This window comes from Neolamprologus brichardi, chromosome 9 (assembly GCF_056152115.1).
Source record: "Neolamprologus brichardi isolate AB-2024 chromosome 9, ASM5615211v1, whole genome shotgun sequence".
Classification (NCBI taxonomy): domain Eukaryota; kingdom Metazoa; phylum Chordata; class Actinopteri; order Cichliformes; family Cichlidae; genus Neolamprologus; species Neolamprologus brichardi.
Genome location: NC_142112.1, coordinates 28450238 through 28594416, shown reverse-complemented (window position 1 = coordinate 28594416; position 144179 = coordinate 28450238). Strand labels below are relative to the sequence as shown.

General features: G+C 39.4%; 1 protein-coding gene across 1 annotated transcript; it reads left to right on the top strand.

Annotated features, from left to right (window-relative positions):
* Positions 1–22642: 22642 nt before the first annotated feature.
* LOC102777657 (cadherin-7) lies at positions 22643–134976 on the top strand. The gene is made up of 12 exons (XM_087846253.1): positions 22643–22865; positions 27934–28515; positions 65027–65321; positions 73364–73483; positions 91027–91194; positions 93055–93242; positions 96045–96298; positions 97321–97457; positions 99341–99462; positions 115173–115290; positions 122237–122485; positions 133093–134976. The coding sequence occupies exons 2-12, from the start codon at positions 28279–28281 to the stop codon at positions 133605–133607; spliced, it is 2403 nt and encodes an 800-aa protein (XP_087702379.1). The 5' UTR covers positions 22643–22865; positions 27934–28278; the 3' UTR covers positions 133608–134976.
* Positions 134977–144179: the final 9203 nt, after the last annotated feature.

The following is a 144179-nucleotide window of genomic DNA, read 5'->3' as shown; positions in this document are numbered from 1 at the left end:
TCTAAAAACTGAAACACAGCTTCTGCTGTAACTCTGAATGCCAGCAAAGATGAAAATCTAAATAGCAGCAACATTTGGATCGTTAGTGAAGTTGGATTAGTTGACATATAATGATGTCTTACCCCATGGGTCGCTGCAGAGCCGTGGCTAGGCTAATATGAAGAAAATAGCACAGCCAAGATGGAGGATGGGGTCAAATAAAAGTAAAAGTTCATGCTGCCCAATAATCAGACCCAAACAATATAATCCCCCCCCAATAAAATTATGAATTATCTTGCATAAATAGGCTGTTGATTTTCATTACTAATTTTAGGTATTACCAGCAAAATAGTTGCATGTTTAATCATCTGGGAATTTACCCAGATTTATTTATTTAGACAGAGATCTTGACCCTCCCAATGTTTAGCACAAAGTTACGCTGATGGAGACAAACATAATAATATGACAGGAATATGACACCAACAATGTGCCAGACTTAAGAGAACATCTGGGATGAGCCCATCCACAGCATGAGATTAGTCATTAATATGTTGCTGCCTTGTTTGGATTACTCAAAAATGCCCTCTTCAGTCGAGTGATTCTTCGAGAGTGAAACCGTGAGCCCATGGGCTTGAGTGTTTTTAAAACTAAGCTTTAAAATGTGCTGCACATAACTAATGCTATTAAAAGCTGGAGATGCTAAGAATGACCACTGATTATTTTTCAAGGGGTTTTGTTTAAATCAAACAAGACACAAAGGATTACAACAAAACAATAGCCTCAATCAACGGAGCAGACACACTAGAGCTGATATATCATCACTTAAGAAGTAGATACTAATTAAATGCTTGTAGTAACTTTCAGAAATAGATAAGAATGGTCTCTGTATTTTAACCTAACATAAATATATTTCTTAAAGTGATGTCACAGGGGGAGAGTAGACAGTTCCCCATGCAGGGCTAATAGACAACCATTCATGCTCACATTCACAAGAAATTTAAAATCACCAATTAATCGAATATGCTTGTTTTTGGATTATGGGAAGAAGCCGGAGTACTTGCTGTGAGGCAATGATACTAAACACTCTCTACTCCTTAATTGATGATTGTAAATTAGCCTTAGGTGTGGATGTAAACACTTGTTAATGTGCATGGTTTTCAGTCTGTCTGTGACAGAGTGGCAGCCCGTCCTAGTTGTATCCCAAAGTTCACCCTATGACAACTGTGATAGGATCCAGCCCACCTGCCTGCGTCCTGAAATTGGATAAGAAAATGGATAGATGGATGTTTGGTAAATTTTGTTTTTTCTTGGGGATTTTAGTTGTTAAAAGTTCTACATTCACCTCTTTGCTTCCTGCTTCATGGTTATAAGCAGCTAACAGCAATGCTTCCTACTGTTTTACAATCCACTGGATGAAACCAGTCAAAAAAAAAAAAGGATGAAGGATAAAACCAATCAATAAAATTGGAGCCCCAAAATAAAATTCTGAAAGATGCTGCAAGACGAACAGTTCAATGATCTATTGTTAGTAGAGAAACATTGTATTGTGCAGCTGCTTCACCCTGAATTTCTAAAAATCTAGATACTTATTGTGATGATATGACACAAAGGAAAAGCATCAATATTCCAAGGCCAGTTTAAATAAGGTTCCAAAAAGCTTTGTTGTCAAAGTGGTCAAATTTAAAGCACATGGCCTCTTTATTACACAAGAATGAAAGACAGCCCATAGTCGAAATTTCATTCCATCCAATATGGATGGTCAAAAAATGCTTAACAGGTGGCTCAGTCACAACGTCATATCCACCAAGTACCAGCTGACATTTTTATTTTGATAAAATAAATAAATTGCTTTATTATAAAAACATAAAGTTTTATGGATCAAAGGCTGGAATTTATTGACCTTTCACCTTTCCTACTAATCTAAGCAAAGCGTTTCCTGACAATACTTCTATACAAATACAAATACTACTACATATACTGACAAAACTTCAAATAGCATGTGTATGTATACAAAGACAAAATATCACTGAGACTATTACAAGCTGGTTTGGAGCATAGAATCCCAGCATGTGTAATTTAGTGTATGGTGGGCATTAGATTGCTCTTTTCATAAATCTATTTAAACAGAGTAAGGAATGAAAAATATAAAAGCAGGGCAGTGTCTGCAGTAGCTCAAATCTGCATTCTGTCTCAATAATGAAATTTGAAAGAAAGCCCTTGAGAGATTAGGGATTCCCCTTTGCCAGCAGATGTTTGCAAAATGAAAGAGTTTCAAAGAGAAGAGACCGGGGGGAGGGGTGGAGAGGCAGGGCAAGGAAACAGCCAAAGTGTAATCTTGAGATGGGGGTAAAATGTTTGGGTTCTTTCAGCATATTTGCGCAATGAGGCTAAGAGGACAATGGATGAGGCTGATTTCTACATTGTAAATGTATTAGAGTGCAATCCCACAGCAGAGGAGTGCTGCATCAGGATCAAGACTTAAACAATGTTGCCTTTCCTTTATCTCTCCGCCACACTCTCCGACAGACCTGCTGGAATTGACTCGCAGTGTGTTTTTCCCAAAAGCCTGAATCCCAAACAGCTCCCTCTTGTTCGAGTGCGACTTCATTATTGCTCGCAATATGCTCAGAATCGAGTATACATTGCTCTTATATTCTCTGGCTTGTGTGACATTTGCATCATAATTCAGTTTACATAGTGCTGTGGTAGTTTTTATATCTCTTTCTGTGGCAATAAAATCCTTGTAAAGTTAACTTTATGATAACCCTGAGTACAAACTCTGACCTTCAGCTATGAAAAACCATCAAACTGCACAGAAACCTGAGAAAAAAATTGCTTCAAGATGGGAGATGCAATCTTCCATCGCCACTCTGTACAAATTCAACTAAAAGAACACTTGTTAAAGACCTCCACTTTATTGGGCCGGAGCTGTCACATCTGATAAAGCTCACTGTAACCGAGTGGGCGACCTGGGGACAGCAGGGAGATTGGGAGATTGGTTGGTATCAAGATCGTGTGACACTGAAATACGCCTTTCACTCTATTTTCACCAGATGATCATTTCAAGCAGCTGAAATACAAAAAAAAAAAAAGAATCACAGCCTCAGAGGCAGCTGACCCCCAACTTAAACAATGTTATAACTGCTAAAAATCCTCTCTGGATGACAGACTTCATTCCAACCTCCTCATGACATTTGTTGGAACACCTTGGGATTTGATGATGACCATGAAACCACAACGAACAGGAGAAGATTTCCAGTGTGGAATCACGAATGAACACATTAGTGTGTGTGCTGACAGATGAGTCTTAATTGTTACCCCTGGCAAATGGGACTTCACACAAGTGAACAAAAGCTCCCTTCCCAGCGCCCTGTTTGATGCAATGTGACGATGACCTTGCTGCAATGCACCTTCCGCAAGATCCTTAAGACTTTATCTTGACAGACTCCCAAAGACTGTCTCTCAGGTGTCGCGCTGATAGACCAATTCATTTAACTCTGTCACGATCCGAGGCTTTAGAGGGTGCTGCTTGATGAATCCCTATTGTTCTTCTCCTTGTCTGGCTGTTTGCACTCCTTGAGGCGAGCTACATTACTGTTTCAATAGCCTTTAGACTATTACCGCATGAAAAATTGGGCTCTTTTCAATAAGCATTGTCCTCTCTGTCCTGTATGTGATTCCATGGTAACAACAAAAATATTCACTGCAGGATAAATGGGACTGGGATTGCTTAACATATTCACAGTTAAGTACAGTAACTTCAGTGCCCACGTTCACGTCACCAAGTCGCACTGCCTTAAGTCTGTTTTTATGATTAAATTGTATTAAAATGCAGCGTTCATCATTTTTAGAGAATATGCCTATTTGTTTATGCAAGCATGCCTGTTAAATTAGAGAAACAATACTACTCCCATGTCTGCTAAATATAATCAGGAGGGAGCAGTGGCGATGCCACGAGCATTCTGCAACTGTCTCAGCTGACATGTGATGAAAAACCTTTACTTATGAACAAATGAATTGGTTTGAATTCAGACCTGCGTTGATTCTTTGTGACACAGATTCAACAAGGTGCTGGAAACATTCCTCAGACATTTTGGTCCATGTTGGGATGATCGCGTCACATAGATTTGCCAGCTGCACATCCTCCATGAGAATCTCCCGTTCCACCGCATCCCAGAGGCGCAGGTTGTGATGACGTGAGCTCTGTGACATGGTGCATTATCTATGCCTTCAAGTTATTTACACCAAGTTCTGACCCTACTATCAGAATGTTGCAGCAGAAATCAAGACTCATCAGATCAGACAACATTGTTTTATTTTATTGTGAGCACATGCTAATTATAGCCTCAGTTTCATATTCTGACAGGAGTGACACCCAAGTCTTCTGCTGCTGTAGCTCCCGAGATTCAATTTGTGCGTTCAGCGATGCTCTTCTGCTTACCTCGATTATAAAAAGTGGTTAGTTGAGTTAGTTTCCTGCCTCTCAGCTCAAAGCAGTTTTGCCATTCCTCGCTGACCTTTGACATCAAGAAGGCATTTGCACACAGAGAACTGATGCTCACATTCTCTGTACACTCTATGGATACTTGTGTGGGTAATTTTATTCGATTAGCAGTTTCAGAAATATTCAGACCAACTGATCAGGAACCAACAACCATGCAACATTCAAAGTTACTTAAATCATGTTTCTCATCCTAAAAAATATTACAAAGGCACAATACATCCCTCTCTCTTTGGAGACACACATATGGATCCTACTGCTGTGAAAAGCTGCTGTTGCAAGTCCCATTAACCATCTGTGACAGGGTAGATTAATGAGTGTCACCAAACTTTCATTGACATGCACAAACTCAGTATATATGGACATGAAAGGTGTTTGGTGATTTTGGAAAGATTCTGTCAGACAAGGCCAGAAAAAACAAGACTTAGATAGGGGAAGAGGAGAGTTTCAGCTAGAGTTCCTCAAAACTGTATTCTTACATGTATACATTTTGACCTTGTAGGTTCTTTGCTAATATCCACAGATAAATTGCCTGCTGGTTTTTGTTCAGAAATGTAAGAAAATCACCCTGGTGATCACTGTAATGATGGTGAGAACACGTCCTCTTATCTTTTATGCTTCTAATACACTTTTTCTGTTTTGAATGCAAAAAGTTAACTACCAGTGTTTAGGCCTTGGAGTTGTTTAACGGCACCTTGCAAGAATCTGAAGGGAGTAATGAGAGTAACAAATGATGTAACACATTACTTTGGTTGCTGAGTAGTGAAGTACTGTAATGCCAGCGATTAATACTGGCTGACTGTGCCGGTCTTTGCTAATGTCAAGCGTTTCTTTAAAGACTTAATCGATCTTTTGACTTGCTTTAATCATCATAACCTTACTATTGCAAATCTGCACTGTGGGGATATGTAGGGAATACAGGGAATTGACAGAAAGGAACAATTAAGCAGAAATCCTGCCTTTGAAAGATGAATTCTGTGGGAGAAGACATTAACCGATAAGAATGATTTATTATCCATATATAAAGGTCAAACACAAATACAAGTTTACATATTTGAATTCTGCCTGAAAAGCAATTTTGCTCCGGTTTTATGTTAGGTTCTTGCTGCTTTTCCTTTTCAAAGTTCTTTGCAGAACTATGATGAGGGGACAGTTTTTCAGCTTTACATTTCTTTTTTCATTAAGGACGTGTCCTACAATCACCGTCCTTGAATGAAGCAGCATCGTGAGTTCAATAAAGGTTTCCTTTTCTACGGCTGGCACTTGAGCTGAACTAGATTCAGTGAAGTAAATAAATCATTAGCTAATTTCTGCTCACACGGAGACAGCATGATTGGCATCCTTGTAGTGATAACTTAATATTTATAAATGGGTCTTCAAGGAAGGTTTTCTTTAAAGTTTATTTTGAATGTGAATGGATACATATCACTAACTATATTACAAAAGTAAGCTTAGTATGGCATTGATCCATTTAAAAGGAGACCATAGGAAATAAATGAGTGAAGACTGATATGTCCTGCATTCCCTGGTTTATCCACTGCCTCTCTGCTGTGCCTGCATCTATTTTGATTTTTTGTCTTAATCTGCAGCTTGTTTTTATTAAAAAAAAACAAACAAGACAGATCATTTTCATTTGAAAACACAGAAGGGATGTGATAACACAAAGCCAACTTTCCTCATTTTATCGCCACCCTTGCTTTTAATACATCAACAAACTACAACAACTGGTTGCCTCTGACTGTGCAAACTCATCTCTGAGCAGCTGGTTTACCTCATTGCCAGGCAGGGAGTGTGTGAGGGCTACGAGTAGTCTTGCCTGGTTCAGCAGTGGGCATGCGGGTGTTAGATGAGCCATTGATCCTTCCCAGCATGCTCTTCCACTAGGCGATTCCTCCTCTTTGCACCACCCCTCACCCACGCCATTGACTTTCTGCCATGACGTTCCGCTGCCACGCCAGGACCTGACATTTAATGATTCTGTGATGGAGTAACGTCACATTTATCATCTGCCATCACATGTGACTGGGAGGAATCTGAGGGGCATAGGGCAAAGCAAAACAAACAAACAATATAAGCCAGGGAGAAGAGCTGCACTGTGACTGACAGCACGAGTACATTAGGATAAAGTCTCTGAAATGACTGTGCAGAAGTGTCCTCTGTACCCAGAATGTACAATCAGGGACTGCACTCTGAGCAGAAAAATTCAGCAAACTGTTAACCTTTTTGAATCTCTTTTTAAAACCTTTCTATTGATGCAGCCTCAACTGAACAATCACCAAGCATCTCATAAGAAGCCTTGAGCCGTCGTCTAGTAACAGTGACAGGCAGGTATGACAAAGATTTCACATTTGAATTGTGGTGTAATGAAGCTTTTGCAAAACTTCTGACTTTATGACATAAGTAAGCTTATGGTACACTGATTTTTTTTGTGTTATTTATAATACTGTGATCTCACTGTGTTTTGTCAGTCATTTCCTGGGGAAGATGCTTAGTTTTTGTTATAATGCAGTTTCAGCCTTAGTCTAAAATAAAGCTTCTCTTCACTGCGCAAACAGTACTGTGCAGAAGTCTTGAGCCAGAACTCATTTCTAAGTTCCAAGGAGCTACATTTTCTTGTAATTTTTGAAAGTGGCCTTGAGCTATAAGGCTTTCTGAATGACTTTCAAAGCTTTTCTTTGGACAATAGCTGGTTTTCACTCATTTTAGCTGAGTCCTTGTACCTGACCATTTGGATTTGTTAAACCACTTGACACTGACCGATGAATCATTTAAAGATTAAAAAGGTACCCAACACAAAAGGATGAACCAGTGTTGTATCTGTACCTATACATAAAAGATAACTTAGCCCAGAACCTAGAAGTTTTAAATTGTATCTTAATACACTTTCCTACTAGTAGTAAAATTCATAGTTTGTTCCTGTTTTTTTCGTTGACCATTTGAGAGGCATAAAACTGTATTGGACCAATGGGGTGATTCCCAAGACCCATTCGCTATATATATATATATATATATATATATATATATATATATATATATATATATATATATATATATATATATATATATATATATATATATATATATTAGCGTGTGCAGCTTGTTCTTTAAAAAATTGATGAAACAGGACAAGTGGAGGACAAGGATCTGAGTGTGTTGTCCTTAAGACATAGGGAAAATATACAGTAGACCTTACACAGAACATGAGAGATCCCTGTGGCAGTTTCAGTGATACATCTATTGTTCACTGAAGATTCATCAGAAATGATGTCAGTGTTAGGAAGCCACGCTTAAGGAAGGATAACAGGGAGAAAAGGCTGAGGTGTGCAAAATTACACAACAATTGGACTGAAATTCCAAATTTTAGGTTTTTGGTTCAAGTCATTGTCAGTATGTACAATGGACGTCAGGAGAATGGTAAAATGGTGAGTGCCATCTGGAAACCACGGTTCTGTCATGGTTTGGGGCTTCAATTCAGCCAGTGGTGTTGGCAAAATTGATGTACTACAGATTTTGATCATACCTGCATACCTGGATAAAAAAACACAACATGAAACACTATCAGTTATGAATTGTGTAGTAGTGTAGCAGTGTGGAATCATCTTAACAAAGAACAGAACAAAAGCAGGCAAAAAATACAAAGAAGGGCTTTGTATGTCCTTCAAGAGGCTTGAAGAACTGACTGTGAAGAGTACTTAACAAAATGAAAGCTTACCTGAGAGAGTTCAGGCTGTGTTAAAGAATAAAGGCGATCATACCGAATATTGACTTTAGAATTGTACTTATTCTATACTCTTTATTTCCATGTATGTTTGCAATGTTTAAAATTAAATTGCTGCACATATTTCCCATTTTCCTAGCAGCATATAGAAAATGAGAGCTGGCTCAAGACTTTTGCACAGTACTTTAAGTGAACACGAGCTTGGATCACCCAGATATGTTACATCCTGATAAAACCTGTCAGTGTTGTCAGCTGTCATTCCATACACCAGCCACATATAAGGAAAGCCTCTGCTTTCCTGAAATCAAGCAGCGATTGTTTCGTAGGTGGCGTTTTTGCGGCTGGTCGATCGCATTTGAAATTAGACCATTTTAAAATTCGCAGAGTTTTCACTGCTGCTTTGACAGTTCAAGACCAAAGATGAAAGCACCTACAGCTTGGGCCTTTCACCTAACTGCTGTCTGTTGGAATACTAAAAGAGAAAATATTCAATAATAGATCAGGTGAGCTCTTTTTGGGAAGATATCTGTGACTCCGTACAAGAAGGCTCAAAATACACAAAGAAATAGTCATAGGATACAAGACAGCAGTCGAGACAGCTGAGACGAGCATGTGTCTTATTCCTATACCAAAGTACCGAACTGTCCAAAATGTAGTCCTAGTTTGGCCTGCGGTATTCTGAATATCATAAACGAGAGTCTTATATTCAGAAGTGATCCGCATACTATTTGGTAAGTAGAAAAAACATCCCAAGTGAGCTTTCGCCTCAAGCAAGCGGTCTGAGCTACATCTAAAGAAAAAATCTGCACTGTAAGTTAAAATAGTGACTCTAAGGTCGAATAATTATGCGTCCCTCCATGTGGCACATTGCTGCATTACAAAGCCGCCTAACTAATTTTGACTGGAAAAAAGAAGAAATAGAAGACAATGTGGGGGAAAAAAGAAAAACAATGTCGAAGGACACTGAAAGAGATGTGTTAATTTACAAAAGGCTTCAGGAAGAGTTAATTAAGCCAGTTGCAGGAATGAGAGAAAGTGCTGAGTCCTGGAGACACACAATATTTATTCATCAGCCCATTAATGTTTAATTCCCTTTTTCCCCCCCTATTTCTAAAATGGAGGGAGAATGGAAGAAAGCTTTGAACATTTGACCTTATATGTAAAAGTGTAGGGTGAGTCTGAAGAGCCTCGGGGGTTGTCTTAATCATTAAGAACCAGCAAGTTAAAAAAAATAATAAAAAGAAGTACTAGCTCAGTGTGCTGTTGGAGCGGGCGGATATATATTTAAAATCAGATTATTGCAGCAACTGATTGTCCTCTTTGTTTTGTTCCGCGACCGTCCCACACGACACTCAAGGGTGAAAGCGGAGAAGGATTAAAGCCTTTGGACCTCGTGCAAAAATGCCCGTTCAAATTCAACACCAAATATCCATCGTGTCACACATGACGCTCCACTGTACCGATGGTAGCGCTCCTCCAATCCCGCCAGACGTTTCTGATGAAGGGATGGGGCCCCATCTAAGGAGGAAACGGTCATGTGCTTGATTTGTCTGCAGCCTAATTATATGGCAACAAACGGGTTGCCAATCATGAGAATATATTGTCTGGTTTTATCTCAGGAACTCATCAAGTCAACCCAATTAAAAGCTGCAATGAGAAAGACATCGGCAGTGAACAGGGCTCTCATTCAGTTAATTCATGATTGCCAATTAAAATAGAATAGCGTGCAAAGTTGTAAAGCTGTCAGGAGGGCCAAGCTAAATTACCCTTTTCCACTTTGAATGATGGATGCGTTCATTGCTCTCCCTTATCTTATTTATTCTCTGGGCAGAAAGGGGTGGGTGTTTTTATTTTTTCTTTTTGGATGTGGGGGGGGTGAGGGGGGTGTGGGGGGCTGGAACAGTTTAAAGAATGTGTCGCTAATGAAGACGGTCCCTCATTTCAAAAAACTCAAATCGGTTGGCGGAAGATTGTTCTGCTTTTCAAGAAGAAAACTTAATTAAATTACATTCAGTATCCTAGATCCATGCAGACAGTCCAATTCGCTCTCGCAATCACTTATAAAATTAAATCCAAAGACTGAGATCACGTTGCAAACTCAGTATTGATATTGATATTCCTCGGCTATAGCTGCAGGAGCATTAATATGCATATGCTTTACCGTCAGAAAGCACACGTTGGCAGCGCAAATTATTTTTTCAGAAGCAGTACAAAAAAAAAAGAAAAAGAAAAGTACTAACAATGCCATTTAAATGTGTCCACAACAGTTAAAGTGAAGGCAACTTATCCTGGTTGTGTCTCCTGGGCCATTAGCCACTGTTGCCATGCTATTGATGGCCTAATTAAGATGTGTCACACTGAAATATGTCACATTTTTTAAAGGCTGAAATTGATAGCTCACATTAATTTTCACTTTCTCAAAATGACCTTTAATTTCGCTCGCCAAATGCAGGCTTCTGTCTACGCCGGCACACCCTCTCGTTCTCGCTCCTGGAACAATACGTCAAAACGCTTTGACAACACACGGAGGGAGGCGGGCCTTTACAAGACAAGACCATCGAAAAGTTCAAATTGAAGTCACTCTTAGATTTCAAATACTAGTGGTGTGTGTTTCTCTTGTTTTTTCTCTTGTTTTTTTTTTAATCACCACTAACAACATTCACAACGTGCACCATTCCAGCCCACTACCTTTTGTAAAATTCCCCCTCCCTCTTGAGATTTTCTCTTGGGGAAGAAAACAAGATCCAGATCAGGGGATGTCACTGTGGTGAGGTCTTCCCGGGACAAAAAGTGATAGTTTCCATTTGGGCTCTGGTAGCCATGAGTTTGTTCTTATCCTCGGGAGACGGGCTCTGCAGGTCAAGCTCTTTGCAACAGATTAAAAGACAGTGTCACTAATGTCACCCAGCAAGGGGATCAGTGGCATAGTGTGGGAAATGAAAGCTGTGACGGACGCGCACGACCACATCAGCTCCTGTCAGTGTGTGTCTACGCGGAGCATTCTCTTCATCCTGGCAGCCACTGGGGCCTGAGGGGGGCCCTGTCAGCTGAAGCCAGCACGGCCCCAGCGCATTCCTGAACCAGGGAAAACCCATGGGGGGCTTTCTTGAAAAGGCTTGGAGGCCTTCAGAAACTCAGACCATCAGCTCAATCAGCTGCTGCCACTCTGCACCGATCTCTGCTGCAGCACCACTGGAGAACTTTTCCAATTTCAGATGTGGGTTTGTCCTCACATGAGAAATCAAAGTGTTAAAAGTTAGAAACAGACAGGGGAAAAAAAATCTGACAGTGGGAAATGGTGGAGGAACAGAGCGCAGTTAATTTGTGACGTGCAGTATAAGGCTTTGTTTTTCGATCACACTGATAATCAGCTGAGCTCATTCTTACTTGATCTTTATTTCATATACTGATTGCACACAATGGATTTAATCACCATTTGTCATCCTCCCTCTTTTAGTTTTTATTTCCCTTTTTGTCTCTCTGAGCAGGAAATTTCCTACATTTAGATATCTGCTTACAAGAATATCTTGATAGCTGTTTCCATTCATGATTGGGGAAATGTATCTAAAGTGAAAGAGTGATGCTTTTTACCTTACCCTCTTGAATATTTCATTCAAAATAATGACAAAGAATAACAACAACAACAACAACAACAAAAAGATTCAAACAATGTCTGATCCCTTCTTGAGACACAGTGGAGAAAAGCATGTTTCATTTTTAGTTGGCAACCTCAAGTTAATCAGCTTGATAATTATGCAAATCAGGTTAGTGTGATAACAACAAACAAACAAACAAACAGAAACGTGACAAAAGATGTAGACTGTACACCTGGCAAAAAAAAATCAAATTTTTGTCCAAACAATGGTCGATAATGGCGTGATGATAGACTCATGTAGCTCTGCCATAACATTTAATAATTCATATGCAACACTGTAAAAAGCAGTCCCAGGGGTAAACTAGCTTGGCCTCTGAAAAGCTTCATGGGGTTGAAAAGAAAAGGAAACTATTGCACATTTTTCAGGGGGGCAAAATTGGAGAAATGTGCTCAACATTCAGGGTGATAAACTTGGGAAATCCTTTTTGTTTTAGCACCATTAATCAATTATCACTTCAATAAGTGAGGTGGTATCTTAATCTCGTCAGTGCTGAGTGTGATGACTGATTTAGCTTTCTGCAGTGAGTCTCAGTAAAGCCTACAACATAACCTAAAGAAGTGACCAATGCCACCAGTATTCGTGCTCACGCATGGTGTTTTATGTGGTAATAACTTTGTGGTCATGTCCCAGTGTTTTATATGGAGTGCTGCTGCAAATCAAATGCTGGTACCCTCTCCCTCTTAGGTCCTCTTTGTCATGATCAGAATTTTTTTTTCTATGCACATTCCTTAAATTCCAATAGTTAAGACAATGTGCCTCTAGGAATTTGCTGGCATACGTAAGTCCTTTAAAGGAGGCTATGATTGTTGATAACTGTGGTGAAAAAAGTAGTCAGAAATGCACAGGAGGAATTAACAGCACTGACCAGGCCAGTCAGAGCCACGTGTAGCCCACTTCCAGGAAGGTGTACATAAGTGTACATGAGTGCATGCTAACCCAAACCCATTAGTTAGAGCTTGAACATCTTAACAAATGCAGTCATGAGAAGCAGTTTGTTGCATTTTAGCTTCTGAAGTCTGAATAGAGTACCGACTCCCTGCCCTATTGTGTGCCATTTTAAAACATTTTGTATTCATTTTATGAGCTTCAAGAAAAACTTGTAAAAATGATTGTTATTGTTTTGGTTCTGTTTGGCCTCCACCCACTGGCTCAGCAAGTGCTTTTGGCTCATACAGTCCCATTCACATAAAGATGGGAAGAAAATTTAATGGGCAGAAAAGAAACTCTTGGAGTTAACGAGAAATCTTTGAAATATGCTCAATAAGAGGAAGAAGACTTGTTATACTTCTCTCGGCTTCATTATCCAGCGTATTCAGTCAACCCAGCCGCTCACCCGCGTCTGTGTGTATTCCCATTTGACACTTGTTGGTTGACCGATTCCATTAGATTATCCCTGCTCATTTCCTTTTTTTGAGATTGGGGACTCACATTTGTCACCAGCAGGACGTTTCAGGCACGGCGGGAGCAGCGGATTTGGTTTGATGGGAGAGCATTTGATTTTCAGGATCAGGAAGCTTTTGCTTGACGCAAACACCACCTGGGCTGCTGGCTGTGCTGCTTGTCTTCACCTGTGTCTTTGCAAGAAAAATAAAAAAAAAGGTGCTGCTTGTTTCCTTGTTACACGGTGGCCAGGAAGAGCGGAGGGGGCTTGTTGAAGCAAACAGAATGCAGATGCTTGGGGTGTGAGAAAAAGGGATGTGGAAAGAAGAGGCGCATGCAGATGAAGGAGTAGGGGGATAACAAGCTCTTTGCCAACCAGGCAACCATGAGTGCTCCTGCACTGCTCGAGTGAATGCAACAGGCCTGGGTTTTTCAACCTGACTACTGGAGCATGTGAACACACATCTTCCCCGCCATGGGAGAGGAGACTGTCATGACAAAGCCAGTGTCTCTGCCTTTTTTTTTTACTGTCCCTTCCTGTTCCTCATCTATACCTCTGCCTCATCCAGTTCTCATCCAGTTTTATTTTATTTGTGCTTGTTAGTTGCTCTTTCTTTCTCTTTTTCTCATCGTATGCAACACAAGGTGACAATATTTGTTCTCCTTTCTTTTTTTCAAAATGAAAGAAAAACATCCGGGTGACGTGCCGGCAAGGCTGGCTGTCAAAAGCTTGAGATATTTGTCACTTTTCAAAAATGCAAAACGAAAAGCCTGGTGCTGGAGGCACAACAAATGAAGTAGAAACTGATAAACTGATGTAACCTCGAGCAGTTTCCTTAAGTGATTACATGCGTCGAGGTAAAAGAGCAATTCCGCATGAGGATGGAGAGGCACCTTTACAGTAATATTTCACACAAGATTTATTAGTTAGCATCAAGTATGCACCACTTGTAGCTATAAACGTTTAAGTTCCAGATTCCTTCAGATGCTGGCAGCTGGGGTGACTCTGATTTTGAATCATTTACGAAAAAAAGAGAATAAATTTTATAAAGTATCAAAACACTTCTGGAACTCTGTCTGCAGTTCATCTAAATATTGTCCAGTTTTTTGTTTTTAATACCCAAATTCACACGTGTACATTTCAGGTGTGATTGAAACTTTTGTGACTCTTACCTTAGGGCAAATATTCGGTTTTGACAGTCTGACACTGGGGAAACAAATTCTCAGTATTCATGTGAAATCCTTAAGTGAGCCAGAAGCATCACTTTCAGGCTTGGACAGCATGCCCTCTCCACTGAAATCTGCTGTTTAATTCTCAGCGTGTAGGTGTAGGTTGGGTCGGGTCGGTTTGACATGAAAGTTGATGTTTGCTCTTTCCAAAAGAGAGGTCTGTGGTGAAATCGCATATAGGTGCATGCAAGTGGACCTTCAGGGAGAGAGCCAAACATAGAAGAAACACTGGAACTCAATTCGTACACGTTTGTACAAAATGTGTTCCAATTTGTTCAATTTCTGTTTCTTTGTTTACACCAAGACAATTTTTCACTCACCAACTGCCTTGCGTGCGAGAATTTAAACCTTTCAAATGTTGAGCTCATCCTCAGTATAAGATTTAAATTTAAAGGTGGATGTTTGTGGAGGAGATCCGGTTGTTAATTGGTCACAACAGCACTTTCAGGGAACAAATAAAACACTGAGGGGATGCTGGGAATAGACGATAAACCAAATTTCAATCTGATGAAGGTTTTGTTGATGTCCCTTTAAGCATTCATTAGGCTTTGCTTTCTGAATCTTTGCTAACTCTGGCGACCCTTCATTAGTGAAAAATGAGTGCCTGCCTCTAACAGTGAGTCAATAACCATGTTACACCATATTAAATGGACAACTTTGCAGCACAACCAAGCGTGCTGGTACAAAAAATGTCTTTGGTCTCTATAGCTAATTTATACTATCAGGTAGAGAGTGCAAAGTTGGCACATATAAGCAGAGATGGGCTGTAATCTGATTACTTTTTTCAAGTAATGAGTAAAGTAAGGGATTACTATTGCAAAAAAGGTAATTAGATTACTGTTACTTTCCCGTAAGCACGCTGGGTTACTAAACCGTGATTTTGTTTGTGAGAGTGTCTCATGACAATGACGTACGAGCGTGCGACGTGACGTGTGTAGATCAACAATGGATAACATGGAGTGCGGGAGAGAGTACGACCATGCAGCGTTTAAAGCTTGGATGTACTGACATTACTTTGAGTTTGATTCCATAAAAAGTGGCAAAAGCATTAGCGTCCACTGTACACTCTGCGTGGGAGGAAAACTTCTTTCTACAGCGAAAAATTTAACTTCAGATCTGAGCAAGTACCTAGCACGCTGCCACAGGAATGTGAAATTCACAGAGTATCCCCCCACTGACATGACCGGCCCCACTCCTGCTAAACAGGTGGCAATAGATTTAAGAGCGACAGGACTCAGTGCTGCTGAATCTTTGATTTTATTGTGTTTTTTTGCTGAGTTTTACCTGCATCTATTTGAAAGAGTGAGTGTAAATACAAAAAAAATATTTAATTTTATATGCTGGAATAGGCAGAAAATAGGTTTAAATGGTAAACAAATTTCTTCAAGTCAAAGACTGTTGCATATAATTAAAGTTTTGCTTGATGCAATGTGCATAAAGTTAAAAGATTAAAACTATTAAACAATTTTAAGATGGAGACTTTTTTCATTTGATTCAATTGTATATGATAGATTATGCAAAAAAACAGAATTTGGCTGAAAAATCTATTGTTTCATTCAGGTTGTGTATTATGTTTTTAGTTACACGTAACTAAGTAATAAAGCAACTAATTACTTTTGAAAATGAGTATTCAGTAAAGTAATGGGATTACTTTCTTGGAGAAGTAATCAGTAATCAGTAATTAGTAACTAGTTACTTTTTTTAAAGTAACTTGACCAACAGTGCATATAACCAAAATATCCATAGCAATGCCGAGGGTGAAATAAGCCAGACGTTATTCAGATTTGTCCTGCACAGATTTAATAAAGCTATCAACCAGTTTTTTTACTTGTGATATCACACTTATGTTTAAATCTGCATAATCAGAATTTTTCCTTCAAAACAAAATATCATAAATAATAAAGTTATTTCTGCTAACCAAACAGTCACACATCAACTGGGAGTAATGTTTTGGGACTTGTAGAATATGTATTCACTCACTTTTGGAAAAATAGTTGATATATCGGAGTCAATTTTAAAAAAAAAAAAAAGCAATGAAAAGAGGAAAAAAGTGTCTATCTGCCTGCAACACCTCTGGAATAAAATTCAGAGTTGAAATTAGTGGTTGTACAGCTTAAACAGTAAGTGAGAATTTTTAAACAGCAAGTAAAACAGCAAGTTGGCTAGAAAAAAATTCTCTGTGGGTCATTAAAGAAAACTTTGTGTAGTCATTTGATCTTTGCAAATCAGCTAACTACCAAACGGCTTTCGATTCAGATAGGGATTAATAGCAAAGGTAGATCCCTGTCAACCCTTTTTTCCCCTCATTTGCAGAGATTTTGTAGTTGCAGGCTGGAGTGTGAATTGAGAGCACACCCTAAGCTGCCATGGCTCTTCTGCTCTGTGACACACAGACCACTGAATGCAAGCAAGTGGGTGCGTGATTAGGATTCGGATCAGGATGCTGTCTCAGTCGACACAAACCGAGGTGAATGAACATGTCTGTCTGCAGCGAGACGTTTCTCTTTCAGAACCTGCTGTGACGCGTCTGGAGGGAAATTGCTGAGAATGACCTCTGTACTTGTCTGTTATCTACACCCCTTCTCAATCTCGAGTATTTACCTTGATTTTTCTCCTCCTCTTTTAGGGATTCTCTATCATCTTAAGTGAGTAGTCCCTTTAATCCTAGATGTGCTTTGCAGAAGCGATATTGCCCAATGCTACGTGAAAGATGCTACAAGTCCATGATAAACTCTCAGTAACATTGATTATTCACACAGATGCAGAAGATTGTCCTTGAAGAATGACTGTCTCTGCAGTGTTGGCAGCCAGTGTCACCAACCACCAAGTCATAATTTTGCCTGCGTGCAAAATTGCATCTGCAAGCATGACAACATTTTCAACACACTGTATATCAATGAGGATTAAGACAATTTATGTATGGTGGATGCAAGAAGAGGAACTGTGCGCTGCAGAATCTCCCGGAGAGGAAATATGAGAAAAAAATATCGAAAAAGGGAGTAGGATTGATAAAAACTTGTTACGGTAAATTATTGGAAGTCTAACCCTCCGCAACACAAGTTCTAAGCTGCAACTCAGCAAGATTGACATTCTTACCCTGTAATCTATTTAACCCTCAGGGAAACAGGAGAGGCACGGGCTAAATTAGTGTAATCTGAATGAGGTTTTCTTGAATATGGTAGTTTCAGCCAATAAGAAAACGTATCCGCCGCAAGCCTCTGCGGCATGACAGACAATGAGGATATGGCCATCTGAATCGATACAGCCAATCCCCCATGATTAGGTCATCCATTAGTTCACTTGATCTTTCAGCCCTCTTACATTGCATCTGATGAAAATGTAATCGTTCAATACTTGCTGGATGATTAGTCCAAATCCCCGCTTCTCATAGAGTAGCAGCGAGGATGTTTTGATGCAGCATATGTAAATAAGCTCAGCTTTGTATTTTGGTCATGGTGCCAGAGTCAGGGGGACAACAACTCCCCGGTCTCATCCCTTGAACATCAAGGCCCCTCTGCTGTCTCTGATCCCCAACTCTCTGCAGCCTTGTGAACTCGAAATGCACCGCGATGCATGTCTGCGTATAGTTTGCTATGCAAAACCCATGCTGCCTGACCCTCACCGTGCGAAACACTGGCCCTGATGTGTCTGAGCTTAAAAGAAGAAAAAAAAAATCAATCAACAGAAGAATTAAAATGAAATAAAGAACAATTAAGAGGGCATTTTAACTTGCGTGCAAATGTCTTGATTCAATTATGGAGATGGGCAGAAGTCAGAGATGAATTAGAACAACCACTAAATGGAATTGAGCTCGATGATAAATCAGGACCCAGCTGTCAAGATCACGGTGTGAAAAGGTCACTTGCTTTGAATCATTGCTCTGCCAGAGCTTAAGAATGCGAAGGCCTGCACAGTGTAGTGGATTTCATAAACTCAAACATTTGCACATATCACTGCGGATCTTCTTAGCAGTATCTACGCAGTGAGAGCCTCCAGATCACTTCACGTAAAGTTCCTCCTTATTCTGCTCTGTCTGCTGTGCTTTCTGCTCTGGCTGTTTTAAGCACGAGGTTTGGGCACCGGTGTTTTAAAAAGCTGACATCTGTTAGGACATCGCTTTAGATGTGCACAGAGCAACACCTTTTTTTTTTCTTTAAATGTCCACTGGGGAAATCAATACCTTGTTTAGAGGTGAAATTGGCCAGTCAATGGTACAATCATCTCTTTTCAATGACTGTAAAAGGCAGTTACTGGAATTATAACGTCAACTATCTTTTAGCAGGTCAGAGACTAATCAGCAATTAACAGTCAATTATCCAATTTCTTTGCTGGTATAAGTATCAGCTAATGTACTTTATATCCATGCATTATGCATTATCAGTTAGAGCAGCGATTCTACCCCAACAACAAGGGACTTCTATCCCAGGATCCCAGGAGACTGTGAAAATGTTGTAGTGCAGCTCAACTAAAAAAAAGAAAATAGTATCTGCACGTATATATTCTTGTTCAGTTAGCATTAATAGTGCTGTATATTTTGATGGAAACTGCAAATGTAAATGTGAAGTGAGTTCACTTAATTCACTTCGGGTCATTTCTGTTTTATTTGTATAACCTAATATTGTATACAGAGGGCTCAAAAGGTCTTCACAGGCATAAAAACACATTAAAAAACAAGGTCACTCACATAGTAAAACGGGAATTTAAGCAAGCAAGCAAACCATCACAAATACACAGACATACAAATGCATTAATAAAAATAAACCATACATGAGATCCAAACATGGAAACGTGAGAAAAGAAACAATCTTGGGAGTAACAAAAGCAGAAAGTATCTGTGATATTGATAAAGGAGATATGCATAAAGGTCTTATCCGCCTGATTCCTAAATATGGCTGAACTCAGTGGGTACGACTGTACAGTGGTCCTGTTATTATTATTTTTATGAAGTGGAAGCACTAGTTCAGATGCCAGATGTTAAAGGTGTGTTTTTAAGAGTTTCCTGACATTATCTGTAGAGTTCATGAACAGGTAGAAACAGAGGCTTCAAGCCTGACTGCTCACCACTGTTTATGTTTGTCAGGTGTATCGTCGCTCCGGGTTCTTGGCTAGATCTGTGTTCAGATGATGTCTGTGCAGTGGTTACAACGAGCCGACGTTGTGTTTGCAGTATAATGCAGTTGTTTCTGTCTTGGACGCAGTTTCCACTTTAGGGTTGCACTCTTGTCCTTTTGTGCGATAAAAAGAAAATATCCACATCTCCACTCCTCAAAAGCGAGGTTTTTGAGTGGGGTTGCACCACTCCACCATTTTCCTCCTCCTCCCAGTATAGGAATGAAGTCACTTGAGTAAGTGACAAGGCAAGAATGAAAACAAAGTCACAAGTTTTTACTTTATGTCCACCTGACGGACAGATAACTGAAGAATCTTTGTAATGCCGGTAACGACATAATTGTAATTGATTTTAGTACTGTCATGTGTTATATTATTGCATTGCTGAAAAATGTAATGTGATTACAGTAATCTGATACTTCATAACAAGTTACTCCCACCATGGTGAGGAGTACTGTGTATCTAAAAGGGTTAACAGTGGAGGATCTAAGAGTGTGAACTGGGACATAGAGAAACCGACTGGTAGTGTATGAATGGTGAATACAAGACTAATGGATACCTTTGAGGGTGTTCTGTGATATCAAGCAACAAGACATTAGTAGCAGATCCTTAAGTCCTGTATGTCATTAGGTGGTTTTAAGTTTTCAGCACATACCAAAGAGGTTTGAGATTGAGAGCTGGGTAATTTAAAGGTGAACACTGTCTCACAAGTTCGTTTCTATGCCTTAGGATTTTTTTGCAGCCTGCTGAAAGAGGCAACGTCCACCAGGATTTACTGATTCCATGAAGCTGTGTATCTGGCCTGCGACAATGACAGTACAGTAAGTAGCATTCACACGAATACAGGGATCCAAGATTTCCCAGGAGAAAATACACAGACCTTTGCCCCCCATCCTCTGGCATCCTGCTGTCATCTTTCCTGGATAAAAAAAAGTCTCATGCATTCCCAAACAAAGGTGGCATGATTGTGTAGTCATTAGCACTGTGGCCTCACTGCAGGATGATCCTTGATTTGAGTCCACTGGGCACTAAAAAGCAGGAACACCTCTCTACACCCCCCCCCCCCCCCCCCCCTTTTTTTTTTTTTTTTTTTTGCTTTCGGAACACACACTTTAAGAACTGACTGTAGATATGCTGCCTCTTCAATCCCACCTCTTTACGGGTTTAGCTGCACTGAAATACTGTCACTCACTTCAGCTATCAACGGTTTTATTGTTGCATTGTGACACATATTATACGAAAATCAAACTCTGTCCTTGGAGGTCATATTTTAGTGCTCCACAAGCTGCTACAGTATCCCTTCAGTGTTTTTCTTGTTAGTCGGTGAACAAAAAGACACATCAAGGAGCGTGTCACAGGGGAGCAGATTACTGTAGGCCAGGTGAGCAGAGGTCAGAGCATCCTGATGGGGCGATGGAGCACCGAGGGTGTAGGATATGTAATAGAGGCATGGCGGTTAAACGCCGGGGTGGGCCGTGAGATCTAGAGGGAGTAGGACGTGGGCCACATCACCTCAGGCATCTCCTGAACGCGCGTGATTGATGGGGAAGAGCTGACGAGCCAAGCTCCCAATGTCACTCTCCAATTAAATAACTCTCACCGCTGAACTACTCCCCCGCGCCCCCCTCCTCCTGCGATAAACCTCCCTTTTCTCCTCCCTTTCACCTCTTCCTCTATTATCACACCCCCCCTCTCTCCCGCTGCACTCTGTCCCTCTACATCCTTTAAGTTGACTTCTTGATCAGTCCAGCTATTTCCTCTTCTTGGTATTATCCAACCTTAAATTCCCTTCCTTTTCTGCCTTTCCATTTGTCTCCAACAACATTAGTCTTCATTGTTTCCCAGCACACTTTATAGTTACTTATTTATATATCTTTTTTTTTACTTGTTCTGTCTCAGATTTAGACTTTGCTAACTGCTCTTCCAGGTATGACAGACAGAGGCTGCTCTTTCTATTAGTTTGGGTCAGTGCTCCCTTCCTAAATGACTGAGCAGATGAGACAAAAGAGGGTGCACCATGGTAATGTGCCGTCTCCAAAATGCAAATAGCATGGATAAAAATGCAAAGAGTGTAATCCATTTGTTACTAATGTCCAATCTCTGTTTATAATTCGAAATGCAATGTGAAAACTGGTGCACAATCTTTTGAAAAAAGAAAAGAGTAAGTGTAAACCACCTGCTTCAAAACAAATACCAAAGTCCAAACACTGCCTAGGCTCGAGGAGAATTTGTTTTGCAAATGCATGCGTTATTATCTGGAAGGGCTGGCACATATAGTGTGTTTACTGTCACTAATTAGGATCGTAACTAATACTGGTTGGTCTCAGAGTTCTGTGACTGTAGAGGTGCCGTAGTTTAAGAGAGGCCAGCCTTATGCTGCATTCTTCTGTCACCACAGGAGCTCAGTTTGCTGCTAATTGGGCGAAAAACAAAACTCCGGGAGCACAAATGTGGAACTTCTGAAAAAAAAAAAAAAGCGTACTGAATAAACATTGTGTTTTAAAAGTGTGAATTATTCTGGGGGAAAAAGAGAAATATGTACTTGTGCCTAAGTGCAAAATTTCCCAAAATTAAAAATGAGAGAGTTCTTTTAAACATGTGGTAACTCGCAAGATTTAATTAATTCTCAAGGTGAGGGGAGATGCTAAATTCCTCTCGCTGGTTGAAGGTGTCAATAATTTTGTATTGATTTTCCTTTCACTAGCAAGGCAATCATTTCACAGTACGCATGCCATCTGCTGCCAAAAACTTGGCAGGTTTGAATTTTGGTTCTTCGTCCGGTTTGCCAAAAACGCTGCGTGTGTCTCTGGCTCCCTCCTTGCCAACTTATTTTGGTCAAACTCTTTCGATAGGCTCCCTCCACTCCAGTCAGCGAGCATTTGGCTCAGATGAGAGCGTTTCCTGTCTCGCCCGGTGTTCCGATTCCCTCGTTGCCTTATGTTAAGAGAAATATAGATACGTACCCAAAACCCTGCAGCTGGGGTTCCCTGCACAGAGTCAGCACTGCGCAGGAGAGAGAGTGAGAGTAAGAGAGGGGGAGAGAGAGAGTTGGAGAGCGAGAGAGAAAGAATCAGACTTGCTACATCCCTGCCAAGGGTGAGCATTTACGCGCGATCCGGTAGCCGATCTCCAGCAGCCGTGCACCGCCATCAGGACTAATTTCATCATGAAAACTTTCAAACTCTTTATTTTGACATAAGCCGTTTTTTTCTGCGTGTGCTGGAGAGAAGAAGCCCAACTTCTACCACGGCACACCATCCGTGTCGCGGTGAAGTTATTCCATCTTCTTTGGGTGAGTAATTTTAATAGATTTCACAGCTGCATTCATGTTTCGAGTTTTTTCTTTCTTTCATTCCCACATTTTTTTTGTTAATGTATGCGCTACTAGGGCTTTGCTTTGCATTTTTTGTCCCGTCGCTTATTCTGTGATTAGTATTCCGTGGACACGGATTTCCTGCGGCGGTCGCTCACAGAGATGTTTACTGTCGGCGCTTTCGTGCTGCCCGTTTCCCATCAAATGCTCATTTGCCACCACTCTCCGTCCTCTCCTGCTTGATTTCTCCAAACCCTGAAGTTGTCAAGATGTTCACTCGATCTTTTCCTTTTTCTTCTTCTTTAAATTATCAAAACGCCGCTAGGTCGATTAGGGAACAGGTGCGCCGTGCGAACTTTTTTTGCATCTTGCAGGTGTTGGCAGCCAATGCGCAATTATTGATACTTAACAGCAGGGTCAAAGAAACCAGGTCGCCTGACTGTGCAAACCTGACCAGAACAAAAGGCATAGAGAGGGATACCTGCTGATTTACACTGCAAAGGGTCACTCAGTATAGAAATGAGCTGCAAAATCTCATTTCCCCCCCTCCATCAACCTACATAAAGGAAAAAATGCCCGAAGCTTTAAAAATGAACTTATTTTCAATCATATTAGGAATTAAGACTTTTCTAAAATGAAAAGATTTGCCCTATTTGAGGCTGAGATACCCCCACATGCTTCGAGGAAATTCATGAAACTAATAACTGCAGTGGGAATAAGCGGAACCATACCAGAAATTGGCACAGCGTTCCACTTATTTAAGGACAAAAATGACATTTTGAATCAATATACAATAAAATGACTCACTGAGATGGTACTTTTTCCCCCCAAGTGTCTGTTTAGTTTCCAACAAAATGCCTCAAACTATCTGTGCAAATTGGTTCACTCGTGTTACTTTTATTTTTGTCCTGCATGCCACATAGTCGCCATAGTGAGAGGAATGAATATACAGTTCATCAGCTGCTTGATTTATTATGTTTATTAATTCGGTGCAAGCAATTAAAGATATGATTGTTTTGTGCGTGTGAAACTGAAGGTCAGCATTTTCACTTCTTTTAGAACACTGTCCTAGAAATACCTACACAAACCTTAATAAAAAAACAGGTGGCTTTGCTTTCTTACAGGGAAATGAATAACAGAGAGTTTTGATTTAACATTGTTCCACTTGCTGTTTGGTAGACAAACAGTGATTCATTCTGCAAGTCTGACATTATTTTCAGAAGTGCTTTAATATAGGTGAAAAAGGAGATATTCCTGGCCCTGAGCACATCCATCTACATCTTGACATCTTTTTCTGTGCAGCGTATGAAGCATACAATGTCAGTCAGCTTCTTCCAGTGCAGGATGCCAGGTGAATTTAAATGAATGCGAGATGAGATGTTAGAAATCAGCGTGAGGGACGACCACCTTTCAACCGGAGAGCTCGGGTTCAAGCTCCTGCGTCAGCAAGAGTCTGATCTGTGTGCACTGTAAATATCCTTGAAGACCCGTCAGGTATATGGCCACTGTTGCTCTGCAGCTGACCCTGTGCTCTGATTTCTTTATAAAAAGACAAGCAAGGAGAGAAGGTCTAAGAAAAATCAATGAAATGTCATGCTACTATTATTTATATGAAAACTGCTCACATACAGCTCCTTTTTTATTACAAACAGACCTTTAAATGTCACAAAACACACAAAAAGGCTAGATCTATAAGTTATCCAGCGAATATACTGTACACCTATCAGCCACAGCATTAAAATCACCTTCTCAATATTATGTAGGTTCAAGTCATGCTGCCAAAACCTCCCCCCCTCTCAAAAAAAACGAAAAAAGAAACTGCTCTGACCCATCCCACCATGTCCATAAAACCTCTGGGGGCGTCCTCTCATGTCTGGCACCATGATGTTGGCAGCAGATGCTTTGTGGGTTTTGGTGTGTGGTCCAAATGGTTCCTAATTTATATATTTTTTTCCTTTCTTGTAGTTTCTTGAAATTGGGATCTGTGGAAACTGAAATATGAGTTTAAAACCGTCATCTTCAGCTGCTGTTGAGAGCCAGCTGTTGTTGGGTGGTACCATTGCCATCGTGGGGGGTGGGATGGAGGTGGGAGTCTGCAAAATTGTTTAGTTGATGGGGTGGTGTACAGGCCAGACATACACATGAATCACAGAACCCAAGGATTCCTAGAAGTCAAATGGATCGATCTTATTAAATTTACCTATCCAGTAGTTTTAATTGCGGCCGTATGCTTGTATGACACGGGAATCTGTCTTTGTGAAGTGTCCCAAACCATAATTGACTTAGGTTCACAGAAGTTTGTGTAGCGTGATCTGCCCCCCGGGGAGAAGACACTGCACGTTCCCAATGATGGAGGAGAATATGGATCAGGGGAAGCGTGTGACTGGTTACTGAGCGCTGTAGCACTGGTAATCCTGTTGTGAGACTGGCAAATGGGATTAGAGGACTGTGTGTAAGAGAAACAGAAGCGAGGGATGACCGGGAGGCTTTACATTCATGGCTTTATCTCACATTTTCACTTCATTTAAAGTCATCGCGTTGACAACGGCCAACCAAGAGTCGGCTTCTTCACAGGCAATCCTGTGTGTGCTTTGACCATTTTGAAAGCCTGATGTTGCTAGACTGAGTGAGTCAACTTTGTGATTATATCTGAATATTTTTAAAGCAAAAGAAAGAGTTTTTTTTCTGCATCGTTGAAAACTAACTGAAGCATTTAAGGGATATGGCACCAAACATTGTGAGGGCTTTCAAGCAGGATGACCCACCGTGTTTTTTTCAAAAAGAAGAAAAAATGCTTTTAAATGAATAATAATGGGCAGCCTGCTATACTGAAGGTAAAGTGCCTGTGTGGTTTCCCAACTGTGCCAGTCTCTGTGTCCCTTTGCTTTATAGTATTCCTCCAGTGTTTGGTTCCACCAGCTTACTTACTAGGAGACAAAGCATTTGCCAGTTTTTTCTCTGTTGTTATACCATCATTGAGCCCCCCCCCCCCCCCCCCCCCCCCCACAAAACTTAAAGCCAACTTGACATCAGCAGAAAAAAAAGAAAGAAACACCAGTCTCTGTTTGCCAGTAGTGAATTCATTTCAATCATTTTCAATTGATATAATACGCTTTAATTCTTTAAAATGATGAACAGCTTAACTGCATTGGGAAAAAATTGATTTCTCCTACTGCATGAGTTGGCTAATAACTTAAAATCAAACAGACAGTAAATCAACAGAAACTCATTAACTAAAAAGCCAATATCTGCTTTACTGAACCCACAGTTGCACCCACAGCTGCATCAGTGTTATCTCCAGCCTCCCGTCTCTTCGTGTTCGGGATTTCGCGAAATGAGAAGCATTAACTTGGCCGCTCGGCTCACACTGACCCTGTGCCGATATTCTCTCCTACAATACCACGGCTGCAACCTGCCTTCACAACTCGTGCTGCCCTGCAGCCAGATCTGCTCCACTTTCTACCTCTACCATTAAATTGTCATGTAGAGGCAGTGACTTTGAATCTGTGTATTAATGCATATGCACACATTACAGATTTAGTATACGTGGGATTTTTCTGTTGTTGTGTGGTTTATTTCACATTAAAAGCAATGGCAGATCAGAATGTTATCATAGTGTTCTGGATAAAGCTGTGCCCTGTAGTGGTTTATGTGCTTCTTGCACTTTGACCAGAAATATTTATATAATATGCATTTAAAAAAAAAAGAAACGGTTTCAGATGCTTTTAGAAAAATAAAAGAACGTGTTGAGGATGCTCCTCACATACAGCATACACTTATGTGTCTGCAGAGGTGACAATCATGCTGTTGTCATTTCAGTATTAATTATTAGCGCTGGCTAATGACTCTGCTGTGGTGAGGTACAGCAAACGACTTCCACAGGATGTGTGGTGTGCTGTTTTTATTTTGCTTGGGGGGGCAGAGAGGAAGTAAAATGAGAACTGGAGAATCTGTGTGGGAAGACAGAGGTCACTGTATGCCAAAGCAATTACCTTTCTCATCCAGGGCCCTGCCAATGCGCTTGTAGAGGAGAGAGAAAGAGAGGTCAGTGAGGAAATAAATACATGTATGGTCAAACACTCAGTCTTCTGCACGTCTGCTTTAGAGCACCTGCTGAAGTTGAAATGGCATTCGTATCGCGCCAAGTTCATACAAATGTGCCCGAAAGCGTCGCTCCCGTGAGCCTCCTTCACAAATATTTATTGAGGGAATTTGTTGAAGTCCTAGTTAGGTGTCAAATTAGACAGACAAAAGCAGCAATATTACGAAGTTTATATAATTGCTCAACCGCCAGGATGTGTTGTGACATGAAGAACATTATCTGTCAGGAGCCGACGCTTTTCTCTGCTCTGACAAGTCTTCATGTTCTGGCATCTTGGGGGATCTGTCACAGAGCGAGGATGGCAGCGAGATAGATCCCCTTGCATGTGCTCGGACCGGGCAACAGAGTGCTCGGAGTAGAGGTCAGGAGAGCCCGGGCCATCATGCTGCTGACAGCTCAGATTTATTTTTAATCCAGGCGATGAGAGCTAGCCACACAGATCATGTGGCTTGTTAGTGTTGAACGGCGAGCCCCTCCGCCATTACACTGCGATTTTACACAAAGAAAATGTGACAAAATAATGACCTTGGTGAGGGAAAAACCCAGATAATTGAGAGCCAGCTGAATGGCGTTTGATTGTTATTCCACGCAGCGGCCGTTGTTTCTTTCGGTGTGAAATCTCTTGAAAAGCCAGGTCATTTTCCCTCCATCAAAGCCTTATTAACATTTTGACCTCAACCAATTGTTCTTTGTTGTGTGTGTAGGTTACAGTGTGTACATGAAGGGCGTTACATTGATTGCGTTTAACATATTTACTGTCTGCTCATTTTTGACCAATTTCTTCATCATTGGTGAAAAATGTCATTATCATTGCATCAGCAGCCACGTTACTTGCTGCCCAAAGTGGCTGCGGTCACAAAGCAATTTTGCTGACAGTCCTTCCTCTCTCCTCTCCTCTCTGTCTTTGTCTCTTTCTTTTTTTCTCCTCTCTCTGTGTTCTGATAGGTGCCAATTATAAAGGCCCCGCATTGAAGCCTCTCCAGCCGCCAGTGACCCTGTTAGCTGGCTTTAATGTCAACGATCTGGCTCCAAAGTGGAGGGAATTACCTCACTTTTAGTCTCCAATCAGGCAAAAAAGAAGAGCAATACAGCAAAATGCAGAGCTTGACTCTTTTTCAACCCTTGTGCTCTTTTGAGGGTCTGACTGCTCTTGCTTTCTGGTGAAACACAGGGTCAGGACTGTGTGGATAAAACCCTGAGGGTTTTGACATTTCAGCTTTTCTGTCTTTTTTTTTTTTTTTAAAATTTTTGCTCCTCTTCTGGCCTCAGTGCTTTTTGGAAAAGGCCCAAATGATCTGGTGGTGTTGCTCAGGCATATGCAGAGCCCTGGCTCTTCTGGCGCTCCTGTTTCCCTTGCAGGAGAGGAGCTGCTGGGGTCTCAATCCCAGCTCTGGGGATCTGGAGAAGCCTCCACACTCTGATCCAGACCCCTGGGATGTCCCGCACAGAAACAGACGCAGCTGGGTATGGAACCAGTTCTTCGTATTAGAAGAGTACACAGGAAATGAACCTCTCTACGTTGGCAAGGTAAGCAATCCATTAGCACAGTTTAGTGTGTTGTCATATGTGCAAGAAATGTGACTGAGCTGCTGTTCAAATCAGCACCTACTTGTGTTTTTTATTTATTTATCATTTTTTTGCACGTCTGCTGCACCTGCACAGTAATACACATATCAATAACTCCTTACCACAATGACCTGCAAAATCTGGGACACAGCAGGGTTTCAGAGAGTTGTACATATTCATATTGTCCTATATAAAATGCTGAACAAATGAAAACACCAAATGCAGACAGTGTGGGAGGACATTCTGCATTTTATTGCGACAAGGTTGAAGCATGTGCTTGTGGAAACACACAGTTTTAGTTTGGAGATTGACAAGGTAATTTGCATTGTAATCAGTCCCCAGAAAAAGGTATATATATTACTCAAATGTGTCTTTTTACAGTAGGTGTTTTGCCGAGGTCCAAGCAGATAGATCAAAGTAATGCCTGTTTTGGCAGGTAAATAAGTACAAAAACCTCCCAATGACATTTAAAGCAAGGCACAAATGGCATAGTTAACGCGAGGGTACACTGACAAAGTGACTAATCATGCTTTTATGAGATGTGACAACACTGCTGGTAGCATTTCCTTAGGTAAAGACCAATAGTGGTAAAAACATAGGCCGCTTAACTGAGTAATATAGCATTAAAATACGCCTATAAGAAATTTTCCAACGTTCACATTTTAAGTGCGAGACAAAACAACGCAGTGTACATAATTATGTGCAATTACAATGCAGGAAGTTATTTAGAGAAATTTAGTTTGTAGTTCATTCATCTTTAAACGGTGTGGAACTAGCCAGTAAAGGCTTTTAAAGGCACTCTGAGGACATGTTTATATGTGTAATCTCACACCTATAGTTTTTGCTTAGACGCAAGTAATTGTACTTCAGTTACTGACATATCCATTAGTAAAAGCTTGATGTTTCAACTGTAATACTTTAAATTAGTTTAATACATTGCAGCATTACTGTGAATATTGAACAGGCTAATCCCTTTGAAAGGGGATGTTTAAAAAGACTTACCAAAGTATCTATGCGAGGCCTTTTCTAACTTGGCAGGGAATAGGAAGATTATCTATAAAGCACATTTTATACACAGGGGCAATTTTGAGTTTTTGACATGCATTGCTCTGAAAGAAATTCGGTGCAAAAAAAGTACAATATCCCCTGTAAGTGCAGTAGATAATAAGTAGAAGAATTAGTTTGAAAAAGAGATGTAAAATACAGTGAAAGTAGCATGAAATCGACTTATTTCTGTTGAATGGAATCACTATAGCTGAAAATGAATCATTCAAAGAGATGCAGTAAATGAAAAAGTAACATTCAAATCAACTTTAAGGGAAAGCCCCTCATAATGTATTTTATTAAGAATTTTTCATCGAGGTGTAAAGAAGTAAATATACTGTATACTCTATAGGTAAAAGTTCCTGACATCTGTAGTGTAATACATTAATAAGTATCCACAGGTATTTTTAATCAGATACTAATGCTGAAGTAGCCTTCTGCAGAACCGTTAGTTTGCAGCGTGCAGAAGCATTGCTCCCCAGCTTTCAGCGCTACAGGATAAATGGACAGCTCCTGTTGGAAAATGGCTCTAGCGTGTGCAGTGCAAGCCAGATGGGTCTTGGATTGGTCTCCAGATCCCTGTTATCTTGGAGAATTTTCTGGTCTTATTATTAAATTAGTTTTCATCTTTCCGCTCGTCTGTAGGATAATCATTCTCATCTGCATGTATTTGCTAGTTCTGCTCTCACAAGCCCATTTCCTCGCTGTCTCTGAACTGGATTAGCGTCTCCAGCTGGAATTAGGATACATTTGACTGTCCTATTGTTCTCCTCTGTATTTTTTTTTTTTTTTTGCCAGAAGGCTGCTAGAGGAAAGCATCTAAATCAGAATGAGCTTATTTGTGACACTGCTGGAGTTCAGCTAAAGGTCATTTCTTGTCCGCGGTCATCTTAAATGCAGTTTTGTCTGATCTGTGTGTCCCCAGATATCTGTTACATCTGACTACTGTGGAGAGCGTTTTTGCTTGTGAACATCTGTGCCGTGTCCTTGTCCTGCGTTGCCCATTTGAAAGTAAAAGGAGAGGTCAGCGGCGCAGTCAGGAATTTCTAGTGCCTGTTCTCTTTTACACATTCTTGTGTCTGATTGCTTTTCTTGTTAGTAAATCCCAAAGGACACGAACAGACTGATTACTTATTCATAGATGTGTTGAGATCCGCTTATTCACATGGAATATACACAAACTCATTTGCAAGTAAGCTCCTGACTAAGAGGTCCTTTTATTTTTCCATTCAAACACTGATTCATCCTTTATGGCTTTTTTCTTTTCTTTTCATTTTGTAGTTTTGTAGTAGTTCTTCTACCAATCCGATGTAAAGACAACATAGCAGCAGGCATGTAAAAAAAAAACAGACTGGTTACATCTTTGCATCTGACCTCATGCCCGAGCCCGAACCCTTTGAGAAATATCAAAAATCTGATTCATTGACTCCCTGCGGGCAGAACAGGCTGCCTGGGAGCTTGAGAAGCTGTCACATTATTTGTTCCCTGAGATCATAGTTGTCACGTAGTGTGTGTTTGTTTGATGTCGCAAGGGCACACTGCTGCTGTAAAAAAGCGTGGGTGGGACACCCTGACCTTGTGACTCAGTGTGAGTGACATGGAAGGTCCTGCCATGTCAAGAAAATGACCTTACTGGAAATGAATTCTTCATAAATAAAAAAAGAATAAAGTTACAGCACTAACACATGCAGCCCTAAAATTCCCGGCAGGTTATAAGCAACAACACCAGAGTGGCACAACCAGTAATTGCTTTTGTCAGAAGTATCCGGATATCTAATATGACGAACAATAGGAATCCACGTCCAAACAATGATCCAGTCACAGCACAATTTGGCCATTTGTTTGGCTGGAAGCAAAGGCAAAAATGATATAGTCAGTAGGAAATAGGAAGTTATCACTTTGGCCTGGCTGCTCCCTGTATCTGCAGTCTTTTTGGCTTTAATGCATTCTGTCAGATTCTGAATTTCACAACCAAATGTCTCATTATGCCTTGGCACTCAGCCTCGGGTAAGTGTGCTGGCCTGGAATCAGCGGCAGTCAAATCAAGCCAGTGGAAATATACATTAAAGAACCTCAAACTACACAGCCTCCACCGCAAATTGTCAACACACTTATTTAAACAAGTGAAAACGCTGGAACAAGTCATCCACTTAACAAACGCTTACTGGTAAACATGACGTGATGCGCATTTCCTGCGGGGTGTTCATGTGGCTAAATATTTGCCTGTGTTGAAACAGCACTGTGTGGCATTTGCTGAGTAAGCGGTGTTAGGAGGTGTGAAATTTTTTTTAGATCTTTGTTTTTGTTAATGCATCAACATCACTCGCCTCGCAATTCGGAACACTTTCTCCATGTTCAATAACTTTTCTAAATCCACTCCCACATGCTATTTTTCATGGATCTGTTTGTGTTCGAGGAGCGAGAGAAATTTGCAGCCTTTGAGGCAGAGTGCTGCTTCACATCACAGGAGGTACAAGCGCACAGAAGCAACCCTTATGCTGAACCGCACTTATTTATAGAGATGTCGTCAAAATTAGCCATCTAACTAACCATCCGAGTAATGGATGGACCAATTTCACCTTATAATTCAAGCGGCATTTGGGCAGCAGTAGCCGGGGCTCTTCGGCTACACTCAAAAGCATTTCTTTCAACACAAATAAAAGAACCCTTACGAAGAGCAAAAGACTAGAAGCCGTCTCTCGATGGAAACATCTCTGCCGCTGAGCTATCAAATGTACAAAGGTGCCGGAAATTCAACAAAAGAAACAGAATTTTCCGTTTGTTGTGCTTTTTATTTTTGCAACTTCCACTAGACATTTTTTCGTGTGCGTGCATTATGAGTTATTTGTGACCCGACATCGACAACTCAGTGTTCGGAATGACAGTAATTCAGCTTAATAATCAAACAATATGCATCGTGGGCAGCAGGGACAGTCCCACAGATAATTACACCAGAGTGAACATAATGTGTTACTACTCAAGCCACTTCATTAGCATTCTTTGGAGTGTTCACTGTCAAATGGGTTAGAATCATAGAGCACAGGCAACTTGCAAAGGTCAGCCTCACTAGCGTCTACTCACACTTGCTGGTGCCACAAACACCGCACAGCTGGGGAGTGGTGAGAGCAGCCTGTTGAGTCGGAGAGGAGGGTGATTCAAGCTGACAGGGGGGACATCATACACACGAGGGACAAGAGCTCACATAGTTGGGAGCTCGAGAGGCATCCTGGGGCCATCTGGGATAGTGGGAAAGCCATTATTCAAGCCAGAGAATCAAAGAGGATAAATACAGCAGTGTAAACCAGACAATAGGGTAGTTATCAGCAGGTTAGGGGGAAAGACAGGATGGGAACATTGTTTACTCTTGGACTCTCACACATATAGGGCTGAAGTCAATATCAGCAGGGCAATTTTTAAAGCAAATTTGGTGAAGTTTGACTTAAAGTCTAGAAGGAGGTTGGGACAAAGTCAGGGCAAAGCCGTTTATATGAGGTTGAGGGCAAAACAGACGACAAGCTGCACATCCAAATCATCAAAGAACGCAGCTAATAATTTAAAGTAAGCTAAGTTGACTTTAGTGGCTGGGGTCTGACCAAAGATCTCCTAAATAGACGTGAATTTTAGCAGCAAGGTTGCAGAGTTTCATATAGTTACAGAATTTGCCAAACAAGGTAATTGACCCTTAAACCAAACACAGGCTGGCTGTGAATGGCAACAGGTTGGATGTCTGCAAACATATGATTACATGTGGACAGGGGTTCAGTTTTATGCCCTGATTTGCTTTCTGGAGAGAACTTTTTGGTTTCACTTAAATATGAAGCTGCGGCCACCAGAATGTTTGCTTTGCTTAGCATAAACACTGGGAACAGAGCGTAACAGCTAGCTTGGTAGCCAGGTAACAAATTCCATTTACCAACACCCCTAAGGCTCACTAATTAACAGCTTATATCTAGTTTGTTTAATTTGTGTAAAACCTGAACTGTATAAACGACTGTTAGACAGAGGGTGATGTGCCAGGGTATTTCTTGGCTGTTAGCAGTTGCTTGGCAACCAAGGGAGGCTCTAGGAAGTTACCATGCCTGGCCAAGGCCTATTCTGGTGAAAAAAGTGCATTCACCAAAATAGCATATTATTCATTTGCCACGAATAACCACACAGGTTCCAAATCAGAGACAGACAATGACGTGTCAGTTTTGGAGTAATACAATAATCGGTGCAGACTGTGCTGTAAAAAAATGTGTTTCTGTAAAGCTGAAGTTACTTTGCATGTCTTTGCATCCATTTTTGTTTGGGAGGAGGGGTGGGAAGGATTAGGATCTTGTTTCAACAAGCTGAAGTAGTACAAGTAGGTTCTTCACTACACTATGAGAGGTAGTCTAGTTCATTTATTTATTTAACTTTTGTCGATTCTGACCTGAAAACAAGTCAGATCAAGCTTTAAAATTAGGGAAATTAAGTAAGAAGTCATTAAGTTTACACACACACTTGTGGACAGGTTTATTTGACTTACTTTAGCTGGTTACACCTCCAATCAGGTGCAATTTAGAGAATTGTTAATTCTGTGGTGTCCAACAAACTATACTAAATGAATTAAACGGTTTAAAGTAATAAAATTGATTAACTGTAATCACACAACAGATTAGGCTTCATTTAAATTTGATCTTTGATATTTGACTTCATGCAAATATAGACAATCTCTGCACAAAGGCGGTTTTAATGCATAACATGGAAGAGCCAGGGCATTTTTAAAAAGGTGGCCCCATGCCATTACTTACAGTACACTGCAGTAGCCTTAAAAGTGATGTCTTGCTCTTTTTATTTATTTATTTATGCATTTATTATTTTGCTATAAGGTAGATCCTGCCAAACTGTCGTTCTTTAGGTACCTACTCTTATTAACATATTGACATATCCTATTAGCATAATTTCCTCTGGGATTAATAAATTACTCTGATTCTGATTTTGATAATTGCTTATGGAGGCATGACAGCAATTTGCACCATGTACATTGCGAAGCACACCGTGAGGATTCTTTTGGAGGTTGTTAAAGTTGTTTTTATCGAGCTGTTTATAAAGCTTACAGGATAATTGAGTTTAAACAGGTGGCTGCGCTGTCTCTGAGGGAAAACCACAGTGAAAGGGTTCTATGAATATTTGTGCAGCCTATGATGGGCTTCACAGCTTGTTGTTTGGTGTGGTCAGGGTTTTATGGTGTGGCCACCTCTACAGTTCACATAGACTATTAGAATATCTTTTAGTTCTAACCTGCAGGACAAATGTTACGATTTGTTATGAAGCACACAATTTGGATCCGAGGATATTTAGAATAACATCTGATGTGAAGCCCTGAATGATCAATAGTGAGTTTTTTCCTCTTTGTGCATCTTGGCTGTCAATTTATGTTTTGAACATGCTTATTTTTCAGAGGGAGAACTCCAGAAATTGCTGGGCATGGAGACTGGTTTGATAACATTTTCTGAAGTCGGGATTAGAGTTTAACAAGATGCAAATGTTTTTGTTCCTGCTGAGACTGTGAAAGCTGTTGCAATCTGTCCATTTGACTTCAGCTTTTGAAACTGGTGCTTTTCACATACAGTGCATCAAATGAACCACAGGATTTAAAACACGCTATATTTTATTCATATTTATAAAAAAAAAAGGGAGAGAGAAAGAAAATCAAGATGTTAAAATGTTGTTGGCTTTATTCAGAGTTTACTTGAACATTTACACAAGCTGTTTGTATTAGATGTTTGCCTTTTAGGTGTTGTATTTAAAGCCTTGATTTACTCATTCTCGTCACGTCTCATCCTTCAGCAGTATTTTTCGGTTTGATGGTGGGTAAAAAAAGACGTATGTGATTTCCACATTAGGTCAGTGCTGGTTATGTTTTAACCCAGTTAAATATTAGGGGATATTGTAGGCGGAGGAAAGTTGTTGTGTATTTTCTTTCTGTATCTTTTTATGTGCTTTTTTTTTTTGTCTGAATACGGTCTAGCTGAAGTTTCCTGAAGTGCTGATGTATTGAATTTTCGACATCCCCAACAGGTTTGATCTTGAATAATTCAAGAGAGGTCCTCAGCCTGCGCTCAGAGTATAGATGTATTATGAATACCTACAAAAGTTAAGTTTTTAGTTCTCTCTATTTTTCCTCTACAAAGTGGATAACAAGTGGCCTGGAGACTTTTGCAATTGGTAGAATAGGGTTATCAAGAATTCTGCTCTACTTCAGTGACTAACGCAAGCTTAAACTTCATACAGGCAGTTCATGTATTACAAAAAAAATTGGTTAACTTATGGTCTCTTGTTCCTTATAAAAGAGCTTGAGGAGTATGCATGGGAAGGTAATTCACCCGCCCTGAAATATATAGATATACTGTTTTTATTCATTTGGAAAGTGAGGCAGTCAGTAGGTGGACGTGTTAGTCAGCTATGCACAGAGCCTACTTGACTATTCTCCTCATAATGTAATGAAATGTGCATCATTTTTATTTCTTTTTTATTGACTGATCCGTAGCTTTTGATACTGTGTAAAATAAAAGCATTTTTTTCTGCTTTGTATCTGGAGTTAGTCTGAAGGGCTACTAGGCAGAATCCATGAGGTCTTACAAATGTTTCCTTAAAGTGAGATTGTATATCGATATTGAGTTTTCCCATCTTTATCATATCTTCTGTACTCCAGATACCTTCAGAGAATTGTTCATTGTGTCAAGTGTATTTTGAGATTAATTCATTATGTATTAGCCCCACTTCCAGAAGAAGTCTAATTTCGGAAACAACATATCTGAGTCAAAAAACAGGTTTCTTGTTTCGGGTTAAGGGAGGAAGAATAATTAAGTTAACACTGTAAGATTTCTAAAGATGAAAGCCAATTACATGTACAGTGGAACCTTATCTGGGTGAGTGAGAGTTGCTGCGTGTAACGTCATGTTTGAAAGTACCACCTAAGGAGTACTACAAGGGGTACTTGTACCTTGGGGGCTGCATAAAGTTCAGTATTAGCTTAGCTCAACAGAAAGTCTTGGGTGAAATCATTGTTGTCTCCTACTGATAATGATAGCCTGATAGGCTACCAGACAGAGTAGAATAAAGAGTTTGTATGTAGAGAGTTCTCCCTCCACTCTAAAACAACTCAGCTGTTAACAACATGTTTAAGCTCCAAATGTCCGTTGTAAAATAATTCTGGCAGTCTCGTCCAAGCATCTGTCTTACTTGTGAAACATCTTTCTTTACCGCATGTTGCTCAATATTTATCATTGGCATTATTTTAGCCTAAAGTTTGCTTTGATGCGGCTGTTAGACAGGCGGCTACATTGTAAGCTGGCTACTAGGGTTCGTCTCCAGTAATTAAAGCTTTTATTGCGTTTTTGTCATATACCGTCCTTTTTGGATTTTCTATGAATTTATTTAACAAAGAATTATAGCTTGCAGTACATTTTTTGTACTTGAAAGTATTGTATTTACATAATACTTTACACTAATTAACAGGTAGCTAAATTTGTTTGCTAAATTACTCTACTAAAACCATTATTAATATTGCTTATTACTTTATTGTTTCCACCTAGTTACCCCACTATTACCACTTTATTAATAAACTATAATAGAAGGTGCCACGACGAATAAATATTTAGGCAATTTGTTTGTTTATGCAGATTAACCCCTGTTAAATTTTACTGTTGCAGCTAACATGTTTCTAAAGGTGCAACTCTAGCTTTGGTGCACTGAATTATATCGTACTTCTTCATCCAAGCCAACAATGAGATGGGCAGATTTTATACATTGCTCTGGGAACATCGACTGTTGAAGAATAAACTTAAACCTGTCAATATACATTTGCATTACTGTATAATGAGAAATCTGTCATTTCTCACTATACAACTTCAACAACTGAATTAATTATACTTTGTACGTGACAACCTAGCTTACTTTTCCTCTCCTCTGAATATAATGATAATTGCTCCCCAAAAATGCTAAAATTGAGACTTTATGACCCAGGGGTTAATGTCACATTAGCTAAATCCATATTTTAGACTACGGTTAACACTAGAGCTAATGTAAAAATGTTACTTTTACAAATCACACCAACCACATTAAGCATTGCTATGTACAGTAGCAGATTATGAGAGCCAATTTAAATTTGAGTATCACAAAACTGTGATTAATACTGAAAGTTTTCTTACATCAGGCTTCTTTCTCTTTGTAAATGGCTGAAGGGATAAAAATAAACAACTTACATTACTTTCTCACCTTAACCTGATTACTCTCAGTAATCTGCTGTTTATCTCCCTTTGTGTCTCTGTGTGTGTCCAAGTATGTGTGTTGAAACCGCAGCTCTGCCAGAGTAACTTGAAGTCCTCCACCTCCTCCCATTCTCTCCACACACTCAGTTTTTTTCCCTACCCTGCCCCCACACCCTCCACTAGACATTTCCCATCCAATAGATGAAGGGACCCTAATATGCTAAAACCGGGGATGCAATGGCCACCTCTCGCTGTAATTAAATTCAGTCATAATGAATCATAGCCCTTAATCCTAAAACAGGCTATATTTCCACTGGGAGGAGAAATGACCTACATGTACTGGAAAAGCTCTTGGTATAGCGTTTCTATGTCTTCCTTTCTTGGCGTCCTTTCTGAAAGCATGACAAATGCTCACAAACCTTACTTTGAATTGTGTTAAAAGTAAATGACAAGTGGAAGCATGCCTATTTCCATATCAGTGCTGTTCATTTATATACATATGGCACAGGGCATACTTAACAAAATCAGGTAGCAACTTCAAACACCTCATAACAAGTCATGCCACACTGCAGGTTTTTCTAAAAAATGTAGCCAAATCTTTCGTGCATTCTTTATGTTCAGCTGATGGTATGTGACTTGTGTAGCAATTTGATGTCCAACAGCCCTTTAGCTTTATATAGTAGAATTTGTGCATAGTAACATGAGGCAATTAGGGTATTGTATGAGCCATCAGACTAATGTCGATGATTCACAATGGAGCCTGTATACCTTTGCTCTAAAAGGCGTATTTTATCATTTGCAGACCGTGTTGGTTGCGGCCCAAGATACTGTCAGTACACTGTGTAAAATATGCACTTGGTAGCGGGAGACCAGAAATAGAATGCGTACTTTGTTTGCCTACAGATAAGAAAGAAATGCTGAATTTGGTTGCAATGGAGAGAAATCCATTAATTATGAATTGCGTCTTTGTTTTTGTGGTTGAATCACCGTGTTCAAGTCATTAGTCGTTCTTTTTTAATTGCACATTGTCACTAATTGCATCACAGAATGTCAAATTTCACCTTTTAAATTCAGATTTTATTTTGCCTAATAATAGGGTTGCACTATCATTCATGTAGAACTGAGAGCTGAAAAAACAGGTCGTTTTTCATCTGTACAGATTGCATGGTGTTGTTGAGGAATCATATACTAAGACTAAGGCCCAATTTACACCTGGTGTTAACATGTGGTGGATTAATGACATCCGTGCACGCTTGTGCATTGACACCTGGCAGGAAAATGCTTTCTCATTATCTTGATTCTGTCTGCATTGTAATCAAAGATCACTTGCGAAATGAGGCAGAGTTAGCAGCAGTGCCACTTGCTGCTATAATTTATTTTAAATTCATTTCTTGTAAGGAAAGACTTGCGGTGACTAATAGGAAGGAAGCAGAAAGCAACAAGAGCTGGAATTATGTGACCTTTCAACTAGTTTCAACTTTAGTTGGTTTAAGAATGTGGTCACACTGCAATAATTGCCTTTACACCTGGGTAAAATACCATCACAGTGGAAACCATGCCACCTCCACATGTATTCTGAATTGTCCCACTTTGCATAGACACGATTGAATGAAAAAGAGTTGTGTGCAAGTCCAAGAGAATAAAGAGTCTGTATTTAGAGATCTGTACTTAGAGTACAATGCTAATACTTTGCTGCTTTGCTGATATGAGAATCCATCAATGTTCAGCATTTTAGCATCAATTATATTTACAAAAAAAGCTAATTAGAAATAATTTGATAATAGATTTACTCAGAATCAATTTTTTTAAATATTTATTTTTAGTTTTTAGCCTTTATTGACAGGAAAGCAAGAGTAACTGGCACACAGGCCCAGTCTCAAACACAGGCCTCTGCAGTAGACCTCTACGCCAGCGGTCCCCAACCCCCGGGCCGCGGACCGGTACTGGTCCGTGTCATTTGGTACTGGGCCGCAAGAGTTGAGGCTTGGGTGTGAAATTTATGGTTTTCAGGGTTTTTATCGTTAACTCGGTTGTCCTGGGTCTTTTCTCGTGTTGTAGTTGCGTCTTATTTTGAAAGAAATGTTAGCACGTTACCATAGCGACCAGAGAGCATTAAGGAGCAGAGGGGAGGATGTTACTCTCAATGTTGTTGGCGCATTTTCAGGAGGATGCTGCTAATAAAGTTACACAATTACACAGTGAATTTGGGTTTATTATTATATTTACAAAATACCACAGTTTTTGTCTTGGTCGTAACATTTTATTTTGTTGTATTTATCCACGACACCTTAAAGGCCGGTCCGGGAAAATATTGTCTGGCATTAAACCGCTCCGTGGCACAAAAAAGATTGGGGACCGCTGACCTACACAACCAAGTGAGCTATACCGGCGCCTTATGATAAATAGGAATTTTATTGCAATCCACCTTTATCCTACTAAAAAACATACCCAACATACACTAAGACAATAAGCTGTATCCTTTTTTCCCCCAAAGGTATTTAATTTAAAGTCTAATCATAATCACCACGTTCCTTGCAATCTCCTTATCTAAGATGAAAATAAAACACAAAAACCTGCGTAGCATTTAGCACTCGGGTACTTTAGTGAAGAAAATGAACGCTCGTCATTACTGACTCCACATGACTTATTTTGGAAATTTGATGCTGTTAGGATCACACTTTCACAACCCACGGCTAATTTATAAAACCATAACAACAACAACAGCACTGAAAAGTGCTGTGGCTGAATCAATTCTCTTTCAATTTCAGGGACAACGGGGATAAGTGGATCTTAGCTGGTGCAGATAATGTTTAGTCGCAGTGTTTCTTCTTTGCATTTTTGGAAGTTTTTTTAATGCTGATACAAACCAAGGCTTTTAAATGACGTCTCTTGTGAGCGATCTCTTTCTTCTTTTTCCTTTTCCTTTTCTTCTTTTTATATAAATGTGAGTCTACGGTAAAAAAAAATGTACCTTTACATAAAAAAGTCAACTGCTTTTATGACTGTATCAGAACTATGTGTATTAAATGGCTTTCGTTCAAAAGAACATCAGCCTTATGCTGGCAATTTGCTGTGGCCTATGGACGATGAAAGGTAAAGGTGCTAGACACATTATTTCCCTTCTTTTCAGATCAAATTCCATCCCTTTCAGTTCCTTTTTGCTTCCATTTTGACACACACAGCTGAAATTCTGTTAAATTTAGCTGCTCCATAGAAGTTTGAGGGATTTCTGTGAAGATATCCTGTTCTTGGAACCAAGCCCATTCATTTTCTATGGTGGAGATGAGTTCATAGTCTGACAGTGTTAAATTATGCTGCAGGGCTAAGGCTATGCAAAGACTATGGGGTGATTCAGAGATGGATTGGGCTATGATCTAAGGTTGTTATTGAATTTGGCTCCTGATATCCCTCAGAATGAAGAATGGAGTCAGGAGAGTGATTTGCTCCTTTTTTTTCTTGGTGCGAGACTAAATATATTCACTACTGGAGGGATTGTGTACACATCAAAAGTCTTCCTTCCCAAAGGCCCTCTCATGTTGGGGTTTAATAAGGTATTTTATTGTTTGAAGTAGTACTGCTTGTTTGAGTTGTTTATAATCCCTTTGGATCGTAGCAGCACAGTCGGTAGTGTAAAAGAGATGGCATTATTCTTGTTTTCTTTTCTTTTTCCACAGCACTGGGCTTTCGTTACATTTTATAAAGCACGTAGGCTTTTTTTTATTCTTTCTCCAAAGAGCTGGGGAAAGCTGGGGTCACAGGGCACATGCTGTACTTCAATGCCAGTTGCAGGTGATGGACTTTATGCCTGACTATTGCATATAGGCACTGCAGAGAAGAGAAGGAGACAAGGTAACAGTAACAGTCCTTGAATGTATTATAGTGAATGCATTGTGTCTGGTCTCTCCACCTGGTTGAGGCACTGGAATCGTGCCTGTCCCATTTATGTCGTTCTAGCATTTAGCAGTCTTTTGTACTGCTGTGTATTCTCCTGCTTGTGCAAAGTTTCCGCTCCTGAGGTTTGGGGAAAAAAAAGCTTACCAATTTCTGTGTTAAAAATAGCATTAATTACAATCTTTTAAAACAGTATCAAACACAATTAGACATTGCATTATATCTAGTATTGTGAATTCTTTGATACAACTAAGCGTAAATTTTGTGACATTTTTCTGGCAAAGCTATCTAGAGTTGCTAAGACAAGCAATCTTAGTCTCAATAGAACAACAGAAATTGAGGAAGACTTACTCTCTGACTACACCTTCTCTCCTCTGGCAGCAGCTGATTATGTATTGCACGTATCAAGCACAGCATTATCAAAACTGAAGCATCCAGCGTCTTACCTGTTCCCAAGTCATATCCAGGGAGTGGAGACTGGTTTAGATTCTGTGCTTCATTACATTAAAATGTGGCTTTGCAACGTGTTTCTGGTATGTCACCGGTCTATACAGGTTTTCCAGAAAGGAAAAAAAATGCTCAAAAGGCATCAAATAAAAAAAAAAAATCAATAAAAAATAAAAAGAAAAATCTGTGGTTTACTTGCAGCTTCTATGCAAATATATATGGATAACAAAGAGCTCTTCTTTCAAGGAAGATCCAATTTTCTTGCATGATTAGTTGTAAATTAGATGCTTCTTTCTGAAGCACGCAGAACAGATTCTTAATGAGTTCTTAATCACGCCAAATTTTAAAGCAATTGATTACAAAATATTACAAAATGCTTCTATGCTGCTATCATTTTCAACTGTCATTTAAAGACATGCAGTGTTTAATAGTACAGAGCGAGAAATCTGTTCCTTTAGGTTTAAATCATGCAGAGGACAAGCTGTAGCACATACCTAGATGAGTGAGAAGTACAACTCCATTGTGGCCATCTGACAAGAAAGAAAAATTGGCACTCTGTGTGATACAGTATACGAGCACAGTTTGACTTTAAACTCAAGCAGAGAGATGTGTCATAGATTTGAAATAGACTGAGAACATACATATATTATACTTGACTCTGTTCCTGAGCTGAAAATTGGTTCACTTTTCAGTTGACAGCAGCAGTACAATTTTCTGTGCAAAAGCTTAGAGCTGCAGCGATTAGAAAGAAAGCGAAATAATGCAATATCATCTAGTCTGATTATCTATTAATCACGCACACCAAAAAAAAGCTCTTTAAGCCTCGCAAATATATCGTTTACCAGCCGTGTTTATAGTGTTTTCCCCGTGAACAAAACAAGTCACCTGAAGACATTACAACAAAGAAACATTTTCATTTTTCTTTGACATTTTCAAATTAAAACAAAGTGTTTGCAGATTAGCTGATTAGGTGCAGAGCTACCCAGGTTCACACTAACCTGAATTACAAATAAGAGTCATGTCTTGGAAATGAATCTGTATTGATTGCAAGAGCTTTGGCAGAAGAAAAAGGGTAGTCCTTAAACTAAAACGTGCCCCTATTCCAAAACGTACTTCACTCACGTTTATCAGTGTTGCATATGGAGGTATGAAAGCACAATGTGATATAGTGCGTGTGTCGTAGTTATTTAAGAGACGGTACAAGCATACACAAATATGATATAGTGCGGTCATTGCTGACTGCGAGCTGTAGGCTTTCATGATAATTAGCCGGTGACTGTAATGCAGCTACGTAAATGCGCTGTGGGATCATTTGTGTCTGGTTTATTTGCTGTAGATGATGAGATCTACTGTACATGGCATCCCATTAATTTAAGTACATTATTTAAAGTACATGATTAACATGGCGTTCAGCCTATTCAATATACACATTTAAATGATACATGTGGCGTTTGAGTAAATCATTTGGTGTTTCTAGTCTTGTTAATTTTACTTTCTGACCTGAGACAAAATAGGCTGATTTTATTAGGTGTAAATTAAATTCTTTGTCTTCACCTTCCAAATTAGCACACTGGGTTAAAAGTTTGTCTGAAGCTGTTATGAGGTCGAACTTCTCTATCTATAATCTTGACAGATATTAATACTGACAGAATTTTCAAGCTACCATGTCCACCAGTGGATTTAATTTACGACAAGGAAAATCAAAATCTCGACTTTCCCCAAGACTCTTGCTCTGTCCTTTTTTGATCTCCTTTTTTGTTTGTTGGGCTCCCCATCTATACATAAAATCAGCTGCTTTCCAGCCTCAGGTATGTTGTCTGTGCATTCAGGGAAATCAATTAGTGAAGCAGACCAGAAGACAAAGTCAGCCAAAATTAAACAGAGAAAACTCTTTGTACAGTGCTCGCACTGAGGATTAATAATGGATGGTAGACATGGTTTGACCTCTATACTGAAAAAAAATGAGCATAAGTAAATATATCTCCTCCGAGTGAGTTACAAATGTGGTGCTCTTTCACCCGGAATCCTTTGTATGTCTCAGAGAGGATGAATTGACACATTTGAAGTGATTTATTAAAGAAAAGCCTGTTACAGTTACTCGCGTGGCATCGAGTGCTTAGAACTGTGCATTTTTCTGGCTGTTTAATGGATCATATTTGGGCTGTTGTTGCAAATTCATTGTACTTATCTCAACGGGAGGAAGTTACTTTTAGCACTGGAGTTTTCCAAATTAAATGGTAAATGGCCTGTATTTGTATAGCGCTTTACTAGTCCCTAAGGACCCCAAAGCGCTTTACACATCCAGTCATCCACCCATTCACACTACATTGTAGCCACAGCTACCCTGGGGCACACTGACAGAGGCAAGGCTGCCGGACACTGGCTCCACCGGGCCCTCTGACCATCACCAGTAGGCAACGGGTGAAGTGTCTTGCCCAAGGACACAATGACCGAGACTGTCCAAGCCGGGGCTCGAACCGGCAACCTTCCGATTACAAGGCGAACTGAGCCACGATCATCCTTAAGAGAAGTAGTGGGACAGCACGGTGGCACAGTGTTTTGCACTGTTCAATTCCACCCTCTGTGTGGAGTTTGCATGTTTTCTCCTGGTACTCCAGCTTCCTTGCACAGTCCAAAGACATGCTTTAGTGGGGATTGGTTAATTGTAAACTCTAAATTGCCCTTCAGAATGGTTGTCTGTATCTCTGTTAGCCCTGTGACAGGCTGGTGACCTGACCAGGGTATACCCTGCCTCTCGCCCTAAGACAGCTGGGATAACCCCCCTCCCCGTGACCCTGATAAGCGGCAGAGAATGGATGGAACAAAAGGTTGTGTAGATTTAAGACTTTTTCTGTCTAAAGAGCTTTGGCTCTAGGATATTATTGACAGAAAATGCCTCTGAAATTTGGCCTGTTTGTTAATTACTGTATATTTTAGGTCTTTAATTTTGAAAACATACACTATCAATGAATTACAATACCTGGTGATACCTATTATAGTCCAATCAATACATGATTTGAAGCATGATGTTGATATTGGATTTTTTTTCTTTAATTTTATGGTTTTATCCCACAAATACTGGCAACGAATATTTAACAAAGCCAAGTTTTATCAGCAGAAACTTCTATCCTAAGAGCGTATTCAGTTCGAAATGAATAGGAAATGCTTAGTTGAAAGAAAAACTCACATAAGACATAAGTTCGTAGGGTAAAATGTGTAGTGCCTCAAGCAGCTGAAGAAGATTGAAGGGTTACATTTGATGTATATTCTTGTTAGCATGGGTAAGTTAGAGTCATCCTGTTTTGAATAAACTGATGAGATGAAAAATAGGTAATTCTTGCCAAGTCATGCAGTTCTGGTTTGATTTCGAATCACAGCCCATGAAGAGTCATGACTTCCACGCTCTCTCCCCAAACTTCTGCTGACTCCTCATCTCTTGGCCTCGGGGTCTTGTCAGCAGACGGTGGCATACACAGCAGAGATGTCATGCTCATTCTTGTGCTGTCTGGGACTCTTAAGGCAATGGCACGGCGACAGGAACAACACATTGGTTTCCCAAAAGTGGCAGCTGAGATCAAAGTTAACTTGTTCTTGAGTACCAGATTCCCAGATGTCATGTGGGCAATAGATGGAATACAAGAACTGATAGTACAACATTTACGCAAAGAGGAGGCACATCTACTCCACGGATGTCCAAGGTGTCTGTACTGTGAAGCGTTTCTTTCAAATGTAGTTTTCAGGTTCAACTCCATTTTACTCATTCAGACCGCATCAGATAATTTGAATAAATCTATGTAATCCCTGTAATCTCCTAGTCTCAGATGGTTTAATAGCTTACAAGGTTCAGCCTACAGAGATATTAACGAATTGTGTGTGGGGGGATTAAACTATGGTGCATTGACTATATAACACAATATCCATTATTTTGGTTTCATGGCTCTAAATTACAGGCTTTAGCTAATCTGTTTGTTTCAGATTTGTATGCATTAGTTAGTTACAAGTTGGAATATAAGTTTCTTATAAGTAGTGACTGAAAAGTTTGGGTGAAAGCTGTATAGAAACTGGAAACTCAGTTACAACAAATCCAACGTGGCATGAATTCTGCATTAGGCCCTCAGCTAAATAGTCATGGACATAAATCTCCCACAAGCACTTGTAATTGACAACTTTCTGAAATTGTCTTAAGCCTTAAATAGCTTCCCCAGCTGATTCTAAATTTGCCGTGCTGCTGATTTGCACATGTCTAAGTAAATACTTATACAAGTGTTTGGAAGTTCAGTCCTCAGAGGGCGAGTGTTTCTTAGCTGATGTGACTGATATATTGCTCTATGAACAAGCCAGCTGTCTTATTGGCCCAGACGATGGAGAAACTTCACAGGCTCATCAGAAAACCTCTTCACGCTTTAGCTATGACTTTTACTAAAGGCCACTTTCAATAAATGTCAGGCTCCAAACATTGGTAAACAGTTTTAGCTCTGATCAAATTCCAGAGGGGTGCTATACACGGTGAGGTTGCCATGTCTGCAGGATTACAAGGGTACCACTTCGGAAATGGCACATTAAACAAATGGAGCATTTCCCACTGGTGACGGCAGTATTTATTCCCACCACTGAGGAGGCCTGCCCTTTCACTTCACGTCCTGCTCAACCAAACTTTAAACCCCTCCCCATTCCTACGCATTACTGATATGGACTTGCTTCATTCTAGTTACAAACTGCAGATTTGTGAGTGTCTGCGAGCCTGTCTGCCTTATCCGTGATATATTTCTGTGTTGTAGTAGGACACAGGAATAGGCCATAAGTAGAGTTTGACATTAAGGACATGCCAGGCCATGGTGCTTTCAATCCACACGCTTCCTCAGACCATCATAGCTTGCCATTCAACATATCTATTGTCATACTACTTCCTCATTCATACATGCATAACCTTATTACTGATTTATTACTATCTTTCACATTTCATTGATCTTTTTTGTTTGTTTTATTTGTCTTTTTTTCTTTGTTTAAATAAATTGGTTATTAATTGGCCTTCACCTCGTGTCTTATCTTTCTGTCACAGCGTACGAGCCCGGCTGTGTGACAGCTTGCACCAAGTTATCGGTACATTTTGTCCCCATAATTTTTCCCATTTCTCACAAAGGCAAGCTTTACTTAAACATTGATACAGAGAATTTGAAATTTAAAAAAAAAAGATTGCATCAATGTTTCTCCTGCTCTTTCTTTTGATGTGTACCTGTGATCTCGCTGATGTTTTTCCCTGCAGTTCTGCAAAAACCTCAAACATAACTCCCATAAAGAAAGCAATGAACATGACTGTCAGCCTAACTTCACTTCTCAGTGATTGCCAACTTAATACGCAGTACTTAAAATTAAATCACCCATTATACAATGTTGTTATTATATCATCCATTTAAACGTTTGAGTTAAAGGATGCGGGGATTTTGTCATTGCCAATTATGCACTGATTGCTCAAAAGAAATATGAAATCCAAGTAACAGTTAAGAAGAAAGTCATGCCTTTGTTACAAAGACATACAATATAAAACATTTTCTTTGTGCGCTGTAAAATAAAATACATATTTCATTAAAAACACTTTGAAATAACCCAGCTGCTGTAAAGTCCAAACATGGTAAAAGATGCCTGATGAATTAACATTTCATAATAATATGTTGGATTATGTTATATTTTAAAGGAATACCAAAATATAATTACTTATTTAAAATGTTGTTATTTATTTATAGAGCATGAGTCTCTACATGAGAGGATTTAAGAGACATGGTTTAAAATATCCTTCACCGATGGAGAACTATGAAGAAAATAAATTGCTCTCATAGCTCTCATAGTATGTACCGTAAGCTTTTGCTAGCTAGTAGACAGCTGAGCGCTAAGATCCACAAACGAGCTGAAAGCAAAAGACAGGTAATTACAGAGTCTATAGGCCATAGAGGCCAGGATGCCCTGAAGACACAGTTTATCAGCTAGAGGCTTACATGACTAAGTAATAGTCTCTGCTTCTGGAAACTGTGTGATTTATGGCTAATAATAAGTTAGTTAATGTCCTCCTGATCCACATCTCCAATATTTTGATTGTTCATTGTCCTTGTCGGTCATCGTCATCCGCGTATTGGGGGTGACTAGCCTCTGAGAAGAGATTATTGATGTTACTGTCATCAGGCGGTCACCTCGGAGTGCTCAGAGCCATGAGTACTCTTCACTGAATTGGTTTTTAATCAAAAAATCGTGTGTTAAAAACCACTGAAGCCTGTTTGCTGTGAAGAGCCTGAGTGCATGTAAAAAACACAAAAAGCAAAATGAGCAAACAAACATAAGCAATTATGTTTCTCCAAACATTAAAAAAATGAATGGCATGAAAATTGTGTCGAAATAAAAAAAAGGGGGGAAGTAAATGAATAGAAATGAATTCACAGCTATTTATATTTTGATTGTGTTCCTTCATGTTATCTGAATACTGTACCTTATCAAATAATGGGACATTATTACATTTCATCTTTCACAGCCGTGTGTTATGTCAGCCCAGCTGGATATTCATTGGCTGCACTCCATCAAATATGCACATATACCATAGGAGGCATGACTGAATATTAGCACAACAATGGCGAAGATAAATGAGAGGATGAAACTTTTATGAAGGATATTAAACCACCCTTATTTACCTTCTGTCACATTCCAATCAAGTTTCAAGTTTCCGTGACTTGTAGACTAGCAAAGGTCACCAATATTGATTGCATAACAACATCACTTTGGCCTTTATGAAAACACGTGTGTTAATTTATCATGCTATTCTTTGTTTGTTCATCATATTACTTTACGTAGTGAGCGGGTAAAAATGGTTGTTCATAAATACCAAACAAATTAAGAATAAAACCATATGTTTATTTACTGTTCTTCTTTCTTGCCAGCTACTATACCAGTGGTTCTTAACCTTGTTGGAGGTACCGAACCCCACCAGTTTTATATGCGCATTCACTGAACCCCTCTTTAGTGAAAAATAAAATATGATTTTTTTCAAATTCAAGACATAGATATGTTTTTTATTGGTGCACAAAATGAGCCGTGCATGTCACGGTGGAGGCTCTGCCAAACCCCTGAGACCGGCTCACCGAACCCCTAGGGTTCGATCGAACCCAGATTAAGAACCACTGTACTATACATATTCCTTGGATACAGGCGTGTATAAGTGTTTGATGAACATTTATGTAGAGATATGCATGACAACTAATTCCAGTGACACGTACCGTACACGTAATGCAAACAACTTTGTCAGTTTGTTACTTGTTGATCTTTAGGCTTTGGCTCCTGTGCCGGAGTCTGCATGCGCTCGGCTGTGTCATCAGTCTGGGTTCTTGGCTAACTTTGCGTTGGCATGCTTGCAAAATAAAATCAGCTGATAGTCGCAGTGTGTGCAGATGAAAACCTTTCTAACACAATGCATAATACATGTAATTATAAGGTGCAGTTAGAAAATGTAGATGCTAATAATCCAGGTACCCTAGGCTGTTTTTATAGGAAGTGTAATCCAGATTGATGAATGTGTTTAGGAAGAGTTAAGAGACATACATGCATAAATATGCTGCGATCATCATAGTTGAGTTCTTTGGAGGAAAACTCAATGATCCTGAACATGATCACTGGTTTCATGATTCGTCCTCTGGGGATCATGGAAGTCTAAAACTTTTATGACATTCCATTGAGAAGTTTTTGAAAAACTTTCTGGACTCAAAGGTGGTTGAATGATGGCTGAGTGACAGCCAAAACTGCCATGCACAAGCCGAGCTTCTATAGGGTTTGGGCTGTAATAATATATTATACACCTAATATATTAGGTGGAAGAATTATCGTCACGCAGAGGAGGAACCTTGACTATCATCTTGTGGATTGCGGTCCCCCTTCCCAGGCAATCTCCACTCGACAATTTAATTAATGTGACTCTGCCGACTCCATGCGACCTCATATGTGCGTTCTGAACTACCCCAAAACCAACTGTGATGATTTAAATGTCTGCAAACCTTCTGGCATTAGAACACATTATGTTGAAGACAAGCTTCCAGATTTATGAAATGGATTACAAAACCCACATTATTACGGCAGCTTTAACGTTATCTGTATACAAGGGGCAGATCTGTTGTTTCTGCTTTCGGAAAATACAGCTTTAATTTGTTTTAGCAAATTCCTAGGGCCTTTTTCACATGACAGCCAATGGAGAGCGGCTGCAAGACAGATGGAAAGCAGCCACTTTGGAAGGGCCTGGCATCTTTGTTGGCGGAGGGGAGCACTTTGTAAAGTTGCAGAACATTTTAACTTTTTTAGAGTAGACAGACTGTTTTTGTTATTTAAATAATCACAAAGAATATGTGTAGGAGGTTTCACCTTACACAGCTGACACATTATAGCTGAAAGCATGGCGGTAGAGTTAAGCTAGAGTGCTCGAGTCTTTGTTTGAACGCTGCACACCTTTTGTCTACACTTTCTTTTTTTAACAAAATTTTACCATGGATAAAAGAAAAAAAAATCTTCAGAGAAACACATGAAGGTTTAGCCAATTCACGGTAACACACTGCCTAGCATTACTTTGGTTATGCATGATATATTATGGCTTTATCACGATGCCTAGCAACCGCTAAAATGACCCATTTGTAGCATTTATTATGTGCTTGCAACATCTTATAAAATTATGGTGTGAAATTAATTTCATAATTGATTTCCACGAAACTTGAATTATGTATGATATAGTCTGACTTGCCTAGCGACCACTTGCCAACAAGCTAAAATTATCCATTTTAGGGTTTACGCACCCACAAAACCTTACAAAAGCACCATATCATTTCAATTTCACAACGAAAATATCTCACTTATGTCCGCAAAACTTAAATTATGTGTGATATATGTGTGATATAGTATTATATACTATCACCACATTGCCTAGCAACTACTTAACAACAGACTAAAACCATAATACTGTAGATTCGAATATAAATAGTAGGTAAAAAAGCAAAAAATACACTTAAGCTAACTTGACAGTGAAGGAAGGAAAGAATAAATTTGAACTATAACATGCTTGAAATTTGTCTGTGTTATAAAAAGTCTACTTACATATCATAGATTTATATAAAATGTATTTAATTTTTTAGGATAGACTGGTGTTCCCTGCTTTGCATTTTAGTTCACATCTTATATGATCATAGAAGCTTGATATTTCTATAATTGCCACATACCGTCTTTGGTTTAACTTTTTCCTCCCTTTTTTTAACTTGAAAGTCAAATTCTACTGAAAGGCGTACAGTAACTGCTTCAATTAATTATGATATTCTTGCACTTCTAAAAGGAACTAAGTTGGCTATGCAAATGTAACTGAGTGTTATGGGCTTTACATTTTAAACAGGCAGTCATAATGTCAAAATAGTACATGTCAGTTTGTGATAAATTAATAAAAAATATTCATGATTAATGACCCAGGGCTATAGTCAATATGAATTTTAAACGAACACAGTGTTGGAGTGAAGTCAGAGGGCTTTTTCTTCTACTGTAGACGAACAGAGTTGGAGCAGAAAAACCATGAGTCTAGGACCATAGCTTCAGAACAGTGTGTCAAGTGATATTTATAGCCCGCTGTAGCTCATACTTTGCTGTATATCCTGCATGTGTCCTTTGCTGTAAAAATGAGGTCTTTTGTCACTTTAACAGGTATGCATGTGTTATTTTTTTCATTATGTGAGTGGATGCCTGCAGCAGTGTCACCTAAACTTTCTTTTATCTGAAAACACTTTTCCGAGCAGTCATTAAAATTCTGAGCTGGACTTGAGGGCTACACACAAACAGACTGATCCAATATTTCACTGCCAGTAATACATAGAGCTGTATAAACAATGTGCATGCATAAAAACCTTGCAAATGCCTGTTCCCTATTCGTAAGAAATTATGGCAAGGCTGTGCATACCCCATGCTTACTTCAGATCATTTTAGCTAAGTAAAGAAAAATAAGAAGTGACACAATTTTGCATAAACCAAAACAGAGTGTGCATTGCTTATTGTCATTATATACTTCCTGTTTACACAATCAAACCTATGCAACACTTGACTATTGACTTTATAAAATTATAGTACAACTTTTTATTCATATATACTTTTTGGCAATTGCTGGTGATATAAAAAGCCTGTTCTTCAGCCTGACTTAATAGGCTCTGAACTCTCATTTCTTTTTTTTTCATTATGTTTTTTTTTGTTTGTGATTCCAGAACAGAATCTAACATACTTGTCTTTAAATACTTCATTGTTGATATTGTCTTCATAATCAAGTCTAATTACTTCTTTTAAAATAGATTTTATATACAAACAATGAAATAAAGAATGATTTACAGCCAGTAAATGTAGAGTGTTTTTTCTATGTACAAAAAGAATATGTATGCACAGTTTGCCAGTGTTATTAGAAACAGTCTCTACATAAAAGTTTAGACATGGTTCTCATAAACAAAATGAGCTGCCGTGGTTATTTTCAAAGCTACGTTTGCACACAGCTACATTGTTGCCAAATTGTCTACAGATCTATGATCTATATGTCACATGTAGAAGCTTATGATCAATACAACTCTGAACACAGTTAAAACCAAGTGGAATGTAACTGCAAAGCAACATATTTTGTGCATTAATTTGTAGTTTCATATTGCTGATCCTTGGCATGTTGTAATTTCAGTCAAATCTGGAGACAGAGTTAAAATATTCTTTTCATTTTATCTCCCCCGTCACTGTAACAAATTTGGAGCATGAGTTTGTGGTTTGATAATGCTTCCTTTCACCGAAAATAACTTAGTAACCAGTCATTTCTTCACAAGTAGTGTAAACACATTAGACTGGGTGTTTTTTTTTTATACACAGATCTTCTAATTTATATGTACAAGTGTATGGTCATGGTAAGAAAGAAAGTGCACTCTCAAGGAAAACACACTGTCACAGAAGCTAAAATAACAGTTTGCAGTCTGGCACATTCAGGTGTTTGGCAACAAAGTGCCAATAATGAGGAAAATCAGTAATGATAATATATATATATATATATATATATATATATATATATATATATATATATATATATGTTTGTGTATATATATATGGCAGCAAAGTTGCATCATATCGAACCACAAAGACTTTTGCCATTATTCACAGTACCACACAGTACCACATTCAGAGTACAACTCTGAAGCATGGTAGCGGAGTAGTGATGATTTGGGCTTGTTTTGCAGCCACACTGGGCGCCTTGCAGTCACTGTCTCTACCATGAACTGCTCTAAATATACTCTAGAATCAATTGTGAGGCCATCAGCTTCACTGCGAGGCCATGCAACAGGACAATGATCCCCCAAATAGCAACAAATCTGCAACAGAATGGCTGAAAAAGAAAAGACACAAGGTGTTGCAACGGCTCAGTCAAAGTTAAAACCTCAACCTGACTTAAACACTGTAGCAACCTTAAGAGAGCCATTAATAAAAATATCTGCAAAACTCAATGAACTGAACAAATGTTATAGAGGAGAGCGGGCCAGAATTTCTTCCTTCAGATTTAGCTTTTGCTTTCATTAAATAAATAATGACAGAGTATATTATATGTCTAAAGGTTGCATTTACCTTTAGACATCTTAATTATTTATAATCTTCCTCATGTGTGAAACCTTACAACGCACATACTTTCTTTTTACTGTGACTAACTATATATATGTGCATTTATTCAATATGCTCTTTTTTAAACTATTGTAGGCCACTGACAACTACAGTATACAGCCAGGAAGGTTGTTGATACAGTCTAATTTCAGTTCATATTCTGTCAGTTTCAATAAAATCCTCACACATGTCATAAATTAACTGGATTTCTGTTTTTTGAGGGACTCTAATATTTGGCAGCATTCAGATTCTATTAAAACACAATTGGCAGCAGCTTTTTTCTATGTAAACCTAAATTCTATAATCTGTGCATAAAGACATGTTAAATGCAGCTCTAATCTCCCTAATCACATCTAATAAATCTCTATTCAACCACTTGTAGCTATTTTTGAAAAATTAACTGTGCACCGTATGGATACATGAAACTAATGAAACACCTTAGGATAATAAAAACGTATTGAAAGGTTAGATGCAGATTGCGTCTCCACCATCTTTTAATAATGCCGCATTCATATTGATACTGGCCTCAACCTCAATGTTAAAATGGTTACCTTTATCGCGTCAGGACTTTGATGTTTTCTTCTGAAACAGTGTCCGGTTTATTGGCCTCTCTTTTTTCTTTTTTTGCCTCAGATAACCTGCAGACGAGATGAATAATAAAGTCCAGCATGCCACGGTGATTCCTTATATCGACACCACCTGATATGGAAATACACTTTTCTTCTCACCTTTTCTCCTTTTCATTTAATCCATCAATAGGCTGTCAGTTATAGGCTGTACTCACTTGCACATGAAAAAAAAAAAAGGAAAAAAAAATGCTGCAACGATAGCATCTAAGAAGCCTTTTTGTGACAAAAGAGCTTTGATTCCCTCCCCCATAATACTTTGAAAAGGATGCCTATTCCTGTCTTCCATTTACGTGCATCACTGTGATGAGGGCAGCTGAATGCCACACACACATACACACACGTAAAATAAAAAAAATAAAATAAAGTGAAAGCTTGCCCTGATTGCTGGCTTGATTACTTTCATTGATGTGGATGACAAATCGGCATGGTGGCAAGACTGGCAAAGCAGAAAAGGCAGCAGGGCACCAGACTGAAAGGCCCTGGAAGCACTCCTGCATGTCTTTAATTAACATGTGCGTGTCAAGGGATCGTCCAAAAATGGCCTCATTGTGCTCAAGTAAATTACGAAAATCTCTATCCCTGCATCTCTTTCTGTGAAAGGAGTCTAGTTTTTCATTCCTGTGCCGCTGCGTGTAAATGTATCTGTCTGCTTATTTATGTTTCGCATTTTCTTTTGAAGGGACTAGAGATTTGTTACATTCACATTAGCACTGACACAGCTGCTTAGTACTTCTGTTCAACAATCAAAATTTAATTTGTACATTTTCTAATGCACAGCTTGCAGTGTTGATGTCTGTAGTATGCTGAGTGCACTCCAGTGAAGCTGCGTTTCACTATAGCGAGCGAGCTCGCTTAGATTTTGCAAAGGCGCTTAATTTGGGATATCAAATTTACAAAGTTGTAATTACATTGTCTAGTAACCTTTTAGCTGCTTGGATAATCTCATGAGACGTGAGGATATGCTAAGTTAAAGATACCTTCAAGCAAAAGGATTGTTCAAAACTAAATAGCAGATGGGGCGATCGTGGCTGAAGAGTTGGGTGTTTGTCTTGTAATCGGAAGGTTGCCGGTTCGAGCCCCGGCTCGGACAGTCTCGGTCGTTGTGTCCTTGGGCAAGACACTTCACCTGCTGCCTACTGGTGATGGCCAGTACTGGCCGATGGTGCAATATGGCAGCCTCGCTTCTGTCAGTCTGCCCCAGGGCAGCTGTGGCTACAACTGTAGCTGCCTTCACCAGTGTGTGAATGTGAGAGTGAATGAATAGTGGTGTTGTAAAGCGCTTTGAGGGGTCCCGAAAAGCGCTATATAAATGCAATCCATTATTATTATAAACTGAGTTTTGACTTTTGATAATTCAAATAGGCACGAGTCTAAACCAAAACCAAAATAAATCTTTTGTCTTGTCATTCAGTGAATTAATGTTTTGTGTACATTTATAAAATTATCAAAAAAAATATCCGTTCTTGCTATATCAATATGATGCCATTTACTACTTTTTGATAAAGCAGGTGCTTTTTTTTTCTTTTTTTTGATAACTTTCCCTTACACGACACAGACGGCTCCATCGTTTCCTGTCAGAACTGATTGTTTCATTTCGTCAAATGCAATGCTTCTTGTGCACCGCAGGCAATGAGTGCATTGTGCCTCAGGGTTGTATTAGGCACAGACTAATGTGTGATTAAACGTAACAAAACCCGCCACTCATGTTAGTTTTTGATTTACTGCTTATTTATTCACAGAAACACGAATGACTGATCTAATAAGAATCCAGATAAGAAGCTGGATTTGAAACAGACAGAAAAAAACAATGTGTGTATACGTTTTCTTTTTGCATTAGCGATCTTGACTGTAGCTGTTAAGGTCTATTTTTCAGAAAATCCCAATTCAATTTCCCCACACCGAAACAGAGCCATTATCTCTTTTGTGTCATGACTCAGCCAGCAGGTGCAGATATGAGCCACCGCTGTCTGATGGAAACAGAACGTATAAATGGCAGTCAGAATTCTGAAAATCATTTTTCTGACTTTGACTGAAAGCCGATTCTCTTATGAGAACAATCGCCACATCTGAGAGAAAGCAGCGAATCCTGCCGTATCCCTGAAAACTGCTTCTCAGCTTTTTTATATTTATCCTCTAAAAGAGCTGTCTGCACTTGCTTTGTACCTGCTGTCAAGCCATCACATGCATCTGTTTGTACAGACAGATTCTATTAAACAGCATTCTTGTACCATTTTGAATCAGCTTATTTGAAAATAGAATGAATGAAAAAAAGAGAAATTCTCCTAAATTACAAAAACGTGTATTGGGTTTTTTTTCACGGAAAATAAACTGACACTTCAGTTACTTCAGCTTATATTTCAACTGCTGCCACTGCCAACATACACACTTCAGCTTTCCCCTTCAACTGACAGTGCAACTGCTTTTATCTCTTACACAGCTGGCAACTCAAACATCTTAAAAGTGTGTTCAGACAGAAAGTGAAGGAAATGTTTTTGCCTTTTGCCCTTCTTATAAATTGTATCTGATTGTGACGCCACTACGTATTTACTACAAACAACCAATAGACCACCTTTATGCTAGCTGTGTTGTAACTAGCGAGACACAAGTGTACAAAAGAGAAAGAAATGCTAGCTTCTTCCATGAATCCAAAACTGATCCAACTACGAAAGCTGCATGGCATTCTGTCTGAATACGCAGGTATATTTCAACAAATGCTCTCATTACCTCAGCATAAAATGACAGTTTTTCTAATATTCTTCCTGAAAAGAATTTATTTTAGAGTTGAGTCATTACAGAATAGGATTAGAGTCATGACTTTTAATGTACTTTTTGCTCAGAATTTGAAAAAAAGAGAATTCTGAGATTTAAAAAAGTCAACATTTTGATTTTAATCTCAGCATTTGAAGGTTGTTTTTTTTTTCTCAGAATCATAAAAAAGTGAGAATTTTGATAAAAAATCAAGGCACTTATCTTGAGTGGTGAGTCATACAGAACACATGTTACTGTCAGATTTTATCTTAGGTTTTTAGTCATCGATTTTTTTTCTGCTGATTTATCAACAATTTTCTAATAATGAAAAGAGACTAATTTAAAAAAAAAGCTACATTTTCTTTCTTTGCAAGAGCCTTTCAGCTTGGCAAAATCAAATAAAACACTCAAAAACTTGAAAACAGCGCTAAAAGAATAAACCAAACTAATCAGAAATTATATTAATAACGGAAATGTGTTAAACTTACACTAATATGAAGACACCATTTATTATACGTAAGCACAATAAGGAAACAACTTCAGGGGTGCAGATCCCATGCATCTGTACGCCACTGTGTGATAGCTAACAGTCTCTCCATGGCGATCGCTAATTCCTCACCTCGCAACTTGAAATGAAAGAAGGGAGGCTGCGCTACTGAGCCTCTCTCAAAGTGCAGCACCATGGCTACTCACCAGAACATGGCCGAGTGAATAGATGAAAAGCCAAGCATGTCGAGAGCTGATGTCAGTGACAGCTACACTGAAGCCTCTGTCTACATTTTTAGCTTTCTTCCCTCCCAGAAAGGCCCTTTGTCCTGTCTGTGTACTTATTTTATTTGAGTTTCACGTATGCTTTCATTATTGACTCTGAGCTCCTGTTAGTGTCACATGTAGCATGTGTTTAGTGTCCAGACATAATGCTAATTTAATGGCAATTCCTGTTTGTAATTATGCTATTGTGTAGAACATGACTTGTAGTGGGTTAAGGCTTCATGTGCACCATCAGTTTCTCAACAGGAAACAATGTCAGAGTGCACCGTTTTCAGTGTTTCATATTTTTCTTTCTTTTGAGATACTGTACTACCTTGCTAGAAGACAACCTGTTGAGCCCTGATCTTCAAGCAGCTCTGTGAAATATCTTGAGGGCGATGCCTGATTAAGGGCTCTTAAGCAACAGCTGAGGCTGTTTAAGTGTACAGGATTGAGTATTGCTCACAGACTGCCTGTAGGTATTGATGTTTATATCCATTTTAGGTTGTTCAGTCCACTGAATAGAAGAAACACCTTCTGAAAAAACATCCAAAGCTTGAAACATGCATCTTTTTATTTGTATTTTCTTTTATGAGACTTTATATTTGTATTATTTTCGTATCACCTACAGCTAAGCAAAACAGAGGAAGGAGGGGGGGACAACAGGATTAAACATTATTGAAGCACTACATGCATTTTTTTTGTTTGACTCAATGGTGAAAATGAAAATTCAATAAATAATAAATAATTTGAAAATGTTGTGCAGTAGTTTTAGTAAAAGGACAAGCGTGAATCAGTGGGTTGTTATGGGTTCTTTCATGCTTTTTTACCCTTCTCCCTCGCTACAAGGTAAACAAGCAAACACAAAGCTAACAGGCTGGTCCCTGGAGAACTGCCTGCATACAAAGTGATGATAAGTGTCAGCAATGATTTCAGAAGGGTTCGTGTTCAGATCCCACCCCTCCTTCACAATCCCTGGGAGCGCCTTTGAGCTACGCTGCCGCGCAGCACCGTGCCGCATGCTGTGTTACACTCACCTCGGGGGAAGCGAAGAAAAGAATAACAGGAGTTTACATTTTAGCAAATATGGTGCTGAGGGAAATGAACAAGAGTTGAAACTTCAAAAAGCACCTGAAAATTAGCAGCAAAATGGATTCAATTAATGATAGTGAAAAATGATTTGACTTGGCTGTACTTTTAAAAAACCTCACCAAAGTAATACATATTTTAGTCTGCAGTTTTGGACTGAGTGTGTGGAGCCAAACGCTGGACTCTTCTGTGTTCTTCTTTTGCAAACAGAGCTGGAAGGAAATGTTGCAAACCAAACAGTGCACTGAAAAGACCACATACTGCGCTTGACCCCCAACCCTGCTCGCATACTTTGTGGCCTGTCTGCTTTGTCCTTCTTGTCCATGGCATTTACCGGAAACAAACTGCTACGGATGGCTTCCTCGAGATTAAATGTTGACTCTCCCCAAGACTGACAATTTACCTTAGGTTTGTTCCTGACAGCAGGAGACGGTGAATAAACACAGTGGGCTCCATAAGAGGGGTGACATATGCATGCTTAGGCCTGAGGACACAGCCACTGCAATCATCATGGCCTCAGTGCTGAATCCATCAGCAGGCTGATGGATTCCATTAATAAAAGACCTTTGGTGTTATATTCTCTCTTAAGCTTATACTCAGTCAGCACCACCAAAATAATATTGACCTAATCATTCTCTACCCTTGTGTGCCAATACCAATGTTATTTATACCGTAATGAGATGTTGACATTTACAGATAAATTGAAAGACGAGCTTCATTTATTGTCTACTCAACTACGCTTATCTCTCTCTCTCTCTCTCTCTCTCTCTCTCTCTCTCTCTCTCTCTCTCTCTCTCTCTCTCTCTCTCTATATATATATATATACATATATATATATATATATATATATATATGTGTATGTATATATACACACACATATATATATATATATATATATATATATGTATATATATATATATATATATATATATATATATATATATGTATATATACATACATATATATATATATATACATATATATATATATATATGTGTGTGTATATATATATATATATATATATATATATATATGTATATATACATACATATATATATATATACATATATATATATATATATGTGTGTGTATATATATATATATATAAGTGCTGAAAAACATTTTTCTCTGTTGCGGCAGGGGAAAGTACAGTAACTGTACTTTTTCTGGTCTTAAGCTCTGGGTCAGGTGCAGTAAGGATATTAAAAGTTTTGTAGCATCAAAGAAGTTCTGGCGAACCATCAGACGGCTCTAGAAGGTAGAGGCCAGGCCTTTGCCCTGACTTTTTTCATCATTGATAGTTAGCTGCTGATCTCAGCTGGGGATCATACAAAGGAAGAATTCCTCAACCTACATGTCACGTTATCTAAGAGGAAGATATGCCGGGAAACTATTTTTGAAGCTTACTCATTTCTCTGGTGGAGTTTATGAAACTAGTAAAGAAGCGCCGCAGGGGAATTTTGCTAAGCATGGAGAAAATTTCCTCAGGGATGCAAAGTGCTCTAGCTGTTTTCTGGTTGTCATTGGGAATGTGCATTTTCAGTATCACTTTAAGGTCAGGCTCCTGGAGGAAACAGACCAGTCTGACAAGGATGCTGACAAGGAGATTTCACGTGATGCATCTCAGATTGAGGAGGAGCAGAAGTTGATCAGGTCATTGCTACCAAAAAACTCTTTGGAGTTTGCACAGCCACTTTGTGAGAGATTTATATTGGTGTTCACTACTTTTTTGGAGGTATTGTTGAATTTGCAACAAGCAGCTGTAAAGCTATTTAAATAAAGATTTAGTTCAATTTTATCCTTAAAATGAGGACAAAAGCTATGTCTTACTTCCAATTGGACAACAAGGTCTTAAAGGATACCAGTGTTCTGACATGAACAGCAAATCTGAAACCTGCTATATGTCTCTAGGAATTGACTAACACTGAAATAGAAATAGACAATGCTGAATAGTCCTTTTCTTGCACAAATTAACAGTTTTTTAAATTTACTTTGATAGAGTTTTACCTGACATGAGATGTTTATGTCCAGGTTTCATTAACAGCAGATGGTGTACTTTTCAGTACCTGAAGATAGCAATGAAGCAAAAGAGACCTGCAAGTAAGCAACAGCTGAAGTTGGCTGCAGTAAAGACCTGGCAGGAGGAAACCAGCATTTAGTGATGTTGACAGCCTGCAAATGATTTTCATCCAAATATCAAAAACAATCCTTGTATTTGAAATTATGTTAGTTCCTTCATATTATTTTGAGCCTCTAATGGAGGACAGTATAAAGAATGATGTGAAAATTGCTGTGGACTCTTAATAAAATACTTTTTTTTTCACCCACTTAAATTAAACATTCAAGTCTGCACTTCAATCACATCTTGGTTGCTTGATTTAAAAGCACTCTGCCAGTGTACAGAAACAAAATTTCACTGTCCATATACTTTTAGACCTAACTGTTGAAGGAGAAGGTCAGCACAGTAAAACGTGATGATGTGGTATATTGCCAAGAAGTCAAGTGAACAGCTGTTCTATCTCATGTCACAATTTTGATATTCTGTCATTTCAATACGGCTTTGGCTCTGGCTGTAAGAATCCAAAGTTTACTTCTTCCAAGAAAACCAACTCTACAGTATCAAGAAACACACTTTTCTGATATATCCTGTAGCTCTGAAAGTAAATCTGATGTTATAGAAGGTGGTCTGATCATATGCTACAAATTAGGGTGTGGAGTTTAAATGAAGTGAGCATTTCAAAGACCAGAGACATTAATGAAAGCTACAGGACAGCTACATTAAGAGCTCTTGTGTTTTCAAAGCTTGAGTCCTTCGATTTTATATAAGTGCAGTACTCGCTGACTAAAGCAGCCGTTTACCTTGGCGAAGTTTATCTTGCAATCATTGCCGGTGTGTACCTAATACTTATCAGTTTGTCTCCAGTCTTTTGCAGAGGAAGGAAGCTGGAACAAAAACACAGACGGACAAAACCCAGACGTAGCTGACATTATTGTTCTCAAGATTTAGGTTGAGACTTGAAGTGCGTTCATTACTGCCACAACTTTTTCGTATACACTTTTAAACACTGAAAACCAAGAATCAGATGTTCTGTCATGTCAAAGATGATGAAGTAAAGGCAGAAATATCCACTGTCCTAAATACTTATAGCAAAAAAGGTCAGTCTGCCCGTAACTAAACTCCAGCTAACTACTGCCTTCCCCTAAGATACACATCAGTGCTGTGTGGATGTGGAGTGGATGTCCATCACGCAGCTCTAACTTCAAACAGGATTATTCAGGACTGGTTACTTGTCCTGATAATTTGAATTTCTTTCTCCAGAAGTGTTTAAGGAATATTTTGTTGGAGTTGTACTTTGAGAAAGGGTCTTTAAGTCATCTTTAAAGTCTCGACTTGCTCTTCGGAGATTAAAACGCTGTCATAAGCAGAATGTTGCCGCGGTAACTACAAAGGCACCTTGATAAAACATGTAGTTTGTCTATCTTCTCTGTAAAGGTGTACAGTATTCTGTCCATGCAACGTCACAACAAGTCCTATTAATACCCATTCTAGCTACTCCACCAATCAAACTTTCTTTTAGCCCACATGCTGTGAGGTGAACAATGCTTTGATTTAAAAGTATCATCCTCAATGTTTGGTGCACGACTAGATTTAAACACGGATGGTTTATATGATCATTAAACATGACGGATCTGACAGCACGACTCTTGGTACATGACCTCAGCTCTTGCTATTTATCCTCAGAAGACATAATCCTGTCAAATCCTTTTTGCTAGTGGATAAACTTAAAGCCACACTTTGTATGCTTTAAATGGCAACGAGAGGAACCTGCGAACGTGATCTAAGGTTGAACATCCAGATATCTCGTCACCAATTCCACTTAGAACAGTCACGTCTATAAAATCATCTGTCTTTGTTTTATGTCAAAAAGGAAAAAAGATAGAAAGAAGCGCATAATGGAAACCCTGAGTCCTAATTTCACACGCTGTTGTTTGAGCACTGGAATTCTGGCATCTCTTCACCTGACATACATAAAAAGGGATTCGATTGGAGCGTCACAATTCCCCGTGCAGTTTCGTGAACCCCGTTTAGAGAGCTTTGTATATGTCTTTGCCAAAAAAAAAAAAAATGAGATGATTAATGTTTCCAGTGGAGCCATTCATCTCAGCCCTAATGACAGATTTTTGGTCAGAAAATGTGTGAAAAACACAAATCCATTTGGTGCATCATTGTTGTTTTATTGATTCAACACACATTCAATGAACACATTTTGTAACCACTGTAGTACATTTTTGATGTCAGATGAGCTTGTTATTGCTGGGGTTTTAATGGAAAATTGCTAGTTTTGTTTGTAATGACCATTACATTAGTTAGGAAGTCACACTGTCATTACAGTAAAAGGCAGCGTTTCATTTTGTTCCATTATTTGCAGCGGAATGCAAATCATGGTGGGATTTGGTACCATAATTCATGCATAAATGGTGCATGTTTTGATCTTTTGATCTGATTTGAATGTTTATCCAATAAACATGATGTGTTTGCTTGCGCTGTTTGTACATATTTGTAGCAACATGACAGTGAATATTTGTACGGATTAAATACTGAATGTTTTAAAGACATTTTATAGCTGCGTTTGTTGTTTGTAAAGTCTAATAGAGGAGCATATTATGTGATTTCCACTTTTTAATTTTCTTTGAACATAATTAAGAATCCCAGACGTGTCTAAAAATGTACACGGTATATATTTATTTCCCTTCTCTACATATTCTAAAGTGCGTCTCTGAATGAGCGCTCTGTGATGTCAAAAGGGACAAGAACCAGTCTTCACTCGTGGCTTAGAGACTCAGCCTTTTAAATACCAAACAACCAGCAGCAGCCTGCCTCTCTTACTCTAACTTTAGCCATGTCTCGGCCACAAGCAAAGCAAGCTATATGTTCTGTTGTTGGCTACAAGGACAAAAACAAGAGTTTCCATGCACTTGCAGCATCCGAGGAACTGAAAACCCAGTAGATTTATTTTAGGATCTAAAGGCAGCGTTACCAAATCTACAGGAAAATCATTAGTATTTGTATGTTGTGTGGCTGAAGTTATCATTAGCTTTGACAGAAAGCCCAGATTTATGTGATAATAAAAGCGGTGACCACAGGCAAACAGACCAATGTTTGGACTGATTTAAAACCATTAAAAATCTGGGAGTGATTTACTGTGCTTTCATGTCGCTGTTTGAACCTCAGTGCAACCTAAGCTCTGTTTGGTTCTCTCCTATTATCTGTGTTCACTGCACAGCTCTATTTAAATAAATAAATAAAAAAAACGAAATTAAAAAACTGCTATCTACATTTCCACTTTTTCTGTTCGTGGTGCCAAACAATGTAATGAGTATGAAATTGTGATTGACATGCTGCACATTAACTACATGTTAACCACCAATTAACTTTCAAGCCACTTTTCAAGCTGTCAGTCTGCACTGGAACAATGATGGTTTTAAAGCCACGATGTAATCTGACAAAATCTCTTCGCACAAAGGGTTAAAGACGGTGGCTGTGTTGTGATTCTGGCTATTTTTACTCTTTAAAGGATCAAACGAGGAGATACTGTATCACTGTCTGTGTTAGCTGCCCTTTGATCAAATGCGTCTCCTGCTGCTATTAACTGCTATTTACTGGAGGTGGTTTGCATTTGAAACTATGGAAAGGGGAATGGGACATTTGTAAAAGGGCATAGGAACAAGGGAGTTTCAGAAAAGCTTAAAAGAAGAATGTTGAATGTTTCTTTTTTAGGGAAATAAAATACTTGCTAAAAATGGAGAATGAAGCATCATCCTCACTTGTTTAATAATTATTAAATGTAAGATTTTATGTATCATTTAAACCAGAAGCGCTCACATCATTCTTCAGTCCAGCATCACCACTCAAACGTTTACAGTCTGGTGTGGCTGCATTTAAGCTCCGCTTCTTTTTCCTTTCGACAGCTACACTCAGATGTGGACAAAGGAGATGGCAAGGTGAAGTACGTGCTCTCTGGCGAGGGTGCCACCTCCATCTTCACCATTGATGAGAACACGGGAGACATCCATGCCACAAAGCGGCTTGATCGAGAGGCTCAGGCTTACTACACCCTTCAAGCTCAAGCTGTAGACCGACTCACCAATTTGCCTGTGGAACCCAAATCTGAATTTGTGGTCAAAGTCCAGGACATCAATGACAATGAGCCCAAATTTCCTGATGGACCGTACCTGGCAGGAGTACCAGAGATGTCACCCTTAGGTAAGTTCTTTTACACATAATCGATTGAAGGTTAATAACCAAAGTGTTAAAAGTGATATAACATTGTGAGTAAGAATTGTAAAGTAAGTTAAAAGTGGTCACCTATTAATGCAGTACACAGTGCTTTTCTTTGTGAACACTGTGATAGTTTTTGTTCTCCATGAAGACCCACAAGAGCTAATTATCCGTACACCTGTGTGGAGTCTATGAAAAATTCACATTATGTGGAAAAGAAAAACCTGTATATTGGATGAACTATTATTCGTCCCTGCAATACCGTAACCAAACAAGTCATTTCCGCCCCCTCTCTGCACACTCCCCAAGTCTCTCTCTCTTACTCTTGCTTTCTCTTTGACTTGTCCTTGCTCCAACATCTGCCTTTGATAATTTTCCACCTCACTGAATTCGTCTTCATCTCTCCCAGTGTTTAGGTCGTGAGGGGTGTGCGGAGGGGGGGATTTGGAACGTGTGCAATATTAATTTGAGTCCAGCATGTTCAGTTTGTAAGACTGACTACATACCAATCATACTGAATATAATTTAACCAGTATGAAGCCCTTCTTGTTCATGGGCTTCACATCAAATGAGATCCAGGTTAAATTACCTTGATTTGGGAATACCTTGGCCACAGCGCACAGGTCTGTTGGCTTCTTTCTCCTTTTCTGCTGTGATCCTGACGAATAAGGTCATGGATGCCTCGCTGTTCATTTTTTTTAAAGCTTCAAAAAGCAGGATGATGCACAAAGACTAAGAAACTAAAACCATTTCTCTTAGGCCACTCATTAAAGCTTGCCTTTATTTTTATATATTCCATAGGTATCATGTAGCGCTAATACCAGCAGGTTTTAGCATAAACAAAATTTTAACTTGATGATTGCACAAGAGAAAAAGTCAACTCGTCACAAACGTTTATAAGTAGAACCTGACAGTGATGATATAATGTTAATTAATCAGTGAAAACATTTTGATTAAAACCAAAAATGAAAAAACTCATCAATCCATCAGCATAAATCTTCTGGGAACCAAAGATCTCTGTACTAATCTGTGTCGCACATTAAGACAAATTTTGCTGATTTGTGACGCATCAGAGAGTAACCACTGCTGATATCACCGATCCTTCTGGGATTTAGGAATGTCTTGATCAGGTTTTATTGAAATACAACTAATAACTATTGATGCTAGAAGCACAAGATTTTAAAAGCTAGAAAAAGGCTGCACATACTATCAAGCCCCCTCCCCACTCCCGATCCATTACCTTTTTCTTCTTCAGTGCTGACTTTTTTCCAGTCCTGTACATTTACAAGTCGAATAGTAATTGAGAATTGACTCCCTTGAATCTCATGGGAATACCCCAGAATTCCTGTAACCCCCACAGGATATCTGAAAAAAAAGTGTGCTTCTGCAGAACAGCTGACCAACTACAGTAGTCTGCAGATTAACAGACCAGCATTGCTACATCTCAAGCAAGCACAGGTAAAAACATTATACTGCACAATAATACCTCTCCTAAGGACTCAGCAATTGATATTCTATTGATCACATTAGCATTTATTGCAACAGGTTTTCCTTTTATCTGTTTAAAAAACACTACTTGAGGGCGCTATCATATCAGCCCCTGTCTGTAAGCTGTGTGGTCAAGATTTCCTTCAAGGTTTCAGACAGGTCCTGCTCAGGTTCAAAATGCAAGTAAATGCAAATGAGTGGCAACAACATCCTGAGGCCATTCATCTTAGCAGGTGTGTTAGGAATGCAGTAAGAAAAAGTGACGTCCATATATCTAATGTCTAGAGCATGTCTGGTTTATACTGACCTAAAATTTAAAAAAATAATAAAATAAATAACAATAAATAAAATTAACATTTGGGATATTTAGGATTTAGAACATTTTTAGAGCTTGTTTTATTTCAGATATTCACATATTCACATATGCCAAAGCAGACCTGTAGGCTTAGAAATGTTGATGAGTGACTCATGTTTTAAAGCTAACTCAGGCAAACTTAAGGTCTGAATCAGGCTTGAAGGCCATAGGCATTTTTTCCACAAATTGGACTCAGAGTTCATTGCAGCCAGTACCTCCCAGTACCTTCCTGCTGAACATGTCTCTGAAAAACATCTGATCCTGATGAATACATTTCTGCCCAGCCATTACTTTGGCAATTCACTGTGGCAACACGGCACGCTTGGCAGCACAGTCACCCTTAACTTCCTCCAGCTTCACCTAAGGGTTCCCAAGGCACTCCAAGGCATGCTGGGAGCTGTGGTCTAATCACAAGTGAGCTGTGAGTGCTGGGATGGAGACAGAAATGAACCTGGGTGTCAGAAGACTGAAAACGGTGACCTGAGCTTCTCAGTTGATTAAAAATTACAAATACAAAGTTTGACATGATTTTATGCCTAAAGTGTAAAAAGTCATTTTATGTCAAATTAATTACACAACATGTACCTGCTTGAGAATGTGTTGGCCAAAGACTATCAACTTTTTTCAGTCAGTAAATTAAATGCAAAATTTGCAATAAAACACCATAAACCCATTTTAGTATCATTGCTACCAAAAGGGTAATATGGAGTGGCGGTTTGTGACCTTTTTTTCCCAGAGAAAATTGAGGAAATTCTGTACGTAATTAAAAAGAGTGAGCATCACACACTGGGTAGCATCACTGAAACGCTGTCAAGGCTGTAAGTAGGAGTGTTATTGTGCAAGCTGTAACTGCAGGCAGGTGGGCGAGAAAGCTCTGGGTTTGAATGCATTGTTTTTTAATATGTAGCGGACATGTTTCAGTTAAAACATGGGGTTAGATGGTTCGTTAAATCTGCAATGAATTGTGCTTTTGGCTACTCAGGGGCACTTTTTACACCGATATGATTGGATACTTATACACTGCTGTACTGCTTTATGTCTGTTATCAGCTTGTGCTAGCATTTGTGCACAGTCGTTTTTAGAGTGTTTTCTTTTCTTTTTTTCTCTTTTTGGAAGTTCAAAGTGTACAAATGATGCAATGAAAACTCTGAGAATGAAGCACAGCAGTGAGCTTGTGGGCCAGATAAGCAAAATAATGAGCTGAAAGAAGCTAAACAGGAACATGGAGCTGTGGGGAGCTCTGGTGATAGCACTTTGTGGATTGATCACTTGGTTCGAGAACCCTTTCCCGTATGCTTTGCTGTATGTGATTGGTATGTGATGGAGATTTTTATAGTTTTTACCTCGAGCAGTACATAGACAGCTGAGCAAACTCATTGCTGGTTAGGATCACCTCAGTGCTTCAAACGTGCTTGCTGCCATGCAAATGTAAATTAGAAAAAAAACAAAACAAAGGCTATTTCCAGAGTGTTCAAAGTCAAAATGGAAATTTCAGAAGGCATACAGTGGCACCGGGAGCCGTTCCAAGGGAGGCTCTGCTTTGCTTACAGCACAGGCACAGAGATCTCCGAAGGATTACACAGCTGACTGTCAATGGGGGGTACAGAGCTCAGGCTTAAGGAACCAGAGGATTAGAGTACGAGGGCTTTGAGTCTCGTGTCCAACCGGTGATAACAGCAACTTACTAGAAGGATGTATTCACACCAGAATTGGTGAGCTGCACGTTCCACCCGAGCACTTTATTTACTCTGCCAGTTCCCGTGAAGGTCTTCATCCCGAGTTGCGAGAACAACAGGAGAATAATGCTTTGCCTCCCTTTTGTAAATATCTGCTCAAAGCAATTATCAATGCAGTAAAGAACGGGAAAGGGCGAAGCACCTCCTGTCTTCAATAATTCCTTTATAGATGTCTTTAAATCATTAATGGTCACAGCTTTGCACCGCTGATGAATGGGTTCAATTTAGAGGAAATCATGAATTTAATTAATTAAAGTAATTAGAAGCAGTGCTCGTCCATGCACAGTGTGACCCTGTGGCCTGAGGATCTCTCAGGGCTTTTGTCTTAATCATGGCTGGGATGTCAAATAAAAGACAAGAGAGCTTGAGGACAGTTGGAGGTGTGACAATCGTGAGGCCTGGCTCTCTCCCGCTGCACAGCGAAAGGCCAAAGGAGCCGTTTGAGGGCTCATTACAAGCATAGAGAATGTAATGTCACCCCAAGGCCACAGCTCTTGAATTTACTACTCACCAGTCCTATATCCAGCTGTCACAGTTCCTGCCGAATTCACGAGAGCAGAGATCATGGATGGAATAGTCATTTTAATTCTTGAAATGAAAAAGGTGCTGCGGTTTAGGGAAAGTTGATATTTTTTTCTTTCTTCTTTTTGTCACTGCAAGTGGAAGTGCTTAATTGCGTGGTGAAAATATTCACTGAGGTACACACGCTTAATCTTTGTTAACTACAATGCAGCATATCTGTCATAATAACAGTTTTTACAAAGCTCTTAATGTTCACTTTTACTTGACAGTGACAATGTGTAAATTTGACACTATGTTAATTATTTAACTGTGAAGTGTATCACATTATTTTTTTTGTTCTCTCCAGCAACACATATTAGGCAGGCAAAATATTAGAAACACCTCTGAATATAACAGTCTCGTAAAATATAATAAAACAGTGATGAAAACTGGACAAGTTGCAAATATGGTCGATATTATGGTAGTACAGCTGTAGAGGGAATGTAGGGGATGTATTTGCTTCCTAACAATGTTAAAACATGCATAGAAATCAGCAGGCACTCGGTAACTTTTAAAGTCTTGTACCTCATTTTTGCTTTTGTAGTTAGGAATAAATGTGAACCGAACTCTAATCAATAGTCCCTGCTCATCTGAAACAGTGGGGAGCAGGTGTGAATGTGCATGAATACAATCAACTTAATCAACTGCGGCAGCTTTGAGCACTCATGGAGGCATTGCAGAACGACTGGGCTTTAATGAAACATTTTAATATTGATTCTTCTAATATCCTGTATGTACTTCCACATCGCAGAATTGGTTCTGATGGGTTTTTTTCACCTTTTCGAGTTAAATAAAAGTATATTTATATTCCTAAGACGGTCCTTCATTTGTACTAATGCAAAAGTTCCAGCACACGTTTTGGGTCACTGTCAAACCTTTGCATTGTGTGCGTGCAGTCGGAAAGTGGATATTGCACTTGACAGTTGCTTGCAACCCGTACATGCAAGTGTCTGAAGAATATCGGTCTCCGCTCCAGATTAAGCACGCCGCATTTATTTTCATTACTGGCAGATGACAGTTGCTCACCGAGAATACGGAATTGATTAGGAAACTTGTTTTGTACACAGCTGCAGGGGATAAATAACAAGGGTGAAGATCTGATCCATCACGTCGATGAAGATAGACAAATATTGAAAGGACACCGACAGGGGAAAATTGAGTAGCGGACGACAGCCTGGTGGAGCTGAAAGAATCTGTTAAAATTTTCAGGGTGTTCATCTGTTTTTTTCTCCTTCTCTCTGACATCCAGCTCACCCAGATGATATTACCTTTCATACTGACATTATTGTTAGAACAGGATGTTTGGTGGACTCGCAGGGCAAACAAGCTGTGGAAAACATCTGAAAAAAACGAGGAAACTTTAAAAGCGCTCCATGCGAGTCCATATTGAAAGTTAATTTACGGCGGCGTCCACCACACCCTCTGTGAAGTGTTTTTAACTATCATCCTGTAATAAAGATTCAGACGTTGCCTGAGTTCTCTTTCATACAGTCATCCTTTGACCTTGGTGCTTTAAACTACCTGTAATATAACCTGTCATGACTAAGAGGTGATGATATAATCTAGGTGTCCTTCTACAACCAGCCTGGTGATAACTTCTCCAGCTTCACCAAGCTTTTTTTTTTTTTTACTGTTATATTGTTCACATCCAGGGCCAGAGCCTGTTAATTCAGCTTTATGGCCAGAATGGGGGACTCTAATCTTCAATTTCCGTGATCACTTCATTCTGTAAAAGCCTGTAAAATACATCTCATGTTAGAAAGTGAGATTTTTATTAGGATGTTTGCTTCAAAGTAAAATATCACCAACTTGTAAGACAGCACTTTCTGTTTGCTACAATACAGGCTTTGCCTGATATGTTCAGCTAGCCATTAAAGTGAAATATTCAAGCATCAACCAGCTATTCATGTGACAAACTGAAAAAAAGCTACACTTGTGGAGAATGGTGTTTTTTCAAGGTTATTTTAACAATTTCTATTCTTGATGATTTCACCACTGCCAAGTGTGAGACTGCTGTAGGCGTCAGCTTTAAGACCAACACTGACGTATAGTCTAACAGCGAAAAATAGCCTGAACCGTAAAAGTTGTTTTTGGTAATTTCACAATTTATTAAATGCCTTTTCCTCTCCATTATCAAATGGATATCAATTTTTCAGCATAAAATGACTTTGCCTGAAAAAAAAAGAAAATCTGCGTCCATTTAATGAGCCCAGTTGGAACAACAGGGTTCATTTATACCATAATGAATGACCTATTGAAATTGATTGGCACTGATTGTCGCTGATTATGTTTTCTCTGTGAAATCTTCAGACGCTTTTCTGCTTTACCTCCCGAGCCACGGCTGTCAGCTCAAGTCACATCAACCTCGTTCAGTGGGCACATTTAAAGAAAAGTGCACAAGGAGTCGTGTGTGATGTCTTCTCGTTTGCCTTAGAGGAAGTGTGGGAGAGGACAATACTGTACTGCACGCAGAAACAACAGTTGTCAGTTGTCAGCAGAGTTCACAGTTGAGTTTGAAAACAAATGTCCTTCTTGTAGGCTGAACGGAAGTTTGGGGATTTGAGGAGGGCGAATTCTGGGCTCTGTTACAAAGTGAGGCTTTATGTCTGGGTGTTTATAACTTTATCTGCAAAACTCCACTGGATAATGTAAGGTTTTTTGTTGGTTTTCTTTAGAATCACAGTCAGAAAATGCAACTTTTATAACACGCCGAGTTAAGATTCTCTACCCATATCAAACCTTAGCTACAGTTTTTACACAAAGTGAATGCAATAGGTTCACGACAATAAAAAAATAACAAGAAAACTCATAAATATTGCACATGACTGTGAATAAATTGTGGGGTTATTGTGCAGGAGCATATTGCATATGCATGCTGCAGCATGTAGGTCTAAGCACAGATGTACAAAGTCAGTCAAATTTCAAATGAGAAGTGTAACTTATTTTTTTGAATAACTTTTGGCAATTGCTTTGCTCAAACCTGGGGATTTACAGATAAACAAGCATCTGTTACTCAACATTCGAGTCTTAGCCAAACAGGTTCACATAATGCTGATTGAGCCTGTCAGCTACAGGTTAATCTCTCTGTATTTCACTGTATGTCAGAGCTTTAAATCTCAGGCATGAAATTTCAGCGCTGACATAGCGATAGCCACCATGCAACAAGGTCACCTCTCGCATGCGTCCTCTAGGCAGACTGCAAAGTAGTATATTAAGAAAAACTTCATGTCCATTATGTCCACAACCGGTCTTGAATGGAGCATAGGAATTTGACATAAATCCTCCAGAAATTGTTGTAAAATTCTTTAATGTACTAGGTGTCATTGAATCCTAATTAGTACCACAGAGAGGTACAGTGCCTTCCAATGACATTGCTGCAGGACGACTTTAAACTCCTTTCTAAAGCAAAAAAAAAAAAAAGTTGCAGTTTTTGGATTGCTGTGGGATGATGTGAATAGCAATTTAGCTTTGTCTTTTTTTGATGGGGTGAAGTGCCTCTTTAACATGCACAGATGGGTTGCAGACCCCATTTGGCTGATGAATTAGAACAGATTGAAGTTACCAGGAAAGATGCTGCTAACTGATCTGCACCAGGCAAACTGAGAAAAAAAAATGGCACTGAAATGATCTCTACAGGCTTGGAGTTACACTTTAATCTTGCTGCAGCATCCCTGCAAATTATGGAAATAATTAAGAGTGTCAGTTGTTTTGCAAGAGCCAGTCAGATCAGGACCCTCTCACCACCATTACCACCAACCCCCCACAACTCCCTTCAAACTGAGTTGGTCACAGGGCTGTTGATATGATGACTGTTTCCACATTTAGCTCTGTTTGTCTTGGCTTCTTGATGTTGTCTTGGAAACTAATGAAGGGCTGTCTGCTCACAGGAACCATGGTAGTGCAAGTGGTAGCCACAGACGCGGATGACCCAACATACGGGAACAGTGCCAGGGTGGTTTACAGCATCGAACATGGACATCCGTATTTCTCAGTGGAGCCAAAGACAGGTAGGAACAGACAAAATCCGCGAATTCATCTTGCTGGTTTGCATTTGTTTTACAGATATTGCTACTGTGCGTCATTTAATGAAGCTTTTTCTCTTAATATATAAAATAATCTGTCAAAGTTGAAACTGTTTTCATATTTCTGTAGGCAATGTCATGCACTATGCATCATGTCTTTAACTACATTTATATCAAAAGTGAGGGAAGAGTTGGTGAGCTGTTTGCCTACACAGCTCAGCCACTGTCAGTCAAGTGTGAGCAAACAACAACCACACAAACCTGATAACCAAATGTATTTTTATATTCAACTCCAGTTTTTATTTATTTATCCATGAATAATTCTGTACTAACAATAATACTTCACTCATGTGGCTTTGAACTCCTACAACGCTGTCAGAGTCAAGACTGACAATTTAAAAACCTAATCAGAATTAATGATGTAAAATAAGAGATGTGTTGTCTTTTTTTAGTTAATGCATTCTTCTTCCCTGTCAAAACCTGAATTTGGTGTTCATGTGTGTTATGCTGTAGTGGCTAATGAAGCCTTACCCTCAAGTGAGTTTTTATTTATTTATTGTGTTGTTGTTTTTTTTGCTTTCTCATTTTTTTGTTTTTCCTTGATGAATGTACTTTTAAAATCTAAATTTAGTTTTCAAAGTCTGTGTTATGTAAAGCACAATGATTCTGTCACGAAATCGGATGCACTTATTTTTGTAATTTTCACAAAACAGTGGCTACTTTGCCCACACGAAACGTTCGCTTTTCCAAAGCTCTGTCTCTCTTTAAAGAAAATTTGACTGAAAGCTAATTGATGAGGATCAAGAGCATCAAATGTGTCTTTTGGTGGTGATTTGCTAAGTTTGCTCCTTATAAATTATTGAAAAACCTTTAAATAAACCTTCAGGACATATTTGTAATTAATGTGTGGAGAGATGGCAGGTAGCAGTTATTGTTATACTTACTTTACTATACTTAAATGTTGAGACACCCTTTATTTTGTTTTATATTTTGCCAGAGAAGTGCTAAATGGGTTTATTGAAGTGCAAGTATAAAACAAACAGTATATAAGGCACAAACAGAGTTTATACAACTCTAATGAGCTTCAGCACAGTCTGCACTCTTTTAGTTTACTTGTAGTTTCTTTAAGTAGTTTTCAGGAATAGTGCTCCAGGCTTCTTGAAGGACATCCAGAGCTCTTCTTTTAATGTTGGCTGCCTTTTGTTCACTTCTCTGTACAGATGATCTCATATTTCTTTAGTAATGTTGACGTCCAGGCTCTGGGGAGACCAGTCCATGACTAATCGTGTTCCATTATCAGTACGCGTTTACTGCGCTGATATTGTCATTGCTAGTCTGAAAAATGAAGCTGTTGTCGATTAAATGCTTTCCAGATGGTATTACATCACAGTAATACAGTATTATATGTAATACCATACCCGATGATACCTTTCTGTATTCATGATTTAATCAGTTTTGGCAAGATCTCCTAACACCACTGGCTGAACTGCAGCCCCAAACCATAAAAGAGCATCTACTATGATGGCTATGGACACTGACTGTTGTACACAAACTCTCCTGACCTGATCTGTATATATTTGCAAAAAGGTGAGCTAAAAATTTGAATTCATAACTCCAAAGACCCGTTACCACAGATTTTCAGTCCAGTTCTTGACAGTCACCTTTCCACTGAGACCATTTCTGATGAGTAAGTAGGTGGATCAATCAAAGGGTCAGATGTATCTCTCAAGTCTTTGCTTCTTTTTGTTCCCAATTTCTAAGGACATGAGATCCAGTATATACTGTTTATCTGCTGTAAATAGTTTTTTACGTGTGCCACTTTTTTGGTACTCCACTAGTCCAGTTTCCGCAAATTGTTTAATGAGAATTTCTCTCCATGCCGAGATATGCCAAGTTTTCAGCTAATAGCTCTTTGGAAATAGTGTGTTGGTGCAAAAATGTTGTTTTTTAGCCCATCAAGGCATTTTTTTGTAGATTCAACCTGAGAAATGAGAACAAATTATGTGTTTTTGCGACAGGCTTGCTGGTAACAAAGTGCCTAAAGATACAATTTAAAAGTTGTCTGTTATGTGAAGCATTAAAACCCCAGAGTGTGTTGTATAACGGTGTGTGTTATTTCTCCTGAATTCCACTTTTCATTTATATAAAGAAAAAGAGTGTTGAAGGATATATACACCTGATTTTAGCACCTAGATGCATGTTTGCAAGTTTCGCCACCTGTTATAATAAAAGTAACAGCACTCAAAATAAAAAGAAACCATTTAAAAATTCAGAGAAAATGGATAACGTAGCTTGAACCATAAGATGTGAGATAGCATGGTGACTTGTGTGGCATTTTATCCTGGGAAAGTGCAGCGGCAGCCCTCGCTACATCTTCATCGCTGGCTCATTAGCCACTGCCCTGCCGAGGCTCAGCTACTTCATGCAAAGCACTCTTGCAAGAAAACAGGAAAATATGGGCCATCCAGTAATACAGGCCTCATCCTCTGCTTCAAGAGCAACACATACACACATGCTACAATTTTATGAATGTAGTTCTAATTCATGAACTGCTGAGAGCCACTGCAATGCAGAGATTTCTGTCACTTATTTTTCACACTCGGTCAGACACAGAAATAAGAGGGATGCTCAACAAAACAAACTCCGCTGTGACCTGTAAGGTTCACTGTAAACATTCAATAAACCTAACCACCGGAAGAAAATGGAACGCTCCAGAAAAAACGAATGCATATCGCAAAAAAGGAAATCACTTCACACTGTGTTGGCATTATTGATGTGATGTCTTTGGAGGAAAATATGTTGGGTGCATCAAAATTCATCAGCACATTTAGCTGTGAAGCCTGCACAGTATTGCAGAATATCCATGTTGTTTTTCACTTTCTGGAGACCTTCAACTAATGAAGCCTCCTGCTGAAGCTTTCATTAGAGAATATTTCCATGTTACCATGTTTTGGGGTGAACATTTACATGTTTTATACACTCCAAATGAAAAAAGCAAAAAGAAAAAGTCCCTCATTGATACTCTAAGCTCCAGCAGTTTCTCTGGGACTACTCTGAAGCTGCAAATCTTTGATTATAAGTGGATTTTCTCATGTTGCTTCGAAGATAAAAGTTCTGTGAGCTAACTAATCTGTTAAAATGCTGTGATCACCTTCCCTCTAGATGAGTTTTTTTTAAGAACTTCTTGAATATATATTTAAGTATTTTCTTAGTTCCTTACTGGTGGCATCCATAAATATGCTGTGTGTTTTGAATGCAAGATTTCAAATGTAGTAGTGAGTGGCACAGCTTTCAATTTTAATAGGCACTTTAAAGTAGTTAACACAGTGTAAGTAATCCCTCAGGTATAGTCTCAACATTAAAAATGTTTTTATGAATTGCAACAACCTCATTGTCTCATTCAGTTTCATTGACACGTTGCCAAAAACAAGTTTAGTTATGATTTCTGGCTCAAACAAGCATGTAAAGCTATAAGAATAAAAATGTAAGTTAAATCAATCTAAAATTAATATTGAATATTGATTATTGCCAATCTATCCATGTCACGGGGGAGGGGATGCATGCTTATGTTAACACCTATAGCCGATTTATAATCACCAATCAACCTAACGTACAGGTCCTTGCACTGTAGGAGAAAGTCAGGGTACATTAAGAGAACAAGTGCAAGAACATGGGACAACATGCAATCTCAGTCAGCTGATAGTTTGAAAATAGAAGCAAGGCAACAGCACTAACCACTGGTACACCATACTAGCAGCACTGATTATTGTTTCTTGAATAATCATAAAGCCTACGTTAAATATGATCTAATTTTATATCTAATTTAAGAAGATTGATGTAGCTAATATGTCTTCACAACTTTTTTTTAAGCCAGATGTTACAATAAAACCTTGCCTTGTTAGCATGCTGCATCTTTAAATGATTGTAACATTAAATGGTATGCTAATTTTGGCTAGCAGGAAACTTGAAATAAAACACCCTTACAAGCAGAGATGGGCAGTAACTGTAATCCGATTACTTTTTTCAAGTAACGAGTAAAGTAAGTGATTACTATTGCAAAAACGGTAATTAGACTACCGTTACTTTCCCGTAGGAAGGCTGCGTTACTGCGTTACTAAATCCGTGATTTTTTGCGAGAATGTCTCATGACAGTGACGTAAGCGAGTGCGATGTTAGTGACAACAGCTGTGTGCAGATCAACAATGGATCATATATCGAGTGCGGGAGAGAGTATGAGCGTGCAGCGTTTAAAGCGTGGAAGTACTGACCTTACTTTAAGTTTGATTCCATAAAAAGTGAAAAAAACATTAGTGTCCGTTGTGCGTGGGAAGAAAACTTATTTTTACAGCGAACAAAACCCCCTAAACTTCCAAGCAAGCACCGAGTGCGCTACGACGTAATGGGAAATTCACAGAGAAACTCACGGATTCTTCCACTGACCGCTGCGGCACACCTGCACCAGGGTAAACCTCCGCCTGCCCCACTCCTGCTTTACAGGTGAAAATAGAGCAAAAGGACCGCTAGTCTTTGACTTCATTTATTTTCTGCTGTGTTTTACTTGCATCTATTTGAAAGACTGAGTGTTCACACAAAAAATATATATATTTTATGTGCTGGAATGAGCAGAAAATAGGTTTAAATATTAAACAAATTTCTTCCAGTCAGTAAATGTTGCATATAATTAAATTTTTGCTTGATGCATAAAGTTAAAAGATTAAAACTAATAAAACAAGTTTTAAAAAGGGACTTTTTCATTTGATTACATTTTGTATGATGGATTATGTAGAAAAAGTAGAATTTGGCTGAAAGATCTATCGCTTTATCACCTATTCAGGTTGTAAATCGTGTTTTTAAAAAGTAACTAGTAATTAATTACTTTTGAAAATAAGTAATCAGTAAAGTAACTGGATTACTTTTTTGGGGAAGTAATCAGTAATTAGTTACTGATTACTTTTTTCAAGTAACTTGACCAACACTGCTTACTAGAAACGTTAAACCTGCCTGTGGACCAAGTGATCCTTAACTCTGTAACATTTTAAACCAACAACTGAAACAAATGAATTACATAAATATTGATTAACAACTATTATGCATAAAACCTAGCTAATAAATTCCCCAGAAAATCTGTAGCTGTGGTCTCTCAAGCAGAGTAATTTTCCTAGCTTAATTCATAGTGATTTCATATTAATGGTCAATTTAAGTCCAGTATTAATCTGTGATTTACCTCCGTTTTATGTCCTCTAACTCCTGACAAAAATGCCAAGGCTAATGCCAGTGTTGCTCAGCTACTTGCTGACACTGGCTTTCTGTGTGTATTCGTATTGCAGGTTTTTAAAGCTTTTTCACTAAAACATCTGAACTGTGAAGTTGTCTGACTCTGAACTCCAAACTGCTGTTAGGACAACATAAATAAAGAAGAAAGCTATATTCACAAGTACCTGCCAAGTGATTTTTAGGTTTAAGCATGAAAAGTTGCTTATTGCAGCTTTAAGCATAAAACTTAAAGAACAAAAAGCACACAGATAAATCCCAGGTTGGTACTCTTTCTGTAGGACAATGGCTGGTTTATTAAGCTGTCAAACAAGCATACACACACATAAGCACATACACCAAAATGTGCAGCCAGATACAGCCCTTGGGCCCATGCCAGCACCTTGCCTTTCTGCTGCCCATCTCTGTCTGACCACAACTGATTATACTTGGCTCTCTTTTCATTCCCGCAGAAGGTGATTGGATCTCACGGTTATGAGATGCAATATTGGTGTCAGAATGGAATAGCGTGGATGGCCCTCAGAGAGGTGTGACTCCATGTGGGACTGGATGCAGGGAAGCATGAAGACATGTTCCCTTGTTTGACAGGGGTAACCTTAATAACAGCAGAGTGGAAAAAAGATGACTTAAAAACTGTAACCTGTGTGTCAAGGGGGAAATCCTGCACTCTTTCATAGCAGCATTGTTGGTGTCTAGAAGTCTCTGTTGGTTTATTACACTTTCTTGACACCCCCCCCCCCCCCCCCCCCCCCCCCTTTATCTTCCTCCCTGAAAGAGTGCAAACACACAACTGTAATGGAGAGAAATATTAGGAAGTGCTCAGTTGACTACCTTCATCTTCATCTTCATTTAGCTACCTTTCAAGAAGAACTATCTTGGGGAAATAAAAATTCATGCTGCTAAAAAATGCTCGGCTTGTTTACTGTAAAAAACAATCCTGCTGTGTCATCAGCTTTCAAAACTCTACAAGCTATTTACCACGTTGTATTTATTGTGTGCATTTGTGGGTTCCCTTTGATTTATCGCTGCATAAATTTCTGCATTTATCTCCTCGATTGCTCTTATCCGTCAAAAAAAATGTGTTTTACATAAAGTGACTTGTCGGACTTCTTGTTCGTAAAGAACTTGTGAAAAGTAGATTGATTTATCATGTACTGCCCTGCAGAAATATTTAAAGCTGGCACAGAACTGATGAAAATTTGACCACTTTGCCTGTGGCTGTTCAACGATCTTTGACAAAGTTCGCAAGAATACTTGTACACATCAATGACTCTTGAATGAGACTTCGTAAGGCCTATGCCAATTAAAGTGAGAGCACACAAGTGATGTTCAGACAGTGCGTCTGCCCCATGAAGCCCTCATTATTCCCACATCGTGTTTATTTTCCCCTTTTTTTTAATCTAAGCTCAGTGACCAGATCCCATACTTTCACAGCCTTGACTGATGATTTTCTTTAAGGTAAGTGGATTCTTTAAAACACAAGGTTGATATTTCAGAAGCCTTACTGGGTTATAAAAACCTGTGGACTGTGATCCTCTACTCTGACTCTGATGTTAACCAGAGATAGGTCCATATTTAAAGCTCACTAACAACATATTTAACATATAAGGACTTGCGAGAAACAATTATAGCAACATGTTGACCTAATTTTTTGCTTACAACATCATTAGTTTTATCACCACGTATCATAGACATAAGCACACGATGGTGTTTAACACTTGGTGGGTCCCTAGCTCCCTCTGAACATCAATATTTTAGAGTTCTGAGGGATCCCAAGGTATTAGGTAGAGTAAAAAAGTAGCATTAGTTGAAGTTAATTTAAAAAGTCATGAAAAATTGGAATAACTGAATAAACTACCTGTGAGAAAAAGTATTCCCTTATAGTCTGTAGGTACCCCAGTCAGTAGAATTAAGGTTATGTAAATCTGCATACTTTATTGAGAAGCCAGCACCACAGTGAATAAAAGCAGTGTGAATAAAAGAGGAGCTTAGGAGCAGGTCATCTAGGAATGACAAGGTTAGTGGTTTGATCCCTGGTTGCTTCAGTCTGCACCCCAGAGTACCCTTGAGCAAGACGGTGATTTTGGTGCATTTATTTCAGTGGGCAGAAAAGTATCAAAAAGTGCTTGTATGAGTGTGTGTGAATGGTTGAATGAGACATGTTGTATAAAGTGCTTTGAGTGCTCAAGTAGGGTTCATGTTTTTACACTTGCCAATCACTTTAGGTACACTTTGACGGAAGGGTGTGTTAGACCCCTTTTTGCCTTCAGAACTCCCTTAATGCTTCATGTTATTGACATTCAGTGACCGTGGAGGCCATCTGAATACTGTGAAATCACTGTCATGTTTGGGAAAACCAGTTTGAGATGATTTGAGCTTTGTCTCATGGTGTGTTCCTCTACTGGAAGCAGTAGGATAGCACACAAGGTGAGTACGCTTGGGTCTTAAAGAGATTGACATGGTCGGCAATTATACAGAGGTAGGCTACGACATTCAAAAAATACAACTGCAATGAAAAGCAAGATGAATCCATGTTTTGAATCCACGTGTTATTTAAAGCGAATTTTGACCCCACAATGTTGGTGAGCTTGTGCAAATTGTACCCTCAGTTTCATGTCATTATGTTACAAATGCGGCACCTGGTGTGGTCTTCTGCTGCTGAAGCCAGTCGGCTGAGAAGCTTAATGTTTTGTGCATTCAGAGATGCTCTTCTGCATATTTTAGTTTGAAGAAGTGGTCAAGGCGATAGAGCGTTTGTAACGGTGGCCCCCAGACTCTGGAACTCCCTTCCTTTGAGCCTGAGATCTGTGAACTCAGTGGTTTCATTTAAAAAACAGCTAAAAAACCATCTTTTTAAACTTGCTTTTGTTTAATTTCTGTTTTTATGTTTTAGCTTTTCTGCGAAGCACTTTGTGATTTTTGTCCTGAAAGGTGCTATACAAATAAAATTTCACTTACTTACTTTTATTTGAGTTATTGTTGCCTTCCTATCAGGTTATTTCTGTTCGCCTGGACGTGGCGATTTCAGTGGGAGAGACGTCCCATTGAAAGCGCTGTCCAGGTAAACAGAATCAACCTTTTGGAATTTACTTACCTGGATGATTGAGCATGCACAAAGACATCAGCTTGAAGGTGTCTGACCATCCTGTCCTGACCTCTAGCATCAGTGAGGGATTTTTTCCAGATAACTAGCTAGCATTGGATATTTTCTCTTTTTATGACCATTCTCTGTAAACCCTAGAGATCAGCAATTTCTGAAATGCTCGGTGTCTAGCACCAATATCGTCCCACGTTCAAATTCACCTTAATCAGCTTTCTTCCCAATTCAGATTCTCAGTTCAACTTCATCAGGTTGTTTTTACTAAATGCAATGCGTTGTTGCCATGTGACTGTCTTAGAAAGCAGTTGACTGTAGTCTGTGTTGTAATAGAAGATCACTGCGTATTCATGTACAGAAACGTTTTTAAGAGCTGTATCAAAAACATTCCCCAAATGGATACATTTATTTCTGTATTTTTACAATAAAGAATCTTACACTGAAAAAAACCCCAAACCACCTTGGTAAGTTCAGTGTAATCAGAGGTTTCGCTGCAACATCATCACTTGTTCTGGTATGACCATGTGAGTATGAGCAGCAGATTACAGTCACAGCAAACACAAAGTTCACTTTCCTTATAAATCATCTGTAGTTGTGCCACAAACAGAAACTTTTTTTTACCTTATTTTTTTGTAGTTTTTTTGTTGTGTTTTGTTTTTGTGACAACACTTGTTGCAACAATGGCCGCTGGCAAACATTAAACTTCCACTTTAATGAAAGTTAGGAGGACATGCATCAACTGTGGGCCTAAAAGGCAGTCAGCCACGAAATTGATAGCGTGATTAGTGTTTGTGTTGGAGGACCAAATTGTGTGATCTTCACAAAAAAAGTACTAGACAATTGATGGTTGTCAAAAACTTTAAACAAGAAGTACGCATTTTTTTCTAGAATACTCGTCAAAAATAATTTGCTTGCGGAGAAAATAATCTGTTAAACTGAGAGGTACTTTGCTTAAAAGTGGCCACTTCTTTGCAGTGTAACCGTATAGCAGCAAGAAGTGCGTCACAAAGTAAGCAAACGTAGTAATGTTAGGAACACAACAACAATCTTTCCTTGAGACGGGGTGCATTTCTTTGCTCATCTTCCAGTAATTCTGGTTTAGTTCTTTCAATTTTAAAATATTGTGCTCACCTGACTGTTAAAAGGAACCACATTGTTTGTGTTACTTATCAGTTTTTAACACATTGTCAATATCATGTATCTTATGGAATACACTGTGGCGCTGAGAAACTAGCTTTTAGACACCAACCCGGTGCTGAGTATTGTGGGATGAGCACTGTGCCTCTGTCTTTGTAAGTTACTAATTAGTCCCATTTGCAGCACACGCCTGGGCCATAGCAGCGGGTGACTTTGACAAAGTGCCTGAGTCGAGCACTACACTTGCTCCACACTGCAATACTGCGCTTGCGATTAACTGGCAGAGTGCTAATAGCTGGTGGTGGGGGAAGCTGCTGGAAGGGTGGAGATGTGTGACCTGATGTTAGATGGGTTGTATCCTTGCTCTTTTTCGTCTAACAAGTCTTTTACTTTGGTTCTTAATCCCAAATGAAATCTACAAGGTGCCCTTGGGAAAAGTACTTAATCCCAAATAGCTCCAGTAACTTCCAAGCAGTGCATAATGTCAGCAAAATACATACGTTACTGTGCCTAAAGAGAGGATTTTGTAATATATATTGATTGATAGCTCGTAGTTTAGTTTGAAGGTGACGCTTAAATGGTAACGCTGTTCAGGACTGTGTTCTAATTGATGGCAAGCTCAAGGAGGGTTGAACAGCTGCCCCAAAGCCCTGCGCCATACACCTCGTCGATGTGGCCATTCCTTTAGAGACAATTATCCATGCACATTAGCGCTGTTAAGCATGCATGCATGGTCACAAACTTAAATAGCTGGAATAACAAGAGCAGAATTCAGTTAGTAGAAAATGACAGGTGCCTGAATGAGTGGATTAATTGCATGAGGAGGGTGGGGTGTTTGAGATGTGACATAGCATACCTCTGAGAAAGACACGAGTATGACATCTGAATACGACAGCTACTGAAGTACCAACATATGACAGACTGAGCTTTGTCTCTTCTCGGACTAAGAATCTAATTAAACCGATATGGCTCAAATAAAAGAAAAGGCCACGTTTAATCCTTGTGTACTCTGTAGCTGTGAAGTTTAGACACTGAGGTCAGTAGACGAAAGGTTTGCCGTGATCAGGCTGTGATTAAGATATTAACATGGTCTTTTTGAAAATCTTGTGTGCTTTTCTCTGCCCTCTTCTCCGAAAAGCGCGTGCCGCTGTGGCTTTGCACGGGTTCTTTTTGTGGTGACTGCACTAAATCGAAAAACATTACAGCTGAAGGCTAGATATAAATCTGGCTGTCTCCTGCGGTTCAGGCAGGTAATATCGAGAGAGCGGGGAGTGGGGGGTGCCATTTTTTAATTCTAATCACAAACAACACGCACGCAGACGCACACTCGATCGTGCGCACACGCAAGCACATTTCCTTTCAGCTTACAAATAAATGGCTCCTGTGCCCTGTGTGTAACTTGTTGGACATAATGACTTATTTGTGTAACACCCACCGGTCTATTGTACTGTGGCATCATGTGACCCTTTCACACTCTTGGGTACCTGGGAAGCTATAGTGACCCATGATTAGAGCATGATGTTTGAATGTCACTCAGTAATAAACTACCTAGGCTGCAGGTTTTATTCCCTGTTTGTGTGGCCTGTTTTTGTGTTATGGGATTTTTTTCCTTGTAAGCTGCCTGAGGGGTTCAGCAAATCACATACTGCGCCCTTCATGTTTAAGTGTTCATCACCTTCATCAGTACCTCTCATAGCTGCACGCAGAGCCAGAGGGTTCCTCCAAAGCCTGCACTTTTATTTCCTCTTCGTAAGACAAATGTCAAGTATCTGGGCTTTAGCAGGGAGCGTGGCCCACCCGTCTGCCGCCAGTGGTGTGGAGACAGCTAGATAAATGCATGGCTACAATGCGTCTGGCTTGCACCGGAGGCAAGGAGTCACGGCACAACGCTAGGCCGTGCCGTGATAGCGACAGAAGGATTTTAATCATCGCCTCTCCCCAGGAATGACACCAGCGCCGGATGGGGTAACAGAGATAGAGAGCGAGGGGGCTGGCACCCAGCAGACAAACAACAGCCTTGCAACAATGCCGTGTGGATTAGCAGTGTCGCTCGGTGAGAAGTATGTGTGCTTCTGGCCAGGCGGGAAGAGAAACATGTTGCTTCTTTTCTTCTTCTTTTTTCTTCCTTCCAACTTGCTAGAATCAGGATTCACAGCATCATTAACCACAGCCAATATCTCCCAACCTCCAACAAACCAAGCTGATATTAAATAAGTATATCAATTGTGTGTGAAGCCGATCTATGGTTTAGTGAGAACATTCATTTGTCTCACTCCTGGCTGCACAAACTTAACATATTTTGTTCGTTTTTTTTTACTTCACCTTTTAGGAGCCATCCATTGCCGCTGTTATTATAATCCGACCATTATCCAGCTTCCGTCTCAGTTTTACTTCTTGTGAATCCTTAAAGATGCCTCTTTCAGGTCTGCCCATGCATTCTACGTCTCTATGGTGATGTTATGTGGAGCAGAGGACAGAAAACTTTTGTTTGTGTCTAGCTAGTATTTAGGGAGCCTTGCTGGATTGAAGGCTTGAAGTAACCTTTCTGATGCAACTCAGTAAGCAGGGTTCATAGGTGTCACTACAGCAAACACCAGAGCACTGGCGGTGCTCTTTAATTGGCTACGAGGTTACATTGTGCACGAACCAACAAAAAAGTGATGAATGGATGGATGGATGGGGAAAGAATGTGAGAGATAAACCGAACAGATGGGCGAATATCCACACACAGAGATACAGAGATAGATGCCTAAAATCTAAGCATAAAAGCATTAGACTAAAAAAAGAAAAGAAACAAATGACACGTCTTAACTTTGTGAGAAAGATAGCTCTGCTTTTTTTGCAGCACTGTTCATTATTATACTGAAATGGCATGTTTTGTAGAGCAGCAGCTAAAGATTATTGTTTTATTGACTAACGTCATCCCACCGTAAGCCCTGGAGCAGGGACTTTAGAGAAAAGCAGTGGACAGCTCAGTATAATTTAGCTAACTGAGCCATTTACTTAGAGCAGCCAATAACACTTTTCTGCTGGAGGGACTGTAATGACATTAATAAAGGATGGCAGAGAAAGAAAATTAAACACTTAATGGAATTGTTTATTTTCAAGTACAGCCACGATTGACGGTCAAAAAGCATCTTCATTTTTTTCTCTTTAAGTCTTGTGACCCACTTTTCTTGATTTGTTTGTCCTTCCCCCCTTTGTTTTTGGACTGAGGTGAATTGTAAATTCTGTGTGTGCGCGCGTGTGTGTGTACCTTTATTCTCCCGAGAATCCGAGCTGCAATCCTTGCTTGAAGAAAGGATGAGGATTAGGTGGGGCGTGAAGTGATGAGAGTTGTAGTTTTGAGTTAGGGAGGAAAGGTCTGTGTGTATAGCATTTTATTTGATTTTAGACCTGTTTGGTCCAAAAGATGCTTTATGCTTAAAATAAACAGCACACAGTCCTCATACATAATATTTAAATGTGGCAGGGCATAATCATCTTAATGACAGCACTTTATCAGATATATGTTGGAAAGAAACATTCATAAATGTGTTCAGAATTATTAAAATAGGGAGCTGAAAAGCTGCTGAACTACAACAAAAAATGCAGCATGCATATTAACTAATTGGAACAGCTTCTTTTCACAATATTATAACATTCAGGTTGTGTTTGAACTGTTTAAATTTACACATCACTCAAACAGAGAGGAAGGTTATTAATAGTACTAATTACTAATAAAGTCATGTTTTTGGCAGTCTGATGAATAGCCAATATTATAGTCTTTTTAATTCTGTTTTGGCCTCCATCCTCCAAAGGAAAACGTCTGGCTCTGTCATCTAGATGCTCGATTATGTTCACCAAATAGAGTCTTCCTTTTGGTGCAGAATAGGTAGCACACAGGAAATCAAAAAAGAAATTAATAAATAAAGGAGGGTTAATGAGGCTGTAAGAGCCTTGAACTTGTCATCACAAAAGCGGGATAAACATGGAACATACTAAAACTCTGGGCAGGCTGGCAAACCTCTGTAATCTATACAAGTGCCACCTTTCACATTACACTCTAAATGAGCCATTGTGCAAATGGAACTATTGATTAGCGCAGCTCTGAGTAAACATTGGTCCAAATCTATGTCTGTGAAATCTGCAAACTATTTTTTTATGTCTAAAGACAACACCGTTCGCACCAAGGGAGACAGCATTTAATGAGCAAATGTGTGCATTTTTTTTTTCATTTTTATTTTTTATTTCAATGTCATAAAACTGAACCTCAATTGCGTGCCATTTTTGTGGGTAATTTAAAGGATTATGGGAAATTCTTCAGGTGCCAGCGCTAAGAAAGAGCACCCTCTTTGATCTGCTTCATCAGCCTGTGAATACGATAAAGCAACCAAAAATGATTCATTTATTCAGGAACTGTATGCTGTGGCTTTGTGTGGTTCTTAATGAGTAATCTTTCAGGTTCTGTAGGAATCTTTAATAAGTGCCATTTAATGAATGAAACACATTGTGTGGCAAGTCATTAACTTTGAAAGCAACAGTGATTGCTTTTGAAGGATTAGGGCACTTTTCTTTGCATTTAAATGTGTCGCGTTAATTTTTTTCTGGAATTATCATCTTTGTAGTCAGGAGATAAAGCTGAGATTAGAAAAATGCTGTTAATGAAAAGATTTCTCCATACGCTTTTTAAGAATTTGTGCTTGTGTTTAATGCTGTTGTGGTGATTAAAGTATACACCGCACAGCGACACTAATCGCACGAGCCAGTCATTGGATGTCAGTGTTGACACATCTCTGATTTTTCTGATACAGATCAATCATGACAGGGGGACAGACAGATAATGCCTCCCCTGGCAGCAAACATGTCCCCTGGTATGTGTTTGCTTTTCTGACAGCATCTTTACATTATCCTCATCATGCTTCAGACCCCTAAACTATTTGGAGTGACGGCACATTTGAGGGCACAAAGGAGTCACAAATCATTGCCGGTGTGTAAACAAGGGACCAGTCATTATGGACAATTACTCCATGTCAAAGCATTCTCATAGTAAAGACTAGATGATTGATGTGATCAGTCTTTTCCAGTCTGAATTCAGCATCTATTTCAGCACGACTGGAGTCTTTTTACCAACTAACTTCAAAGCTGAAATCATTTTGAGGTTGACGTCATAGTTTGTAAGGTGGTGTATAAGTGCTTTTTATGCTTTCATGTTAAAAACACAAGCAATGGATACGAGACAATTAAAGCTTTGCATCAGAGAAAGGTTCTGAGTAAATGAATCAAAATGAACATGAATGAGAAAAAAAGGCATCAGAGATAAGCCAATTTTTGATCTGTTACTTGAAGAGTAGGTGAAGGAGTACATAACATACTGTTACTGTTGGATGCTAAACTTTAAGCAACTGGATAAACAATCGATATACTTTACAAAAAAGCCAAATCAATAAATGACTGTTATAGAAAGCTAAATCGATGAATAAATGTCCAGTACTGTGTTAAAGTTTTTTTTTTTTTTATGATCAACATTTTATTTATTTAAAACGGGGTTGGGGGGGGGGGGGGGGGGGTACAGACATATACAGCACAACTGTAAACTGCAGTAGCAAAAGCAAACATTGGTCACAAGGCATAGGGACAGCAAAGAAAAAACACAAAAACACAAAGTCAAAACCAGTTATTGCCTCTTCCAGGAGATAACTTTGGATGAGAAGATTTTCCAAGCTTCAACAGTCGTGGGTCGAGCTTTTTTTTAATTTTGCTGTGGTATGTTCAAAATTAATAACACGGATAAGACATCGTCTCCAGAATGATTCCATAAATGTCAGGACTGAACCATTGCTTTGTAATAGTCTTCTTTGCAGATGTGAATCCAGCAAACAACATTTTGCATTGTATTTGTTTTAAGGAGATTTCAGAGTATCATTAAGGAGACAAAGACCAGGATTGGGAATATAAAAAACTTCCAGCACCTCAGATAACACAGACTTCACAAAGACCCAAAAATTGGATACAACAGGACAGTCCCAAAACATGTGCAAAAACGTGCCTGGTGACGAATCATTGCTGATGTGACAGTGATACGTAGCCTGTAGTTTCATCTGGAACCTCCTGTAGGGTGTAATGTATGTTCTGTGTATGGTTTTGAAATGAATTGATTGATGCGCCAGGTTCTTAGTACTGTGCTAAAGTTTTGAGCTACCCAGCATTTCATTATATTTAGCTTTCAAAGAGCCAGACATTACGTCCGTGTGGTCATCCAGGTCATGGTAGACTAAGGATCTCGGAAAGAAAATGACTAGACTTTCTTGAAGATGCTTCACCTCTTATCCGGGACGCTTCTTCAGTTCTAAAACGAAATGATGAAGAGTCCCAGATATTTAAACCCAGGTGGGGGCTGTTTGATAAGAGGATTGTTAACCTACTATTAACCATGTCCCTCGTTGCATGAGTCAAAGTGTGGAAAAAGGCATGGATCATTACAACCAAAGGTTTTGGGTGAAACCACCAAGATCTTGTCTCACCTTGTCATGTGACCTATTGAGGTCACCTCACTCAAGATATGACTGAAGGTCGAGACACTTGAGGCACTTCTCAAAACTGCATTGTAGGTGGCTGACAGTGTCGTAAGCTGAAAAGCCAGACTTTCTTGTAATTTCAAAGCAGTCTTGAACAACAGTTCTACAGGTTTTCTGAAGGTCTTTCAAAGTAAATTTTTGGAAATTGGCTGCTTTTTCACTCATTTTCAGTTCAGTATGCCAAAAAACACGAGGTTTTTGTTTGTTAAACCACTTAACACAAACCTATGAATCATTCGAGCACAAAAAAGTCATCTAGCTCAAGGGATAAATCAGTGTTGTGTCTAAACATAACAGTAACTTAGCAAAGAGCCAATTTTAAATTGTATCTTTAGGCACTTTGTTACTAGCAGCCTGTCACAAAACACATAAATTGTTCTTATTTATTTAGTTGAATCTATGAAAAATGGCAAAGATAACACAGTTTGACAGGAATAAAATAGGATTTTTCTCCATCAAGGTAATTCCTAAACGGCTATTAGCTGAAAACTTGGCATATCTCAGCATGCTGTGCCCTTGTTTGAGGAAAATAGACAAGGACAAAGGAAAGAGTGGCACGCCTAAAAAACCATTTACAGCACATAGACTGTATCTTAAATTTATGTCTCTATGAATTAGGAAAAATACAACAAAGACCTGACACATACATACTGTCCTTCTCTGAAACTTCATCAGAAATGGTCTGCGGGGAAGGGTGGCCTCTAAGAAGCCATCCTTAAAAAAGTGAAACAAGAAGAAAAGGCTGAGGTATGCCAAATCCCACAAGAACTGGACTGAAAATCTGTGTCAACAGGTCATTTGGAGTGATGAATCCAAATTTTAAATTTTTAGTTAAATCATTAGCAATATGTATGGATGAGGTCAAGAAAGAGGTACAACAATGAGTGTCTACAGCCATCTGTAAAAGGAGGGTGGAGCGTCTGTTATGGTCTGGGGCTACATTTCAGCCAGTTGGGTCAGAGATCCGATCAAAATTGATGGAATGATGAACATGGAAAAGTACCAAAGTCAAATTTTGATCCACCATGCAATACCATCTGGATTGGCAACAGCTTCATATTTCAGCATGACAACGATCCTAACCCAAAGACATTGCCAATGCAGTAAAATCAGTCATGGATTGGCCTCCCCGGACCTCAACACTATTGAAGCGGTGTGGGATCATCTTGACCAAGAACAGAACAAAAGGGCAACATCCAAAGACAATCCAAACTCTGTTTTTTGCCTCATATGTTGTATCCCATTTATGTTTGCATGTTTCAATAAATCACTCCACCTTAATCTCATTTCCCTCACAAAGTATACATAACTATAACATAGCTAAGTACTATATTGTCTAAATATTTGAAACCCTGCAGCTTAAACTGAGTTTTTTTTCCCTCAAACTTGACAGGCAGTTCTGGTGAAAATGAGACAAAGGGTTATATATACAAACTTGGAAACGTCCTCTCTGGTTCTTTCATCAGGTGTCATCAGAACAGCTCTGCCAAACATGGACCGGGAGACGAGGGATCAATATGTTCTTGTCATCCAGGCCAAAGACATGGTTGGCCAAATGGGTGGCCTCTCCGGCACCACCTCTGTAACGGTCACGCTCACAGATGTCAATGACAACCCGCCTCGGTTCGCACACAGTAAGACTCTTTTCCTGATTGTCCTTACTGGGTTGATTAAGCTTGTAGCCTAAATGCCATATTCAACAGCTACTCAGCAATCAGAATATAACCGGCTCCTTTCTTTCTTTTTTCCCCTCCTGGCTGAATGAAGCATTAAAGATCTGTCATTATTACTGAAAAACTTCTTGAACTTAGAGAACCAAATGAGGGCATACTTTGTAATGTATGCAATGAATGCAGCGGTGCAAGAGGCTGGGATGTTGTTTCACCCTTGGAAAAAAAAAATCATTTGAATTTATTACAGTTGCTGTAACAACAAGCCGTAACGAGATTTCTTTTCTTTTTCCACAATGTGTGGTAAAATAAAGTTGGATAGAAAATACTCAGACCTCTTACAAGCAAAACACACTCATTAAACTTCATCTCACCAGTTTCCAAGGTTATTTTTAAAATCTTTCTTACCCTAGTGTCTCTTCATATTTCCAACTTGTATTTTCAGCAAACATTTGGACTTTTAATGCCAAATTAAAAACCAACCTTCATGCAAGGTGTGCACCTCTCTGCCTTATTCTTCATCAGAGCTGGTGTTTGCTTCAGTGTTGGATACCAGGATCAATCAGACTGCCTTTTTTTTCTCTTTTTTTGTTGTCAGCCTATTTCACGGGCTGCTAATGGGTTCCAGGCCGAGCTTTAGGATTCAAAGGCATGCAGCGCTTCTCATGATAATCCGAAGCGCCAGCAATCGGTTTACTGCTGATAGCTCAACCGCTGTCTGGCTGGTGCTCTCACCACTGGACTGCCATGAAGCCGAGTCAATTTGCTGGTCCCTGGGGGGAAAGAAAGGTTCAAGTTTGCACAACAAGTCGTCAGTGTCGTTTTAACCCAGTGCTGTCACGCAGAGAAGAAAGAGACTTTGGAGTTCTCGATTTTGCTCCAGCAGTCGAGCTCACGGGGTCATGGGTCAGAATCGATACGCCATTACGGAGCATCGGAGCTGATAGAGTCCAAGAGCAATAGCTAGTCCGAGGGGAAAGACACCAAGGTTAGCTGCTTGAGAAGACAGGCTTTGGGAGAGGAAAGGGCAGGAGGTAGGTGAAGGGGCAGTACAGAGGGAGGAAAGCAATTTTTTGGTCTTTTAAAGAGCTGCTGCTCCACGGCAAATTAAAAAGCCATTATAAAGATTACATGGCAGCAAACAATGTCAGGGAGATTAGCATTTAGACGGAGGCTGAGGGAGACACTGTGAGGAACACAGAAAGGTCTGGTAATGAGCTCTGCCATGGTGATTGGGGAGATTATGATTATGAATATGATTCCCTTCTTTATTCTCATAAGAGTACTTTAAATCTAGAGGGTCACACAAAAGCTCAGGGAACACAATGGAGAGTTTTGGAGTAATAGAATCTTTGAGTGGACATTTCATTTCATAAAAAAATGTACCACAGAAATCTTAGCGTGACTCCAGTTTTCTTTCTTTTTATTACGTTCTCTTTTTCACATTTGGAAGGATAACCTGTTACATTCAGACAGCCTTTTCAAAGTTTTGTGTTTTGCAGATGATATTGTTACAGAACCCGAATTTAAAGGACGAGGAAATATAAAATTAGCCTTTGACGTTTTTAATTGCATATTTTAATTTTCCATTGCTTTTCCCCGCAGTCTATTCAGAGCGCCACCGTGAAGTTGAAACAAAACGCTTTATTTCATGTGTGCGACTGCTGCTGCCTGTCTGTTTTATGTAACATGAATTCATCGAGGAGACACACAGTCAAATCAAAGCTGAAGGGCTACAGCACGAGCCGTAGCTGCTCGAAAGCGAGTTGGCGGTGAAATGAGCACATCCATTACCGGCATCCACTTCTGTCCTTCTCTTTCCAGAGAACTATCAGTACACGGTGCTCGAGTCCCTGCTGGTGCAATCTGTTGTGGCCAGAATAAAAGCGGCGGATGCTGATATAGGCTCCAACGCAGAGATGGACTACAGGATCATGGACGGCGATGGGCCCGGCGTGTTCAACATAACGACAGACGAGGACACACAAGATGGGGTCATAATGCTGCTGAAGGTACAGCTTGAACAACAGCCTGGTTTTATTACTTAAGAGCTTATTCAGGAAGCCAACTCAGTCAGATTGTGAATAGAACTGCTGAACCAAGACTTGTTTGTACCAAGACTTTGTAACCACAAAGGGTCCTGAACCTTCACTCTTGAAAATCAGTGAGACAGGCTAACATTTTAAGGCTTTGTACCCAAGCTGGTGAGACACTGAAAGCTGCCTGGAATCCAGATTGGAGTGGTGTGGGTATACAAGCAGTGTGCAAACCGATCTTTTTTCTCTCTTTTTCCCCATGCAACTATTTAACATTTAATTAATAAACATTTAGATGAAGTGGGAGAGAAACTTTATTTTATATTGTTAACACATAAGCCACCTGCTGCTTTAAGTATTTACTGAAACTTTACTGATCTCCAGCAAAAAATAGTCCGAAACAGCTGAAATATTTCACTTGTAAAAGCTGCACTGTCCAGCTGTTCAAGTTTTGTGTGCTTTTTTACGTTTAGCATCCTCGGTAGGACTTCGGAGCTAAGTGGCTGTAGGACTGTTAAGTGTTATGAGACAAGCTTAGGCTGAGTTGGCATCAGTCAACACAGCAGTTGCCAGCTAGAAGAAAAGAAAAAAGAATAAAGCCAGATGTTTCCTTTAATTAATTAAATGCACCCATGTCACAGATGAATCACGCGTTTCTGAAAACAGTGATATGAAATTCTACTACCACCAGTGTTGGGAAGGTTACTTTTAAAATGTATTCCATTACAGAATACAGAATACATGCCCCAAAATGTATTCTGTAACGTATTCCGTTACGTTACTCAATGAGAGTAACGTATTCTGAATACTTTGGATTACTTAATATATTATCATGCTGTTTACAACTACATGAATGTACTATTGCTGTGATTTATTACTGTTACTGAAGGTCCGCGGCTCCGAACCGTAGTAAAGGGACCTCTGGCTAATACGGTGGGTTCTGTGTCGGGCTCGTAGCCGAAAACTAGCTTTACTTTGTTGTCTGGGTCAACTTTGCTAGCGAGAGACAGAGAGAGGCGTTGAAAGGCTGCTCCAACGGAACTTATTGTTTTTGGAGGAAAACACGAACACAGTGTACAGTCGAGTCTTAATAGCTTACTTACAACTGGGCTCGTCAGGCACTCTTCTTGGCTGCAGTGGTTATTATTATATTTACATGCTTCCAGCTCCCATTTCTGCTCGATGACAGCTCGTACTTTTCCTTTTTCTTCCTCCCTCGCTCACAGACACATAACGTGTATGGCAGTCCATTCTCCCTGCAGCACGGACTACACTGCCTATGATGCTACATTCTTTAGAGCTATACCTGTAGCATTCTGCCTACTAGCTTAGCACAACAACAACAAAAAGGCCTCTCTCACCCAGGAAACACGCAGAGAGAGAGCGTCACCCTGTAACCATGGCAACCTAATGCTGCCGCCTGGAACAACAGAACGTAGCTGTCAAACAAAACCCAAACAGTCCTGACCCGCCACAATATGAAACAGGGAAGTACCGCCGTGTAATCCATTTATTTCAACAAAGTAACTGTATTGTAAATACCACCTTTTTAAACGGTAACTGTAACGGAATACAGTTACTCATATTAAGTATTTTACATACGTAACGGCGGTACATGTATTCCGTTACTCCCCAACACTGACTACCACACACATGGTGATGCAATATTTTTATATAAGAATAATGACGGTGCCACTGAATCTCAGTGCACTGTGGTCTCTTTGTGCCAGACAGCAAACACTTGTTTTATGAAGGATATTAGGATAAGTTCCTCTCCCCGGTTTTCCTTTCTCCGCTTTCCCCGTCCTACTGTGTTTTAAATGTCAGCAGAACCTTTGGATTAAGTGCTAATCACTAATGACAAATCAGCGCTGACTATTTCCACCTCTTGTGATGAAATAAACATCACGCGGTCACCGAAAACTCAAGAAAAGACCCAAACTCAGCAAAATAACAGCGGCGCTACTGGCGCCAACTACATAAGTAAAGAAAATTGTCAAGTTAAATGTAAAAAGTAATTTATTCATTTCTAATGGAAAAAGAAAATGTTGTGCGTTCCCACCTTAGTTTTGCATGCTCCGTAGCACATGGCTGATACATCACATTTCAGGGTTTCAAAGGGCTTGAAAATGGTCTCCGCGGGCCACATTGTTGTGACACTTCATTGCTGGCACTCTTTTGTGGGAGAGGTAGGGCCATTGTTGGCCACAAGCAATTCTTGTCAGATGGGCCAATTTAATCCTTTGTTTGTTTTGCACCAAACTCAGACAATTACAACATAGGAGAGATTCACAGACAATGAAAGTGTCAAATCAATGTTCTCTTGCAGTATATTATACGTTGCTATGGGGAGTTCAATAAGCCAGACAAAATGACAAAAATGTTTCAAAAGCGTTCATTTCAGCGTGCTTTTCACCATGTTGTGAGACTTGCTTGAAATCAATATTACTGCTTTCACAGCACAAAGTAACTATAATCCATCGCCAAATCACTTTGTTTAAGTCTAACTGTGTGTTAAATTGTAATGGGTCTTTAGAGTCCACGTCCTTAATTGTGATCAATATCTCAGCATCGTCTGAATGATTTACAGATTTACATACATAGTAACTGTTCCTCTAACTGTGAATGGGTGAAAACGCAGAGCTGCAATCCTGGTGTAGTTTTTATTTCTCAAATCGAAAAAGAGCTAAACATTTCCGACACCTCTCATATTTTGATAAGGGAAGCCAACGTTTCTCTCAATGTTTTCTGTATTCTCCCTGTCTGCCTCTCCTCCAGCCTTTAGACTTTGAAACAAAGAGCATCTTTTCTCTGAGAATCGAAGCCACAAACAGGAATATCGACCCCAACTTCTTGAGCTCGGGACCGTTTAGTGACACGACATCGGTCAAGGTGACGGTGGAGGATGTGAACGAGCCGCCCGTCTTTTCCACACCGTTGAGCAAGATGGTCGTTTCAGAGGACGCCAAAGTGGGCACCTCGATCGGGAGAGTCTCTGCCCATGACCCAGATAACTCCAACAGTCCAATCAGGTGCCAATGATTTATTCACCCGATTCAGACGTTAAAATCCCAATTTGTTTGAAAATGTGTTTAGTCCACATTATCGACAAACTCAGAATCCGTAGACCCTCTGACCTCCCCGCGTGGCGGTCACAAAGACGGTGCCAGATGGTGGTAGGGATGAGGAGTGCAGCATGTGCAAAAGTGAAATGCCATCTTGAACAAGAGAAGGGCATTCCTGCTGGAGGGTCAAGGCTCAACACTTGTGCCGTGGCATTTATGGCTCAAAACAAGCACTCACATTGTCAGTCTGCGTGGTGTCACTCACAAGATCCCCCCACCAACCCCTACCTCCACACGCACCCTCACCCTGTTTTGCATTAATTGAATGAATATTATATGGGATTCAAGCTTTGTCTGTTCGGATTGTTAGCAATCTTAATCAGAAAATCAAATTACTGCACCATTGTAGCTGTAAATTGCTTCTTTTTACTCCTGTGACTGCTATCAGCATCTGCAATATATTTCACTACAACTGTTGAAATTAAAATTATTGTGGAACTAATGCAGCCACAAGAGTCAAATTACATTGCAATAATACCCTTTGGATGTACGCTAATTGAAGATGCAATTTTCTCTAGAAATATGAGTTGCATTGTATTGAAAAGGTTTGATCCTGCGCTGAGTGCTGAGGGACAAGTAGGCAGTCTTCAAGCTTATCAATAGTTAATGTGCTTTTGTTTTGCTCGTGATATAAAGTTCCAAATTGCTTCCACGTTTCTGAATCTAATCCAATCTATGGACTGGTAGTCATTAGTTGTAATATTTAGAGACAGCTTGGACAACATCATATGTGTTCTATAAAGTGTGAAGATAATGCATGTATTTATATATGAAACCGAATGCAGCTCTTACTGCTGATGGGGAAAAAAAACATGATCATAATCTTTCCTTACAAGTAGAAGAAACTCTAAAATGTCAAATCAATACCACTATCCAAAAGCAATTTCTAAAAGTGTGTATGTGCGCTGTGTGTACTGTTGTGTGCCCAGGTACTCCATTGACAGGAACACAGACTTGGAGCGCTTCTTTAATGTGGATGCTCTAAGTGGGGTCATCAGCACAGCCAAACCTCTGGACCGAGAAGCAAACTCGGTCCACAACCTCACCATCTTTGCCATCGAGAGCCGTAAGTTTCCTTGTGGGAAAAACTTTCACAACTACTATGTAGTCCACTATTGCTTTCTTCATCCTATAAATAGTACTTTATCAACTCTAATATCAACATTGTGAACCACATGCTGGCGCTGGATTCTGTTTAATTAGGGATGTCTTCTATTGTGTGTCCAAAAGTAAGAACCCACGAGTGACTGAGCTAGATAGCTTGTCTGCTGGTTAATCAACCAAGAAATAACTACTTTAGTTTACAGGGTTAAAAAAAAAAAACCCTTCGCTCACAGCTAGCAGGTCCTTTGTGGACTGTGAAGAGAGAAGCCCGTTGTGCATACTATCAGAGTTTAAGCCCTAAAACCGAGTCTGTCCTGCTCCTTACTGGAGGGGAGACAACATTACCTCAGAGAGCGTCACTTTTTATATACGCAGTTTCTCTTGTGAACAAGTAAGTTATCCAAGTCCTCAAAAGGGTTATATCAGCAGGATGCATTTTTCCTAAGATATACTGCAATACTGTTGCTGGCTTGCAATATACATGAAGCTTTAGATCCTTTCTGGCCTGTTATCCACTCTGTGAGCTGTCTGTGCTGTGGACAATGCAGTGTGGTGTTGTGGGGTTGTTGCGGAGCTGTCGGGGAATGTTAATTCACATACGGGAGGGTCATTCTGACCTCCATGTCTCCCTGAGCCATGGGGACGAGATGCTGACTAAGGGCGGGTGATCTCGCCCACGGGTGAACAATGTTAATGTGATGTGAAGAAGTGCCGCGTGCCTTTTTTGTTCGTCTGTCAATGGCTCCAAGGACATAAACACCTTTTTTTGTTCCTTCTTCTTTTTCCCACGTTGCATTCCTATCATTCCGCACAATGGACAGCAATCATCAGCACGCTATCCACTGAGCACGCTAAACAGCTGCGTCACACTGGTATAAGTTAAAAAGACAACCAGCCTGTCAGCCCAGCACTTCTTTTGCTTTCACATCTTCAGATCGAACACTGTGTGAAAAAGGTCTTCTTTTCTTTTCCTTTTCTCAAAGCCTTTTTATCCGTCTTTGCTTCAAAGATGTGTTTTTATTTACATCTAACAGCACACAGATGCGCCACTTGGTTGAATCCCCAGTGTGAGTGCTTGCCTGATATAGCAACAAAAAGAAAGCAGCATATAATAATAGCCATATGAAATGTCACAACAGTCCCTCATGCATGAGGCACTGACTTCTGACACATAGTGACACTTGGGCGCTGTTTTCAGCTGAAAACATCTTCGAGTTCATGGACTGGCAACAAAATCTACTGTCCTGCCTTATGACAGTATTTATAGTAAATGGGTTCTTTGTAACTGAAGAGGGTGCAGGGACTCTGTGTTTGAGGGATGTTGTGCACTCGAGCTGCAGTCGCTCACATTTCATCCACTCTGGCCAGACCACGCCAATGACAACAAGTCTGTGGCCCGAGGCTCCGCACGTCCTTTTTATCACCATCAAATCAGCCGGCCCGAATGTCACGGCGTCATCTCTGGCCGGCACCGTGGCTCCACCAGGCTAAATCATCATCTTGCACTCAGACACAGCCATTTAGCCATCACTGTGTATCAGGCGGAGAGAGGCGTGAAGCCCTCCGTGCGAGATGGCTCATTCGCACACGCAAACAACAACCCAGCACAGAGTCTAATCACTGTGGCTGATCCGCAGCAGAGAGGGCAAGAACGCCAGCTGTTTGAAGCACACTGCATATTTCATTACAGCAGCACTTTTTTTCCCCTCCCTCCACCTCCTTTGTGATTAATTATAACACATGAGAAAGATCAATATTCCATAATTTGGCCCAGTGCAAAGTTAAGGCAGAATCAAAGTGCTTTAAAGAAAGTTTGACAGACTCTCCTCTCTCTTTCCCTTTCAGATGACCCAACCCAAATCGGAAAAGGCATCACTTTGATCACAGTGCAGGACATAAATGATAACGCTCCGGTTTTTGCCATCGACTATGAAACACTTCTTTGTGAAAATGCCATACCAGGACAGGTAAGACCCAGAAACATCTCCGCAGTCGGTCTTGCTTCCCTTCCTTTTTTTCTCTCTCTCCATACTTGCTTGAAGTTTGACTCACAAAGACAGCCCGCTGACTCTCAAAGCCATTAAAACCCTTTCTCTTTTGTTCCTCAAAACAAGTCCACTGTGTGCATGCAGTATCCACTTCACAGCTCGAGGTCACTCCAGGGAGACAGCATCATTAGTATGAGACACATCCTTAAGATTTAATAGCAGGTATTGTAGTTCTTATCGTTCATTAGAAATGTTACTCGCATTCAATACTGTCAAAGGCAGCTAAATTAATGACAGTGCACTATGCCTGTGGTCTTAACAACCTAATGCAATGGCTCATGCTGGGGTGGAGTAGTGTTCGGCGTCGGTCTAATTTTCTATTCTGAAATCCTGCGTAATTAAATGGTCGCCATGCAGGGCAGTGATGTAGAAAATGCAACACAATATGGTCGGAAGGTAACTAGAGAGATTTTAGGAAGAGAAGGAGGGGAAGAAGCTGATTTTTTTCCGCTGCTTTTAGCATTTGGCCTCATTGTTGCTAAATGACTTGCGTGTCAGTGGCGGCGATTCATCTGCTCTTGGCATTTGGAAAATACAATCAGAGGCGAAGGGTAAAAGAGGCGTGTAGACTTGAATAAGTACAATTGATCAGAATGATGCATTATATTGGGAATGGCCATTAGGCCCTTTTAAATATGTTATTTGCATTCATATTTGGGAGTTGTTTGTCACCAGGCTCACAGGAGGGTGAGCAGAAATAGCAAATGATTTCATTTGCAAAAAGTGAAAGACTACATTTTCTCTGTGTGTATTTGTTTTATATGCACGGAGCGGCTCATTTTCCATCGAGGTTCCAGAGACTAACCCTCGTCTGACCGACATAACATACATGGATTACCGGCTGAAGTCTCTGGGGAACTGCTATTATATTTGCTAAGAGCAAATATATATTTTTTTGCTATTATAGTTGCTAAGAGCAACTATAATAGCAAAACACTAATAATGGCAAAACTTGTTTCTTCTCAGAGCGTTATTAGTTATGTAATTAAGGGCATCTAAAGATAAAAAATGGAATTAATCTTATTACTGCAGAGTTACGACTAATTTGCAGTTTTGTAAAATGAACAACGTGTCTTTAACACATGCACTTGCAGATGTTATCTGAATCCACATTATTACTAAATACTTATTTATCATCCTTTTATTCTCAGTAGTTTTAAGTAAACATCACTTTTGTTTGCTTTATATGAGAAAAGCAATCGGAATAAATATAAAATAATAGAAATAAAAAAACAATAAAGGCAGCCCAAAGTTGTCATTAATGAAAGTGTGACGTCTCTTTGGAGGCATATCAAAGGCGTCCTGATCAGATGCCTTCGCCACCTCTGCTGGCTCCTTTCGATGTAGAAGAGTAGCGGCTCCACTCTCCATCTCTAAAGGGAGAGCCCAGACATTCAGAGGAAATTCATTTCCGCCACTTGTATCAGTGATCTCATTCCTTCCGTCACCACAGCTCGTGACCATAGGTGAGGGTGGCAACGTAGATCGACCTGCAAATTGACAGCTTTAAACTGACACTCACCTCTCTCTTCAGCATCCACACCAATCTGTCAATCTCCCACTCTACTCTTTCCTCACAAGACCGCAACATACTTGAACTCCTCCACTTGGAGAAGCAACACCATCCCTGACACAGAGTGGTCACTCTTCTGGCTGAGAACCACGGCCTCAGATTTGAAGGCGCTGCTTCTCATCCCAGCTGCTTCACATTCAGGTGCAAACCACCCCAGTGAAAGCTGGAGGCCAAGAGAACCGCATCATCTGTAAAGGTCAAAGACCAGATCCCGAGTCCGCTGAATCTGATGTCACAACAATGATAACATCATTAGGCAGACCTAAAAAATGGGAGCGATGGAAGAAAACTCCTGTGAGATATGACATAATACACCTCCAGGGTTTGTTCGGATCCCAGGATGAGTGTTAAAGTGAATTTTCAAATTTCTCATTATGCTGCCATGTTGGGCTTTTTTAGGTATTTTTTGAGCTTGTATCTTTTTTTAATCACAACTAACTAAGTGGAGTTCAGTATACACAAATCAGCCAACCTTGAGGTATTTTAAGATATTACTCAATTTAATGTAATTCATCACACAGTAGCTGTAAGGCTTAGCATTTGCAGGAATAAACACTGCCTCTATATTAGTTGACATCATTATTGAAAAATGCATTCTACCAGAGCTGAATGTCTATTTTTGGTTAATGATCCCGCCACTTATCCTCAGACGATTGTTGTTCCTCTGCGATATTAAAGTTAGCGCAACATAAAGCAACCATCTTTCACTCGTCGATATTTCAACTTTTAAATTCAGGAGATAATTTGTAAACTTCTTCCCACTAGCACCTTATAAATTATGGCACAGAGACTGAAACAAAGTCATTCTCCAACAATCATACCAGCCTGCAGGACACAGCAACAGCCATTGCCCATGACAGCATCATCAGCAGGAAAAGGTACTGCAAATCTGTAATTACTCAGCTGAAGCAGACAGATTGCTTACTCAATGCCAGCGATAGCTGAGCTGCGTGGTTCCCCCCTAGGTGTAGCTAGAAGCTTCTTTGCTGTAAAGTGAGGAGCTGGTGGTGACTGAGGCCTCGGTTCCTGTCCATCCAGCGAGTTGAAGCGATGCATTCAAATTATGACTGCACAGTCATAAAATGGTGCAGTTAAAATGAGCTACTTTAGCTTGGAGCTGGTTTTAACCTTATAATAGTTAAGACACTTACAACACAAAGTAGTGAGTATGTGTGGTTGTGTGTGGAAATGTGTTTGGATTTTACTCAACTGAAGTGAAATACTGTCAGCCCAGCGCTAAGTACCTGAAGTATGCACGTGATTTCATATTTTTACACAAATAGCTACATTCAAGGATTTAATTAGCTCCTCAATTTACAAGTTAGGAACTGTGACTCATCACATCGCCTCAAAAGAAGGAAGACAAAGGAACACAAAACAAATAGGCGTAAATTGTCTAGAATATATTTCACAATTAAACTCACCTAACGTATCTTTTATCTACTTATCTAAACACTTTTGAGAAAATGTTTTGTGAACCGTGTGGATTTATACTTGCTAATTGATCATCATAAATCACAACTGACCAAAAAGACAAGAAAAAAAAGCTAACTAAACTAACTACACACAATTCCCAGGCGAGCCCAGACAGTCATTCCCAGTCTAGGCTTGAAAAGGTAAGCAAACCGCCTTTGCTAACAAAACAACACTTGGAGCCAGGTGTTGTGATGAGATTGGAAGTGTGGGCTGATGGGTTGATAATTAAAGGCATCCGAAGTCTGCACTCACAAAGTGTGTTCTTCTCATGAAAGACTGGTTGTTGTGAGCCATGTCTCAATCGCAAATCACGAAAGCTGGAAAAGACTCCAGAGCATCTTTAAAGATCTAAACGTCCATCAGTTCGCAATAAGACAAGCCATTTCCAAAGAGAGGGGCTCTGAAAGACTGATGGTACTCTCTGTAGGAATAAATCTCCACTAGAAAAAAAAAAGGTAATGAATGAGAAGGGTGTTGATGGAAAGACACAATGAAAGCACTGTTTTTCTGGGGAAAGGAAAAACGTGCTGCTCTTCATTTCCTATTAGTTTAGTCAGAAGACAATCAGATCACTAGAAAATCCTCGTTATTCACAGTGTATATAAGGTTTCCACATTAAAAAGGACCATCTAGCTGTTGTTTCACATTGAATTTCTTTGAACAGTTAAATATGTGATTTATAGTCACAGGTAGGTGTTTTTTTAATGTAGCATTGCAGCCATCATAGCTACAATTTCTTTGATTTCTTTTTAAATACACATAAAATAAAGAGGCAAAATAAATTGATGTGACCTCTGTGCAATGTGTTGTCTGTCTCTGTAAATTAATGTCCCGGAGGAGGTTACGTTTATAGCAACAGCCCGTTTATTCAGTGAATTCTCTGGTTTGCTCTCGGTTTTATCACTTAGGAAATGTTGCCAAGTGGAGTTCCACTGTGTCACGCTCTGAATTGGAGATTGTTAGTCACACCTTTATTTCATCACGTCTGGATTATTGTAATTCATTGTTCGCTTGTCTTAACAAAGCTTCCTTTGAACATCAGCAGGTTGTTCAAAACGCCGCTGCGAGCCTTCTGGCTGAGTTTTCCAAGTACTCGCATGTCACATCGTTGCTAATTTAGTTGCACTGGCTCCCCATTAACTTCAGTGTCCATCGGTGAACCTTTACATCCATGCAGCCCCCATCCCCCGCAGGTCCCTGAGTTTGTTTACTGACAATGACAAATATGTGTGCCTAAAATGTTGAGTTTAAGTAATTTGAATACATGTAAATCTGTAAAAAAAAAATATATATATATATATTGCAATTAAATCTGATCATATTAAATATGTTTGATTTGTATATATTTAGTTTAGATGAAGCATATTTTTCTTAATGATTAATTATTTGAATAAATCTTTGATTTTACATATTTTATAGAGCTGTCAGTGTTAATCTCGTTTAAATGCCGTTAACGGCATAGCTGCATTAACGCGGCAAATCTTCGAGTTAACGAGTTATCGCGGATCACCTTGTGCGTGGAGCTGCACAGCATCAACACGTTAGCGCCTTTAGCTCGTTAACGTGTTGACGCCATCCAGCCATCCAGGGCGATCCGCGGTTACTCGTTAACGGACATTTGCCGCGTTAATGCAGTTATGGCTTTACCGTCATTTTAATAAGATTAACGCCGACAGCATTAATATTTTGAGCATGATTTTGAGTTCTAAGGTTTTTTAATGTACAAAACTGAGAACAGTGGCCCCCTGACATGGGACCACTAAAATGTCATCACATGAGAGTTAGCTAGATTTAGTTAAGAGGCTCTTTGCTGGTAGTAATCTGCATTAAAAAGAGCAAGTTAACAAAAACGTAACCCACAATATTTCAGCCAGCAAACATATATTACAATTTACTAACTATACATGTTACAGACATATTACCTCTACAGTGAATCCAGTAAACACAGGCTGTAACTTTCCTATTTAGAGATCTGTTACCGAACCTTTTTAAACTGTGTGACATTAACATGTAGTTTACGTGTTAACATTTTAGATTAGCGTTTTCTCCCACAATTTCTTATATATCATTTGGAAATACTTGAGAGTCACATATTGACATGTCACATCCCGTGCAGTATTTTGTCTGTAAAAATAAACCTGCGCTTTCAGTAATGTGACTGCCATAGCAATTGCCATGATTGTCTTTGTCACATCTTGAGGAATCACAAATCTTTGCATGCTGCGCTCACCTCACGTCTTTCACATGGGATAAATTTAGATGAGAAACGTGCTTCTTGTACTTTCTTTAACCTTGTCGTAGGAGTGAATGACTACTACAGACAGGAAGTGCTTGTTTTCTTACTTTTTTTTAATTATCTGCTAATTCCAATTTCATTCAGTCCCATTGAAGCCCTCTCTTGGGCAAGACTGAAGTGTACCAATGGGAATGCACCTTCAGACTGAATAATGAGGGCACAAAAAAATGGAAATTTCATGATGAAATTTACACCCAAAAATACAGAGCAAAGGGAAGGAGAGACGCTGACATTTGAATGTGAAAACACAGTTTGAATTACAACGAGGTGTCTGCTGTCTGTTACTAGACGGACTAGGTGGACTCATAACCTGTCAGATATGCGCTCCACCACCTCCCTGATTCCTTATTAATCAAAATGCCCCTGTTGTGTACTATATGTCTGGCTGTAGCAGTGAACCACTGGCAGTACTAACTGTGTCTGCTTTTCCTGTAAAGCATTGTTTAAAAATCTCATGCCGCCCACTGGCTGTCACGCCCATTGGCTTATTCACAGCTGTGACAAAGATGAAATAATAATAGTTGCCAGTTGGGGCCAGGGTTGACTCTGTGGCTCTGTAGCACAGATTAAGAGGGAGTGCAGGGATGGAATAAGCTGCCATTTTTCAGGCCTAATTAAGGCCGTCTCGTGGCACTGGTTCTCTCCAGAGATGCCACTTGTTACGGATCAACGGTGCGTCTGTCTTCTGCCATAATATTAATTGATATTATGATGATGTGGAAGGGGCAGGGCAGCAGGGACGGAGGAGTGGGGGGGTCACGTTGTACAATCACTTCAGTGTAACCATTACATACATGAGTGGACTTGGCATTCAGCTGCCCCCAATCTGCTCCCTGCCCCTCCCTGCAGTCCTGTAGCGTCCCTGAGGGATTTGGGAATGTTGGGTAGTCATGAACTGAGGTTTTCAAACTGGAAGGTAAAAGAGTTCAAAAGAAAGCAGTGAGATACAAACACTGCTGAAGTAGCTAGTGCATGCTGACGTTTGAAAACGTGTTTTTATGAGGCTGTGAGGCTAAATTAAGATACAAAACCCTAAGTGGCTAATTCTGCCAAATTTACATCAAACTTTGTGCTCCTTCTGAGCTTTCAGTCAAATGTCAACACAAGTTAATACACTGATTTTTGCTGTGATGTTCACCTTTTAAGGATATTCTTATCACATATGTCACATTTAGCTTAGAATTTACTGACCCCCGCCCCCCCCCCCCCCCCCCAAAAAAAAACCAAACAACAATAAACAAAAAAAAAAACCCAAAAACAAAAGATCTTAGATCTCCAGAAGGTTCCTGCAAAGTAATCCAATAGTTACACCTGTCTTTCCATCCACAGGAAACCTGCTAACAGCAACAGATGAACTGCCGTGACTGTGTATAAAATGAATGTAGCAACCATAGCATCTGGTTTGTAAAGCCTTGCAATTTTAGCATTCTGAATGACACTTTGCAGCTAGGTGTAATGATATTTGGAAGAAAGACAGGCATGCTAAGTGTTCAGCTAACACTAGCAAGCTTGTTTATCAAGATGCATCTACAGACTGTAAGGTTGCATCACCTGGGTGCAAATAGCAGCTAATGTAACATACAAAAAAAAGCAATACAATTGTATTTACCAAAACTAGAGAATAGCCCCATTGAACCTATTCTGTTTATCATATAATGTCATGAAAATCAGTGTCTTACATTATTTACTAGAAGACAGCTAGCTGTTACAGCTGACCGTGATCACCTGTCAGATAAAGAGGTCACTCCCAGGTCTGTGGAGTTTGCATGTCTTCTCCGTGCTGGCATGGCTTTACTCAGGGTACACCAGCATCCTTCCACAGTCCAAAGATGTACATGTTTGGTAACTTGATGATTCTAAATTGGCCCTATGTGTGAATGTTAACATGAGTAATCAGGGTTTAGAGAGCTAGACTCCAGGCTCCCTGCAACACTGAACTGGAGTTAAGAGTTAAGACGGTGGATGGATGGATGGATGCAAGTTTTGGTAATGTGAAGATACATTTTTATTGAGGAGGCTGTAAACATATTTATGTCTGCTTTAAATGTGGGCATTTCTACTGCAGCAACTGTGTGGTTTACCTTGCTGCTGGAGTCTTCTTCAAAGCCGTTTAATGAAGTGCACTTTTGGTAGTTCCCAGTTGGCTTTATTTTCCAGCCCCAAGGTTTCCTCTCAGACTACTTCTTGTTTTCTTACAACATACTAGCGTGCTGTAGTTCCAGAGTGTGTGTGTGAATATCTCCTAACTTAAACAATGAATAGTCAGTGAAGATAATTAATGTTGTCCAATAAGACATGTATTTACATACAAATTTATATCCTGGTTTGAAGTCTGCCCATATATCTGTATGTGCCATTATTTTTTTAAGGTTTTTTTTTTTTTTTTTACCATTCCCTAATTACTGCTGCCTCACATCAATAAAAAAATTATCTTCACACCTCTAGTCATCGCTCAAATTATCAGTTTATTATGGGTGTTGCATCAAGGTGAGAGATGAAAACAGATATGCCAAGGTGCTAGGGGCAGAGAAAATATTAGTGTGTGGCAGCACACTGTCTGTTCTATAAAAAGACGGAACAAGGAGCAAGTTTAATCTCAGATCTCACCAGGAGATGACTTTAGCCTCAGCAGTTTTGACTTGTCAGGATCATGGCAACAAACACGCTTATGACAAGTCGAATCTCAGCGAACAATTCAGATTGTCGATGCGGAATGAGAGCGGCGGGATAAAAAAAAAATAAAGGGAATGAAGGATGACATTTGTTGAATGATATTGATTGGCAATATGTGTGGGGGTGGGGCATCCGTACGTATGTCTGTGTGTGTGTGTGTCTGACAGCAGGGTGAGATGTGTGAGCTGGTGCTGTTAGTGAACAAAGTCATGGGTGTCACATGTGGGTGATGTTTAGGGCGTCTATGTCATAGGAAGCCGTGGCAGAGTGCCGCAGAGCGAGGGGTGTGAAAGCGGCAGGCCCACCACTTCCTTCGTCAACACAACCCATGGTGACAGCTGTCATATTGCCATGGCAACGAGTGCCACCTATTTGATGCGATACTTATTTATACTCTTGGTTCAACTTTGAAGTGGCTGTCTTGATCTTATTGTATGACTAATCTGCCAACAGGGCTTTAGGTGGCTTAAATGAAAGTCTCTTAGCTGTACAGCTACTCACAATCTGATAATTACACTATAAAGACAGTATAACACTAGACTAGACCCTGAAGAGTTTAAAATGCAGTGCAGTGTTTACCTCGCTGGTGTCAAAGTGTGATTTGCTCATTATTGCTTGGATTCTTCGTCTTTTTTTTAACTATATAGTCAGTCATTCTAGTTATGCTACTTTACCAAACATTACTTTTTTCATTATAGAAGCCACATTTCATGTTCCTGTCTCCAGTCAAAGTCTGTAATGCAGCAGCTCAAGGGAGCACAGATGCTTTGTGTCATAGTTGAAGTAAATTATGGCCATTGTAGTTCGCTAACGTACTTCCGGTGTTTGGAAGAATTAAGTCTTGATTGTTTGAGCTGCACGCCGGCGAAAACAGATGCGTTTTAGGTGGCGGGGTGTCATTTGTAGAATTATTGCGAGTGCTGAGTGAAGAGGCAGGATTTGGCCTGTGAAGGTGCAGCTCAATCAACCAGGTGGTGCGATGTCTGGGGATGGGTGGATTCAAATAACTAGACACCAAAGAGTAGAATCTTCAATGAAAATATCCAGAACCCAGAATTTGGCTTTGGATTAAAGACTGAAAACTGAAACTCATTTTGAAGCCTGTGCATAATTTTTTTTTGTACCAGTGTACTGTTGTGGATAATATATGTAAACAAAATTATAATTCCCTTTGATCAAAGAAAAAAAAAAACCAAGAATAACTCTAAATAAAACATGTCAATTTTCTTATTTTCTTTTCATATTCAGATCTAAGATCACATTTCATTTGATATTTAAAAAGTACTTACATTTATTTTCCACTCACTTAAAAATACCATTTATCTTTACATTATTGTTTCACAAAGTCAACAATTTTTGTTTTCTAATTTTCTAATTAAATCAAGGAATGTGAGCACAAAGAAGTCACTGAGACTGACAAACTGTGTAGCACTTTTCAAAACTGTCACGCAGACACCTTTGTGTCAAAGGTTTGGCTGCGCAAAAATGTCTTTAAGTTGATGTTTACTTATCAGTTGCCACTGCATGCATCTTAGTGAAGTGAGGTATAGGTTTAAAATGCTATTCTTAGACTTTTAATTAGAAGTGTTGTTCGCTGTCAGCTGTCACCTTTCCTGTTGACACTGCTGCTGCCTTCTGACTTTATAGTTACTTTCTCAACCGATGAAAAAGTAACACAACTTCACAATAAAAAGATCTGTCACTTTCCTTTGAGTTTGAATATGCTAAAAGTTTTTGCTGTTGTAAAGATAAATCTCTAAATTAAGAGGAAAACAATATGTATTTTGGAGTGAAAATGATTTTTCCTTAAAGGGTTTTCCTAAAATGCCCCAGCAGTTTTGTATATCACTTCTTTAAAACTGGGAAAATTGCCAAAGGTCGATTAGATTAAAAAAAAGGTCAAAAGCAGCGGCTGAGATATCTGGCTTTTTATTTCCCCGCGTTGGTTAAAGTCCAAGAAACATTAAATCATACATTTCCTGTAATACTACAGGATAGTGTCATTAGATGTTCCCTGCTTTCCAAATTTGACTTCTTGAAAATTCTACACCACAGGCTTTGCCTTAATTCTTCACCACTTGGAACTTTATTTCTGTGTCGTTTGTTAAGGTTTTCAGTACATTTAATACTTATTTAGTATTAAATGCAGAAACACATCAGTAAGCACTGTTTATGTATTTTCATGCAAATAAAAATTACAGTAGAATCCGGAAAATGCTTTGGCATTTCTAATAGCCTTTTTCCACTGCTTCATTTTTATTAAAGTGCAATAGATTTTGTAACTAAGTTATGATACAGATAAAGCATGAAGGAATTTCAACAATCACTCAAGCGTTCAAAAAGATAGTAAGGCAACAATAGACTAAACTCATATGCAGTCAAGTGAAAAAGAAAGTCTTCACAGGACTCTATGCAGCCCTTAAGTACACCATTCCTTAAGAATTAAGAGTGTAAGTAGCAGCTAGATGCTGCTAATCAAATGCATTTGATTAACTGATTATCAGAGAGTGTGAGCACCTCTATGAAAGAGGAAGTTTTGTCAGTTTGCTAGTCTGGAGCATTCAAGTGTGTGTTTTAACACAATGCTAAGGAAGAAAGGCATCAGCAACTATCTTAGAGAAGCGGTGGTTGTTCCTCATCATACACAGTCGACCCAAGGTCAGGCTGTGCAGTGAGCAGAGGAACTGCAAACACCTCGAGATAAAAAAAAGACTAAATAAAACACTTCTTGTGAAATGTTTCCAGGCTAAAACCTCTACTCTCCAAAAAGAACTCCAAACAGACAAAAGTGTAGCTGTTTGGCTATAATCTACAACTAAACATAACGTATTGACATAAAGACATCTAAATGTTCTCCAGCACAAGCTTCATATAGTCATTCTCTCAAAAGGAAATCACGGTGATGGAGGGTTGATGATTTGGGCTTGTTTTACAGGACCTGGGCACCTTGCAGTCATTCAGTCAACTGTGAACTACTTGTATAACAAATTATTCTAGAATCAAATATGAAGCCAGCTAGGCTGAAATTGGATCATATCGCAGCAAAAAATTCTGGCACAGCTTTACCTACTTCCAAGGTGCATGGAGAGGATGAAAAACTCACAACGCAGGAACTCTAACAACACTTAAAATGAAAGAGGAACAACTTTATTAACTGACCAACCCGTTTCAGCTACTGGCCTTCATCAGGGTCATAGTAACACAAAGTACAATTTGTGTGTAAATAAAAGACAAGAAACAGAAAAAATTCTAATTAACCAATCACATCTCCATAGATAAACCAGCTGACATATAACAGGTTGGTTAATAGGTTAAGTCAATGCCCAAGTAAAACTGGACTAGACCATTAATGATAAAGACAGGGGGGAGGAACCGTAATCCCCACCTGTCTTAAAATAATACATGTGAGAAATACATAAGAAGAAAAAATATTAGAAATATACAGAAAAATAATAAAATGATTACAAAAGAAAACATTTAATTAAAAAAGAAGTCAGTGCAGCAGCTTGATTAAAAAAGAAGAAGAGACCATAAATTGGATCACACAAAATTCCAGATTTCAACCTGACTGAAATGGTGTCGTGAAGAGAGCTGTGCATGAAAAAAGGTCCACAAACCTCAATGAACTGTAGGCCAAAATTCCTCTATAACAAAGTGAAAGACTTACAGAAAATGATTCATTTAAGTTACTGCTGATAAAAATCTAAGTGTTATAGGTTATAGGTATAAGTTCCTGATTTATTCTATGACTCCTATGAAAACTTTTTTTTTCATATGGCTCTAAATGTCCTGTCCTAAATGTTCTGAGTTCCTTCTGTTTTTGTTTTTTGTTTGTTTTTTTTGTTCATTTTATGAATAATTTGGTTAAAATTTAGTGAGTTTGAGTAACATCCCACTTTTACAATACAAATGTGCATACATTCCTCTGTGTACTGCACATTCTCTTACTTCCCTTTGAAGGCAACAAACAGAGACACCTTTGTCCTTTAATATCCGGTGTGGTCTGACACGCAGCCATGTGTAAACTCAAAAACCCCTTTAATTCGGTGATTCATAGGCCTCCTCAGCCGTTGCTTGCGACAGGCACCAGTCGGCTGCAGCTGTTAATGTCTTTGAGCGAGAATTTATGTCCGCAGCCATGCCTCTCTCCTCCTGTCTCCTACTCAACCCAATTGAGGATTCCCCACCAAAGGTTCAGTGCATCCTTGCATCAGAGCCCCATTAATGAAAGGCATTATACATTACAAAGTGTTTGATTTAAGAATGATTTAGAGTCCTTTCCCTCAGCCGTGAGGAATGGAAAGCTTCCTAGAGATAAGCTCAGAATCCATCCGCAATATTCAAAGGACATCAAAGGGTTCAAAATGTGTATTGGATTCATCGGCGGTGTAGGAACCACAAAGAAAGGTTTCTATCAGATGTGAAATTTCCATAACAGAGTGAGAGGCATGTGAGTTATTATGATCCCAGGATCAGTGGCAGCTTTGCCGATATGCAGCCGAGCATGCATACGCTGCATGTTTAGGTGCTCAATTGTTGAGTTTGCCTGTCACTGATCTGCAATGACACAAACATCACTTCTGTCTGTATATACAGATATCCCAAATGTTCTTGAGAACTAGCGCAGATAACCTTTTTGCATTTCTGCTCCCCGTATAAATTCCCCTTGTACTGCAAAACTAAACAGCAAACAGAGACACTTTTTTAAATACTTGCTGATGCAAATATTTTAATTTTGTTAAGAAATAAGAGTAAAATATTCATGGTATTTCACCCCGCCTGCCAGTTTTAATAATTGGCAGGATGTCGCTTACCACCTACACAAATCCCTAATACCTGACAGCTTGTAACCAGCAGCATTTAATCACAGCTGACAACTGATAATCCATGTCTCAGCACTGATGGATCATTGGGGTTGTTTTTATTTTTTTTCTACTTCCTCACTCTTTTAATTTTTTCATCTTGTTTTGCTTTTAGTCCTGATGTTCGACTCAGAGCTGTTTGGGGCTGGGAGATGTGATAATTTAGTGTGAATTGCTTCTAAGGATCTCTTGGATCCTGTCCACGGGTGTGAGTTGTCACAGGGTTGAGTTTCTCGATTGCCTACAAAGGATTCGGGAGGCTTGATCTAAATTTATAAGGACACTGCGGCAGTAACACCCACTTTGATGGCCGTTGTGGTGGCTATCATTTGTCGTCCATATGGCATCTCGGTGTTTGATGTGCTTCTCATGTACAGCGTGTACTGTGTGAGATTTTTGCTCGTTTTTTTGTTTTTTTTGTTTTTTTCTTTCTGCTACTAGATGCTGAAATTAAAGCCTTGTCTTTTTGCTTTGATTTTTTTTTTTTTTAGCGGGGGGGGGGGGCTAAAACAAGAAATTGATTTTCAGACAACACGTTTGTATGAATAAATAAAAACAAAAACAAAAAAAATCATTACAGCATGTGCTAGTGGGCGTAAATAAATTGTAATCTGATTTCCTGCATTATTTATAGCTTTCTATAATAGAAGGAGCAAGATTCGGTTTAGTTTGAGGTTCAGAGGCAAAAAGTGAACTGAAACAAACTGCATTCATTTTTAACCCACAGATGTGAATGCTTCTCTTGGATTGCCTCAAGCAACATCAGTTTTCATCATGAGTTATTTTCATGATCGTAATAATGAAGTAGGAATGCTTGGCTGGATGGATTTATTTTGAAGAGCATCAGTAATACAACAGTTCAGTGCGCTGACCTAATATTGTCTTCATTTTTTAATGCGGTGGCCAAGGTCAGGTCAGATAGATAATGTAATAAGAGGGATGTGTGTATTAGAATTGGTCGGTCGTATCTGTATATTTCCTTTCATCATATTGTCATTACCAGATATCACTGATACACAGTCTGGCAGCGGAGGGAGATTTTGACTTTTAGCTATGAATACAGCCAATTTTACGACACGGTTGCTCTTCATACCTTGCAATTTCTCTTTATTAATCTCTTGATGAACCCTAAATAGCAGAATACTTTATTAACTAAATCAGAAACCTCTCCCATAGCCAGACACAGGTACATAGAGGAAAACTTTTGCATATCAACAATGGAGAAATACAGCTTCGCATATTGCACCTATCAATATTAACAAATGGAAATGATGATCATCCTCAAAGTGAATTGAAAAGTTGGTTTAACGAAACTTGTAACCTGCATTTGAGAGCAAAAAATAATCCCTAAATTTTAAGATGCACAGTAGTTTGCAGAACCAGACAACACAGTAATAGGATGTGTTGAAATATCCCATTACGGAAGTGCGTTGGCTAAAATTTAATGTCCATTTTTCCCATAGTTAAAGCCCACAATCTATGTCAATCCAATGGACCAAAGGACCACATGCATTTGCAACGGTATGACTTTAAACTGGTTTTAAATGAATATACATATCTTGCAATACAGAGTTAATAGAAGAGTCTTTCACAGATGGTTACCACTGAAATCTAAGAAGCTGCGATTTTTGATGAAACGTTGAGTGTCAAGATTTATTGTAATATGCAGTGATAAAATAATGTAGGAAGTATTGTATTTTTAGTCCTTAAAGATTATATCATAGAGAATCCTCTTCAAAGAATATATTTTTATTTTATGCATAGACGTGTGCCTTTGGATTACTTAAATTTCTGAGTCTGGCTTTGTCATATAAATCTTTTGATTACTATAATTGAGAAATATCTTTCAGCTCTAATAAATCTACTTTTAGCACTTCTTTCCATTACAGCTTGATAATAACAATAATAGTCATAGGTATTAGTGGGGCAATGAGTTTTAAAGGAAAGTGCTACCAACACACTTTCATAGTTAAAGTACATAGTATGGGGGAAACTAATTACATCCTTAGTTGATTAACTGTGAGCACCTCTATAAAAGCAGATGTTTTTCCTGGTCTGGACAATGCATAGTACATTATTATTACTTTCATAAAAAGTATTATATTTTGGTTTTTGCCATTACTTTAATTGGATATCTTTACTGTCAGACAGCGATCCACTTTTACTTTGCCACCTCTACAGTTAAGGCCATGTGGTTAGTTGACACTTGGGAATAGCATTTTCTTTCCTTTGTAGAATCATCAAAGGGTTAAAATTGAACACACTAAATGTGTTGTGGTCTCTACACTGACTGCAAAACTAATCTCTGGACAATGTTTTGCTGAGAGAAATCACTTCCCCAAAGAAAACACTTCATCCCTAAGAGGTTGCCAAGCTCTTGCCAAATAAGCACTTACTGTACTTCAAGAGATAAATGACACAAAACCACAGCCAAACATTATAAAACAAATCCTTTCCATCAATCAGAATCAAGTTGGTTTTCTCCAGTTCACTCACACTGTTGCCTGGCCTTTTAAACAAGATTTATGCCTCCGTGTACATAAATTTATGACAGAGTGAAATGTGATGCATATACAAAAGCCTTGATGACAATGCTTTCTTCAAGTTGAGGGAGATTGTGAGCTTACTAACTGCAAACCCACATTAAGCATTTTACACCCTGATTAACGCCTATTTAGCACGAGAGATCAGATAAAACTCAGCAAGCTAACTGATGCTGAATGTCTTTTTGTGTTAACATTCTCCTCAGGTGATCCAGACAATCAGCGCAGTGGATAAGGATGAACCTTTGAGTGGTCATCGCTTTTATTTCGCCCTGGCAGGACCTGCTGCTGGTAACCTTAACTTCACTCTGCGAGATAATAAGGGTGAGACAACCTTTTGTGGTATTCTTTGATGTTATCTTCAAGCTCATATGATTTTACTGTTTTTCTCTGTGTGTGTGCATGTGATTGTTTGTCTATACTTCTATACTGAAGTGTAGAGAATTATTAAAAAAACACTGATGTTTTAGAGGGTATTAAAAAGCTTTAAAGTTATATAAAGTAGAATTTGTAGTTGTAAAATGTTGCCAACAAAATGATCTAAGGTTTTTAAAATGATGCTAAAGGGTGCAGATCAGTTCTTTTATGTGGATGATCTATTGCTATCTTACAAAAAAGCATTTTTGAGATTTCATATTTTAACTGGTCTATTTTTTATATCATGATTGGTCTCTTTCTGCATTTTTAAGCATTGCAGAATTTCCCAGTCCATAGTCGAAACACGTTTGATTCTATAAAATGCAGCATGTGGATAACCTTTAATTGACTGACTTGTGTCAAACATCATTTTTCTGGTTTAATTCTACCGTATTAGAGATCGATTTAGGTCACCCAACTCCCATTTTTAAGCCTCAGTTTGAGCATTTTGGAAACGTAAAGCAATGTCACTATATCACAAGTGCTCTGAAACAGTGTGCCGTGAGAAATGATCAGGTGTGCCGTGGAAGATTATCTGGTTACAGATATCTGATACTCTAAGCCAGCGGTCTCCAACCTTTTTTGCGCCACGGACTGGTTTATGCCCGACAATATTTTCACGGACCGGCCTTTAAGATGGTGCGGATAAATACAACAAAATAAAATTAGTACCGGTACCGAAAAAAGAAGATTTATTCATAACACACGTGAAAAGACCCAGGAAAACAGAGTTAACGATAAAAACGATAACAAAATAACGCTGAAAACCGATAAAAACCCTGAAAACTATACATTTCACACCTGAGCCTCAACTCTCGCGGCCCGGTACGAAACGACTCACGGACCGGTACCGGTCCGAGGCCCGGGGGTTGGGGGCCGCTGCTCTAAGCGATCAGCATGAGTAACAGGCAGAACGATTACATTCTCTTCCACTAGAGGGCAGTACAACTACCTGCTCTAAATAAATGGGTTGCCAACTGCCAGTAAAACTAAAGAAGACGAAGAAGAAATTACATAAAAGTCATGCGATGAGTTAGACAATGCAGCATATAATAGCAATAGATACATACTTGGGGAAAAAAGTAGTCAATATAACCTGGGTCCTGGAGAAAATTCGGACCCAGATGAAGGCCCTAGCATGAGTAGTGGTCAGAAGAAGTTATACTTGGGACAAACCGAACCAATTCTGCTATAATTCGTGCACAGGGGAAAATTATCAACATGCTTTTTGTGATATTTTTGTTTGGTGGTGTGCCGTGTCATTTTTCAAATGTGAAACATGTGCTGTGGCTCCAAAAGGTTGGGAAACACTTCTCTAAAAGACACCAACACCACAAACATTGAGTGATATTGAGTTCAGTGACTCGCGTTAGCTCAGATGAAGCCTAATGTTGAATGAACAGCTGGTGGCCTAGCCTTATTTTTATACGCTGATGAGAAATTAAAAAAATAGTTTGCACATACATATTGGTAGTCGATACTTGTGTAAAAACTAATACATGTTATTTGGGAGAATTCAGTCAGAGGTTTAAACTGCTTCTACATTACTGTCAGAGTTCAGTCAGATTAGCTTTATTTCATGGAGATACATTTTTAAAACATTCCCTTGAGATAATTGCTACTGGCCTTTAAGAGTCTGTAAAAGGTGTTGCTCAAGTTAGGTATGGTCTGTTTGTTGTTTATTCCTTCCAACTGAGCCTGGCAGCAATGCAATTGACACTTTAGCCATTGCTCACTCAGCTCCCTATATCTGCCCTGTATCTGGCTATAATACACTCTGCAATCTGACTCAGGAAAAAAAATAGTACAGAGTAACTGGTGGCCCCCGGCATGCCCAGCACTGCCAAATGAAACCATTATTCTGCCGTGACAATGCCCCCTCTACTTTTTTTCCTTGGTAATTGTTCATCAAAACGAAATCCAGAAACAAACTTCCTCTGTAACTGGAGCACATCCGAGTGAGAACTCAGTCTTGCTATAACTTTGTTCAACTTAGTGCGAGGTGTCTATGTGTCGGATCAAGGAATAACTTTAAATCAAACACACAAGGTGAAAACTGTCTTTGTGTCATAATGATTTGTTATCCACCTACAAGCAAAACAGTGGGTGGATGTAGGAAATTAGTTGTTCTTATAGAAAAGCCTAAGTGGTAATTTGCATATATTTTTAAAGATGTGAGAACTGTGTCTGACTCCATCATTACTTACTTACATGAATTCCCACTGCTTTGAAAAACATCGCATGTGCTGAGCTGATGTGCATTCTGAGGTGATGGCCCTTTGTCGAGTGTTTTGTTCACATGTGTGGGAGCTCGGCTCAGGCAGCAATGTTAGTTTGTATAAAGAACAGCAGCAGCAGCCAGGTTGTGCCACAGTAATCCTTCTGAGTGCAGACATGTGTTACATCATGTACTTGTTGTTTTAGTAACACCTTAGCAGACTAAGGGCAGCTTGAATAGAAAAAGGTTATCTGAGGAGGTATTCTATTAACCTCATATTCAGTATGTTGAGTATACTGAATGAACTGTATGGACACATTTACAAATGTTGCAACAACAACATATGTTCAGTGGTGTCCAGTGTAATGTGTATTAGCATGTTAATATGTGTTTTTTTTCCATGGCACCCAAATGACTCTTAATGAATTCTGTATGAGCTTTAATGATTTAGTACGTCATAACGAAGGAAATGCAAATCAATGGAAATTAAACAAAGAAAACACAATAATCAATGCAAGGAAATGTTATTTTGTTTGCGCAGTTATACAATTTAAGGTCTGTTTAAATACATTTTTAAAGAAGCAACCTTAAAAAAAAAACAAACCCTTTTATAGTTTAATTCACAAATGTAAAACTGATCAAAATGTGTTCCCCAGAGGGAAATTGAGTTGTCATAGCAGCAAATATATAAAAAAACAACAAGCGCTCATATCGAAACGGAGTTATGATAGATACTAGGGGTGCAACGATACACAAAATTCACAGTTCGGTTTGATACTTTGGTGTCACGGTTCGATACTTTTTCGATACAAAAAAATGTTCATGCTTTTTTCATTTGTCATTTATTAAAATTATAAATATATATTTTAACTCAAAAGTACAGTTTTTAAATTTAATGTTGCTGAAACAACAAAGGGATAAAAAAACAAATCTATCTGATTGAGAAATCACTCATCTTTGGAAAAGAGAGTTTATTACAGAGAAATGTCTCTTTCCAAAATAAAAGCTATACTATACGCTTCTTCTGGGCTATATTCTCAGCAGCATATTAAACATATCAGGTCCCCATAAGGAGAATCATGTGCTAACGGCTGTCTAAATGACTCGGGTAAAGTTTGTAGCATGCGTGCTTGTTGTTTTTGTCTGCTTCCACTTGTCTTTGCACTAGGATGATGTCGGCGTAAATGTGCAGTCATATTCGTTGTGTTCCCACTAGTGCTGTCAGCGTTAATCTCGTTGAAATGACGTTAACGCCACAACACGGCAAATCTCCATTAACGAGCTACCGCGGATCGCCCCGTGCATGCGTCTGGACGGCACGTTAACGAACTAACTGCGCTAACGCACTAGTTCCCACCAATGTAATTGAGCATTGCGTGGCACATCCAACATACTGTTTTACTTTTGTCCATGACGCGCTTACCTTCAGGGTCACATGAAAACCAAAATAGTTCCAAACGCCAGATCTGAATGAGGGTGGGGGAGGTTCAATTTGCCATGTTGCAACGAGAGCTTAACTTCTGTCTTGCTAGCTTGCCCTGCGGTCAGTGAATCTGCGTTCGACTACTCCGCCTAGCCTGCACTGTCGAGCGCAGATCCACTGAGTGCTCAACACAGACAGCACAGTCAGAAGAAAAGTTGATGAAATAAATTAAAAATTTTGTATTGTTGTTTGAACCGAAAGCACTGTATCGAACGGTTCAATATCGATACGAGTATTGTTGCACCCCTAATATATATACATATTAGGATAAATAGATAAATATAGGTATAAAGAAAAATATACATATAAATATAAAAGTACAAGTATGTGTGTAAATATGTCGTGGTGTACAAAAGTGACAGGGTGCATTGATGTGTGATTAATACTGTTCCACATGTGTGGATCTGACCCAAGTGGATGAATTAAAGAGTCTGATAGCAGCAGGAAGGAACAACTTCCTGTAACATTCCCCCAGACAGCAAGGTTGAAGGAACCTGTCGCTGAAACTGCTCTTCAGATTGTATAGTGTGTTATGGAGGGGGTGGGAGTTATTGTCCATGACTGCCAGAATCCTGTCACTGATCACCTCCTCCAGGATGGCGAGCTTCATGCCAACAGCAAACTCAGCCTTCCTGATGAGTTTGTTCAGTCTGTTTGCATCCTTTGCTTTTGATGCATGCACCCCAGCATGCCACAGCAAAGGAGATGGGCCTCACTACAAAAGACTGATAAAACATATAGAGCAGCCTGCTGCATACATTGAAGGATCTGAGCCTTCGTAGAAATTAAAGCTGGCTCAGACCCTCTTTGTAGGGAGCATTCATGTTGGTAGACTACTCCAGCCTGTGATCCAGATGAACTCCTAGATACCTATAGGATGTGACTATTTCGATATCATACGCACCAATGCAGACAGGAGAGGGTCTGCATTGTTGTTTCAGCCGAAGCTTCTTTGTTTTGGCCACATTCAGCTGCAGGTGGTTCACCTCACACCACCTCACGAAGCAATCAATTTGTCTACCTACTATCAAGATGGCCAAAATAAAAATATATATATATAAAATTAAGTTTTGTAGCCTAAGAGATGAAAGACGAACTTTCAGTTATGAGTCTTTGACGCTTATTAAGTAAATATTCCTGGGATTAGTTTCTTTTGAACTTAAAAAAGTTCAAAAGAAACTAATAATAGCATGTCATGCTCAAGATGCTTTATATTGACCCTACAGCAAAAACCCCTGCAATCGAACGATCCCCTATGAGCAAGCATTTGGTAACAGTGGGAACGAAAAACGCTCTTTTAACAGGAAGAAACCTCAGGCAGAATCAGACAGCCATCTGCTACGACCAGTTGGGGGTAAGGAGAGTTAGACAGGGCAAAAGACAAAAAACTCATAAAGACCTCTAAATCTAAACTAAAGTGGTAACTGGTTCCTTCTACAATGGATGGTGTTATAGAAAAAGTTAGAGAACAACAGCACTACTGGTTAATAAAATGTAATTAAAAGTGGGCCAAACATGTATGAATATGACTGAAGTAAGCTGAGCAGCAGTCTTCTCCAGTGGGTGAGTTGAATCAGCAGATAAAATAAAATTTGTAATATGTAAAGATCAGTTGCTGCCTGATGTTTTATTAACTATTTCTTTCAAAAATGTTTGATATGTGCAGCCAATGCAATAGTTGACTTGTCCGCTGATTAAAACCCACATACCTGTGATTAGCTGCAAGCCATTTTGGCTTAGTTCTAACTCTACGTATTAAAGGCGCAAGACATCAGTGATTTTTTTTACTAAAAGAAAACATGACAAATAGCACTGTTGTGGAATTTCGGGTAATAGATCACTAGAACTTCCAGTTCTAACAGGAAGTACGTTTACAAGTAGTTTATCAGTTGTACGATCAATGTGTGTTATTGCAGTCAAACACTAAAAGACTAAAATATGAGTTGAAAAAAACATTTTGCACTTGTTTCTTAGTCTTTTGGTTCTAGTGTTCAGGTGTGCCAAGTAAAATACTCAGGGATATGGAAAAGATCCTGTCATTTTTCAACATGTCAGCTTCCCAGCGCACAAAACCAGTTTCATAAAGAAATGGTTTTTCCAGCATGTTGTGGAGGATCCTGACCGGCTTGCACCGAGCCCTAACCCCATCCAACACCTTACTAGAGCACCGACTGCAAATCCACACTGGTCAAAATCAGACTGTACTCGTGTTTACTTATCTATTTATTTATTCATGGCTGAATGGCACCAAACGACTGTAGTTAGCTTCCAAAATCTAGGAGTGGAGACTGTTGTAGCAGCATGTTTAATGATCAGGGGTGGGACAGCATGTTCAGTAATCAAATACTGGCATAACATTTGCACTTTATTCATATGTGTTTTCCACCTTCCTGCACACAGATGTCCCTTGAGGACAAATACCAGGCACGGCCACATGTTTCACATTTAGCAGCAGAACATATTTATTCAGCTTTTTAAGTGTGCAACCCATCTCAGTTGTTACTAACCAGCTGTGTGTTTTTTATTCATCCACCAGGTGACTTTTCTCCCCTGATTTTACTAATGTCACATTTGCAAGAGAGCTCCTCGGTATTTTCATTTTCTCCTTGTTCTTGGGCTTCTGAAAGCAATCTGAATATCCCCCAGACAAACAATGGAGTTGTCCTTCAAGGCAAAAAAAAATCTACATTTCAATCATGCACTGCTAAAATTTGAAAGTGCATTTCAATCTATTGATATAGCTGACATGAAATGGCTTTTTTCAGCTGATGTAATGGCACATTGTTCTCTTCTAGCCGCCTCTTTCTCTTTCATGTGCTGTGATTTCATATAAGATTTTACCATCAAACCAAAGTTGTTATTAGCCAACAGGTGGTCAGAGCAGAGAGAGATGCCACAGCGTGTCATATAATGAATTGTGCTAATGACACCATCTGTTGGCATTGCTGCTTTTAATACTGTAAAATCATTTCAAACTGCACAACCAAAGCACAGCAATCATTATAAGATAGAAGTTAAGCCCCTGCTAGTCACATATTTGCAGTTCATTGTTCATTTGAAGCCAACAAACTTGATACGCAGATTAAATAAAGCTTCCCATGTCTTCTCTTACAAGTGATATGATGCTTTCATGCTTTAATTCTACTTTGCAGACAACACGGCATCCATATTGACAAAGCGAGGTGGCTTCAGGAGACGGGAGCAGCCTGTGTATCGACTCCCTGTGTTGATTGTGGACAGTGGAAGTCCTGCTCTCAGCAGCACAAATACACTCTCAGTTCGAGTGTGTGACTGTGACTCTGACGGAGTGGCCTTGTCTTGTGGAGCTGTGGCCTATACAGCAACTGGCCTCAGCACAGGTGCCCTCCTGGCTATTCTGGGCTGCATCATCACACTTCTGGGTAAGCCCTATATGACCTTAGTGTCACGGATGCAAGTCCAGTTAACAGCAGCTTGTGTGAATATGTGTGGGTGCGTGTGTGTTTGTTTGTTTCTTCTTCTTTTTTTTTTGGTGGCTCATGGGATTGGTTGGACAGCCCAGAGTGGACCGTCTTTATTGCAGGGGTGAAAAACGCTGTACTTCTACAACCTGGGTTATTTTTTTTTTGTTTGTTTTGGATTGTTTTTTGTTTTTTGGGGGGTTGGGGGCATGCAATTTTGGATATATTAAAACATTTTACACTAACTTGACAGTCAAATCACCTAACTGCACAACCATATCGCTATTTGTGTTGAAATTTCGTTTGAAATCTTTTGACGTTCTGACTCTGACTGAATGTAAGTAGTTTCTGTTGAATGTTGAATGCCAATTTCTGTGTGTGTAGATGGCTGCAGATTTGCAACAAGCAAGAGGTGTTTTTTTATATATTACCAATAACAGATTCTATGCAATTGCAATTTTACCCCATTCGGTTAGAAACTCAGTCTGACTCTGTTTTGTTACTATCTTATTACCTTAAGTTGCTTTGAAGACGGCAACCGACCGTGAGTGGTTGCAGACCCATTCCCTATTTTTGAACTAACCATTTCAGAGGCAACGCTGTCACTAGTCGTGCTGCTGGTCTTCAACTGCTGTTTTCCCTAATGTGGCTATAGCACTAGCAGCTAAAGATTTTGTTCAATACCTCGTACCATTGCTCACTGACCTACTTAAGCAAGTGCTTCATGCCCTCGGATTTCTCCAATTAAGAACCAATCATACAAAAATGACCTCAGCTCTTTATGAGAACTTAAAATTAAAGCCAAATCGATACTAATGCAATTACGGGCAGATGGGTAGATGGGTGCAGCATGCAGCACAGCAGAAAATCATACAGGAAATGCTAAAACTCTGTCCAAAAGCAGATCTCTAGAAAGCCTCAGCAACTAATGGCTACTGATGGTGCACAAACAATGACTGAACAGAGCCAAGACATGGGCTGTCATTGTAGAGTTTACCACAAGCAGCAAATATTTAACTTGGTGAAGTGAAGCAGTTATACCCTGAATCTCAACAAAGAACAGCGGTCCCTGAGCTGTAAACTTCAGCTTGAATTGTGTGTTTGTTGCCAAGCTGCTTCGCCCTAATTGCAAATATGACGAATGACAAACAAGCCAAATCAGTGAATGCAAGAAAACAGCAGAAGAAAGTGCGATAAAAACATTGTTATGGCTCCACACGGCGTCTTGAGTTCTCCTTATAAGATTGTTTGTATCTGAGTATTACTGCAGCCTATTCATCAACTAATTCTTTGGTCTATAATAATACATAAAATGTGTGAAAACCCAGTAAGCAAATAAGCATGAAGAAGCAGCAGCACTATAACATGTATATGAGTGTGATCTGATAATGTTATAGCCTGTGAGATTACATCAGTAAAACAGCTTGCATGGCTATATAGTGTCATTTCTTTCACTAACATCTCTTGAGCATCTTTTTCTCAGCATCATAAGAGCACAAACAAACTTACGTGTACCTACACACACACACACACACATTATACCTGTCAAACTGTGCTATCTTTGGCATTTTCGATAGACTCACTGTAGCAAATTACTGCTTTTGCAACAAGCTGCCTAAAGACCCAATTTAAAAAGGTGACTGTTATATGTAGACACGACACTGGTTCCTCCTTTGAGTTAGATGCTCTTTTTTATGCTTGGCTTTTATAATGACTGGACTGTAAATGAAGGAAAAAAGCAGCGATTGTCCAAAGAAGAACTTTGAAAGACTTTCAGAAAGCCTGGAAAAGTATTGCTCAAGATCACCAAAAATTGCTAAAAAGCCTGGCTGCTTGTAAGTAAAATAAACCCTCCCCACCTCTGACCTTGTCAACTCCTATGATAATTAAGCCCCTTAGCAAATCAAGAGTGGGCAGGAAGCTGAGAGTTTCTGTAGACTTAAGCATTTCTTCCTAGTTGTCTGGCTGAACAGCATACAAGCTTAGCTCCATTTGTCTGTTAAGTTGCAGTGGGGATATACTTAAGCTAACTTTAAACCTTGCAGTTCAGGAGTAAGTACAGAATTAAGTGGTGGTAATGTAGCTTTACAGTCGTGCACTATGTGAGAACCACAGCTCACCTCAGCATCTACAGCACATTTAGACCGTGCTTGTTATGCATTCTCCAGGCAGCTGAGTGTGCAAGAGATTTCTTGCTAAAATAGAGTTGCATCTTCAGGTCTTGCAGAGGTCAAACCTGGGGGAGATAGCTGCCTCTCATATTTGCTCTTTGGTAAATACACGTGACCTCAGTCAGTCAGCCCTGGATGTTTACAAGTGAAATACAACTGAAATCATGCCAACAGGATCAGTTGGCTAAAGTTAGTGTAATGGTTTTTGTGCTCATCTTGTGGTAAAATTCTTCATGTCATTTTTTTACTGAAGTAAGTCAAGAACAGATAAAAGATCACCTTGATTTACTTCGTCTGACTTTCGCAAAATAGGATTAATTTGCTTAACTTGCTTAAACATCTGTTTAAAAAAAATGTAATTGTTATAGTCCATCCATCCATCCATTCGCTTCCGCTTATCCTTTTCAGGGTCGCGGGGGGCGCTGGAGCCTATCCCAGCTGTCATAGGGCGAGAGGCAGGGTACACCCTGGACAGGTTGCCAGTCTGTCACAGGGCCAACACACAGGGACAGACAACCATTTGCACTCACATTCACTCGCACATTCACACCTAGTGGCAATTTGGATTATCCAATTAACCTATCCCCACAAGCTGCATGTCTTTGGACGGTGGGAGGAAGCCGGAGTACCCGGAGGGAACCCACGCAAACACGGGGAGAACATGCAAACTCCACACAGAAAGACCCCGGCCTGATGGTGGAATTGAACTCAGGACCTTCTTGCTGTGCGGCAACAGTGCTAACCACCGTGCCACCGTGCCATAGTCTTTATTGTTAAATGCATATATTGTACCAAGTACCAAGGGCTCAGAGAAGAGCTCATAAAGATGAGGTGAAAGATGGGTAAAGGTAACAGTGGTCCCAGCAGAGCACTTGATGCAGTGACCCCCAAGCTGGGCGAGTGGCTCCAGCAGATCCCAGGAACTATATATATATATATATATATATATATATATATATATATATATATATATATATATATATATGTGTGTGTGTGTGTGTGTGTGTGTGTCATTTTTGCTACAGCCCAGCACTCTTGCATTTACGTTAAAGAAAAAAGAATCCAGTGTAATAATGTGCATTTTTATTGAGAGAAAGCAGTGCCTGAAGGCAGACTGAGTCAGTGATGAGATTTTAGATTTTAGATCATTTTTTAGAGAGCTCTTATTACAGCTTCCCCCAGATATATGTCAGTGTATTTTATTAACCTAATAATAATACAAGGAGGTCATATAGATAAGTACTGTATGGAATACTGCATTTCAAGGGCACTCTGTTACTGTTTTTCTGGTACACCATATGTTAAGATATTAGTAAAGACACTTGTAAATGAGAATTCATTAGCATGCTCTTATAGATGATGCAGCAGTGAGCCGTCAGCTCCTGGCTGCATCGTTACTCATAAAACCCACAGATAAAGCGTTACGCCATCAGGGCAGAGTCATACTTTAACGCTTAGATGCTCTTCACTGAAAGCCGAGGTGGATCTAAACAGCATATACAATAACTGAAATGAGATCTTTGATGGGGTCAAACTTTGCTTATCATCCTAGTCCCCTTGAGGTCTGCCTTCTTTTTATTGCGACAGAGAGCACTTTCTTTGATAAATGAAAACTTCAAAAGAGCAACAGGGGGAAATACGTAGCAGTGCAACCCTGAGCGTGGCACCTCTAATGAAAGCTGCCTCTATTCTACACAACATGTCCTCAGGCCATGGGCATGGAACTAATGGCCTAAAGTTTAATATACCTCCAAGTTTCTGTGTTTGTGTGAATGTGACTGTGTGTCCTTAGCTCCGTAGCTTTACCCATCAGTCTGTTTTGCTCAACTGGCCTCTGTCCTGTTCACTGTTTCCTCTTTGTGTCTGTTTGTCCCATCCACCCCCACCAGAGACCTCTAGTTTCTCTCGTATTAACAGCCCATGCGTGCCCACGCTGCCCAATCCTTTATTCTGATCTTCCTTGATAGTGTTCCATCAAGATCTTTTTCAATCTGCAGGTAGCAATTGAGGCTGTGATTGCGTGTGATTGTATTGTTGTGGACGAGACATGAGCCGGAATAAGACCGGAGCTGTCTCCCTGCTGTCATCCTCAGGTGCCGTTAGTCTTACGTCTTCTTTTTTTTTTCCATCCCTCTCCCCTTCTTTTCTTCCATCAATCTCTCTCTCTCCCTCTCATCAGGTGAGTGGAGCACGCACTTCCACCAGTAACGCTGATTCTAGCTATCTGTCCTCATGACAGGTCTAAAAACTACAATGCATGTTGCGTGTGGAGGGCTCTTCGGAGTGTCACTCCTCCACTTTGTCCGGGAGCTTGGAGCTTCACGGGAGCTTAAGGAAAATGCGGCGTTTTTCGCTGGTCTGCTTTCAAAGCCCACAGAGCTGTGTGCATTAGCTTTAGCACTACATGCTCATAAGCTAAGTGGCCATTAATCATAGGCTGATATTTTTAGATTTAATTACTGAGCCTGTTCTCTGCTTCTTGCAGTTATGTTCCTGAAAACATCTCAACACAAGCATTTTTTTTAAGTCATTTAGAATCTTTTTAATGACAGTCCTTTTTGGATGATGTATCCAAATAACCGAGAGGATCATTATCACATTAAGATCCAGTTTTTTTTTCCCCCAGTACAGGTCAGATATTGCCCAGTCCTCCAGAGGGCCAATTAGAACATTACGCAGCACTCCAGATCTCCAGACAGTTATTTCTGTCTGACTATTTCTTATCAGACTCATCCTTTAAATCACCATGTCTACTCATCTGTCTCTTATTTTAGTCCATGTCCCCTGTGCAAGTCTTCCGTCTGTGTCTCTATTTATGTGTCTGCATTCACACAGCAGACGATTTCTTTCTCAGATACCATCTTTCAGCTCGACTGTGCACATTATGACATGAAAATGGCCGCGTTGGCTTTGACTGTTAAAATTGCGAAATGTTGTTTGCTATCATTACAACGTTGTGTGACGTGCAAAAAAAGAAAATAAAGAAAATAAAAAGAAGAAAAGGAAATTAGCCCTTTATTCAGCCGAGCAAGTCAATTACCTTCAAATTTGTCTTCGTTATGCTTGGCAAAAGCTGAAAAGACCTCTTGTAAGGATTTGGAGAAAAAGTGGCAACAGCTTGGAGGAGGATACAGAGGACCCAAATAAATACATAAATGTTGATAAAACAGTAAATAAGCGCAGGCGCATAATCGGGACAGATGCACAGTTAACAGTGTGACAGATAATATCAGCAACAGCACAGGCGACATAAAAGCCATTTGAAGCGTTCAGCAAACACATCGCAGCTCTGATAAATAATAAAATGTGGCCAGTCAAATGGAGGTTTTGTATTCGATGATTGTGATAGTTTCCCTGCTCTTTATCAAGTTGTGCAGAATCTATTTGCTTCTACCGACAATGTCATCCCCAGAAGAGAGCGACATCTGTTATGTTTCTGAAGCGGTGTGACACCTCCTTGGTATGACACTGTTATTTTCTGTCCCTTTCCTTTCTTGTCTGTTCTTTGTTCTTGTAATTAGAAATCATGGGTCTGTCACTATTAAATATCACCTTCAGAAACCCAATCAGGCGCTGTTTTGAAAATCGCTTAATTGTGTCAGTCGTTTGCCAATCATCTGCTTCTGCAGTGCGAGGCTGTGTTTTTTTGTTGTTGCTTTTGAGTTTTGGTTGGAGACAACAAAACAGATCACTTCAAAACTTTACTTTGGGGCTCATCTCTGATTTTAAATGATTAAAAATACCCAACTTTAAGGTCACGGTGAGTGAAGCTGTGTGTGGATGGCATTTAAGTCAAATCCTTCAGACTTGATTTGCTCTCTGTTTTGAAAAACTATGTATAGACACTGGAATTATTATTTATTTGTACCAAGTCAGATCCAAACCTACCTCAGTCTCATTACAACAACCCACACACTAACAGTCAAATGCTGTTTTAATCCCTGTCTACATGTACAAGGGTATTTTGTAGCACAGAGCTTTTTCTATGTGTTTTGGCCTTCCACGCACAAAGGCCATCTCAGTTCACTGATGAAGGTTTTTGTCTTGTGTGTGCCTTTATCTCATTTTTTGACATCAGACTGTGCACGATGATATAGTTTGTATGCTTCTGATTAAAGAACATCTCTATATGGTTAGGGTTTCATCACCACCTGTTGCTCTTAACAGTGTTTGGCATCATTTCTTGCATTTTCATGTTGATGGGGGTATTTTTCAGGACAGTGGGTGTCTTACAAAATACCAAAAAATCCCCATTTTACAAAAGAAATCAATAGTAATATCATACAGCAATTCTTTTTCAGGCCTTGCTGTGCTTTTTGGCATAAAATAAAAAAGAACAGGCTCACTGGCTCTGAATCATTAAAATATTAGAGGTGCAAAGTTGCACATTGAAAGTGCCCTCTGACTAGAGACTTTACAATGATTCAATACCAAACTGGCAATAATCTCGTGAATGTTAAGAAGGTGACTCATCCTGCTTAGGTCTTTGGTCCACTGACTGCTGTTTGGTCTCTGGATCATAGCCATAAAGGAACTTTCAGCGACCAGCCTAGACATGATTGGAATATGTTGCTATCTCATCACTCAAGAAAGCTGATGTTAGTGATTTCTCATGCCTACATAGGAGCTTGACTGAGATAATAAGTGGGTCACAACATGTTTTAATATGATGTTCTTTAGTTTATCCAATTCATCTTTGAAAAGACAAATGTTTAATAACTTTTAATAAAAACCCAGCCTGTGGCAACACGCCATTATGATGCCAGGATTTTGATCCATTTTTAATATTACTGAGAATTTTGACTTTGCTGCTGTTCTCGTGTTTTTGATTCTGGTGGTGTTCTCACTGTGTCTGGATCAGTACTCCGGCTTCCTCCCACAGTCCAAAGACGTACGTGGGGTTAGGTTAACTGGAGATTCTAAACTGGCCATAGGCGTGAATTTGAGTTTGAATGGTTGTCTGTCTCTCTGTGTTGGCTCTGCGATAGACTGGTGACCTGTCCAGGGTGTACTCAGCCTCTCATCCAATACCAGCTTGGATGGATGGATGGTGTTTGCGGGCTTCCTCATTGTTTCCCAGTCTGTTTCATGTAGTCTTCTTGTCTTATTATTTGTCTTTTGGTTATTTTCTGTTTTACTATGAAGGGTTGTTTTCTTTTGTATTACTCCCTGCCTCTTTCTTCCTCCCTCCTACCATTACCTGTGTCCACCAGTGTTCTGCCCTCACCTGTTTCTTGCTCCCTATTTAGGGTTCTGTGTGTAGTTATAGTCCTGTGTTTCATTTTTCTGTTATGTTCCCTCATTTGTACTCCATATGTTATCCTGATGGTCTTCATGCTTCTCATGGCTATTTTGGATTGGTTGGCTGTGTGGACTTTTAATCACTTCAGTAGCCTCTGTCCATCCAAACCTTGACATAGTGTACTGCCCAGTCTGGCAGAGGGTTTTAAGTGGCCTTATCGAAACGACTGATACTAAACAAAAATGATATACTAACTAACTAACTATACTAACTAGAGTGAGAAAAAATAAACTAATAAAAAAAAACTTAGCTGATGTCCACTACATATGATCTATGTAGATGTAGCTTGGAGAGATGTACCAGTTCAGTATGTTTCTAAATTCTGATTTAGTGCATGCAAGCAAAAAAAGCACTCAAAAGCACACAGAGGAGGTCAGAAAAGTAGAAAGTGCTAAAAGTTTCAGAAAATTGTCTTCATGTTGGGCATCAATAAAATGAGTCTTCAGAGTCCTTAATAATTTAAAAGCAGTGCTTCTTTTCTTTTTCTTTTTTTAAATATGAATGGCATTAACAATTGTCTGTGTACCATTAATTAGTATTTAAACATTGAGCTTCCACTCATGTCAGACAGCCTCACAGCTGCTGATTAATACCTCTCATAAATTACATTGCAACGAAGAGACATAGATTGTGTGTGGGTGACAAAATGAGTAAATAATCAGTCCTGGCTTCACCAGAATCACAGCGCATAGAAAAATACTCTAATGAGAAAGTGATGCTTGCTGGAAAGAAAAGGGCAACACTGAAAACTCACCTTGTTTGCAATCGATTGTGTGGGGTAGATCATTTAAGCAATTCAATTACAGCAAAAGCCTTTGTAGCACTAAATTGATCTCCTTTTTGTCTATTTGTGATTTAGTATACATCTTCAGTACATGTGCTATGAAAAGTGGGGCTCCTGTCATTTCACGGTTGTGTTTGTTAAATTGCCTAGGCTGGAAATCATCTCTTACAAGACCCCTGGTACCTGACACAGACTGACTATTTGTATGCCCGACCATCCACCTGCTCATCCTTTGGGTTGTGATTGGATGTTGGCCCGTTTCCAGTCTGTGATGCATCGTGGCTGCCTTCTAGGCATTAAAACCTAAAGAGCTTTGCTGGAAAGCACTGAGAATATTCTATTTCAATGTGCCACTTTGTAATTCACTTTGGAGAAGCCTTGCTGATTTGAATAGAATTTAGAACGACTCGAGTTGCTTAAAATCTTCCACAGAAATGTTTGGCATTCTTTCCCAAAGCGCTGAAAAGTATCATGGATATTGGTAGCATTGTTTGAGTGAAGGACTAGTCCAAATATTTCACAAAATCTGGTTTATATACTACTACATAGTGCTTTTGTTATAGGGTACACGCAGTCACCAAAAAGCCCACAGAGAGCTGTCCATTCATCTCCTACAGTGTTTCCATGTGACACTTTCCTGCCTTCCATCTCTTCCATTTGCTCCCTTATTAGAGGGTGTGAAGTGGTGTTTGAATTTGGATCCAGGGCCTCTTTCTGTGTTGCCTGCAGTAGCTTGATGCCGAGAAGGAAAAGAAATATGGGCCCACGGAACGATATTTCACTGGCACCAGCCTGACATTGATGGATAGAGGATCATTAGACATTTGCCAGTTTGCTTGGGCGTAGAGTTATTTTCAGCAATAATGTATGGGAGAGGGAACAGGGGCTGGAGGAGGGCTTCTGGCAAGATCTCAGAGGACCAAGGATTTCAGTTTGGTGGAGTTTTGTACAAGTCTTGAAAACGTAGGAGGTGGAAAACACAGAGGGACAAAATACAGCATATTACATAACAGTTTTAGCTTTGTAACTAATAGAATTTGCAAAGCACTACCATTGAAATGATAGGGCAGCAGTTTCCAAGCTATTTTATCAGACATGCTCTGACAAGCCCTGAATGAATCAATACCCAGTCAGTGAGGAAACACATCACCCACCATATGTGTGCATTTTTCATTTATTGACTGAGTTTATAGGCAGCATGGTGGTTAGTGCCGTCTCATCACAGCAAGTAGCTCCCACTAAGGGTAATCTGGCTTCCCCTCAGAGTCTAAAGACATGCAGGAGAAGTTAATTGGTGGCTCTAAATTGGTCATGGGTGTAAATGTGAGTGATGCTATCAACCTGTCCAGGTTGTACCCCAATTTTCAGCCCATGACAGCTGCAATAGGCTCCGGTCCCCATTGACCTTGACCTGAATAAGCAAACAAAACGGATAGTAAATATTACGCACTACAGTTGTTGGTCTGAAAGTTGGGTATGTGATGACGTTTGCACTTGTGCTCTATTTGAGCAGTTACCCGTTATGTGTAACATAATCATACATCATTTTTGGACACCTTGATTGTTTGTCAGCTTCCATCCATTGTTACTTTACCCAGCAGCTGTTTACCCGTTCAGTTAATGTTAGCTAAATATCAGATTTAGCTAACTACTTTTAGCTAACATTTATTAATTACTTTGATCACCCATTTTGAACCTTTATTAATTTTTTTTAAGAGCTTTTTCAGTCAGTTACTTTTGTTAACTATTGAGCTGCATTGCTTTTAGCTTATCACTGGAACAGTTTGATATTTACTAAACTTATTTTCAATTACTTTTAGCGAAAAATTTCAATCATCTATTTAAGCTAACTGCTATATTTCCATGCTTGAACGACCATCTGAATAATTTTCCCTCTCAGGACCTTTTTCAGCCATTTTTGTTCAGTTGCTATAAAGAGGTGTTTTGCTTTTGTTTTGTTTCATTTACTTTTAGCGTGTATTTAATTTACCTCAGACAATTTATATCAGCGTAGATTCTCATGATCTCGTGTCTCATGTCTAGTCTTGATTGTCTTAAGCACTTCAGTCGAATGCAATCCAATTCAAGCGCTTACAGTAAGATGATAATTTGTATCTCTTACTTGTTTGCCAACACACTCAATTGCATCATGCCTCTCTGCAAGCTTCCCACTTGTTCTATGTTATGAACTCTTAAGGTACAAGCACTCTTAGGTGGAAATTACTTTTTTCATCTGTTCTTGCATCTTTTCAGCTGATTGGAATGGAAAGAATGTCACTTATTACTGACTGATTTCTGCTTTTCTTCGCAGTCATGGTTCTACTAATTGTGACTATGCGTCGGAGAAGAAAAGAACCTCTGATTCTGGAAGAGGAAAGAGATATCAGAGAAAACATCGTCCGTTACGACGATGAGGGAGGGGGCGAGGAGGACACAGAGGCCTTCGACATGGTGACCCTGCGTAACCTCAATGTCATCAGAGACCCCAATGTACGACGAGACGTCACTCCAGATACCCCTACTTTCTTTCATTACCCCTCAGCTTCTCGCCCGTCCTATAAATCCCTACCAGACAATGTGGTGTTTCGAGAGTTTATTTGGGAGCGACTGAAGGATGCCGACGTGGACCCATCAGCTCCTCCGTACGACTCTCTGCAGACGTATGCTTTTGAAGGTAGCGGCTCTGTAGCTGAGTCGCTAAGCTCACTGGAGTCACTAAGTACAGACTCAGATCAGAACTATGACTATCTCAGCAACTGGGGACCACGCTTCAAAAAGCTGGCTGACCTGTACGGCAACAGCGATAGCACCACTGTCTTGTCATAGCCACTAAATGTGTTTCTTAACATTTGTGGGACTCCAAAAAATAATAGTAATTTATTGTCAGAGAAAATGATTTTGTCTGCCTTAGTGCATTGGAGGAAAAGATTCAAAGACAACACAAGAGACTGAAAGAAAAACACTTTGACTTCAAAGGTTTTTTTGGTTTGTTTACCTCCCTGTATGGATTTTGAAAAGCGTGCCATGGTGAGTTTTGACACGGACTTCAAAAGTGGCTTGACTGAGGAGGAAACCTTGTGTGCAAAAGACATTAAAGGTTTCAGATTTTGGGCTTGGGTCCAACCATTGACTGCAGAATGCATACATGTTGGAGCATTTTTACGGGGAGGCACCTGTCCTTTCATTCCTGTGATGGGCACCGGCCCAGCACTCTTGCTTTGAAGCATTCCTTTGCTATCTTTGTGCTAAAAAAACATAAAAAAATTTCTCATGAAAGGCTGTGTCTCTAGCGGCTAATCAGTAGTCACTTGACTGTTCATATGAAATTTGACAGCAGTTTATATGGGATTTTTTTTTTCTCCTTCTTCTATCTTTGGGACGGGGAGCAGGGGGATGAGGGGCTGTTTTTCACAAACACTGAAATCGAGGAGCCACATTATTCACGGACTCAGAAATATCCTTCAACACTATATGAAGTGCAACTGCACACATATAATAAAGTATAAACAAGTATTTGATGTGCTAAGGAAATGATGTGAAGACATAAGTTGTGCAAATCATAAAAAGAATGACATGCTCGTCATTTTGATGTCTCCACTGGGTGAAACAGGAAAACATCATTTCTCTTCTTCTCCCAACAATACATTTTGCAGAAGTTGCAATGTAGTGTTTGTCTCAGTCTGTTTTTTCTTCAGCCTTTCTATTGCAAAGTCAAATGTATAATTTCTGAGGTATAATCTGTCAGGGTTTAGTTGTTTTGCTTTTGTACAAGGCAGGTTGGGTCTGGGAATGTTTGCTACACCAGAAACTGTCACTGATGGATCTGTCCTCGCTGTGCTTGATTGCAAATTCACACCACCTAGACTAAAAAAATAAATAAATGTTTCTGAGGTGACAGTCGTAACCTGGGTGAAGTTGCAGTTTGTAAGTAAATGACTTTTGCTTCTGTAGTTTGCAGATTCCAGCATATATTGTCTTTCAGAAATGAAGTAAATAATGTCAGTGGTTTGAATATTGATGGTGAAAGGACACACTGTATGATAATCATTTTGTGCCAATTTTCTTTTCCAGCTTAAACAAATTACGTTACAACTAGGTGTCCACATGTACACTGATATGTATTCTTATTTATTTTGAAGAGGCAGAACTGTGCAAATGATGTTTTTATCTTTTGCTGAAAATAAAATTGACATTCAGTTCCTTAAAAGATCGAAGCACTTTCTTTCAATCCTTCTGAACATGTGTACAAATATATAGACATGAACTCTGGGTTAAAAAAGGAAAACTAAAATCCTAAAGAGCATCTAATTAATGACTAAAAAAATCTTGACTTTATTCTCTGCGCATTTGGGGATCTCAAGTAACTGGGGAGAAGAAGGGGGAAGAAAGAGAAAAGAGAACTTTATTTTTTTCATACATTTTTTGATGTGCCTTTAAGTAGTTGAAAGGCCTCGTAGTGACAAAGCATTCGCACTCCACGGAGGCTTGTGTGGTGATTGCAAGGTTCATGTGTGGAATGCACTACACACAGGCACAGGTCTTTGTTTTCAGACACCAACTTTATTTCTTTTTGTACGTGATGACCGACACAGTCTGACAGCCGTCGGACACAGCTGATCTCCAGCCCCCCTCCGCTCCTCTCCCGTCTCACTATAAAGGGTAAGGAAAGCATCATCAGTTCAAAACGCCATCAGCTGTTTTCACCTGCGTTTCCAGCACCGCCCCGTTGAGCTCACCGCACCACCCCTCCCCTGCAGCCGCGCCCGGGACCACACCTCCGCCACATCATGTTTGGCCATTTGAGAACTATTTTTGTAAATTAGCCAAGCTTGAACAGTAAAGTAAAAGGACGATTATAGGTGGAATAGGATAAATGGCAAATAAACAATGTGCACTAATTTTCTGTTTTCATAGGATCCCCAAAATTCTTTCAAATGCATAATTTTGGCATTAAAACTTTGTGTATACATGCATACATATAGCAAAAATCATGGTCTACAGTTGTCAAGCATTGTTGCCAATTAATTTTAGGACAGCAAGATGTGAGTATGTTGTTTACGAAGCAATTCACAGTAATTTGTGAAATGTGAGACAAGGTTATTCATTAGTTTTTATCCTACATTTTGTTTTGTGGGGGGCAAGCAAATACCGCTCCGTGAGGTTTATTGATCAAAAGATTTTGAAAAGATCGGGGTTTGGTTTAAAGTACGGCTGGTGCATGTTTTATAGTTAGTGAAACTGCAATATTAAAAGGATATTTTACCAGTGTAACACCACCAAGTCATTTTTTAGACATCAATGGTAATAGGTACTTACCATACAAATTCAGTCTTTATAAGTGACCATTTCCACAACGTTCATCACACTGACTATGAAAACTCTCCAGATATACATATATATGGACAGAGAGAGAAAGAGAGTCGGTTTGCAGCTACATGAAGTCACAGAAGCAAATGAGACAGCCTGAGTTCACAGAAGCCTGATCAGTATTTCAGATTTTGTGTTTTTTGAGTAAAATATTTTCATTTTTTGACTTGATTTTTACCACACCGTGTGAATTTTATTAGTGGAAACTTTCAATACCACAGGTGTCTGAACACTAAAACTATAAGGCAAACAGATATACATATTATATATTTCTTTACATTTAATTCCAGTTTTGTCATTTCCTTAAAAGATATTTTTGCCAGCTGTGTTTATAGCCTGCAGCTTAGAGGCGTTAGTCAAAATGTAGACAACTAGCATCTCTTTCCATTTAATGCACTCAGAGGTTCATGAATACAATTGACAGTATAATTTACAATGATGCAAGAGATTGCAATGAAATTGTTATGCATCTTTGGTTGGTAAATATACCATCTCCTTACAGGTATTGACATACTTTCTAAAGCTTTGAACCTGGCAAAAACAGAGCATGTAAGATTTTTCAAGTGTTAGTCAGGAGTAACCAAGGTCACCATATATATGCGCTCATTGTCATGCAGTTCACGCAAACCTACAAGCGAAGATGTGGATAGTATTCTTCTTCACATATTTATGGGTTATAATGCACGATAGCTTCTTGCATACCATATTTAAAAGCCCCCAAAAATCACTTTTGAGAGCTACACATAGCCCACCAAAAGGATGCAGCTAAAACCTGTAGATGAAAAACTCAAGTAGTGGAAGAGAACTGAGGGAAAAACATACAATCAATTAAATGTAAAAAAACAAAAAGACAACTATAAAACTACCCTGAAGCGTGAAAGAAAAGTGTCTGAAAAGGGTTAAAAAGTAGAGTGAAATGAAACATAGGTAAAATATTAATATATAATTAATAAGCGCAAAATTTATGAAACAGACAATTATCCCAACACAAACTGAAGTAATAACATAGCCTGACGTAGGACTGCTCAATTAATTGAATTTTAATCTCGATTACGATCTGGGCTTTCAACAATCATTAAAAATGACTGAGCCGATTATTAGCACCTCCCTCGTGCTTTACTCTCGCGCTGCTCCGTGTGGCAAATCGAGCGCACCTCTCTGCATTTCGAACACGCGTCACAACAATTAAGAGGACCCGAGGGAAGCTCGGAAAGCTAAGCAGAAGTTATTTGGAGAGGAGAGTGACTGCCGTTGGTTGAAAAGAGAGGTAAAAAAAACTTCAGTGGTGTGGAAACATTATGGGTTCGCGGAGTCAGACGTGGATCAAGTAGACATAGTGTGCAGAGCAACACTGCAAAGTTCACTAAACATAGATGTTTACATTTTTCATTTATTTCTTATATTGCAAACATTTGCACTGTTATCAGTATTTGCACACTATTTTATATTATTTTTTAAAGTAATTATTCAATACATTGTTATTGTTAAATAAGTATCGTCAAATAATCGAGATCTCAATTTCAGTGAAAATAATCGTGATTATCATTTTTGCCATAATCGAGCAGCCCTAGCCTGACGCAGTTGTCGGAACACATAACGTGTATGAGATTTCCTTTATGGAAGCAGAAAGACAGCGGCTCAAGCAAAGACACCTGATGTAATCTCCAGCACTGATAGCAGCAGCAACAAGATGTGGGTTTTGATTGACCAACTGTCAATCAAAATCACCAGAAATTGTTTTAAATGGCCGCTGCCTTGGGTACTTATGAGCAATCAGGGACCCCATGTTATCGGGGGCTCAATCTGGACCTCGACTGATTACTTGTGTTGGTCCTGCCGCCTTGGCTGGCAAGGCCCTGGGCAGCCACAGACACTTCACTCAATTCTTATCATAACCATGCATCATCAACAAATTGCCCTGACAAAGAGGTGCCCATTTTCACAGACTCTCAGCGAGATGAGGAACATGCTTTCCTTCAGATTGTCGACTGGAACATCGCTAATAGTGTTTGACCTCTTGGCTGCCTGTTAAGGAAATCATTCCCTGCAGATGGCTTTTAGCTTCGCACAACACAGGTGACAAAGATCATCTGTCGTGCAATTACACGGTTCTATTTTTAGCGCTTCTAACAACAACACTTCATGTGATTCAAAGCAGAATTTATTTAATTGTGATGCTGTTTATAGTTTTACATTCTGTGTGTTTTTGTCGTGTAAAGTGAATATCTATAATCAATTCATAGGTTCAAGTGAGTATTAACCATAAAATGCGTTTTAAGTGTGCTTTTTGCCAGGTTTTAAGGCAACCAGCTGATATATAGGCTTACTTCTAAGCCAGTTAGAGACTTATAATTATGCATGTGAGATGTTGTTTATATCTGAGAGCACCCAGCATCAAACAAACTCCAAAGAAAGTGTCTCTCGGTTTTCTTGCTCTCATATAGAATAAAAATAGAAATAAATAATCTGCTCGCCATCTGTCCCAGGGTGTCTGTTGGTGGCAGAGAAATGGGGCCCCCGCTCTGGCATCAGCTGGACAACTCCACGCTGGTCCTTTGAAAAAGAGAAAAGGAGGGAACGGAAGATCAAAGGCCATTGCAACACCATGTTTTATTCTGTCTCGCGCCGCAGCGCTCACAGTTCTCCTGCCTTCAGCAAAAGAGATCTCAGACCTGAGGTTTGTGTACTCTATAGCTTCACCAAATTAGACTGGTCCCAGACCTGGGCAATATAAATAATTCTCTTGAGAGGTATGTGTGTAAGTGGGAGTGCATCAGCTTGCTCCTTGACTGCCTGGGGAATTGGGAAGGAGTGGAAAAGTAGGTCATAGTGGCAAGATTAGGGTAATGAAGTGTAAAAGAAGAGAAATGTGGGATTATCACTGGGAAATGACTCAAAATTGATCTATCATTCATACATCGGTGTCCACTGTGTGTACAAAACTGGACAGCGTGGAAGAGGAAATGTGATATGAAATCAGTAAGATTGGCAACTGCTTCATCTTTCACAGGCTGCCGTTTGTCTTGGCTTGCAAAGGTCAAAACCAGATAATTTAGAGAACAATGAAATTGCCACTGTTAAAAATTGAGTTCCTGGAAACTTATCTGAACATTTCCTGGCATGACATTCAATAGATATATACAATATGGTTTAACAGGTGCTTTGGGCTCTTTTCAATATTCTTTTTCTTGGTTGGGTGACTGCATTTACAGATTCTGTTACATCACCATATTTCTTCATTATGGACAATTGAAGGAGAGATTTTGCGAGAAAAATACGACAAGATCTGCTTGTCAGGCCACTATGTGCAAAAATTTATTTTGGGTCATTTTTTACACAAATTTCCATTTAAACATTTGACCGTGGAGCTGATGTGAACTCGCTTAGAGCATCAGTACAATGATGAATTAAAGTAATTAGAAAATGATGCACTGCAGCCCTCTCCAGTGATGATTGGCAAAAACATGTCAGGGCAACATCAGCATTAATGAGCCATAATCGACATAGGCCTAATTAGCAGCACTTTGTACTTTTATGTAGGTTTATCATCATTAGCCAAGCCAGGCTTGATATGGCACTGAGTATGTGGGTGGCATAAGTGTTTGTTTATCGTGTAGACACGGAAAATAGTTACATGCTACAACAGCCTCGGTGGAGGGAAGTGTTTCTGTAGGCCTACATCTCCCATCAGGAGGGGCTTTTGGGCTAATTAGATCTCCAAAGACTTCGGAAACTGTGGAAGGAAACATGCATATTAAAAAAACAAGGAAAATTAACGGTAGTTGTTTTGGGTTTTTCATAGCTAGCTCAGCTCAATTAGACATGCTAATCAAAAAGACTAATAAATCATCTATCACTGGGACTATTAGAACCAATCAGCGAAGGTTTAACACCACTTTCTTTGGAGTTTTATTACTACGCATGGCAGTCGTACTTAGTCTGGACGGTGTTGTTTATTGTTATTCTGCCACTTCTCTCACTGCTGATCATAGGGTGTTTGACATTATTAATAAAAATATGAATCAATCGTGTCTTCTGCCATCCGCCAATTTACATATCTTTACATGGAGCAACTGAGCATGGAGCCAACTCCCCGCTTAATAATTCACGAGATGTTTTCCCTTTCTATTGTCGTTTCAAGGCGTGAGCATGCTGGGTTTATTTTTCTAATAAAACCAAATGGTACAATGAGAGGATGGAATTATCCTGGTTGTATTTAATTGAGTTTGACCAGGTCCCCGCTCGGTGTCGATCTAATCTCCCCGCAGCACTGTAGTCTCTCTCCCAGGGAGACAGGGGAGGCCGATAAACTTTGAAGCTTGCGCTGAGAACCTGCTCGCTTCACCCTCTGCATTATTCATGATGCAGGGACTAGAGCATCTTCAAATGGCCTGTCATTTCCTTTTACCCTCCATCACAATGGCCATATGCTGCACACACTAGAGGAGGGGATAGGGGAAAGCAATCTGCAGCTAAGCCTAGCCAAACAGGAACACATACATACTAACAGATACATTCACAGGTAAACCCACACAAGGAGATATGTACAAGTGGGGAAGCTGGGACAAAAAAAAGTCTGCTGTGGCATATTTCAATCTTGTGCCATTCAAAACTAACCTCCTCCCACTGCTTCATCCCCCCCCCCAGACAGCTACTGCTGCTAAAGTAAACACGATGGTACCCCGTATTGCTGCCAAACTGGCATTTGCAGAAAAGTTATAAAAGGGCAAAAATGAGAACAATCAAAAGTTTTTGGCAATATGTTCAAAGATTTGCAAGTCTTGTGACATTTTTGGAAAGGTATGAACTTGCATAATTGTTCTCTTAGGAAACAGAAGATGCAAATCTCTCATGATGAGGTGCGGTTAGCTTTTTTTTTTCCACAGCTAAACAAAGTGTGGAGGCGTACTCAGTGTTTGAGTATAAGTTGTAAGGATCTTGTCTCAGATCGGTGACATTTTGTCAGCCGCTGCGGAGTCCCTTCAGCCAGTGTTCCGCACATTATTTGTGTTTACAGAGTTTGTTTGCGTGACAAAACCACACAAGGCACGTCCCTCGGAGGTAATTGGGATTGCCGTCATTTGGCCTCCCTAATGTCTGCCATTCAGCATTAACATATCATTAGCTCTTTCTGGGACCGTTCACTCAGAAAATTAGAGGTCTCCATAGACCCCCGGCTCCATCAATATGGCAAAACCAGTTGACACCTTCTCTTTGTAGTTTTCCTGAGAGAAAAGCAAAATGGAGATAGGCGTGGGAGTAAGAATGGCAGATCAAGTGGTACGTCATTATATTACTTTATAAAACTTTGTATTTGTGACCGCAGCTCATGAAATGTAATTTGCTCTTCTCAACGAATATAATTGAAATTTTTTTCATGACCTTCACCTTGAAGTAAAAAGATGGTGCAGACAGATTGTGGAACGTGATAAAATTACATATATGGTTCCCGAGGGCTGACGTGGATTCTACTAAAATAACATCAGCCTTAAAGTGATTCATTAAATGCTATTGTAAAAAGCCTGTCCTTGTCGAATGGTTGAGATGAACAGCACTGCTATGATACCTAATGACAAAACATCTGGTTGATTGTTCCTACGCTGTGATGGAATTGCTGTAGCTTGGGCATTTAGTCTTCGTAAATACCTTGTTTTGACACCTATAATGGCACGAAGTCTAAGTTGTTTTTGTTGTTGATGCACGCACTAAATAGGTAGATGCTGTAAAGTGAAGTTCTTCTCCGGGGTAATTACCTGTTAAAAATAAATACAAATACAAATGTGCAACATCACAGATCACAGCTTGTCATTGTTTTTTTCTTTAACGCATACATTTAGAATACATATCTATGGACTGCAGGAGAAAGGACACGCACACTCCACACGGAAAGGCCAAAAAGAAACAGCTCCTTCACCGTGCTTTTAGAAACCATGTCCCTTCTTACATTCAGGGGCGTAATTTCCAGGGGGGTTATGACACCCCCCCCAAATAACCAGACCTAACCAATATAATCCCCCCAATAACATTATGAATTATCTTGCATATATAGGCTGTTTTCTTTACTCATTTCAGATATTACCAGCAAAATAGTTACATGTTTAATCATCTGGGAATTTACCCAGATTTATTTATTTATTTATTTATACAGAGAGCTTGACCCCTCCCAGTGATCAGCACAAAGTTAGTTGTTTTTCAGTTGTTCAGCACTGATGCTTACATTTAATGCCCTGCTTTGGTTTCTGATTGTATATGTTTGTGCTACCCATTGTATTTTGAAACAAGAGACTGTTTTTGTGTTTTTCACTCAAAGCTATTGTTCTATGTTAGAAACAAATAAAGAATACATATTTTGTAATTTGCATAAAAAATATCTTTTATTTTATTGCTCTCAACAGGAGTGAAAGAAGGTTAGGCTGAAGTTTTTCTTTCAACAAACAAACAACTAAAACATGTACTTGTTATATGTAGATATTTTAAAAGGAGATTATTAGGAAAATTCTACTTTAAATGGTGCCTGGTAGTAATACTAATTGAAGTAATATTGGTTGTTTATTGAAAATAGAAAAGGAGGAGTACAAGTAGCAGCTGTAAAAATAGTTTTATGTTGTGAGAACGATGGGGAATTTTAGCATAATAACAATTATTATGTGATCTTTTTAAACAAATCGACTATATTTTTTTATCAACTAAACATAATCCTTTAACCCTGGTGTTTTGAAAATAACTAAATGCCGTCATTATTGGTACCACTGTTCCACAGGAGTTATATCTAAACAAATCTAACATAATCATAAATTCATGTGATTTATGTGTAAACATGTCTTATAATAACGAGACCCCAGCTAAAAAGCATTATGGGTTATTTATGGGTTGTCTAAGAGATTCATTTTAACCATAAAAAATGAAAAAATGTAACATTTATTAACATGTATTTCTGATCGAATTGATATTGTTTTATTGATTAATATTGTTAAAAGACACATTTTCAAAAATGGCCAACCATCGTTAAAGGACGACTTAATATAAAAGTATAATTCTTAGGGGGAAAATTATTTTAGGAAACAGAAAGGAGGTTTCTGGCACAATCTCGCTTACCTCGCTTTAAACATCACTGCAATTTTATAATAGATATGGATGACATGTTTTTTATTCTTTCTGTGCAATCACAAAACTCTATCTCTTGGAGGATTGGTATACTGTTCGAATATGATTTGTTGTTTAAATCTCCCTATTATTTCGTATTTCTTATTATTCATATTTATTTAAACTGCTATTAGCAATATACTTCTTAATGCATTGGTCAAATAATAAAGCTGTTCCACTTCTTTAAAGAATATTTTGGAGACAATTCTGCAAACTTTTTAAGCCTTTTTCTGTGATTCATATTTGACTGGTTACTATATATAAAATGTTAAATAAGGCAATACTTCAAAACATCTTGTAGGTGTTGGGATGGATATAGATTGTTAGATTTGCTTTTTGACCATGAATAAGACGGGAATGTGTGTTACTGGCTAACCAACTGAACTAAGCGCCCAAAACTCTGCTTAAAGAAGCCCAGCTCAATGATTTTTAAAAATAATTAAGCTGGCAACCAGACATATCATAGAGAAAAAAACCTATTTGATCACTGACAGTTTTATATATTTTGACATCACATAATTTCCCAACCCTAGTAACAATAAATGCCACATTAATCATGAATTTTGTTGAGGTCACAGGTATTCTTGCAAATGCACTGCACTGCTGTGATTATAAACCAGTCAGTAACAGAAAAGTCTGAGGCGGCCTTTATGAAATAAATAAGGAAGATATCCTCAAGGTAGGCTACCACATGGTTGGCAGGTAAATAAAACTATCTGGTCAGGGGATAAGTTTGGGTTCCTGATGGGCGTATCAACACATATGCACAGTGAGTAAATATTTCCCAGGGATGGCCATTAGAAAGTAGACTGTACAGTGGTAAAGGCTGTCTAATCCCTGCTGGTATGTGTTTCAAATTCAGCAGACAGAAGGAAGCTGATCCAATTC

What these genes read in the sequence shown, in the direction of transcription:
- LOC102777657 (XM_087846253.1), top strand. Translation starts at nt 28,279, where the DNA reads ATGATCTGGTGGTGTTGCTCAGGCATATGCAGAGCCCTGGCTCTTCTG. An exon ending in GGGTCATAATGCTGCTGAAG is followed by an intron (nt 93,243 to 96,044) that starts GTACAGCTTGAA and finishes CCTCTCCTCCAG; the next exon opens with CCTTTAGACTTTGAAACAAA. An exon ending in CATCTTTGCCATCGAGAGCC is followed by an intron (nt 97,458 to 99,340) that starts GTAAGTTTCCTT and finishes TTTCCCTTTCAG; the next exon opens with ATGACCCAACCCAAATCGGA.